We start from the raw sequence: 144,179 nt of genomic DNA, 5'->3' as shown, positions 1-144,179 counted from the left end.
GCGGTTGGCCTGGACAACCGCGACTAAAGGCCTTTGCGCACCTTTAGTCGCGGTTGGCCTGGCCAACCGCGACTAAAGCCCCTCACGTGCACCAGCTGGCCACCGAGCGCCCTGGGCCCAGGCCTTTGGTCGCGGTTCGTCTGCCGAACCGCGACTAAAGACTTCATTAGTCGCGGTTCCTACAGTTTCGCGACTAATGGGGCTGGACGGAAGCCTCTTTTTCTACCAGTGAAATACTTTAGCCGCACCGGAGTACTCCGCCAGCTGCTTGTTCCTCTCGTCGTCCGCCATGATCCTCCGTTACTAGAAGATCAACCTTGCTCTGATACCAATTGTTGGCCCAGACCCGTACGCCGAGTACTTTCCGACGTACTTTGTACGACGCAATTCCGACGACCTGTGCTTTCGGCCGTTGAGATACACGCGTACGTACACAAGGAGCAACCAGGCAGACAAGCTGGTCAATGGATTCTTGACGTGAACTAGTACATGCACATGCACGTACGAAACAATCGCGCCGGCTCCTTGATCGCTGAAGCAACTCGCCGGGAACTCACGCACACACGCGAAACAATACGAGGCGCCGATGGATAGCAATAGGTGCGTGTCGCACCTAATACTTTATTTCTTTAATCTGAGTTAATCTTACAAGGGTATACCTCCGTATATATAGTATCTAGGACCAACTCAATCTAACCTAGCCGGTTACCAAGTCCTAGTCCTAGTAGTACTATTAGGTGATTGTACCATGTCCGAGCCGGACAAGGCCACACATCGTGGTTATTTCCAACAGTGATGGGCGCTGCGACGGCGTCGACCACGACCAGATGGTGCATGATGGTGTCCGGTGCTGCGAAGGCGTCGACCACGACAAGATGGTGCATGGTGGTGTCCGGCGCTGCGACGGCGTCGACCACGACAAGATGGTGCATGGTGGTGTCCGGCGCTGCGATGGCGTCGACCACGACAAGATGGTGCATGGGGGTGTCCGGCGCTGCGACGACGTCGTCCACGGCAAGGTGCACGGCGCTGCGATGACGTTGTCAAGTGGTTGTGGGGGATCTGCGTTGATGATAGGAGAATCAAGATTAGGGGGTGAATGTTAGACTTAATCTTGATTCCATGTATCTGCATATTTAGTTTGCTTTCGTTGTGCATGTAGGATAGGTTAGAGAGTAGCTAGTGCGGTGAAGCTTCAGCGGAGGCACGCGGAGAAGATGAGATGTCAGGCTGCCGTGCGACGCGGCGAGCACGACGAGATGTCAATGTTGCTGTGAGATACGGCCAAGCCGTGAGATGCGGCACGACGCGATGGTCGCTGGAGCGTGATGGGTTGGAAGATCAAGTTGAGCCTGGCCGTTGCGGTGGCTGCTGAATATGGCCGAGTCTTGTGGCAGTTGGAGTTATTCTAGCAAGGAGTAAGATAAGGCCAGTAGTACGTGCATGTAGATATGGGTTAGTTAGTTAGTGGCTTACTGCATGCAAGGAGGTGGTGTGGTTAGTGGCGAGTATGCCGGCCGGGCTATGTGTGCGTGCGTGTGCATGGGATTTGCATGAGGCCATTAGCCCCTGGCTATGTGTATATATATCTTGCATCGGAGTAATGAAAGGAGTGAGGCCGAGAGGGCTGAGGAGAAAGGATGTAGCATATGTGTGTCTGACCGGGAGAACAAAGCAAAGCTGGTTCCTCCACGGTGAGGTGTGTGTGTGTTCCTTCCAAGTGTGCGATCTTGTTCGCTTGAGAGAGGAGAGAGTTGTGACAGACAACGAGGGATAGAAGAAGAAGCGGCACAACAGCCTGCCTCCAAAATCGGTGTGGCGGTGAACAACACATTGCCTAAGAAACCTTCTGGTAGTGGGGGATTCAGCCGTTTCCGCCCATCAATGGCACAATACAGCTTGGTAGGCTGTTCAGATGGCAAGCCACGCGCGCGAGAGACACAACGCCAGACATGCGCAGATAGCATTGTGTATGTGCTGAACCGTGAAATATCGTCGCCTTTGGGAAGCTGCGAGCGCAAGCGGCCAATGTCTGAGCTGGTGAGCTTGAAGATGTCAACAGTAGTGCCAGACGATGTTGCCTTATAAGAGAGATCCTGGGTTATGGATGGCAACAATGCTGGGGATGGATGATACTCAACATGTGGGTGACATGGAGTTGGGGGGTCTCGAGCGCGGATCAGGGTGCGGTCAATGAAGGGCATGACTGCAATTTTAGCCCCACGGCAGAGATCAGACCATGAGTTAATGAAGTGCAACCCGGACATGCCATCAGCGACATGGTGTTGTGTTCCAACACCGAGGGAGACAGCTCCACACTTGAAGTAGGTCACCTGGTGTACAGTAAAATGCAAGGATCAAAACACAAACCGCATTAGTTTCTTGAAATTTATATGAAAGTCATAAAAGTACACCAAGTGATAAATGAAATTCTCCACCCTCCTTAGACCTTGGTTATATCAGCGTTTAGCTGTTACTTTTTGTTATGTTCGTCAAGCTGCATGGTATTCTTTATGCTTGGCTTTTGTATTTCGTTATTATTGCTCTTTAGCCTTTGTGAGAAATGTATTTGGCTAGTGAGGATCATGTATAATTTAACATCGGCTTCTATCCAAAACATTGAATAACTTAGTGCCCTTATTTCACTAAGATTATTTACAGTCAGTGCACTCATAGTTGATATGAAACAATATTCTGTTGTCGTGTTCACACATAATGCAGGAGTGAAAGTTGTTGTATTACTATCTGCCGACACCAGAAAGAAGTGTCAATTTTATATCGAAAGTGTCAAACAAATATTGGGAATCACACATTTAATATTAGGATATCTTTCTCCAATATCCAATTTTATACTCCCTCTTTTCAATATACATTACATATTAGATATTCTGATGTTTTATAAGGAAAAAATATATCTTCGATACCAAATACATAAGAGACATGGAAATATATTTCATCGGTACTGTAGATGTCCATAGATTTTTAATAGCCTTTTGAAAATCTTACAAGGTTTGATTTTGGGACAAAAGTAGTTTTGCACTATGTTTTTACATGGAGGGGGAATCTACCCATGATGTCATCAATAAATTTTAGCATGTGCCAGCAAACACAACCAATTCATTAAAAACACGAAAAGAGCAGTATCTACCAACTCATACTAATAGCTTATAGTGAAAATAGGCTAAAAAAGCTTATAATCAAGCAAAAAGAACTATTATATAATAAAGGTAACCTCCAAGGTGGTTGTGTGGCCTCAAACCCCAATAATGGACCGAGGAGCACCTGGAGCTCACCGTAATCTTGCAGTAGCAGCTATTTTATTACCAGTCACCGGCACCAAAAATTAATTAAAGTGCATATCGAAACGGTCAAAGTGACATCGGTGAATCACATGTATAGTGTTAGCATTTATTCTCCAGTTTCCAGTTATATAATTCCTTGATTTAAATATGTAGTGCATATTAGTTTTTACATTCCCTCTACTTCAATATATAGTTCATATTACATTATTTCTATGTTTTACAGGACAACATTATAAATATTTTTAATACCAAATTCATAAAATAGTTTTAGACAAGAAAACAAATAAGAGATTTTTTTTTTGGAAAAGGAGGATATACCCCCGGCCTCTGCATCTGGGCGACAAAACAACAAATAAGACATGGAAATATATTTCATCTGTATTGTAGATATCAAATAATTTTTTCTAGAAACGTTGTCAATGTGTGCCATGTTGGACTTAGGACAAAAATATTATGCACTATATTCTTTTTTTTTTGGGGGGGGGGGGGGGGGGTATCTAGTAAGGGCATCTCCAATGCCGACCTGCGAACGGACACAGTATTTGTCCGAAAATCAGTTTGTCTGGACACTGGACACTGATACCGGCCATCCATCCATCCCCGCATCCATTCGAAAACAATTAGGTGTTAGTGAGATGAAACACCTTCCGTCAAATACCAAATGTTCTTCGTGTTGCTTGTGTTGGTAAAATCAAACACATGTACACCTTCGCCAAATCAACTTTGCTTAATATTGTCTTCCGCCAAGGCACATGCACACCTTCCCGCCAAATCAACTTTGTTTAAATATTACCTTCATGCTTAGCACCACTAATCTATACGTTCCGCCACCAAATGCATCCATATAGTCGTGTAGCTTCCGCTAAATGCAGCCATTAGCATGAGAGCTTCTGCCATGCATCCATTTGCATCAGCTTCCGCCAAAAGCATTGGTCTATTGCTCCGCGTCAAACAATCCTTTCGCCAAACACTTTTTGAACAACTAATCAGCATTTAACTATCTACGCTAATCATGTTTGGCTAACCAGCTACGTGCCTTCCGCTAAAACAAGCTCGCTAGCTTGCTGCCTTCCGCCAAACAACTATACTACTCACTCCGTTCCTTTATATAAGGTGTATTTATATTTTGAAAAGTCAAACGAGTGCAGGTTTGACTGAGTTATTAAAAAAATATATTAACATTCACAATACGAAATGTATATCATTTGATCCATCATGAAAAGTAGTTTTATATTTTATCTACTAGGTATTGCGGATGCTGTTACTCCCTCTGTTTCTTTTTAGTTTGCATATAAGATTTGGTCAAAGTCAAACTTTTTAAAATTTGACTAGCTTTGCAGGAAAAGATATCAACATCCACACTATGAAACCAATAATATTTGATGCATGATGAAATTAATTTTCATAACATATAACTTTAGTATTGGAGATGTTAATATTTTTTTCTATAAATAAAGTTAATCAAATTTTACAAAGTTTGACTTTGACCAAATCTTATATGCGGACTAAAAACAAACGGAGGGAGTATTTTATTCTATAATCTTGGTCAAACATTCAAATGGTTGACTTGCATGAAAACCAATACACCTTATATTTTGAAACGGAGGGAGTAATGCACTACTAATCACATTTTTCTTCCAATAAATAGCTGCAGCCTTCGGCCATTCAACACGAACGAGAGTGTGTGGTGATTTTTGTTTGGCTAGACGGATGTCGGAACTCCCACAAAGCCCCTTCAGTTGGGTTTCAGTTTGCCGATGGCAAACTACGTCAGAACAGCTCGGTCTGGACGCTTGCGGGAGGTTTGAGGGTGTGCCTTAGAGATTCCCTAATGAGGTCGTCAACTACGGTAATCAAACACAATGAAGGTAAACTCTTGGCGTTAGCTAATATAAGCAACCTCCAACAGCATGAGGTAGTTGTGTTGTGTGGCCTCTAAGCTCCCAATATTGGACTGAGGACCACATGGAGCTCATTGTTGTAACTGTAACTGCTACTAAAAAAATAAGCTCACCTGGAGAACGACGAGTGGGAAGGATGATATTTCCTGGGTGTAGTCAATGGCCGGGATGAGGCGACTGAGCTCCATGGTGGGCGCGAAGTCGCCATAGTCAGCGATAGTGGAGTCCGGCGCATCGGCCTCGACGAAGAGTACCCCCTCACCGTTGCAGTCGATCTCCACCCTCCCCTCCTTGTCCCGGGCAAGGCGGCCAGCCATCGGGTAGAAGGTGATGAGTGCCTCCGCCAGCGCTTGCCACATCCGCTCGCCGTCGAAGAAGCCTTCCATGGCTGCTATCTCCACGGGGCGGCGGTAGAAGTAGACGCTGGGCGTGTGGAAGCGCGGCACCAGTAGGTCGAGGTGGGAGTTCCATAGCCGAGTCCGCAACGTCTCCCTCGCCGGCCTCACCATGGTTGATCGCCGCACCATGATCGCCATCTATCCGACCAAAAGAGCAAAGTTTGTCAACAAACCCCGAAAATTGAATGAGAACAAGTGCGCTCATGGGCACCGTAAAGTTGCGACAGAATACAAGAAAAAGAGCACCATATGCAGGAACCAGATGAAAAGGCGAAGCAAAGGCTGATCTTGGAAGAGAAAGCGTACTATGGTGACAGTTGGGCCACAACAACCGGTACGTACGTCTTGCCTCCCGATAGTCTTTATATATAGAAGAAAGAAGGCTCCTTCTGGATGGGAACTTGTGGCTCTCGGCTACTGCTGCACCAGGCAAAAACAATTTAAAAATTCAAGAAGAGTTCAAAAAATCTTGAAAATTTCTGGAAATGTACATGTCCAACATTAGTATCAATATAAAAAGTTTCACGAAGAAATACATTCAGGGTATTGCGCCCGGCCGAAAAGAAAATGAAGACTATAAAAGTTACTGTACATGAACAGTACCCTTAGAAATTCTTTTCTTGTCTGGGGTCAATGGAATTTTATTCCTGCCTTGAACTTTTTATACGTGTATAATGGTACGTCGACTTCGTATTCAAAAAAGTTTCGGCATTTTTTGACTTTTTCTGTATTTACTAAATTAATTTTAATTTATCAGGGGCAGTAGCACCCATGTGCACCGAGGGATTTCCCCTTCTATCTAGTAGTCCCTCTGTTCGTAAATACTCCGTATTTGTTTTTTTAGATTTCAAATGGACTATCACGTATGGATGTATATAGACATATTTTAGTGTAGATTTACTCATTTTGCTCCGTATGTAGTCACTTGTTGAAATCTGTAGAAAGACAAAGATTTAGGAAGAATAATTTCCTGACTGCGTCCTTCTACCTCTACCTTGGTCCGTCAAAATCAGGAGTACGTCACGAATCAGATGATAAAAGGATAAAACCACCACTTTGAGGGCTAGCTTTGCGAAAAACACTAGGATACAAATTCGCTGCAGAAAGCACCACATCTTGCGTAATTCTTTTGCAAAAACCACTGATTGGCAGATTTGGCTCTGTTAAGTGAGTTTATGACAGGCGGGGCCTGTTTTTTGCCTACGTGGCGGAACTTTTTGTACGAGATGGGTTTTAATCTAAAATTACAAACTTGACCCTAGAATTTTACATAGACACCCCTAAATCAAAAATAAAAAACGCAATTAGCCCCCGCTTCTCATTCTGCAGCAGATTGGTGGCGCGTGCAGAACGTCGTCTTCGGCATCAGCCTCGATCTGCGGTCGTTGGAGTGTCGAGGAACGGCAGGCTGCCCCTGCTGCTCCGGTCGTCGTCCTCCCGCTGTAGCCCCACGCGCTCACCACACCGAGCTGGTCGGGGCATTCCCGCCGGATCCCCTGCAGGGCGGGGACAGTGAAGGCCGATGTGCCCCGATCCGGTTGGGGGCACGACAACGGCGGCCGGGGGAGGCAGGGGCGGGGGATCCTCGCCGGCTCTGACGATGGCGCATGGTGGAAGACCGCTCCAGGCAGCAGGGGGAGGGGGGAGGGGGAGGAACCGGTAGAAGGTGCGGCTGCCAGCCGAGGCGCACGGCCATGGAGTCCCCTACGTCCGCGGCGAGGCGGAGCAGGTAGGGCCCTCTGAATAACACGCGGAGGTGGATGGCGCCGGCGCCGGCGCCGGCGCCGCCGGGAGCGGGGACCACGGATTCCAGATGCACGGCGGAGAGGGGGGGCGAGGACGAGGAAGGGGGCGGCGAGGGAGCGTGGGAAGGACGGCGGCACGTGCGGCTGCGGGGACTTCGCCGCGGGCGGCGGGACGGGCAGCGGTGGGACGGTTGCTAGGGGAGGACGGGCCTCTGCCTCGTCTGGGTTCGGGACGGGTGGTGGCTGGGGTCGGGAGGAGCAACGGTGGTCGGGGTCGGGAGGGGCGACAGCGGTTGGGATCGGGATGGGCCTGGGAAGCAGGGAGAGGAATCTGGGGGGCTTTTTCGCATTAAGCCTAAACTGTTTTGCCACGTAAGCATAAAACGGGACCCACCTATCATAAACTCACTTAACGCGGCTCGTTCCGCCGATCAGTGGTTTTTGCAAAAGAATTACCCAAGACGTGGTGCTTTCTGCAGCGAATCTGTATTCTAGTGTTTTTCGCAAAACTAGCCCTCAAAGTGGTGGTTTTATGCAATTTACTCAATCAGATGATCTCTGGAATCAATCGTCCATGGCGCTCCGTACCTCGTCCAGATGATCGTCGTGCGTCACTGCTTGGACCATAAATAAATGGAGACTCGGACGGACGCTTGGACCATGCCCCCATACCTAGCTCCATAGTACGTTGTCCTGTACTAAAATGTACTCTTACGTGACGACTTCTTGCTCCATCCGCCCTACATGTCAGCGAGAAACTTCAAGGTAGTGAGAAACTCTTACGTGACAGGTGCTCCCATTTCTCAGCATTAGAAGGTTCGGCCTGCAAGTTTTAAGTACACCGGCCTCTTACAACGGAAAAATCAAAGTAAGCATACATGCGATACGAATAGTGATGCTCGGTCTAAAAAAATTTGGGACACCTAAGAAGCAACCATGAAAAAGAACATACTATATGCATTCTCAGATGTGATGCAACCAATAGATGTATGTTGCAAAAGTGCTCCTTGGGCCGAGGATCAAATTAACTGACACGGCCTTTACAATAGGGGTCGAGTGGGTGGTCGTCTGCAAAAAAGTGGGAGTCACTTTCTTAGATAAAAGGATGACGATGATGCTTGCTCACGGAGAAGTGATGACAATGGGGCCAGTGTCTTAGTTCAATGAGGCTTTCTTCGCAGTGGCCTACTTGAGGTATATTGTGTGTGTCACTCAGCGATTGTCGCAATTTTCACTCATTTTCCCGTTAATTAACTAGGCCACTCTCTTCTTTTGCATCCGTTTCAGAAAATTAAAAAAACTTACGAGGACCGCTCACTCCACAAAATAGCTTTTGACAGCACTCACCTTGAACGCCTTATATAGGATAGTTAAAAAACAAGGCACTCATTTCAAAGCTTTAAGGTGCACTGGTCCACCATATGTTGGATGAGAACAATATGTTTTTGGTCCCTTAAGTTTACCGTGAGTCTAAGTTTAGTCTGTCAAGATTTTTTGGGCGACATTTAGTCCCTCATATCTTAAAACTGGCATGAATCCTCCGAAACAAGATCAAAGTTGTACCAGAGGAAGTCTCATCTGTTTTGGAATTCTCTTTGTCTCTCTCTCCCTTCTAATAGCCGCACCCCCAATCCCCCACCATGCTTCATTGTCCCGCCAGTCGTGACACCATAGCTCAACCATGGTCAGGAGAGATGCTCCATCTCCTCGTACTACCGTGACTCGTAGCCACAACCCCCCAAGCGCCCAACGTGGGTATCGTGTCCCCATGCCATCCCAGTTCCCTGCGCCAGCGTATCCAAGCGTCGTCCTACTGGTTCCGAGTCAGCATCCCCCAACAATGAACATCCCCTTACTTGCTCACCATACACATGGGGATCGCACACGACGGGTGGTGCTGGCGTGGCGGGCGTGTGGGGCGGGCACTACTGTGCTGCCATGGGACCTCCCGCTGCACCTGCCACAATAATGACCTGGATGGTCTTCTCAACACCGCCTTGATGGGATGCCATCTCTGGCGGCCACCAAGGACATCCCCCCATGCTTACTCATGTGTGAGATAAAGCCTACATCGATGTTGCGAGCACCTCCGTTTCACCTAGGGTCATTAACTGACATTCATTAAAATGTGAGAGTCAAAGTAAATAAATTCTCCTCACGACTGGCTACGACAACACCAGTGCGGTTTCCATCTTTGTCTAGGATGGGGGCACGCGCGAAGAGACTGGGCGACAAGTAGCGGCGAGGTGGTTGGGTTAGGGGGCGGTGGTGAGGCGTGGCACGAGTGGGATGAGCTCAGTGAGGAGGGGTAACTACAAGGTCTAGGCGACGTGCGTCTCTAAGTAGACATTGCTCCAAAATAAATATTGGTCTGATGTGTCAAGAGAGGAAAGTGAGCAGACAGAAACCAACGGCACGTAGCTGGTTTTCCTCTCTTATCTGGTTTTGAGACATGAAGGTCTAAATATCACCCCTAAATATTGAGGGACAAGATGTATATTTTTGGTAAACTTGAGGGACCAAAAACATACTTTTCTGTTTTACATACTAGTTATCCCTAATGTTTCTGTCAAGATATTTTTTCAAACGCTATATTAACCAGATATCTCAAACGTAAACCAACAGTCCAAATATCATCCTCACTTCGGGCAACGTAAAAAAAAGTCCATGTCCATGGATTGTATCCCGGATTTTTTTATAAGAGTCCTCCCACCTGAATATATTGCTCAAAAGCGGCCAAAGGCAAGAATTACCCATAGGATTTGGTTGCTCCAGTTTATAAGGAAAACCTTATCGAAAACCTTAACAAGTTTACACCGCTTTTGAGGAAAACCGGGCCAAAAACCTTATAATTATCAAATTCGAAAAGAAGAGAAGAAGTGGATACCCATGAGAAGGCAGGACCTAGCAGCAGACAGATGACAATCACCACGAGGGCACAAATAGATGGGCCGTGTTGTCAAGGCATCACAATACCAGGTCTTTGCAAACTACCTAACGTACTGTACCGGTGTGCGTGCCGAATCCCACGACAAAATGGAGAATCATCCACAATAAATGAGTGCCAACACTTCACAAGAACCTTGACTAGGAGTTCCGCCACAGGACGTTGGAGCGATTAGCAAGTTGGGGTGGCACTAGTGCTTCGCCGTTGAGCAAAGTTGAACCAAAGGTGATACCAAAAGCCCCAAGCTCGCCGCAACACAACAGCCACCATGGAGGGTCTTTAGTATGCACAACAACGGAACAGAGATCACGCAAAGGCAGCCGAAGACAAACACATGAAGAAGAGCACACCACCGATATACCCAAGCTGGCTCCACCACCACCACCAAAAGCACCACCCTAAGGTTGACTTTAGTATACACGACATTAGCAACAACCTCATACCAAAATAATAGAACAATAAAATATGAAAACAGAAAGGAAGCGATTAACAGATTATATGTTTATCTAGACGTCTGTTGAAAATCAAGGTAGGGCGGCCGCCCAACCTTACCCTACAGGGAGCTCCACTAGTGTTAACAGTGGTTGACGTAGTGGAACAACGACCATTAGCTCTAACCATTGCACTGACAAGAAGTTGCGTACACGCATGGTAAAAGCTTGCCGTAACGACGAAGTCTTTAATGAAGGAGGAAAGTTACTGGCACCGCCAAAATCTCAGATACAGAGATGCTTCGACAGCCCCTATCACTATTGATAGTGCCGAGGAAGATGACGCGAATGATTTAGAAAACACATGGATGAACCATGCTTTTCAGATCTCCCATAAATCTGGTAGACGCGGACTTATGTCACGAACGTACTTGTGCTAGCATGGTAGCATGGTACTCAATCGATTGAGATGGAGGAGGATAAATCGTCCATATATACAACTATGGGATGACGTGCTACCCCTGCCGACCTAGAATATTACAAGGCCTATCAGTGAAAGAAGTGAGGATCTTCAAGGTTACGAGCAGAGAGTGATAGCTGTTCTGATTTATTTTTTTTGCGGGGTTAAAAGAATTTCATTGCTCAACTGTTGGAATATTCGTTCCTACATAGCAGAGGAACGTATGCAGGTCCAGAGCACAACCAAACTGTAGTTCGACCCTCCGATCGTCCGAAAACAGCAAGTGTGTGGCTAACAACGTTCTGATTCCTACTTACATGAGCAATAGAGATATCCCTTTCACCAAAGAGCCTCTTAATATCCTGAACTATCATTCTATGTGGCGATCTGTCAAGGGTAGGCGACTTGATCAACTTGATCGCATCCATGCAGTCCATCTCGATGTCTATCGGGCGAGTAGACCATTGTAGAGCAAGGCTTAATCCCTCCTGACATGCCAACAGCTCAGCCTGGAGCGGTCCGGAACAATGCAAGATAGAACGACAAGCAGAGAAGATAATGTTGCCGTCATTATCACGTAAGATCATACCGGCTCCTGCTAATCCACCATCGGTATGAACGAACGACCCGTCAACATTGAGCTTCACGCGACCGGCCGGCGGGGCAGACCACTGGACTGTGGCTGCATGTTGCGTTGCTGTATTTATCATTGTAGAACTATACCCAATCGGCGGCGGCACCATCTTCCCTTTGATGATGTCAATGGTTGGAAAATGATTGATGCATCGAAGAGATTCAGCATAGCTAATTAGAAATCTGCAGGAAGCTTCAATTGGAGGCGGTAGCTTATGATGTACTATTTCATTACGTACATACCAACTCCTCCACAGCACCATCAACACATGCATGCGATCATCTTCATTTAGCTTGTATAGAAGATCAAAAAGCCACTCAGGGCCTGTATTCCTCACTGAAGCTAAGTCCGGCAATAGCCATTTTTCCTGCATGGCGTTCCACAAAGCAACAGCCAATGGGCATCTACAGAATGTGTGGAATGTGTCCTCCGGTTCCATCGCACATAGCGGACAAAGGTTAGACACCTCAAGTTTCCGTGATTTTTTATTCACCCAAGTAGCCAGTGAATTTGTGACCAAACGCCATGCAAAGATACGCACCTTTGGTGGAACAGGGCATCTCCATATAAGTGCCCAGACGGCACGTCGCCCGTCCGGTGCCCTACTCGATGCGACTGTAGTCTGACGGTGAATCTCGTCATATGATAGACGATAAGCACTCCGAACTGTGAATGATCCAGAACGCTCAGGCGCCCAAGCGATAATATCTTTGTCCAACCGTGGCACCACCTTGATCTTCATAATTTCCATGACATCTACCGACATGAAATGTTGAATAAGTAGTTGCACGTTCCAATTTCCTCGGTCGTCCAGGAGCTCGCTGACACGCCGAAGGCGGCAGCGCCCCTGGGGTGATATTGGCAACCTCGCAAGTGGATGTGGTATCCACTGGTCACGCCAAATACGTACAGAAGCACCATCACCAATGCGCCAAATTAAACCTTTCTTGAGAAGCTCAAGACCATGGACAATAGACTGCCACGTCTGGGATGAGTTGCCCGAAAAGACCGTATCTTCCAGACGTCCCGCCGGGTAATATCTTGCTTTCAGCACCTGCGCACATAAACTGTCAGGATAAGCAATAAGACGCCAAGCCTGTCTAGCCAGAAGTGCCTGATTGAAGAGTCTGAAATCACAGAACCCCATGCCGCCTTGCACTTTCGGTTTAATCAATGTATCCCATGCACGCCAATGTGTCTTCCTCTTCCCCTCCTTGGCCCCCCACCAAAAATTGCGTACCATGCGAGTAAGGTCATCACAAACACTCCGGGGCAAACGGAAAACCCCCATGATATATGTAGGTAGGGACTGCGCAACCGCCTTAATGAGAATTTCTTTGCCCCCTTGTGACGCCGCTTCTCCCCACTGTAAGATACGCTTAGTAAGTTGCTCTTGTAGATTTTGAAACTTGCCCTTCGACATTCTACCAGATGGTGTGGGGAGACCGAGATACTTATCGTCGAATCCCACCGTCTGAACCTGCAAGGTATGCACAACCTCCTGCTTGTCGTTGTCACCACAACATGTGCCAAATAAAATAGAACATTTCGCCGGGTTAATGAATTGTCCTGTGGTGCGCTCATAAATAGCTAGTGCATCTCCCACCTGGGTAGCTTCTTCCTGAGTAGCACGGAAGAACATTAACGTGTCGTCTGCGAATAGGAGGTGTGAGATACCTGGTGCCCTTGGACACACATGAATAGGAGAAATCCTTCCTTGTCTGACCTTCTGTTTCAAAATAGCATCAAGTCCATCAGCTACGAACAAAAACAAAAACGGGGATAGAGGGTCACCCTGCCGAAGTCCACGCGACGGTGCGAACGAATCTGAGAGGGCTCCATTTAGTTTAACACTATATCTCACCGAGGTTACACACGCCATAATCCACTGTATCCACCGGTGATGAAAACCCAACTGTTGCATCATTCGCTCCAGGAAATTCCAGTCTACCCTGTCATATGCCTTTGATAGGTCCAGCTTGTAAGCACAAAAACTATTCTCCTGATTCCTTTCCTGTTTGATTGTATGCATACACTCAAAAGCTATGAAAGCATTATCTGTAATAAGTCTACCAGGGACGAAGGCGCTCTGCTCAGGAGCAACAATAACATTAAGGAGAGGTCTCAAACGATTTACCAAACACTTGGAGATGACCTTGTAAACTACGTTACATAGACTGATTGGTCTGAACTCATTTACTTCTTTGGATTCGCAACCTTAGGAATAAGCACAATAGTAGTTTAGTTTACCTCATTCGGCATGTGTCCAGTCTCAAAGAACAACCTGACAGCCACCATTACATCCTCTTTCATTAAAGCCCAATTCCGTTGAAAAAATCGAGCTGGAAAACCGTCTGGACTGGGGGCTTTTAGTGGCCCAATCTGGAACAACGCATCGCCTATTTCCTTATCTGTGAAAGGAGCACAAAGAGTAGTATTCATATCATCCGTTATTTTAGCTTGGAATAGATTCACTACCTCTTCTGGGTTGACGTTCGGATCAGCTGTAAATAATTGCAAAAAATGGTTACGGGCCATATCCAACATCACGTTCTTATTAGTTTGCCAAACATCATTAGCATCCAATAGTCCTCGTACTGCATTCTTTCTGGCTCGCCACACCGCTTTTCTGTGAAAAAACTTTGTGTTCCTGTCCCCCTCCTTGAGCCAAGCAATGCGCGAGCGCTGTAACCACAACATCTCCTCCCTGAATAAAAGTTCATTCATTTCGTCCATGTGCTTCCTAATATCTGCCCTATCCGCATTCATAAGCATCAGTTCCTCCAACCTTGATCTATATTTCTCAAGTTGTCTTGTAACATTCCCAAATTTTTTATTACTCCAAGTATGCAACTTACCCATCACCTGGCCTAGAGCCTTTTGAACATCACGTAAGTTTCTTTTAATTCCTGCTGCACCCCATGCTTCCGCCACTACCTCATTAAGAGCATGATCTCTTTCCCACATCAATTCATAACGGCGACATCGGCCCGGCCGAGGGGCCGTATCCAAAATACATGAGACCAACACTGGACAATGGTCTGACGCCGGTGAGACCAGGTGACGTACAACAGCATCAGCAAACATATCCCTCCAAGTATTAGTGGCCACTGCTCTGTCCAATCTCACCTGAACATTGGCTCTACCACCCCGCCTATTATCATAGGTAAAGGGATAACCCGTGAAGCCCATATCAATCAGCCCACATGTTTCCAAAGCATCTCTAAAACTCAACATCTGACCCGGTGCCCTTGGTGTTTCTGACATGTGTTCATAATCCCACATAGCTTCATTAAAGTCGCCAACTAACATCCATGGAAGTGCACTGTGTCTTGACAACCTCCTCAAAGAGTCCCACATAAAATGTCTATTTTCCACTCGTGGCTCGCCATACACAAAGGTGACACGCCACAAAGGATCATCAGGTGACAAACGGACATAAGCATCAATCCATCTATTATTAGCCTCTTGAACAACCAGGGATACAGACTCATGCCAAAATAAAGCTAGACCACCACTACGACCATCACTACTAACTCCTTCAAAACCAGCTAAGCCTAATCGATTACGAAGACGATACATCTTTTCTTTTGGTTGTCTAGTTTCACACAGAAAGACCACTTTCGGGGAATGAGCACCCACAAGCGCTACAAGATCACGAACTGTGCGAAGTTCCCCGCCCCTCGACAGTTCCAACTTAAGCAATTCATTGCTTCTGACGGGGGGCCAAAGGCCCCGTCAGATCGCTGGCGGCCCCTAGGCCAGCTGCCTCCAAGTCCACCACACTTCCTTTGCTGGTTACTTCCTCCTCTTGTTGTTGACCTTCAGTTTTCCCTTTCTTCAGACTACCTCCTGTTGGAACATCAACGAACGGCACCATAGCTTTGTCAAGTTGCGCATCCTGCCCATAACCAAACAATCCCGCAACCTGACGTTTTCCCAAGATGGAATCATTGCATACCATCAAGTCCACCGCTGTACCAAAAGATTTATCCAAAAATTCAACACCCCGTAATGTTGGGTTCATGACATTCGAAGTAGGTTCTTTTTCCGTGATAACTAGAGTGCCTGGCTTCCTTGCTGCCACAACTTTCTTACCAGGACTTCTCTTCTTGTAAGATTTGGGTTGTAGTTCAGTCTGTTTGTCCATAGCTTTTGCTTCAAAATGAATCTTTATCTGCTGAGATTGACTGCACTCTGGTTTCTCTTTGGCCAGCCTCAGACGGAGCGCCTCCACCTCATCCGCAAGCTGAATAACAGCCGCCGTCTCACCTGATCCTTCTCTGTTCTCAAACCCATCATGGGCATCAACCCTATCTGGTATAACTGGATTATGTCTAGACTCACTTCTCGCTGAAGAAGAAGCGGATTGTCGTGTAGTAGAACGAGCGCGGCCCAGGGAAAAGTCCAACACACGGCGCGCCCTTGGCTGGCCCGGCGACGCTGTATATGCTGGTCTTTGCTCATACTTCTTAAACGGGGAACAACGGAGCGTGGAATCGTAGGCTTTAGATGGCAGCCCAAGCCTCTTCTTCTCACACACATCTTCATCATGGCCTAGAAAACCACAGAAGAAACAGAAGTGTGGTACACGCTCATACTTGAGTTTAAAAGTAGATCGTTTTGTTACTCCTCTGACAGTATATTCTAGCGTAACCTCCTTCTGCAACCTCCTGTTATATGGCAGCTTAACTCTGATCCTCAAAAATTCGCTAGTGCCATGCCCAACTTCCGGAGCATCAACCTCCAACACCTCTCCCAGGGTGCCACCCAAGGCGTTCCCATATGGCCTGGTTTGTTTATTCCAAGGCACATCAAAGACACGCACCCACACAGGGACTGAATCCATTATAGTTTCAGACGGATGAGCATCTTCCACAAACGGAGCCACCAACAAAGCATCTCCTTCATAAATCCATGGCCCTCCCCAAGCAACGAATCTGTAGTCCCCTTCAGAGAAAAAAGTGACCACAAAGTAATTTTTCTTTACGGGCTTAAACTCAACTCCTGTACGTAGCTGCCAAATTTTCTCAAAGTGATCCGACAGCGTCTTCGCGCTTGGCCGTTTCTGTGATCTGTATAGGCTCATCAGCTTCCAACCCGGCTCGATGTTTTCAATCTCCTCCTCCTCAAAGTCTACTGCAACAAAAGCAACGTCGTCCATGTCCGCTTCGTCCCCGATGTGCGCATCCTCTCCAACTGGTAGACCATCTTCCTCCGACAGTCCATTGCCATTGCTTGGAATCGCCCTCTGAAAACCTGCAAAATTCCCAGATGGCCTGAAGTCCACGATCGCGCCGCCGTTGGAAAGCTTCGGGTGGGCAGGATCCTCAACGGCTCCCCCTTGATCACCCCTACTACCAACAGCAAGCGATAACCGCGACATGACAGGTCGGAAGCGCTCGGGATCAGAATCAGGCGGCATGGTAGCGATTGGCGCCGTAGTTGTGTCGCAAAGATTAGGACGGCAGCTATAAATAGGCGCAGCCCTAGGGCCTTGACTTCCGTGTAGAACACGAACAGGGTCCAGGCGAGACCGACGGAGACTCAGAGACGGCATAGACTTCGGTAACGCAACCCTGGAGAAGTTCTCCTGGCGTTCCGGTGCGCTCCCGCCTGCGGGAAGGGAAGACGGCGACGAGCTATCGCCCATCGCCAGAGGATACCCTAACCCTAGCGGAGCAGACTTTAGATGTTCTGATTTTTAGGACTAGCAAAAGGGCTTGCGCGTTGCTGCGCTGCTCCCCAAAAGGATTAATGCCATCCGCGCTTAAGCCAACCCATACGTTCCCTGTGTCACCTGTAAACTCCTCCCAGTACTTTCTCTCGATTTTTCTCCACTGCGACCCGTCAGCGGGTGCTCTAAACTTTCCGTCTTTCTTACTGTCCTCTCTGTGCCATTGCATGAAATTGGCATGCTCTTTGTTTCTGAACAGGCGTTTCAACCGTGGTGTTATAGGAGCATACCACATCACCTTGGCAGGAACCCTCTTCCTAAGGTGCTCGTCGTCAACATCGCCAGGGTCATCTCGTCTGATCTTATACCGCTATGCACCGCATACCGGGTATGCGTTCAAATCCTCGTGCGCAACGCGGTACAGGATGCAGTCATTCGGGCATGCATGTATCTTCTGCACCTCCAATCTAGAGGGCATACAACGTTCTTTGATTCATACATACTGTTGGGAAATTCGTCATCTTTTGCAAGCTTCTTCTTCAATATTTTCAGTAGCTTCTCTAATCCTTTATCAGGAACACCATTCTCTGCTTTCCACTGCAGCAATTCCAGTACGGTACCGAGCTTTGTGTTGCCATCTTTGTAATTGGGGTACAAAACTTTTTTGTGATCCTCTAACTGTTGGGGAACGTTGCAGAAAATTAAAATTTTTCCTACGGTTTCACCAACATCCGTCTATGAGTTCATCTAAGCAAGGAGTCAAGGGAGTGAGTTTGCATCTACATACCACTTGTGGATCGCGTGCGGAAGCGTTCGAGGGAACGGTGATGATGGAGTCGTACTCGACGTGATTCAGATCACCGATGACCAAGTGCCGAACGGACAACACCTCCTCGTTCAACACACGTACGGAACGGACGACGTCTCCTCCGTCTTGATCCAGCAAGGAGGAAGGAGAGGTTGAGGAAGACAGCTCCAACGGCAGCACGACGTCGTGGTGTCGGTGGAGAAGCAGTACTCCGGCAGGGCTTCACCAAGCTCTTGACGGAGGAGGAGAGGTGTTGGGGAGGGGAGGGGCTGCGCCTTGGCTTGGGTGTTCAGCCCTCCCCTCACCCCTCTATTTATAGGGGAAGGGGCAAGGGGGGACGGTCCCTCTAGATGGGATCTAGAGGGGGGCGGCGGCCAGGGAGGGGAGACTTGCCCCCTAAGCAAGGGGGGCGCCCCCTCTAGGGTCCCCCCCCAACCCTAGGCGCATGGGCCCAAGGGGGGGCGCCCAGCCCTCCAGGGGCTGGCTCCTACCCCATGCGGCCCATGTGGCCCCCCGGGAGGGGTGGCCCCTCCCGGTGGACCCCCGGAACCCTTCCGGTGGCCCCGGTACAATACCGATATGCCCCCGAAACCTTCCGGTGTCCGTATGACAACTTCCCATATATAAATCTTTACCTCCGGACCATTCCGGAACTCCTCGTGACGTCCGGGATCCCATCCGGGACTCCGAACAACTTTCGGTAATCACATATAAGTCTTCCTAATAACCCTAGCGTCGCCGAACCTTAAGTGTGTAGACCCTACGGGTTCGGGAGACACGCAGACATGACCGAGACGGCTCTCCGGTCAATAACCAACAGCGGGATCTGGATACCCATGTTGGCTCCCACATGCTCCTCGATGATGTCATCGGATGAACCACGATGTCGAGGATTCAATCAACCCCGTATGCAATTCTCTTTGTCAATCGGTATGTTACTTGCCCGAGACTTGATCGTCGGTATCCCAATACCTCGTTAGTCTCGTTACCGGCAAGTCACTTTACTCGTACCGTAATGCATGATCCCGTGACCAAACCCTTGGTCACTTTGATCTCATTATGATGATGCACTACCGAGTGGGCCCAGTGATACCTCTCCATCATACGGAGTGACAAATCCCAGTCTCGATCCATGTCAACCCAACAGACACTTTCGGAGATACCTGTAATGCACCTTTATAGTCACCCAGTTACGTTGTGACGTTTGGTACACCCAAAGCACTCCTACGGTATCCGGGAGTTACACGATCTCATGGTCTAAGGAAGAGATACTTGACATTGGAAAAGCTACAGCAAAACGAAACTACACGATCTTGTGCTATGCTTAGGATTGGGTCTTATCCATCACATCATTCTCCTAATGATGTGATCCCGTTGTCAATGACATCTAATGTCCATAGTCAGGAAACCATGACTATCTGTTGACCAACGAGCTAGTCAACTAGAGGCTCACTAGGGACATGTTATGGTCTATGTATTCACACGTGTATTACGATTTCCGGATAATACAGTTATAGCATGAATAAAAGACAATTATCATGAACAAGGAAATATAATAATAATGCTTTTATTATTGCCTCTAGGGCATATTTCCAACAGTCTCCCACTTGCACTAGAGTCAATAATCTAGTTACATTGTGATGAATCGAACACCCATAGAGTTCTGGTGTTGATCATGTTTTGCTCGCGAGAGAGGTTTAGTCAACGGATCTGCGACATTCAGATCCGTATGTACTTTGCAAATATCTATGTCTCCATCTTGAACATTTTCACGGATGGAGTTGAAACGACGCTTGATGTGCCTGGTCTTCTTGTGAAACCTGGGCTCCTTGGCAAGGGCAATAGCTCCAGTGTTGTCACAGAAGAGTTTGATCGGCCCCGACGCATTGGGTATGACTCCTAGGTCGGTGATGAACTCCTTCACCCAAATTGCTTCATGCGCTGCCTCCGAGGCTGCCATGTACTCCGCTTCACATGTAGATCCCGCCACGACGCTCTGCTTGCAGCTGCACCAGCTTACTGCTCCACCATTCAACATATACACGTATCCGGTTTGTGACTTAGAGTCATCCAGATCTGTGTCGAAGCTAGCGTCGACGTAACCCTTTACGACAAGCTCTTCGTCACCTCCATAAACGAGAAACATGTCCTTTGTCCTTTTCAGGTACTTCAGGATATTCTTGACCGCTGTGTAGAGTTCCTTGCCGGGATTACTTTGGTACCTTCCTACCAAACTTACGGCAAGGTTTACATCAGGTCTGATACACAGCATGGCATACATAATAGATCCTATGGCTGAAGCATAGGGGATGACACTCATCTCTTCTTTATCTTTTGCCGTGGTCGGGCATTGAGCCGAGCTCAATCTCACACCTTGCAATACAGGCAAGAACCCCTTCTTTGACTGATCCATTTTGAACTTCTTCAAAATCTTATCAAGGTATGTGCTTTGTGAAAGACCTATGAGGCGTCTCGATCTATCTCTATAGATCTTGATGCCTAATATATAAGCAGCTTCTCCAAGGTCCTTCATTGAAAAACACTTATTCAAGTAGGCCTTAATGCTGTCCAAGAATTCTATATCATTTCCCATCAAAAGTATGTCATCTACATATAATATGAGAAATGCTACAGAGCTCCCACTCACTTTCTTGTAAACGCAGGCTTCTCCATAAGTCTGCGATAAACCCAAACGCTTTGATCATCTCATCAAAGCGAATGTTCCAACTCCGAGATGCTTGCACCAGCCCATAAATGGATCGCTGGAGCTTGCATACTTTGTTAGCATTCTTAGGATCGACAAAACCCTCCGGCTGCATCATATACAGTTCTTCCTTAAGATGCCCGTTAAGGAATGCCGTTTTGACGTCCATCTGCCATATCTCATAATCATAGTATGCGGCAATTGCTAACATGATTCGGACGGACTTAAGCTTCGCTACGGGAGAGAAAGTCTCATCGTAGTCAATCCCTTGAACTTGCCGATAACCCTTAGCGACAAGTCGAGCTTTATAGATGGTGACATTTCCATCCGCGTCCGTCTTCTTCTTAAAGATCCATTTGTTTTCTATCGCTCGCCGATCATCGGGCAAGTCAGTCAAAGTCCATACTTTGTTTTCATACATGGATTCTATCTCGGATTTCATGGCTTCTAGCCATTTGTTGGAATCTGGGCCCGCCATTGCTTCTTCATAGTTCGAAGGTTCACCGTTGTCCAACAACATGATTTCCAGGACAGGGTTGCCGTACCACTCTGGTGCGGAACGTGTCCTTGTGGACCTACGAAGTTCAGTAGCAACTTGATCCGAAGTACCTTGATCATCATCATTATTTTCCTCTTCAGTTGGTGTAGGCATCACAGGAACATTTTCCTGAGCTGCACTACTATCCCGTTCAAGAGGTAGTACTTCATCGAGTTCTACTTTCCTCCCACTTACTTCTTTCGAGAGAAACTCTTTTTCCAGAAAGGATCCGTTCTTGGCAACAAAGATCTTGCCTTCGGATCTTAAGTAGAAGGTATACCCAATGGTTTCTTTAGGGTATCCTATGAAGACGCATTTTTCCGACTTGGGTTCGAGCTTTTCAGGTTGAAGTTTCTTGACATAAGCATCGCATCCCCAAACTTTTAGAAACGACAGCTTAGGTTTCTTCCCAAACCATAATTCATACGGTGTCGTCTCAACGGATTTAGACGGTGCCCTATTTAAAGTGAATGTAGCTGTCTCTAGAGCGTATCCCCAAAATGATAGCGGTAAATCGGTAAGAGACATCATAGATCGCACCATATCCAATAGAGTGCGATTACGACGTTCGGACACACCGTTACGCTGAGGTGTTCCAGGCGGCGTGAGTTGTGAAACGATTCCACATTTTCTTAAGTGTGTACCAAATTCGTGACTTAAATATTCTCCTCCATGATCCGATCGTAAGAATTTTATCTTTCGGTCACGTTGATTCTCTACTTCATTCTGAAATTCCTTGAACTTTTCAAAGGTCTCAGACTTGTGTTTCATCAAGTAGACATACCCATATCTACTCAAGTCATCAGTGAGAGTGAGAACATAACGATATCCTCCGCGAGCCTCAACGCTCATTGGACCGCACACATCGGTATGTATGATTTCCAACAAGTTGGTTGCTCGCTCCATTGTTCCGGAGAACGGGGTCTTGGTCATTTTGCCCATGAGGCATGGTTCGCATGTGTCAAATGATTCATAATCGAGAGACTCTAAAAGTCCATCAGCATGGAGCTTCTTCATGCGCTTGACACCAATGTGACCAAGGCGGCAGTGCCACAAGTATGTGGGACTATCGTTATCAACTTTACATCTTTTGGTATTCACGCTATGAATATGTGTAACATTACGTTCGAGATTCATTAAGAATAAACCATTGACCATCGGGGCATGACCATAAAACATATCTCTCATATAAATAGAACAACCATTATTCTCGGATTTAAATGAGTAGCCATCTCGTATTAAACGAGATCCAGATACAATGTTCATGCTCAAACTTGGCACTAAATAACAATTATTGAGGTTTAAAACTAATCCCGTAGGTAAATGTAGAGGTAGCGTGCCGACGGCGATCACATCGACCTTGGAACCATTCCCGACGCGCATCGTCACCTCGTCCTTCGCCAGTCTCCGCTTATTCCGCAGCTCCTGCTGTGAGTTACAAATGTGAGCAACGGCACCGGTATCAAATACCCAGGAGTTACTACGAGTACTGGTAAGGTACACATCAATTACATGTATATCAAATATACCTTTAGTGTTGCCGGCCTTCTTGTCCGCTAAGTATTTGGGGCAGTTCCGCTTCCAGTGACCCTTCCCCTTGCAATAAAAGCACTCAGTTTCAGGCTTGGGTCCATTCTTTGACTTCTTCCCGGCAACTGGCTTACCGGGCGCGGCAACATCTTTGCCGTCCTTCTTGAAGTTCTTCTTACCCTTGCCCTTCTTGAACTTAGTGGTCTTATTGACCATCAACACTTGATGTTCTTTCTTGATTTCAACCTCTGCTGACTTCAGCATTGAAAATACTTCAGGAATGGTCTTCACCATCCCCTGCATATTGTAGTTCATCACAAAGCTCTTGTAGCTTGGTGGGAGCGACTGAAGGATTCTGTCAATGACCGCCTCATCCGGGAGGTTAATGTCCAGCTGGGACAGGCGGTTGTGCAACCCAGACATTTTGAGTATGTGCTCACTGACAGAACTATTTTCCTCCATCTTACAACTATAGAACTTGTCGGAGACTTCATATCTCTCGACCCGGGCATGAGCTTGGAAAACTAGTTTCAGCTCCTCGAACATCTCATATGCTCCGTGTTGCTCAAAACGCTTTTGGAGCCCCGGTTCTAAGCTGTAAAGCATGCCGCACTGAACGAGGGAGTAATCATCAGCACGAGACTGCCAAGCATTCATAATGTCTTGGTTCTCTGGGACGGGAGCGTCACCTAGCGGTCCTTCTAGGACATATTGTTTCCTGGCAGCTATGAGGATGATCCTCAGGTTCCGGACCCAGTCCGTATAGTTGCTGCCATCATCTTTCAGCTTGGTTTTCTCTAGGAACGCGTTGAAGTTCATGTTGACATGAGCGTTGGCCATTTGATCTACAAGACATATTTTGCAAAAGTTTTAGACTAAGTTCATGATAATTAAGTTCATCTAATCAAATTATTTAATGAACTCCCACTCAGATTAGACATCCCTCTAGTCATCTAAGTGTTACACGATCCGAGTCGACTAGGCCGTGTCCGATCATCACGTGAGACGGACTAGTCATCATCGGTGAACATCTCCATGTTGATCGTATCTTCCATACGACTCATGTTCGACCTTTCGGTCTCTTGTGTTCCGAGGCCATGTCTGTACATGCTAGGCTCGTCAAGTTAACCCTAAGTGTTCTGCATGTGTAAATCTGTCTTACACCCGTTGTATGTGAACGTAAGGATCTATCACACCCGATCATCACGTGGTGCTTCGAAACGACGAACTTTAGCAACGGTGCACAGTTAGGGGGAACACTTTCTTGAAATTATTATAAGGGATCATCTTATTTACTACCGTCGTTCTAAGTAAACAAGATGCATAAAACATAATAAACATCACATGCAATTATATAGTAGTGACATGATATGGCCAATATCATATAGCTCCTTCGATCTCCATCTTCGGGGCTCCATGATCATCTTGTCACCGGCATGACACCATGATCTCCATCATCATGATCTCCATCATTGTGTCTTCATGAAGTTGTCACGCCAACGACTACTTCTACTTCTATGGCTAACGCGTTTAGCAATAAAGTAAAGTAATTTACATGGCGTTCTTCAATGACACGCAGGTCATACAAAAATAAAGACAACTCCTATGGCTCCTGCCGGTTGTCATACTCATCGACATGCAAGTCGTGATTCCTATTACAAGAACATGATCTCATACATCACAATATATCATTCATCATTCATCACAACTTCTGGCCATATCACATCACATGACAATTGCTGCAAAAACAAGTTAGACGTCCTCTAATTGTTGTTGCATCTTTTACGTGGCTGCAATTGGGTTCTAGCAAGAACGTTTTCTTACCTACGAATAACCACAACGTGATTTTGTCAACTTCTATTTACCCTTCATAAGGACCCTTTTCATCGAATCCGCTCCAACTAAAGTGGGAGAGACAGACACCCGCCAGCCACCTTATGCAACTAGTGCATGTCAGTCGGTGGAACCGGTCTCACGTAAGCGTACGTGTAAGGTTGGTCCGGGCCGCTTCATCCCACAATACCGCTGAAGCAAGATAAGACTAGTAGCGGCAAGCAAGTTGACAAGATCTACGCCCACAACAAAATTGTGTTCTACTCGTGCAATAGAGAACTACGCATAGACCTAGCTCATGATGCCACTGTTGGGGAACGTTGCAGAAAATTAAAAATTTTCCTACGGTTTCACCAAGATCCATCTATGAGTTCATCTAAGCAACGAGTCAAGGGAGTGAGTTTGCATCTACATACCACTTGTAGATCGCGTACGGAAGCGTTCGAGGGAACGGTGATGATGGAGTCGTACTCGCCGTGATTCAGATCACCGATGACCAAGTGCTGAACGGACAGCACCTCCGCGTTCAACACACGTACGGTACGGACGACGTCTCCTCCTTCTTGATCCAGCAAGGGGGAAGGAGAGGTTGAGGAAGACAGCTCCAACGGCAGCACGACGGCGTGATGTGGTGGAGAAGCAGTACTCCGACAGGGCTTCGCCAAGCACGTGACGGAGGAGGAGAGGTGTTGGGGAGGGGAGGGGCTGCGCCTTGGCTTGGGTGTTCAGCCCTCCCCTCACCCCTCTATTTATAGGGGAAGGGGCAAGGGGGGCCGGCCCCTCTAGATGGGATCTAGAGGGGGGGCAGCGGCCAGGGAGGGGAGACTTGCCCCCCAAGCAAGGGGGGCGCCCCCTCTAGGGTTCCCCCCCAACCCTAGGCGCATGGGCCCAAGGGGGGGGGTGCGCCCAGCCCTCCAGGGGCTGGCTCCTACCCCATGCGGCCCATGTGGACCCCCCGGGAGGGGTGGCCCCTCCCGGTGGACCCCTGGAACCCTTCTGGTGGCCCCGGTACAATACCAATATGCCCCCGAAACCTTCCGGTGTCCTTATGACAACTTCCCATATATAAATCTTTACCTCCGGACCATTCCGGAACTCCTCGTGATGTCCGGGATCCCATCCGGGACTCCGAACAACTTTTGGTAATCACATATAAGTCTTCCTAATAACCCTAGCGTCGCCGAACCTTAAGTGTGTAGACCCTACGGGTTCGGGAGACACGCAGACATGACCGAGACGGCTCTCCGGTCAATAACCAACAGCGGGATCTGGATACCCATGTTGGCTCCCACATGCTCCTCGATGATGTCATCGGATGAACCACGATGTCGAGGATTCAATCAACCCCGTATGCAATTCCCTTTGTCAATTGGTATGTTACTTGCCCGAGACTCGATCGTCGGTATCCCAATACCTCGTTAGTCTCGTTACCTGCAAGTCACTTTACTCGTACCGTAATGCATGATCCCGTGACCAAACACTTGGTCACTTTGAGCTCATTATGATGATGCACTACCGAGTGGGCCTAGTGATACCTCTCCGTCATACGGAGTGACAAATCCCAGTCTCGATCCGTGTCAACCCAACAGACACTTTCGGAGATACCTGTAATGCACCTTTATAGTCACCCAGTTACGTTGTGACGTTTGGTACACCCAAAGCACTCCTACGGTATCCGGGAGTTACACGATCTCATGGTCTAAGGAAGAGATACTTGACATTGGAAAAGCTACAGCAAAACGAAACTACACGATCTTGTGCTATGCTTAGGATTGGGTCTTGTCCATGACATCATTCTCCTAATGATGTGATCCCGTTGTCAATGACATCTAATGTCCATAGTCAGGAAACCATGACTATCTGTTGACCAACGAGCTAGTCAACTAGAGGCTCACTAGGGACATGTTATGGTCTATGTATTCACACGTGTATTATGATTTCCGGATAATACAGTTATAGCATGAATAAAAGACAATTATCATGAATAAGGAAATGTAATAATAATGCTTTTATTATTGCCTCTAGGGCATATTTCCAACACTAACATGCGATCAAACTTCAGCTTCTCCTTTTCACTTTCGCACTGTCTTCTTGCATCAACAATGACCCGGCGGAGATCATCATCGGGCACATCGTCTGGTTCCTCTTGACCTTCAATAGCTTCCCCCGTTGCAGCATCACCATATCCAGGGGGCACATATTTGTTATCGTCCTCTTCTTCTTTGTTGTCTTCCATCATAACCCCGATTTCTCCGTGCTTGGTCCAAACATTATAGTGTGGCATGAAACGCTTATAAAGCAGGTGGGTGTGAAGGGTTTTTGAGTCAGAGTAAGACTTCGTATTCCCACATATAGGGCATGGACAACACATAAAACCATTCTGCTTGTTTACCTCAGCCACTTCAAGAAAATTATGCACACCCTTAATGTACTCAGAGGTGTGTCTGTCACCGTACATCTATTGCCGGTTCATCTACATGCATTATATATAATTAAGTGTGTCAAAAATCATTATAGAACATCATGAATAGATAATTAAGTGACCAAATTAATAGAAGTTCATCATCACATTAAAACGAAAGTACATACATAGTTCTCATTGAACAATATATAGCTCTCCAGAACATCTAATTAAACTACATTGAAACTATGTAAAACATTTTAATGCGAAAACAAATGCGATCATAATGGCAACCAAGGTAACAATTGATCCAACAACATAATGATACCAAGCCTCGGTATGAATGGCATATTTTCTAATCTTTCTAATCTTCAAGCGCATTGCATCCATCTTGATCTTGTGATCATCGACGACATCCGCAACATGCAACTCCAATATCATCTTCTCATCCTCATTTTTTCCCTTCAAGTAATTGTTTTCTTCTTGAACTAAATTTAACCTCTCGACAATAGGGTCGGTTGGAATTTCCGGTTCACATACCTCCTAGATAAATAAGACCTATGTCACATTGGTCAACATAATTGTCATAAACAATAAATGAACCAAATAGTTATAAAAGATAATATATACCACATCCGAATCATAGATAGCGAGAGCCGACAGGGCCGGATACCTAGACCATCGCACTATATAATAAGAAGCAATAATAAAAGTAAGAAAATTATACAAGTATCTATCCAAACATACAAGTAAGAATTTTTTCCTTTCATAAAGAAGATAAGAACAAGAGGCTCACCACGGGGGTGCCGGCCACGAGATTGGCGCGGGCGATCGACGGCGGTGAAGACGTGGACGGGACGTGATGGACAGCTAAACCTAGACAAATATAGAGGAAAATGGAGCTTGGAGGTCGAGCTTGGAGAGGAGAAAGCTTAAGTAGTGTGGCTCAGGCATTCCATCGAACAGCTCATGTGCATAGGAGGTGACTTAGAGCACCACAAAGCCCTCCCCTCGCCAGCCAGAAAAAATAGAGCAGTGTGGAGTGCTCTGCTCGCCGGCAAGGGGGTATATATAGGCATCACATTGGTCCCGGTTCGTGGCTGGAACCGGGACTAAAGGACACCCTTCGATCCTGGTTCATGCCACCAACCTGGACCAGTGCTTGTGGGCCAGGAGCGAGGCCCATTGGTCCCGTTTCGTCCCACCAACCGGGACCGAAGGGGCCAGACGAACCGGGTCCAATGCCCCCACGTGGCCCGGCAGCCCCCTGGCCTCACGAACCGGGACCAATGCCCCCATGGGTCCCGGTTCGAGGCTGAAACGGGACTAATGGGCTAGCCCGACCTGAACCAAAGCCCTGTTTTCTACTAGTGAAGTGTCGTCCTACTGGTTCCGAGTCAGCATCCCCTGACAATGAACAACCCCTTACTTGCTCACCATACGCATGGGGATCGCACACGACGGTTGGTGCTGGCGTGGCATGTGTGTCCGGCGGGCACTGGTGTGCTGACATGGGATTCCCCCGCTGGTTGGGACCTCCCGCTGCACCTGTCACGATGAACTGAACGGTCTTCTCAACACCGCCTCGATGGGATGCCATCTCCGGTGGCCACCAAGGACATTCCCCCATGCTTACTCATGTGTGAGATAAAGCCTACATCGATGATGCGAGCACCTCCATTTCACGTAGGGTCATTAACTGACATCATTAAAATATGAGAGTCAAAGTTAATAAATTATCCTCATGACTGGCTACGACAACACTAGTGTGGTTTCCATCTTTGTCTAGGATAGGGGCAAGCGCGAAGAGACTGGGCGACAACTAGCGGCGAGATGGTTGGGTGTGGGGGCCAGTGGTGAGGCGTGGCACGAGTGGGATGAGCTCAGTGAGGAGGGGTAACTACAATGGTTAGGCGACGTGCGTCTCTAAGTAGAAATTGCTCCTAAATAAATATTGGTCTGAGGCTGGTCGTAATGGTAGTATCATAGCTAGTATCATGCATGCCAACTAGGCAATTTTGATGAGGTGTCATAGCATTAAATGAAGAAAGAGAAGGTGGAGTATCATATCATGATACCGTATCATAATAAATATTATGCTACTTTGTGTCATGCATGACAATAAATAAAGTACTACATGATACTAAAATATGATACTATGTATTAGGGAGGTAGTATCATACACTAGTATCATATGCATGATACTAGTATATGATACTCCCCATTACAACCAGCCTGATGTGTCAAGAGAGGAAAGTGAGGAGACAGAAACCAATGGCATACAGCTGGTTTTCCTCTATTATCTTGTTTTGGACTGAACTTATCTGGTTTTGAGACATGAGGGTCTAAATATCACCCCCAAAAATTGAGGGACCAGATATATATTTTTGGTAAACTTGAGAGACCAAAAACATACCTTTCTGTTTTACTTACTAGTTATCCCTAATGTTTTTGTCACGATATTTGTTCAAACGCTATATTAACCAGATATCTCAAACGTAAACCAACAGTCCAAATATCATCCTCACTTGGAGCAACGTCAAAACAATCCATGTCCATGGATGGTATCCCGGATTTTGTGATAAGATTCCTCGCACCTGAATATATTGCTCAATAAGCGGCCAAAGGCAAGAATGAAGAATCACCCATAGGATTTGATTGATCCAGTTTATAAGGAAAACAATATTGAAAACCTTAACAAGTTTACACCGTTTATCAGGAAAACCGGGCCAAAAACCTTATAATTATCAAATTCAGAAAGAAGGGAAGAAGTGGATACCCATGAGAAGGCGACCTAGCAGACAAATGACAATCACCACCAGGGCACAAGTAGATGGGCCTTGTTGTCAAGGCATCACAATACCAGGACTTTGCAAACTACCTAACGCACTGCACCGGTGTGCATGCCAAATCCAACGACAAAATAGAGAATCGTCCACAATGAATGAGTGCCAACACTTAACAAGAAGCTCGACTAGGAGCTTCGCCACAGGAAGTTGGAACGATTAGCATCTGGGGGTGGCACCAGTACTTCGCCGTTGAGCAAAGTTGAACCAAAGGCAATACCAAGAGCCCCAAGCTCGCCGCAACATAACAGCCACCAAGTAGGGTCTTTAGCATGCACAACAACAGAACAGACATCACACAAATACAGCCGAAGACAAACACATGAAGAAGAGCACACCACCGATGGACCCCAGCTGGCTGCACCACCTCCACCACCAAAAGCACCATGCTAAGGTTACTTTAGTATACCCGATATTAGCAACAACCTCATACCAAAATAATAGAACAATAAAATATGAAAAAAGGGAGCGATTAACAGATTATATGATTATCTAGACATCTGTTGAAAATCAAGGTGGGGCGGCTAGTGTTAACAGTTTTTTTTTTGAAAAACAAATGACTTTATTCAACCGAAATAACATATACATAGTTTGTGAGTAATGGTACAATCTCAATCATAGGCTCCTCAAACCAATCAATGGTAGAAGAAAATCTAGCCAACCTAGCTAGCTCATGCGCAACCTTATTGGCTTCCCTATTACAATGTTCAAACCTAGAGGTAGGAAAATCACACGCCAAAAATTAGCAATCATCAAAAATTGCCGCCGCCACTCCTGCTGACCTTCTGCCATTATTCATCGTTTCAATAACCTTCAAATTATCAGAATTAATAACTAGGCGATTGCAACCCACACATTGCGCTAGTGAAAGACCGAATCTGAGAGCCCAAGCTTCCGTTGTTAGAGCATCGATGCAATGATCAATTTTCCAAGTACACCTTGCAATAAAGTTCCCTTTGTCGTTCCTCGGGACAGCCCCTTCCGTACCTTTAAGAAGATTATGATCAAAATAAGCATCAACATTAAGTTTCATAAAACCCACCGGGGGACGAATCCAACCCCGTCATTTCATAGAAGCCCTTGGACTGGAAGCAACAACATAATTAGCCGTAAGAGCTTGTATCCCCATTGAAATCTGTTTTGCATCTTGAATTCTCTCCTTGTGAACTAATTTACGTCTTTCTCACCATAAATACCAAGTATTCTGGAACCCCACAATAGATAAATCTTAGTCAGACATGAGCAACAAAAAACCAAGGACCGCCTCTCCAGCACGATCAACTTCACAAGCCTGAGCAATGATCTCGTCTAATCCAAGCCTTCTCCAGACCTCTTTTACTTTTGGCACTGAAACAACATATGCTTTGTGTCTTATAAACCAGAAGCACAACAAGGGCATAACGATGAAACTTTCATGTGTCTATTAGCAAGCGTAACACGACATGGAAGAGTACCATGCAACGTCCGCCAAATAAAAAAATTCACCTTCGCTGGACAAGATAACTTCCAAATCTTACACCAAATTGGATTAAAGTTTGTTCGAGCCATTCCATTAGTACGACGAAGTTTCCTTCCACGTTGATAATCCCACTCAACAAAATATGTAGATCGAACAGAAAAAACCTACTCTTAGTATGACTCCAGGCAACAAAATTTAACATATCAGACTGAGGCAGAGGGATAGCAAGGATCCGCTGTGAATCAACAGGCCACAAGGTCTATCTGATGAGATCCTCATCCCACCTATTCGAAGAGGGGTCAATGAGATCGGACACTTTTGATAACAAATGTTGTCCCTTTGGAGTGATGACTTTCCTGTTAGCACAGTTAGGGATCCAAGCATCTTCCCAAATGTCAATTTTCTGACCATTTCCAACACGCCAAATATAGCCATGTTTTAAGGTATTAATCCCCGCCATAATACTTTGCCATGTAAAGGATGATCCCTTTTTTAACTTTGCGTTCAAGAAATCTCCATCAAGAAAATACTTAGCTCGCAAAATGGTGGCACACAAGGAATCTGGGTTCTCAAGAAGTGGTTGACGTAGTGGAACAATGACCATTAGCTCTAACCATTGCACTGACAAGAAGTTGCGTACACGCATGGTAAAAGCTTTGCCGTAACGATGAAGTCTTTAATGAAGTAGGAAACTTAGTGGCACCGCCAAAATCTCAGATACGGAGATGCTTCGACAGCCCCTGTCAACTGGCCGGTGGTTGATGACAGATCTACATCACTATTGATAGTGCCGAGGAAGATGACACGAATGATTTAGAATACACATGGATGAACCATGCTTTTCAGATCTCCCATAAATCTAGTAGACGCCGACTTACTTAACGTACTTGCGCTAGCATGGTAGCATGGTACATCAATCGATTGAGATGGAGGAGGATAAATCGTCCATATATACAACTATGCGATGACGTGCTACTCCTGCCGACCTAGAATATTACAAGGCCTATCAGTGAAAGCAGTGAGGATGTTTCATATCTTGTACCTACATACCATGCCCTACATACGATGCCCGACCTAGAATATTACAAGGCCTATGATAAGAATAATGAAAACGCTTGTTGGGTATTTAACCACACGAATGTTTGGTTTTGCCTTTCCGCTAACCTCATTTGTTTTTCCGTGCGTTTGTCATGTTCTTTCATTTTGAAGGATTCACAAGGCAGTGTCGTTATGATACACGTTCCTTATGTTAAGGCGTACATGATGTGCGACACCAATATTTGCGAGAAACTACTAGTTAAAGATGAACTTGTTCCCTTTGAGCCATCCTCAAATGCACATATTGGATGGGCGATTCTTTCATTGTTGTCTCCTTCTTCTTGTCTACATGATACATCTACTAGGAAACGTGCCCGTGCATTGCAACGGGAGACAAAAAATATACTCACATTATGAAAAGAGCATTGTGTAGAAGGCATTAGAACAAGGCTGTTCGGATGTGTAAAACAAAAAACGAACTCTTGATAATTTCAGTCGCAAACATTAGCCGGCATATCTTCACGGGCTTTTGCCATGCGACCGGTATCATATTCTATATAGTGCTAAAATATCCGATGCAAGAACATGAAAGATCAACTTTTGACGTGTAGTCACACGTATAAAAAGTGTATTTGTAGGTTTCTACTTAAATATTAGTGGGTTGCAATGGTCAACAATGCTGATAAATAAATTTAATAGATGATACAAATAGAAAGTTAAAAACACAGATCTATCGTTTGACAATCAAGTTTAAGCAATTTCATCGACCAGATGGTGAATAACTGTTTGACATCATAATTTCGTCGATCAATCAATGATTCAAAAAACAAACTTTACACAAAAAAACATATTGTATAACAATCACATTTAAGTAAATTTATTGACCATTTAATATGTAACTATTTGATATCAACATGTTCAAAGTTTTTTTTTTGGCGGGCACAACTGGTTCAATTTCTCTCTGTAACTTAGGATTACCAAGCAGTAAGTTAAACACACACACACACACACACACACACACACACACACACACACACACATAACTGCGCACAGTAAAGGTGACCTGCACAAAATAAATCTCTGTTTTTTATAAGATAAAATAAATATATGTTAATTTGAATCAAAGTACGTAATTCTTTTAGCTAGCTCTAGACTAACTAATGTCAGTAAATAAAGCAAGCGGTTGCACCCGGCCGGCTGATCCATGCATGCATGCTCGTAACTTCCTAGTAGTTGCCTAGAATGAGATATTATGCATGTCAGATTAGGAATGTACAGTAGCATGCTTGGATTCTTGATGCTTGTCTTATCTCCTCTTTCTTTGCTTAGCATGCCCATGACGACGATGATGGTGCATGCATGGTGGGTCCTTTCCGATGGAATTCAACTGTGGCATCATTATATGAGTGCAATTCTAAACACGGCAGACTCACCTCCCCGTTGACAATTTCACCTCCTCTCCGTCGTCCGTCTCCAGACGTGCGGCCGCGGTGACCAGCGAGGTGCTGTGCTTTTTGGAGGTTCCTCTCCTCGCCGTCGTCTGCGCCCGGTCTGCGGCAGCTGGGACTCGCACCAATTGTATGTCCTTCGATCAATTCAGAATATGGAGAGCAAGGCATACTCTTATTCGATCAATTCGACATGGACGTGACGCGAGCTTGAACGGACATGGGTCCGATGCATGTTTTTTCTTGGGGGTTGATTGATCTTTTTCTTTGAAAGATTGTGGGGCTCATCGATCTAGCATGGCTAGTTTTTATTTTCTTGACATGTACGTGCAGTTAGTTTAACCAGAATCTCAATCATCAGTCGAGCTTGTGATCCTCTGCTCTCTGCCTTTCTTGCATCTACGCCTCTGTACGTCTTCGATTTGCTTCCCTGCCGCTCACCTCCCCTTCCGAGCTGAGTCAACATCTTCCACGGCATATGCAACATATTCCCTCCGTCCGAAAATACTTGTCATCAAAATAAATAATAAAGGATGTATCTAGAACTAAAATACGTCTAAATACATCTTCTTTTATTCATTGTGATGACAAGTACTCCCTCCGTCCGAAAATACTTGTCGAACAAATGAATGTATCTAGACGTATTTTAGTTCTAGATACATTCATTTTTATCCATTTCTCCGACAAGTATTTCGGGACGGAGGGAGTATTTTCGGACGGAGGGAGTAGAGACATACAAACCATCCTCCACATCGGAGACACATCCATCGTCGTCGACCAGTGCCGTGGCAGTTGGATACCCTACCTTGTCCTTCACCTTCTGTTTGCATATCATGTCCAAATAACGTTTTCCATTCAGATTTCAGACAGAGCGCTTGAGGACCGACATGAAGCAGCAGGCCAGTGGTGCTCCATGCGCCGACCGACGCCCCTGCGTTGAAAGTGTCCTGGAACTGCGATCATAAGAAACTGGCTCCACATAAAACCCATATATACAGTATATGGAGATGATTCCGCAGGCGCACGTACCTAGAGATCGATGCTTGCACGGCCCAGGTTTTCGAGAACGACATGGACGACAGACGATCTGTGACTCAGTAAAACACGCAACGATCTGGACCACGGATAAGGATGCCGTCAATGTGGTGCAGGACGCCCACTTTAGACGTAGTATATGCGCCGTATCCTCTTTTCCCATTGTTTCTACTGTTTAGACGTGTCTAACTGAATTCTTAGAATCCCAAGACAGGAACTCTTTATATACTCCCTCTGTCCCATAATATAAGAGCGTTTTTTACACTAGGGTAGTGTAAAAAAACGCTCTTATATTAAGGGACGGAGGGAGTACGTGTCAATGATAGGTTGTGTACATGCTTTATATTTCACATAACATTATGTAGGTCTACTTTTAAATCTCAACCGTTAATTTTTATGGTTAACAAAAAATCAACGGACATAAAGCCAATAACATATGAAGAATTATTAATACTCCCTCCGTCTCAAAAAATTTGTCTTAGGTTTGTCAAGATACGAATGTATGAAGACAAATCTAATACAAAAATTTTGGGACGTAGGGAGTATTAGGTATAGATATTTTCTAAAGAAAACATCTATAATATGAGTAAAATGAACTTTAACAATATTTCTATTTTCTTATGCGAACCTTAAGACGAGGTCGGACGTCGACCTACACTCGAGTCTGCAATGATAGATAGTAGCCCACGTTGCAAATCTAGCCATACTTGCACTACCGACTAGCTATGATGCAGCGGGAAAAGATATACTAGGTAGGTATCGATCGTCTCGTATATTAAAACATTTTTCAATATCTTGCTGGTGTTCTATCGTTATCGCATTCACGTCTTGCTGGTACTATGTCGCTTTCGCATGGCATCCGATGCGTTGTTAGAGCATCTCCAGCCGTTGGCCTCCATGAGGCGCTAAAAATCGTCCCCGGAGCCACATCGGTGCTAAACCGTGCCCTGGGGGCGTAATGTCCCCCAGTCGCGGCGCCCATGTTTTTTTAAAAATTTAAATTACGGCACAAACACGACACAAATTCAACCAAATTTCGGCGAGCTCGTTCATATTTAAAAATATTTTACAAAAAGAAAATAGGTACTAGGCTGCTCCTCGCCGCCCGCCGCCCTTGTGGTTCTACATGCCGAGGAGGTTGTAGAACCGTGTGTAGTCGCCGCCGCCGTCATCATCGTCGTCTCCGCCACGGCCGTCGTCCATGCTGCAACCCTCCCCCGGTTGGCGCGGCGGGTTGGACGGTCCGGGTGCGTCCTGGTCGTCATCGCTGTCAAGGATCACGACACCGTGCTCGTCCTCGCGCCCGCGTTTGCGAGCGGTTATCTCCTCCAGGGCCCGGCGCTGCTGGACAATCTCACCGCGGCGGTAGTCGTCCCGCGCCTACTGTAGGGCCTCCTCGTCGGAGAAGCCGTGCCGAACTATCTCCTCGTACTCCGCAGGGAGGCCGGGCTCTGGCTTGGGCGCGACGAGGACGAGGCGGCCAGAGGAGGGGTGGAGTCTCCGATGCGGACGCCGGAGCTGCGGGTGCGCCGGCTGACATGCGTGTCCTGGGGCTGCGACTTGACGGGGCGGAGGCAGGGAGAGCCGGACGAGCGGCCGGACGAGGAGGAGGACGCCCCGGGCTCCATGCGCCTCGGCGTCCATGAGCTCCCACATCGGCGAGAGAAGGACGGGGGAGCGGGGTACTCGAGCCTCGGCGTGTTGCGCCCTCGATGTACTCGAGTACGGCCTCCAGCGTGCGGCCAATCACGCCCCACCATCGGCGCCGCCCTTCGGAGTTGAGCCTTCCGGAGGGCATGACGCCATTGGTAGCCTCGAGCTGTTCGACGTGGCGGCGGTGGAAGTATGGCTCCCAGAGCGGGCTGTCCGGGACGTACCGTGGTCCTTCCCTCGCCGCCTGCGGCAGGGAGGCGCGGATACGCGCGATCTCCGCACTCCGCGGCGCCCCGGTGGGCGGTGGTGGCACCGGGAACCCGCCAGCACTGATTCTCCACGCACCGGGCACCTGCATGTCCGGCGGGACCGGTTCTCGGCCTTGAAGAGGAGCCGAGCTTCGTCCTCGTGAAGGCGGCAGCGGCCAAAGCCGTTCGCCGCCGCGCCGACGCCCGGGAAGCGCTCGGCCATGCTAACTGGAGACGGAAGAGGAGAGGGAAAATGGGGGAGAAATGGCGCGTTAGTGGTGAAGACTCTGTGCGTGTCACCGGCGCGCCGGGGGTCGACTTATATAGGCCAAGGCGCCGCACGTACGCATGGCCGCCGCATGTACGCGTGGCGGGCGAGGGGACGTGCGTCCTTCGGTCTTCACTGCGCCGCCCGTGAAGCATCAATGGAGGCTGACCGGCTCTGCAGCGCACGGCATCTTTGGCATTGATTCACCACAGGAAACGAGGCAATGAGGACGACGGAGCGGCGAGAAGAGAGACGAGTCGCTGGCAAGGAGGGCCCGTGGATCTTTTGCGCCAAAAACGATTCATCCGGCGCCCCCCGAGCGCCCCCCAGCGCGCCGGTTCGGGTTGGGTCCGCCGGCGCCAATTTCGGCCCGAGCCGGTGAAAAATGGGCCCTTGGGAGCGCGACTGGGCCGATTTTTTGGCGCCGACAGCCGAAAAGTTGCCTGGGGGGCCTTATTAGGGTCGCGGTTGGAGATACTCTTAGAGGCGCCAAGAAGATAAGACTTCGAGCCACCGGTGCTCTCTATCTCTCCACATTCCGTCATGTAAAATGTAACAGCATCTCCAGCCGTTCGGGGCACCCTGACCGAAATAGCGTCTCCTGGAGACTAACCGGCGCTAATTTCGTCATGGAGTGGTCGGATTCCCATCCGCCGACCCAGGTCAACCTCCAAACGACATTTTTGGAAATGTAGTCCAGCTTGAAATAGACAAAAAAGCCACGAATTCGACTAAAATTCGGTGGTTTTCATTCGTATTCAGCGTTTTTTCATTCATATAGTACATAATATAAAAGATATAATAAAAAGACATAACGAAAACTTAAAGAACTACACTTCCTGCCGCTGCACGAGCCTTCTACATGCGGACGAGCTTGTAGAAGGTGGTGTAGTCACCGCCGTTGCCGTTGTCGTCGTCGTCCTGCACGCCGCCACTAGTAGAAAAAAGGGCCATTCGAACCGGTTCGTGAGGGCCATTTTTCCCGGTTCATGAACCGGGACTGAAGTGTCGTCACTAAAGCCCTACACCTTTAGTCCCGGTTCGGACAGGAACCGGAACAGATGGGGCTCCACATGGATGGAGCGGCTTGCCCAGGCAGTGGGGCCTTTGGTCTCGGTTGGTGCCACCAACCGCGACCAAAAGGCGCTGGGTTTTTTTCCTGAAGGGGGGGGGGTTGTAGGGTTAATTTAGGGGTTTCATATATTGTGTTAGCTCGCTAACAGAGATGAGTGCCCTCTCTTATCTCTATGCTAGCTTGGTCGACGCTACGTATAGACTCGACATGTTAGCTAGCTAGTAAGCAAATGAAGGAAACCATTAAATACAGAAGATCATCATGACATATACACAGAGAGAAGTGATCGACCTCTCCTTCTCCGATAGATTGGTCGAACAACAAGTTTTCGTATATCTATCCGACGCTATAATATAAGATCTCTTACGTCCCCTAACATCTAAACTCAATTTCCACATGGTATTCTCCGTATTTGTCGATGACGTGGTCAAGAAAGAATCCCGTCAATTCCTCTTGAATTGCTTGTATGTGATCTTGTGGTAGGAGTTCATCCCGCGTCTGCCACATCTAATTTAAAGAAGGGGGTTAATACATATATATGAATGAAACTTAACACAAATGATGGTAACAAAACAAAAACGTGAATATTACTGCTTACACAATTCATATTGTTGTTTAGAGTAGCCCCGCTCACAGTTGGTGTGGTGGATGAACTTGCACATGTAGTATCCATAGAAATCATTCCCACGTTCCTGCCACAACCACTTTACAAGAAATAGAGGTCAATCAAACTGATAAGCAAGCATGGTAAATGGTATTGATGAAACTACCTAGAATCAATGGGAGAAGCGCGGAACTAGCTAGTAGCTAGTACTTACATTCGGGTGGTCAAATCGCAGTTGCGCCGGCAGTCCCAGAGCTTGTGCGGTGAACTTTTTCTAAACCCTGCCAGACAAAGAAAACAATTACTTGATATCAAGAAATGAACAAAGTTGCCGATATGGTGCGATAATGATCAATTGAACTTACTTCTCGAGCTATAACTCATCAGTTACATTACTATAACCTCGAGTATAGTAAGGGAAACCGAATATACAGAAGACAGTAACACTCACTTGAAGTTGTAAAGAAAGAGTATTGTAGCTTTGTTTTGATTTCGAAGTAACGATGCGAGCAACTTGGCCTTGGTTTCTCTGGCATCATATTTAACACTCCATTCATCCATGAGATTTGTGTTAATGAACCCAATATCACCTACTTGTATTTTCTTCAATTCGGCAATCTTCAATCTGCATAATATAGTGAGGATAATTATATATACATGTAATAAAAGAGTTGAGCTATACATAGAGACTTAACTAATTACAGAGAAGTAGTACATACAGACAGTAGCAAGTGATGATTGTCTTATCAAGGGCCTTTTGATTGAAAAACTGGAAGAACTCCTCATATGCAACTAACAATACATCAATTTCAACGAGGTCGTGGTCCTCTTTAACCGATAGCAACAAAGTATTTTTCCCAGACTTCCTGCAGATGTCCATGTACCAATCATGGAATCTTTGCATCATCGTTGTTAGGGAAGTACCAGGTCTGACGAGAGGCTTCCCGTGCTTGAATCTGAATGGGTCCACCTCCATTGTTTCAAAAATCATTGCATCCTCGTCAGTCATGTAATCTGCAGGATTGGTACCGGGCAGCACCCCCGAAAGATTAGCGACGATATCGCTAGAGACATTGAGCGGGGGGCATGATTGCTTCGCTTGTTCGCCGAGCTGGGGAATTTGTTTCCCTTTTGTTCGTTCTGCTAGCCTCCCGCCTATGGCTGTACTGCTAGATGCCAGAGCAGCCGGAGCGGCTGCGGCTATCTTCTTTCATTGCTGAAGAGGCGGAGCAGCTGCAGGCAGGCTTCTACGACGCACCTGAGCAGCCGGAGCGGCAGCGTCTGTGTTCCGTCATTGCTTACGAGGCGGCGAAGGAGGAGTCGGGCTGGTCGCACGCGCCGGAATAGGCAGAGAAGGAGGCGGAGTACTGCCGCCCTCACGCGTCGGAGCAGGAGGCGGAGTGCCCTGATGACTCGCTGGAGAAGGAGGAGCGGGCGGAGTGCCCAACTAACTAGTAGGAGCCATGAAGTTCAGAAGCTTGATGTGCTCCTTCCGTCATAGACACGGAGTATGCATAACAAGACCCAGCTGAGTCTCCCCATCACTTGTAGGGTAGTCAAGATGGAGTTCCTCATATCCCTCCGTTATTTTGTCCACCATCACAATAGCATAGCCTTGTGGAATCGGATGGCAGTGAAAAGTTGATCCGGGTGAAGGAGGGAACACAGAGCCGACAACTGCCTTGACTTTGAGCTGATCCCATTGCGTCATAAGGTGGCACTGGTGTGAATCCGTAATAGAATCCATGGGGTAGCTAGGACCCGTCAAGTCAGGCTGATGAACGAGCTCGGTGGAAGTCACGTTGCTTCTCCGCTAAGATGGCGGGGTAGCTTCTGGGGTAGCATCCTGGGCAAGATCTCGCGGCTGCTGGTTCTCAACATCTGGTTCCTCTACCTTTCTTACCCTTGCCTTAAGCTCCTGCAGTTCGCTCCGCTCCACTTTCCTCCTCCTCTCTTGGGTTTTGTAACCGCCTGCATTGGGAAACCCAACCTTCCACGCAACGGAGCCTGGCGTGCCTAATGTTCGTCCAGGGTGCCCAGGATTCCCGAGGGCCGTTGTGAGCTCGTCCTTCTCTCTCTCGGGAACGAACTTCCCTTCCCGCACTTCGTTGATTGCTTTCCGAAGCTTCATGACGGGTGTTACACGTTGCTCCTGTGTCCAGCAGCACTCCCCTGTTTCAGGGTCCAATGTTCCACCAGCCCCGAAGAACCAAGTCTTAAAATGGTATGTCCAGTGCAATGTCTCTGGTTTGACCCCGTTAGCAATCAGGTCCTGCTCAGCCTTATCCCACAACGGCTGGGCTTTGAGGTAGCCACCCGACCCCATGCGATGGTAATGCTCCTTCTTTGCAGAATTTATATTGTTAGTCACTGACATCTACTTACTTCTCTTCGATGTCTTGTTGGCCACAGATGCAGGCCAATGATCTCTTATCTTCTCAAATCGGCCGGTGAATTATGGAGTCATCTCTTGGTCGACATACGTTGTTTTCAACTCATTCTTCCACCTTCTGAATAGATCTGCCATCTTCTTGAGAGCAGAGGACTTGATCAATGGCTCTAAAATTGGTTTCTTCGGATCGTCCTCTTCCGGTAGGGTGAAATTTACCTTCACCGCTTTTCCAAGATCTTCTTTCTGTCTATCTTCGACAAAAGAAACTGGAAGAAGCTCTTCCTTCTTAGGCTCATTCCACGGCTCGATGCTGATCAGGATCATGCCCTGACAAGAACCCCGCACTGAGCAGAAAATGCTTCCTTGGTCCTGAGGGGTTTAATCGGTTGGCCATCGAGCGCAATTTTTGTGATCGTGAACCTTTCATGCGGGTGCAACTTTTTCTTTGGGCCTCGTTTCTTTACTGAAGTATTGCTTGATCCGGAGGGCCATGTAAAAGAAGAAAGAAGAGTTAATATATATATATATACCTTGCCGGACTTTGCAACAGCTGATCCCGACTCCGTTCGGTCACCGGAGCCGTCATCACGGTCACCGGAGCCACCATCACGATCATGACCCTCCTCCATTGTTTAATCACTACATCACCTCCGTAGCGGATTATGTCCCCCAATATCTCTTCTTGATCGAAGTCTCTTTGATGATCCATAGTTTCTTTAAATATTACAACATGGCAATTAATATACAAATATGAGAGATGGATATATATCGACCCCCCCTCAGGTCGAAGTTATCAGAGAGGGGGTATATCGACAACGACGACATATACATAGAAAAAAATGTTATCTAGGAGGGGGTATATCGACAACAACGACATATACATATAGTGTCAAAGGATTCAACAAAACCATGTCTTCATCATTAGGCAAAGGTAACAGGCGCATGATGTTATGAAGCTCTCCAAAGTTATTTTGGAACAGAATCCCAGATAGGATAATTCGCTTTTTGGTACAAAGTACAACAAGAGCCTTCCGAATATCGCTATTTGGAAGGCGTGTGCTGAAATTCGTGCCAAAAGGCGGATTATCCTATCCGGGACTCCGTTCCAGAATAACTTTGGAGAACTTTGTACCATCATTCCCTGGTTACTTCCGGCTAATGATGAAGCCATGGATTTCTTCAATACTTTGACACTAGGCCACATCCCAACCCCTCGGCGATCCTCGAACCCTCGACGACCCTCTATCCTCGACCGTCGACCCTCGACCCCTCGGCGACCTTCGACCTGACCTCTACCCCAGTTCATGACCCTCGATCGATCGGCGATCCACGACCTCTACCCTAGTTCCTGACCCTTGACCCCCTCATGTCACGTTTTTCTAGTGTCAAAGGATTCAACAAAATCATGTCTTCATCATTAGGCGAAAGTAACAGGCGCATGATGGTACGAAGCTCTCCAAAGTCATTTTGGAATGGAATCCCAGATAGGATAATTTGCTTTTTGGTACAAAATACAACAAGAGCCTTCCGAATATCGCTATTTAGAAGGCATGTGCTGAAATTCGTACCAAAAGGCGGATTATCCTATCCGGGACTCCGTTCCAGAATAACTTTGGAGAACTTCGTACCATCATGCCCCGATTACCTCTGGCTAATGATGAAGCCATGGATTTCTTCAATACTTTGACACTAGGCCACCTCTCGACCCCTCGAAGATCCTCAACCCCTCGACGACCCTCGACTCTCGACCGTCGACCCTCTACCCTAGTTCACGACCCTCGACCGCTCGGCGATCCATGAACCTCTACCCTAGTTCACGACCCTCGACCGCTCAGTGATCCACGACCCTCTACCCTAGTTCACGACCCTCGACCCCTCGGCGATCCTCGACACCCTCGTTCCCGATAAAAAGAAGAAGAAGAAAAAAAAGAGTAGATGAAGAAAAAAAGAGAAGAAGAAGAAAAAAAAAAGAGGAGAAGAAGAAGGAATAGAGGAGAAGAAGAAAAAATATTTTTTCTTCTTCTCCTCTATTCCTTCTTCTTCTCCTTTTTTTATTCTACTTCCTCTTCTTATTTTTTCTCCTCTTCTTCTCCTTCTTCTCCTTCTTCCTCTTATTATATGAACAAAAAATATATGAACAAAAAAATCATCACATAAAAAACATATATGAACAAAAAAATGCTATGAACATTATATATATACATACATAGCCACATCCATACATACCTATATCCACATACATATATACATATTATATATATGAACAAAAAAAACATCACATAAAAAATTGCATGAGACCTGGGTGGGGGCGGGGCAGGGGCATGGGCGTGCGGGCGACGGCGGCGATGGCGCGGGCGACGGGGCATAGGGCAGCGTCGGCGGCGGGAGAATGAGAAAATTTACAAGTCCTGGTTATATAGGCACACCTTTGGTCCCGGTTCATGGCACCAACCAGGACCAATGTCGCCCTTTGGTACCGGTTGGGGCCACCAACCGGGACCAAAGGTCTCTTTTCAGCAGCCCAAAGTGCGGGAAGTAGAGGCCATTGGTCCCGATTGGTAGCACCAACCGGTATCAAAGGAGGGCATTGGTCCCGGTTGGCACCACCAACCGGTACCAATGCACCCATTTGGTACCGGTTGGTGCCGCCAACCGAGACCAAAGGCCTAGTGCTTCCGGTGGCCAGAATTTTAGTCCCACCTCGCTAGTTGAGAGGGGCGCGCAGTGGTTTATAAGCTCCACTGCTGCACCCCTCTTGAGCTCCTCTCGATTGCATGCTTACGGGCCTAATTGTCACTTCTATGCTTGATGGGCCTACTGGGCCTTATGCGGGCCTGAATCCTGGCCCATTGGAGGGTTTCTAGTTGTATTTAGGCCGTATTGGCCTAGTTGGTGGCATTTTTTTATTTTTACCAATTTTTTTCTTCTGTTTTTTGCATTATTTATTTTCTTTTGTTTATTTATTTATTTTTTATTTCCTGTGGTTTAATATTACTGTGTTTTATCATTATATTCAAAAAAAATTGTTATTTTAGTTTCTAACATAAAAAATCTTTATGATAATTCTTTTTGCTATTAATGTTTCTAACAAAAGAAATTCTTTATGAAAATTCTTTTTGCTTTTAATGTTTTGAACAAAAAATAGTTTGATAGTTTTGGTTGCATAAGTTTTATATAATTTTAGTTTCAATAATACTAGAGGTTTATAAAAGTTTTTTGAGTTGATTTCTTTTGCTATTGGAGTTTTATAAAAGCTTTTTAGTTGATTCTTTTTGCTATTGAAGGATGTTATAGTTTTGTTTTACTTGATCATAACAGAATATTTTAATTGATTATTTTTACTATTATTTCATTCTGTTTGCTTTTAGTTCATTCTTTTTGCTATTAGTTCATTATTTGAGATAAATGACCCTTATATTGAAAAGCACTACAAATGAACTCTGAAAAGGTTGAAAGTTGGCATGGTATCATCATTTCACCCACATAGAATGTGCTAAAAAGTTGAGATGGTTACAACAAAAACTGGATGCACTTCATGTACAAAACAGACAATCTCTTTGAAAGTATCAGGTTTTCAGACGAAAACTCATCTGTTACAAAGGGATTTCATTTGTTCAAATGTAACTGCAGTGATATTCTACATCAAAGGCATCATCATAATAGTTGTTGAGAGAAAGTCTTCACTTTTTCTTCGCTTGTGTTCTTCGCTTATTGCGCCATAACTGTGGATAATCTTCATCGTTTAATAGGATGCTTGGGTTAGCCTTGACTTTGAAGAGAGGAATTTCATGAAACTTTTCATAATCTTCAGACACGTCTGTCTTGCCCTCCAATCCCACGATGTCTCTTTTTCCTGAAAGAACTATGTGGCGCTTTGGATCATCGTATGATGTATCCTCTTCCTTATCTTTTCTTTTTCTCGGTTTGGTAGACATGTCCTTCCCATAGAAAACCTGCGCCACATCATTGGCTAGGACGAATGGCTCGTCTGTGTACCCCAGATTGTTCAGATCTATTGATGTCATTTCGTACTTTGGGTCTACTTGTACCCGGCCTCCTGACATATTGACCCATTTGCACTTAAAAAAAGGTACCTTAATATCATTTCCATAGTCAAGTTCCCATATGTTCACTATGTAACCATAATATGTGTCCTTTCCCCTCTTGCTTGCTGCATCAAAGCGGACACCACTATTTTGGTTGGTGCTCTTTTGATCTTGGGCGATCGTGTATGTATTCCCATTTATCTCATATCCTTTGTAGGTCATTACAGTTGAAGATGGTTCCCTCGCCAACGAGTACAGGTCATCAGAAACAGTTTTGTCACACCTGAGATGTGTTTGGAAGCAACTGCCGAAACTCCTGATGTGTTCACGTGTAATCCAGTCCTCACACTGGTCGGGTGTTTGGAGCGTGGCACAAACACTAATTAAAACATAAAACCACATCTAACCAGAGGCTAGATGAATTATTTATTATTAAACAGGAGAAAAGGCAAAGGACAAAAATAAAATTGGGTTGCCTCCCAACAAGCGCTATCGTTTAATGCCCCTAGCTAGGCATGATGATTTCAATGATGCTCACATAAAAAATAAGAATTGGAACATAAAGAGAGCATCATGAAGCATATGACTAAAACATTTAAGCCTAACCCACTTTCTATGCATAGGGATTTTGTGAGCAAACAACTTATGAGAACAATAATCAACTAGCATAGGAAGGCAAAACAAGCATAACTTCAAGATTTTAAGCACATAGAGAGGACACTTGATATTATTGCAATTCCTACAAGCATATGTTCCTCCCTCATAATAATTTTTAGTAGCATCATGAATGAATTCAACAATATAACCAGCACATAAATCATTCTTTTCATGATATACTTGCATAGAAAATTTACTATTCTCTACATAAGCAAATTTATTCTCATGAATAATTGTGGGAGAAAACTCAACAAAATAACTATCATGTGAGGCATAATCCAATTGAAAACTAAAATCATGATGACAAGTTTCATGGTTATTTTTATTCTTAATAGCATACAAGTCATCACAATAATCATCATAAATAGGAGGCATGCTTTCATCATAATAAATAATCTCATCAAAGCTTGGGGGACAAAAAATATCATCTTCAGCAAACATAGCATCCCCAAGCTTGTGGCTTTGCATATCATTAGCATCATGGGTATTCAAAAAATTCATAAAATTGCAATCATGCTCCTCATTCAAAGATTTAGTGCCAAACATTTTATAGATTTCTTCTTCTAGAAGTTGAGCACAATTTTCCTTACCATCATTCTCACAAAATATATTAAAAAGATGAAACGTATCAGACAAACTCAATTCCATATTTTTAATTTTGTTTTACAGACTAAACTAGTGATAAAACAAGAAACAAAAAGATTCGATTGCAAGATCTAAAGAAATACCTTCAAGCACTCACCTCCCCGGCAACGGCGCCAGAAAAGAGCTTGATGTCTACTACACAACCTTCTTCTTGTAGACGTTGTTGTGCCTCCAAGTACAGAGGTTTGTAGGATAGTAGTAAATTTCCCTCAAGTGGATGACCTAAGGTTTATCAATCCGTGGGAGGCATAGGATGAAGATGGTCTCTCTCAAACAACCCTGCAAACAAATAACAAAAGGTCTCTTGTGTCCCCAAAACACCCAATACAATGGTAAATTGTATAGGTGCACTAGTTCGGCAAAGAGATGGTGATACAAGTGCAATATGGATGGTAGATAAAGGTATTTGTAATCTGAAATTATAAAAACAGCAAGGTAACTAATGATAAAAGTGACCGTAAACGGTATTGCAATGGTAGGAATCAAGGCCTAAGGTTCATACTTTCACTAGTGCAAGTTCTCTCAACAATAATAACATAACTGGATCATATAACTATCCCTCAACATGCAACAAAGAGACACTCCAAAGCCACTAATAGCAGAGAACAAACGAAGAGATTATGGTAGGGTATGAAACCACCTCAAAGTTATCCTTTTTGATATATCTATTCAAGAGTCCGTAGTAAAATAACACGAAGCTATTCTTTCTGTTCGATCTATCATAGAGTTTGTACAAGAAGAACACCTTAAGACACAAATCAACCAAAACCCCAATGTCACCTAGATACTCCATTGTCACCTCAAGTATGCGTGGGCATGATTATACAATATGCATCACACAATCTCAGATTCATCTATTCAACCAACACAAAGTACTTCAAAGAGTGCCCCAAAGTTTCTACCGACAAGCCAAGACGAAAACGTGTGCCAACCCCTATGCATAAGTTCACAAGGTCACTGAACCCGCAAGTTGATCACCAAAACATACATCAAGTAGATCACGTGAATATCCCATTGTCACCAAAGATAAGCATGGCAAGACATACATCAAGTATTCTCAAATCCTTAAAGACTCAATTCGATAAGATAACTTCAAAGGGATAACTTAATCCATTACAAGAGAGTAGAGGGGGAGAAACATCATAAGATCCAACTATAATAGCAAAGCTCGCGATACATCAAGATCGTATCACCTCAAGTACACGAGAGAGAAAGATAGAGATCAAACACATAGCTACTGGTACATACCCTCAGCCCCGAGGGTGAACTACTTCCTCCTCGTCATGGAGAGCGCCGGGATGATGAAGATGGCCACCGTTGAGGGATCCCCCCATTGGCAGGGTGCCGGAACAGGGTCCCGATTGGTTTTTGGTGGCTACATAGGCTTGCGGCGGCGGAACTCCCGATCTATTGTGCTCCTAGGTGTTTTTAGGTTATATGGAGATATATAGGCGAAAGAAGTCGGTCAGAGGAGCCTCGAGGGGCCCACGAGGGTGGGGGTCGCGCCCAAAGGGGGGGGCGCCCCCCTGCCTCGTGGCCACCTCGAAGCTTCCCTTGCTGCAACTCCAAGTCTTCTGGATTTCTTCCATTCCAAAAATAACTCTCCCGAAGGTTTCATTCCGTTTGATATTCCTTTTCCGCGAAACACTGAAATAGGCAAAAAAACAGCAAGATGGGTTGGGCCTCCGGTTAATAGGTTAGTCTCAAAAATAATATAAAAGTGTATATATAGTAAAGCCCATTAAACTTATAAAACAGATAATATAATAGCATGAATACGTCATAAATTATAGATATGTTGGAGACGTATCAACAGCCAAGGAGGAAGGTTATAGATACATAGAGTCACGGGCCAGGTGTTGTGATTGCTGCTCTGCTCCCTGAAAGGATTAATGCCATCCGCGCTTAAACCAAACCATACGTTCCTTGCGTCACCGGAAAACTCCTCCCAGTACTTTCTCTCGATTTTTCTCCATTGCGAACCGTCAGCGGGTGCTCTCAACTTCCCATCTTTCTTACGGTCATCTCTGTGTCATCGCATCAACTTGGCATGCTCTTTGTTTCTGAACAGGCGTTTCAACCGTGGTATTATAGGACCATACCACATCACCTTGGCAGGAACCCTCTTCCGGGGGCGCTCGCCGTCAACATCACCAGGGTCATATCGTCTGATCTTATACCGCAATGCACTGCACACCGGGCATGCGTTCAAATCCTCGTACGCACCACGATACAGGATGCAGTCATTAGGGCATGCATGTATCTTTTGCACCTCCAATCCTAGCGGGCAAACAACCTTCTTTGCTGCATACGTACTGTCGGGCAATTCGTTATCCTTTGGAATCTTCTTCTTCAATATTTTTAGTAGCTTCTCAAATCCTTTGTCAGACACAGTATTCGCTGCCTTCCAGTGCAGCAATTCCAGTATGCTACCGAGCTTTGTGTTGTCATCTTCACAATTGGGGTGCAAATATTTTTTGTGATCCTCTAGCATGCGATCGAATTTCACCTTCTCTTTTTCTGTTTCGCACTGACTCCTTGCATCAACAATGACCTGGCGGAGATCATCATCGGGCACATCGTCTGGTTCGTCTTGATCTTCCACAGCTGCCCCCATTGCAACATCACCGTATTCAGGGGGCACTTAGTTGTCATCATACTCTTCTTCTTTGTTGTCTTCCATCATAACCCCTATTTCTCCGTGCTTGGTCCAAACATTATAGTGTGGCATGAAACCCTTCTCAAGCAGGTGGGTGTGAAGGATTTTCCGGTTAGAGTCAGACTTCATATTCTCACAATAGGGCATGGACAACACATAAGACCATTCTGCTTGTTTGCCTCAGCCATTTCGAGAAAACCATGTACGCCCTTAATGTACTCGGAGGTGTGTCTGTCACCGTACATCCATTATCGGTTCATCTGCGTGCATTATATATATAGTTCATAATCGCATTAAAACCAAAGCACATACATAGTTCTCATTGAACAACATATAGCTCTCCGGAGCATCTAATTAATTAAACCATACATTGAAACTATGTAAAACATTTCAATGCGAAAGCAAATGCGATCATAATCGCAACCAAAGTAACAATTGATCTAACGGTATAATGATACCAAACCTCGGTATGAATGACATATTTTCTAATCCTTCTAATCTTCAAGAGCATTGCATCCATATTGATCTTGTTATCATCGACGACATCCGCAACATGCAACTCTAATATCAACTTCTCCTCCTCAATTTTTTTTCCTTCAAGAAATTGTTTTATTCTTCAACTAAATTTAACCTCTCGACAATAGGGTCGGCTGGAATTTATGGTTCACATACCTCCTAGATAAATAAACTCTATGTCATGTTGGTCGGCATAGTTGTCATAAACAATAAATGAACTTAATAGTTATAAAGATAATATATACCACATCCGAATCATAGACAGGACGAGGGCCGACGGGGGCCCAAAACCATCGCACTATATAATAACAAGAAATAATAAAAATAAGAAAATTAGACAAGTATCTATCTAAACATACAAGTAAGAATTTTTTTTCTTTCAGAAAGAAGATAAGAACAAGAGGCTCACTACGGTGGTGCCGGCGATGAGATCGGCACGGGCGTTCGACGGCGGTGAAGTCGGGGACGGGACGTAACGGACCGCTAAAACCAGAGTAATTTGGAGGAAAATGGAGCTTGGAGGTCGAGCTTAGAGAGGAGAAAGCTTAACTAGTCTGGCTCGGGCATTTCATCGAACACCTCGTGTGCATATGAGGTGAGCTAGAGCACCACAGAGCTTTCCCCTCGCCGGCCAAAAATAACAGAGTTGTGGAGTGCTCTGCTCGTGAGCGAGGGGTATATATTGGCAACTCATTGGTCCCGGTTCGTGGCACGAACTGGGACTAAAGGACAACCTTGGTCCCGGTTCAAGCAACAAACCGGTACCAATGGTTGTGGGCCAGGAGCGAGAACCATTGGTCCCGGTTCGTCCCACCAACCGAAACCAAAGGGTCCAGGCGAACCGGGACCAATGCCCCCACGAGGCCCGGCAGGCCCCCTGGCCTCACGACCCGGAACCAATGGCCCCATGGGTCCCGGTTCCGGACTGAACCGGGACTAATGGGCTTCTCTGGCCCGAACATATGCCCTGTTTTCTAGTAGTGCGCGACCATCGTCTTTGCTGCACCCCTGGCCTGCGTCGCCGATGCGCATTAGGGGTTGGTCAGCGGCGCCGTCGCCTCCTCGTCGCTGTCATCGAGGTAGACGACGCCGCCCTCCCTGCGGCCGCGCTGCCGCGCGGCGATCTCCTCTAGAGCGCGGCGCTGGCGAGCCATTTCCTCCGGGACGTAGTCCTGGCACGACCACGCCAGTCCATCCTCTAGGTCGGCGGCCATTGCCTCGTGCTCCTTCTTCACGGGAAGGATCCCAGGCTCAGTCTTTGGCCTGACGAGGCGGGAGGAGGGAGGAGAAGGAGCACGATCACCCTCGTTGATGACGATGTTAGAGAATAAACCGTGCCGGGCTGTTACAGCAGGCGCTAGCAATCTTGTGGCGGTGACCAGGTCGTGAACACCGGATCGCCAGGACGTGCAAGCGTACATGCGCGCGCGGTGCGCCGGGTGACTGGGTCGCTAGGGAGAGTCCGTGGGTGCTACGTTTGTGTCTAGCTACAAAAGGGCAATGCGTTGAGTTTGTTGATGGGAGTCCAGGTTCGTAGCGGTGTTGTTAGTCCAGCGATCTGGTGAGTCCAGAAAAAATATAAAACAGTTGGGCGTTCGGCTTCCGGTGCGTACGTCGCACAAAAAAGGTCGAGTCCTCCCAGTCCTTCGTGTACCTCTGTCCGTCTAAGAGAGAAGATAGAGAGAGAACTAGTCTAGGGTTAGACCCAACAGACGAGGGCGTCGCCGAACGTACGCCGCCCGAGCGGCGTCTTCTGCGTCACCTGCTTGACAGGGAGGAGCGGCAACCGGGAGGAACGGGAGCTAGACGAGGATGACGATGCCGTCTCCATTCGCCTCCGCGTCCAGTAACTACAACGGAGGCGAGAGAAGGAGGGGGCCGCCGGGTACTCCATCTGCGGCGAGTTGCCGCCTACGATATGCTTGAGGACGGATTTGAGAGCGCGCTCGGGGACGCCCTGCCATTGCCGCCGGCACTCGGAGTTGTGGGGCTCGCGGGATTCAGCGCCGTTCATGGACACTAGTTGCTCGGCGTGGCGGCGCTCGAAGTACGCCGTCCACAGATTGTGGCTCTCGGGGGCATACCTCGGCTGCTGCAGCGCGTGCTCCGGTAGAGACACCTGGATGCGCGCGATCTCGGCGCGGCCTTCAGCACCAGCGAGCGACGGTGCCAACGGGACTCCGCGGGCGCTCAACCTCCACTATCCCGGCACCCGCATGTCGGGCGGTGCCAGGTAGTCCGCCTCGTAGAGGAGGCGCGCCTCCGCCTCGTGTAGGTGACGGCGGCCGAAGCCGTTGGCCATCGCTCCGTCGCAGGGGAAGCCCTCGACCATGGTGTCGCGGCTTGAGATGGAGAGAGACGGGGGAGAGCGTCGAAGGAGAGAGGACTAGGCGGCGAGAGAGAGAGAGGTTGCAACGAGCATGTGTGCGGCAATCAGCGGGGAGGGGTGGCTTTTATAGCGGCAAGTGGGCGGCGAGCGGGCAGCAGTAGTGTGGACGCGTGGCGGAAGGGGGCGGGACGCTCGGTGCCGCCCTTCACTGTGCTGCCCTGTAAATCAATGAAAGGCTGACTGGCGGCAGCCTTCCCATTGATTCCTGCGAGAAAACGAGGCGATGAGGATGACGAAGATTCTCGGCGACGCCTACCCGCTGACCAGGAGGGTCCACCAGTTTTCGTGCCAAATTTGTTTCCTGCGCCCCAAGCGCGCCGGGTTTGGCTTGGGTTTGCTGGAGCCAATTTCGGCCCTAACTGACAAAATTTGGGCTCTAGAGGGCATGACTAGGCCGATTTTTAAGAGCCAACGATAAAAAAGGTGCGTGAAGCGGCTGTTTGGGAGGGGGGGGGGGAGGGGGGAGAGTGGAGACGCTTTAAAGCCGTCCTTTTACACGCAGCCATCCTGAACGTGCAGTGTTTTTTGGAGAAGGAAGATATCTGCAGGCTCTGCATAATGGTGCATGTGGCCATTTTATTAATGTGAAAGAAAGTAAAACGAAGTCTGCAATCTAGTAGAGCTGGCCAAAGGAGCAACAATCAGCCTGAAAAACTGAAAAAACTGCATGTCACAACCGACAAATCATAGGACTGAGTAACTAAACACCCATCATATTAGTAGACCGCCATCCAAACCGATTAAAGATATCCCATGGCACCCAGCAACCAAAAACTCCATGCAGTCTGTATGAGTGAGTAACGACCACGTATGGATTCATGCAGTACCTGCAAAAAATTAGTAATTTTTTAAATTAAAGATCATTATCATTTCTGCACTTTCATACACTACTAGGGAAAACCCTAGTAGTAGCGCGGGTTTTGAAGCTAGCAGCAGCGCGGGAGGCCGCGCTACTAATAAGGTACTACAGCTAACTGTTAGTAGTATCGCTGTCCACACCCGCGCTACTACTGTTGACGATATCAGCGGCGCTTTTATAGAACACGCTACTATTAGTTAGCTGTAGCGATTTCCTAGTCCCTCGCTACTGCTATATCTTTCATCATTTCCCCCCGCTTCCTACCCCTTTCGATTTCAATAAACTGCAATTTTCAGATAGTAGGTACTACTAGATATCAAATTCATAAACCATTATAAGTACTAGGTAGTACTCCCTCCGTTCCAAATTACTCGTCGTGGTTTTAGTTCAAACCACGACGAGTAAATTGGAACGAAGGGAGTACTAGATAACAATTTCATGTATAGTCATCATGCATCCTCAAGAAGTACAAGGTCATATCAATGGCGATCATCATATGTAGTTCTAGATGATGTCGACGACGATCATTATATGTAGTTCTAGATGATATCGACGACGATCATCATATGTAGTTCTAGATGACATAGCAACACACACATATGTAGTTCTAGATGATATCGACGATGATCATCATCCTCAAGCCTGGGCGGTTGGTGTTCCTGATAGTAATTAGGATGGGCTGTCCAACACGAAGATTTTTGCCATCGAGGAATCTCTTCCACCCAACCGAGTTTAAGTGTGTGCGACCGTTCGTGTCCACGCTCTAACTACAGGTTGTGACGGAGCCCCTTGTGGTAAGGCGTAGTCCAGCTGAGCCTTCTTCATCAGGCTCGATACCATAACCCACATATTGGCTCTTTGCCAATTTCTGAATAATAAAAACATATCAATTAATAAATAGCCTCACACATATTCTTGCAAATAGGTATACATGGATTATCTACACTATTAATAGTTCCTTAGATTCTACACTCTAATAAGCATGTGACCGAACTCTACACTAAAGCATGTCATCGACTAGATTCCACACAACATATCATTGGACTCTACACTAGTATATCATCGGATAATTTGTATTTGTAAGTATAACATACCATATCATGTCGATCGACCATGGTACTTGTCGGGCGGTCACGAATGGCACCCCGACAAAGTCAGCACGTGGCGGAATTATGTCCCATAGGTTGCACACCTCCTCCTCGCTTAGTTTCATTCTTTGAGCTACGATGGTTTCATGAAGTGGGTCCTCATCATCTTCATCGAGTGGGTCCTCATTATCTTCATCATCTTCATCATCTTCCACCAGGTTGATATAAATGACCGCTAGCTTGGTATTTCTGCTCTGAAGGAGAAGCTGATGTACTCACCACCAGTAAGACACATGCGGGCGAGGAAACGGGCTCATCCATCTCCTCGAATCCGTGACATATTGCGCCCTTTCTCGACCTCCATAGTGTACGCCCCCCAGGAGCCTCAAATGTCACAGTGTCTCCTGTCAGCTTGTTGAATTTCAACCTCACATTGCATGGAACAATCTGTGTAAAATAAGCAAAATGATCCAATGCAGTAATGCCAACACTAAAAATAAAATAGTTGTTACATGTCATATAATTTCATACCGCCGCATGACGAAAACTTGACTGGAAGTAGATGCCGAACAGCTTGCCAGTTGCAAGGCTGCTGGCGCACCTTGACTTGCACAGTCGACATGGTGGTGGTGGTGGTGGCGCCATTTTCCTAAAGCAATATGAGCAAAGGATTAACGATCCACTTCACAGGAAAGAAAAACAGTAGCATGTGATATTTTTGGTTCTTCCGCGAGAAGCTAAAAATAAATTGGCACCTACATTTTGCAAAAAACAAATTATTACAGAAAAACAAAAGCATCAAGCTATCCATATGAAATTCGTAAGCCCTCGTTGCATCTAGGTGGGGCAGCCCTCGAGGGGTGCTGTCGAGGAGGGGGGATGGCATGGTGACCTCAGTCGGGGGTGCTGATGAGGGGAAGGCCGGTGACTTTCCTACGAGAGGGGGCGACTACAGCGGCCGGCGAGGGGATCGAGGGCGGTCGGCCAAAGGCGCCTGGCCAGAGCTCGCAGGCAGCGACAGAGTGGGCGGCAAGAGGGTGGAGGAGCAGCAGAGGGGCGGCAAGAGGGGGGAGGAGCATTACCTGTGGCGGCGGTGGCGGAGGAGAAACCCTAACCGCAGCTGCCGGCGTCGGGCGGAGGGGGACGATTGAGAGATGAGCGTGCGGGGAGGCGGCCGGGCCGCGTGTTTTGTTTTTCTTTAGCAGTAGCGTGGGTACAGGGAGCGTGCTACTGCTAATACCAATATCAGTAGCGATTCGTCCTAAAACAACGCTACTGCTAAGTCTAAGCATGTAAACACATCAAAAATATACATTGGTCATCATTGATCTTCTTTTGTAGAATCTAAATAGTCAACATGAATCCTCACTGTACCTGTATAGGTACAGGCGATGATTCATATTGCAGCCATAAATCCTACAAATATAATTCAATGAAGACCAAGTGCTCGAGATAGTTTGAGAAGTAACATATTTAAGGTGGTAAACACCTTGTTCGCTTAGCAGTATGGGGCTAAACATAATTAGTTGTAAGGGGGTGATACTTAACAGCAGCGAGTTTTGAAGAAAAACACTGCTACTAAGTATTTTAGCAGTAGCGCGTCCGGAAGAAGGGCACTACTACTATATCTAGCCTAGAGGCAACGCCGTGGCAATTATAGTAGTAGCGCTTGTTTCACCTAGAGCGCTACTGCTACTGCGCTATTGGTAGCGCGGTTTTTTAAAGCTCGCTACTGCTAATTAGCAGTAGCGTTTGTTTTTAAACCATACTGCTACTAAGATTCTATGTATAAGGTTTTCCTTAATAGTGATACAGTCTATAGTAAAGCGCATATTCCTAACCGAATAGATCTGGCAGTAATTGGCTCCACACCATTTAGCCAGGTCCCAAGCAACGTGGCAATGCTAGTTCGAGGGCTAATGGCTATATAAATCGTGCCCGAGAGGATCTTGGCTAGGGGCAAAACAATATCGAGAGCTGCTGATCCATCGTGGCCTCAGAAAATTGTCCTTAGTGAAAATGACTTTCTTATGGACAAACCAAATGAAAATCTTGATTGTCAGCGGCATTTTAGTTTTCCATATATGCACTGATCTTGATATTGGGCCAGAGTTAATTGAATCCAGTTACATGGACTTCACTGTAAACGCAGTGGTCTTAGTTAACCTCCATTGAATCCAATTACATGGACGTGTGTCTGAAAGTTGAACATCCATCAACATTCGCATCAGATGCAACCAGGAGCTCCAACGTTCCACCACAAGGAGCCTCCTGAATTAAATATACAACATAGATGATTGTAATACTGTAGCAATATAAACCTCCTTACGTTGTATAATATTATATAACATGGGATATTGAAGAGTTAGAAGCAAATCTCCTAGCCAAGTATCCTCCCAGAAATATGATAGTTCTACCGTCCCTAACAATAAATTTCACTTTGCGGGAAAAAATGCCTTTCGTTCTCATTAGCCCTTCCAAAACGGCCAGATGAAAAAAAATTACTCTGTGTAATTAGATGATGCTTTACTACTCTTCTTCTTACGCGGTACTCGTATTCCCGATGGTGACCAGTCCTAGTCCTAGAGTCGGCGCCATTGCGTGGTTTTTTTTGTGCAGACGCAAGCAGCGAGAATGGAGGAGCCGCTGTATTACTACCCCTACATAGATGTAGCAGGAATTGTACTGAGACGCAAACCAACCTGTGGTTGGATGGTTAGAGGGACTATGGTATCTCCAACCCATCAGAGTTCAAGTCTTAGTGCTTGCATTTATTCACGTTAACCGTAATTATACATAAGTTTTTTTCACAAAGGACGAATTTTATTTGCTCAAAATGAAGCATCAAGTGATACAAACATCATGAGCACACATCCAGCCTCTACATCGTTAGGATGCACACCGTCAACACCAGTGCATACACATAAAAAAATACGCCACCAAAAAGCAAAGTCTTATAAGACCAAATCTATACCTATCCGTGGAAAAAGAAAATCCCCAAATTGATCAAAACAACGGCCCACAAACTACAACAACGTCAACGGCCATATCGGCACCAACCATTTCATGACACCATCAGGAAAACGATATTCTTTAATAACAACGCCTTCTGAAAGGAATCGGCGCTCAGGCATCGTCGTCACCGAATACAACCACCAGAGGCTAGATTTTAGGTTTTCACGCTAAAGAACATGTCCGAGCATATCTAAGCAATGCCTTTAACATGGTAACAACAGAAACGTCACCATCGCCAGGTATAACCGGCCCAGGGTACGACCTAGGGTTTTCACCCTAAAGCTTGAGATTCTATACTCAAGAAGCACCACCAAGTCGGCGTCACCCATGTGTTATCGCCTCCGTTTTCACGTGATCCTAGCAGCTACATGTACTGGCTAGAGATCCCACCGCTGCCGCCACATCATAACCATGCCCTCTGTGTCAAAGCACTGCCATAGTATGTAAGCTATTGATGTGACCGTGATGACAACACCAAGAATGGGCAAGCCACATAGCACCATCGCACGCCACCATCACACGTTTTCAACTGATCGCCACGGTCTCGTCGTGCCATTGCCGCCGACGAGCACTCATCCCCGAGCCATCACCTAGATGTAGATTGCAAGATGCAAAAATAGTATAATTAAATTCATATATCCATTTCAGATATGCATGCCCCTGTTCACTTTTATACTCGGCGTGGAAACCAGAGACATCACGGTCTCAGTCTCTGACACACAACTATTCACCACCCTTCTAGTCAGCGCCGGGCTCGTGCTTCTGGGGGCTTCGGCTACCTCATGCAAATGTTCCGCCCTCGACACCATGAAGTACGGAGCCACATGGTTTGCACCAGGATGGAAATTTCATTCTAGCCAGGGGGGCAATGCCCCCTCCCCACATCAAAGATTCGAAAAGAAAATAATTAGACGTACCATTCAGATTTCCATATAAACATTTATAGTTATACTTAACCCCATCCCCTCGATTGGTTCTTAGTACCATCAATGGATTTTTTTTCTCTTGGGCAATTTGTTTTTTTCTGTGTTTTTTCTCTGTTTTTTTTCTATTGATGAACAAATAGGAAGAGTGATAATGGACTAACAAACGGTGAAAAAGGCATACTCAAGCGTCAAGCCGTCAAGAGTGAAGAGTAAAAACCACATGGAACCAAATGCCCAAAATGACTAGGAATGTTGAAAATCCATTTTCGCTCTAGAGAGCACATGCTCCTGGATTGCACAAATGGATTTTACAAATGTCAAAAAATAAAATAAAGTAATAGATGTGTTCATTGTCACACTCAAATGGTACATGCAAATTTTCAAGAGGAAAACTTAAGTATATTGACTTCAGCAAAAAAAAAACAAGTCAAACACCACATAATTTTGTTTTTTCACCGATTAAGTACTAGTATCCCATATGGCACAAAATTATCAAGCACACTTGCTTAAATCCATTTCGGCTCTTGGGAACTATAAGGTGCATTTTATTCTTATACAAAGGTGTTGTCAATGCACAAAACTCCTCCTTGAGCCTCTCACCATCACAGTGATGTTGAAACTAACCCTAAAATCAAGGAGAGGTTGATCGAATCTCGGGGGGGGGGGGGGGGGCAACCTCCATCCAGTAGCTAAATATGGTTAGTTGAGATTTTCCTTATTTTTTTGAAGGTTTTCCTTTGTTTTTTGATTTTTTTTTTGAAACACGAGAATAGAACTGGGAGGTGGGATGGCACCAAATCTTCGCAGAGGCCGCCACGGGGAGGAAGGAAGTCTCTTCTCGTGTTCTTAGGTGAAGAGGAAGTGCGAGAGTGTGAGGGGATTGCGGTGGAGGGAGGGAGGGTGTGACGCACGGCCCCATCCTCCCGGCAATGGATGGAACACTACCACGTACGAGGAGTCAAACCCTAGCGATGATGCCCGTGCGGTAGGATGGACCTGCATTGACGGGAATGAACTGGATAAAAATCATACCGAAGATACCCCTAAAAGTTGTACCGATAATACCATTAAAATTTGAGAGGAAATGCCTGATCTGTTCAATTTTTTTTTGAAAATGCTCCTCGATTGTCGATATAATACACAAGCCATCAGCGTATTGCGTTGGATCTGGACCATCCAATCCTCTCTGATGGATGGACCATATCGACCGAATGCACGGTTTTAGAGATAAAAACGTTTTTCATAAACAGGCTTACGAGAAAAAGGTAAAACTCCCAAGTTGCGACAAATGGCGCACATGCAGTATGCCACTTGTCGGAACCTGGTGAGATGAGAGTGATCTTTGGAAGGAGTACTCCTCAATTAATTATTTTGGCAATCTCAGTCATGTGGCTTGGAGGCGCGGATGGATAGGGCCTTCCGCAATTGATCACGGAGCTACAATGACAAGTTGGGTTTTAATACTCCGAGCGATATGGACCGTCCGTCGGAGCGTATCAGACGGTCCAGATCAGATACCATACGCTGATAGCATGTGTATTATATGGACACCTGAGGGGCATTTTGAAATAAATAAAAGATAACTTGTTTTTTCATGTTTGTAAGAGGCACATCTGTGCCTCTCGCGGAAGCAAAACCGTGCCTCTCAAGGAAGAAAAAAGAAGATAAAACACGTAATTTTATTGTTTCCGAGAGGCACGGTCGTGCCTCTCATGAAAGGAAAAGAGAGAAAACACAAAAAAAATTCCGTTTTCGAGAGGCATGACTGAGCCACTAGCGGAAACAAAACTGTGCCTCTCACGGAAGCAAAACTGTACTTCTAACAAAAAAAGAGAAAAACGTTTTTCTTGTTTCCTGGAGGCATGGCCGTGCCTCTCGCGAGAGCAATAGCGTGCATCTCTAGAAGCAAAACTGTACCTCTCAGGGAAGAAAACGAAAGGTTTTGTCGGAAAAATATTTGTCGAAATGCTTGAAAAGTCCGGTGACAAACAGAAAAGTGGAAAAAACTAGAAAAAACCATCTAAAAAGCAAAAAACGCGTGTAAAAAATAATAAAAAATCCGGAGGAAGTGCCCAGACCACGACGCGTAGCGGCGGCTGAGAGTGCGCCACTTAGCGCGCTCTCAGCCCACCCCGAAATGATCGTTGGGAGTCTCCCGAAGGAGCGCTCGTCAACTAGTTGCTCCCTGAGATCTCTCCCTCGCGCGGACGCCACACCTTCATCATCCTGTCTGGGCTGCAGAACATCTGGCAGTGCAGCATGGAGGCCTCGAGGGCTAGCAGCCTAGCACACGTGACCACTATTTTGGTTACAGAATGGGATATTTTTACACGGGGGATTGGTAAACATGGTTATCATGGTTACCACGAAATTTCAAGCAAATTCTGAAGAAAATTTATAATTAAAATTTGATTTCATTTTTTTCAAAAATTGATATAGATAGCACTTGAACTTATATAGTTCAAAAAAAAGTGCAAGAAGGAGAACTCGAACGCTACATTTTGAACATGGAAATAGATTGTTACCAACATGCCAAAACTAACTATATTGAAATAATTGAGATGCTGCCGTACTTTACTGTACATTAAGTATTCAAATTCAAAATATTCAAAAAAATTGATTTGTTTTGCTTGAAATGCCCATTTACCGAGGGGCATGGAAATACGCGGTAATCTTGTAAATCTTGAAATTTTGAGCGGTAACCAAAACCCTGACTCGACACCTTTTTCTTCTTCCTCTATGTTTGTGGCAGCCATTTTGTGATTGTTTCTCTTAGGACGCATCAGAGAGGAGCCAACTGACGAACGACTCAAGCTTGTCCGACTCGGAGCCTGTCGTTGCCTGTGGCTTCGCGGTCTGGAGGGGATCATTCTGGGCTGGCTGGTCGCATAGGTGAGACGCAAAACCCTCCCAGTCCATGTCCAGGAGATCCTCAACCCGAGGTGAGTGGCCTCCGTGCTCGATGCCGGTCAGCACTCTAGCTGGCATGTCGTTGATGCTTGATAACAGGGCCCCAATCTCCCCAGACTCCTGTAAAATCCCAATTTGATCCATTGAGTTGTACACGTAGCTGGGCTCCAGGAAACCACCATTGAGATCTATGGGGTCCATGACCATGGGCTCCTCACTGCAGGGTGTATCATTAGTGATGATGTTGATCGGCCGGTTCTGTTCTAACATAGTTTCCGAGTTGCCCTGAGGTAGGCTTGATGTTGATGATGACATGTCACCGACCGGCCTAGAGCATTCCATTGACCTGGTGGGCTCAAGCACCGGCTGCTTCTTCGTGCTGCTCCTTGGTGCCCGGCCGCCTCGGCGCTTGGAAGCGGTGGAAAGCTTGTTCATGTCGATGGTTATGGTGGTTTCCTTGCCAGCGGTGTACATGCGCCGGAAGCTGTGGATCTGCCTGCTAAGATGAGCGTTCCAGTAATTCTTGATCTCGTTGTCAGTCCGCCCTGGCAGGTGACTGGCGATCAGTGACCATCTGTCAGCCAGTTCATGAAGATGCATGCTCGTTAGTGAGAGCTATTTAAATATAAATGGGAAGCGGTGCTCTATGAGCTAAGATAGTACTAACTCGAAACACCGGACCAGGCAGACTAATTAGAGAGTATACCTTAGGATATAGATATATCGTGGACTATATTGAGTGTCAAACCTTTGAGATCTCTCAAGCTAAAGCTATGCACTTTTAACGCTGAATTTAAAATGACGCTAATAGCCCCGATTTCCCACTATAGCGTCAAATCTGGAGTCGTTTGCCCGCTAAGCCGCTATACAAAACCAACCTTCTGCATTATTTTTTGTTCTAGTTTCTGACGCATTGATGCAAAGCTTGGTTATTTAAATAGAACGCCTGATTGTTGCTCGGGTTTTGATATAGAGTGAATTCCACTTTTTACCCCATATTTATACATTTGTGACACTAATTACCCCTTCGAGTGAAAATTCGTCTAGAATACCCCTTTTGAAATCTTTGGACCCTTGTTTTTTGATGCGTGTCCATCAGGTAAGGTGTGAGGTGACGCCCTGTATCCAAAAACATGTGGACGGCCACAAGGAGTGGAACAGATAGACAAGAGAAGCTTGGACAAGATCGCCAATGATGCCCTCCGATCCTTACAGTTTTTTTTACGAATCAATGACGCAACATGCCGATCCTATCGACCATAAACAAACAAAATGTAAAACTGGGGTAAAACCGTGTTAAAAGTCTCCAAAATCTGACATTTCGATAAAAGTTCCGCTAAATAGGGTAATATGTGTCACAAATGTACAACTACAAGGTAAAAAATGGAATTCACTCTTTGATATACGAACATATGTATATGTTAAGTATATGCATTATATCATATATGATGCCTTATTGTATACTTATTTTTGTTAGAATTAGTCTTGACATTAGTTGTACACATGCATGTGTACATGTCGTGTGAGTTATAGCCAGTCCTTAGCTGCACGTATTGGTTAGTTAGTGAGTCAGCTGCAGGGGTGGCCCTCTAGTCGTGCATGTAGTTGGCTAGTGAGTTGTTGGTGCATGCCTTGGTTGTTAGCTTCAGCGGGTTGTTTGACCGGTGAGGGCTGAGAAAAGATGTAGCCACGTTATGGTCACCAGGGAAATCTTTTTGGCAAAGCCATTGTGATCCTCTTCCTTGGTGCATGTGTGTGTGTGTGTGAGAGAGAGAGAGAGAGAAGATAGAGCATGTGAGGAAGAAGTGAGGTGCGGCGAGGAGGCGATGCCAACAATTATTTTCAAATTTTCATGATTTATGGAAAACGCTAAATTGGTTTCGCTTTGCGACAGCTCCGCTATAGCTTTTTCGTTAGCTTCTGGCCCAACAACCAGTAAATGGCAATAGCCCGCTATTTAAACAATGAGTATGTATTCCTCTTCACATGCAATTCGGCGAAGATATCCTAGCTAGAGCCCATCCAACTCTCGCACTGATTGTACCCCATCACTGCCGATACCATTGATTGCCTAAGTGACATTCTACTTAATTTCCTGAACTAATTGGGAACAGGAATCCGGCACCAATCGCAAAAAAGAAAAAAAAGAAAAAAATCAACGATGTTATCCTAGGTCTCAAGGATCACATGGTTCGTCTCTCGCACTGATAGAGCCATTTTGCAAGTACATGCCCGAACTAATTTGCAAGTTGTTTACTTTATTGTTCCTCGCGTTTCCTGGCTGGTACAGTTAATATGACCAACAAAATGTCGCGCATGATCATGAACCATGAGATAGGCTGGAGAGGACCAGTACACATTCTACATCATCGGGGTTAGCATCAATCTCCTCAGCTCGCGCTGGGGGTGACAGCAATGTCATCTTTTAAGTGGATTAGCAAGATCCAGAGCGCCACCAAGTACATTGACTAATACTGATGTTGAGAACTGAGCAATACTAGACTACTAGGGCAATACTAGACTACTAGCAGCCGCCACTCTCTAGTGTACACTGAGCTTTCTGAGTGAGTGAGAACGTCTGGAGCACGGCACCAGTTGGTCTGCTGCGCCGGAGAAATTATTGTAATGTGTAATAGATTGAACGATTGTAATGTACCCACTCTTGTTTAAAACTACAGCCGTACAATCTATGAGACATCACAATCGCGAATGGATCTGATCACAGGAAACATCTGATCATTGAAACATCTACATAACATACATCACAATTACGAAACCTAGACGCTGTTCTAGTGCTTAAAGGTTGTTGCGTTAAACATCTAATCATTTGTTTAGTGAACCTGTTCTTATTTAAAATCATATATAGCTAACAATTTATAAGGTGTGCACTGTCTTGAAAAGGAAAAAATACATGTAGAACTACGCGAACCAATAAAACGGGTGGCCCTAAAATATAATCCCACGTACACATGCATAGACCAACAACCCGTCTCGTAAAAGAAAATCTCATGTACACCCAATATGATGCATCAACAATTTCACGGATGGAAATGAGTCCTCATACCCTTCCTTTTGTGCGTTGCCTTTCATATGTCACCACCAACAAATTGGTAATTACATCCTATTTTGCGTAAAAGAAAAGGGGAGTTATATGTTTTGTGGGCTCAAGAAACTAATTAAGTAATGGATTACTGATTTAAAATTATCCACTTCACAGGTGCAAAGGTTAGATGCGATTGGATCATGCACTCCTATTTTTTCAGAAAGAAAGCAAGTGAGTCACATTTAAGAAAGACAGTGCGAGAATTTACAGTTTTAACAAAGTATCATTCTGTTGCCCCAGTTAAGAGATATTTAATAAAACACAGTTGACGCGACAGCGCAACCTAGCTTGGTCCATGTTTGTGTTGTTGGATTTTTGCCACATAGTCAAGAGAGGATATAGTGATAAACTGAATACATGGCAAACACAAAAACACGAAACGCAAGAAAAACGGCTAAATCTTGTCGTGTATGACTTGAGAAATAAGTTGGTCAAGAAATAGCAAATCTGTTTCTGTACAATGATGTGGGCCATAGAATTGTATAGTCGAGGGAATAACCTTTAATCTATAGCGCCAGAATATTACGCCACCACTAAATGTGAAAGGGAGCGAAAAATGGGATCGCTAATTTACATTTAGTGTTCCTTTCTGTTAAAGGGAGCATGTACATTATTTCTAGGTGTGAAATGAATATAGGAAAAGACTAAAATCATATATTAATATACAAGACCGGTAATGGATTAACACATATACATTGACTAAGATCAGTTCCTCAAATTTGTATGTAACTAGATGCAACTTAATTGTTTTATATCAAAATCAGCAAAATATTACAAGAATGCAACATTAATACAGATATCTGCCTCTGTTTTTGGCATGCTTAATTTTGCCTTGGTCCTGTTCAATGCTCATGGATGGGGTGCATTATTTTCGAAAGAGCATACATTATAGACATCAAACGTTCAGTTATGAAACGAATGAAGTCTTTTCATTTCTAAGTAGTTGCTGTTTCATATCCTCACACATTCTCCAATATTAATCTTTGACCCTTAGTTTCTGACATTTTTCTATTTATAAGTAATGACAATTTATATAATGCAAATATTCACGTGTAATTAATGCGTTGGTAAACATAACTTTTTAAGGAAAACAAGTGCATTGATTGACCACTTTAGTAAACAAAAAAATATTCCACCACTCACCATCTATCTTAGTTGGTGAGATTTTTGAATCGAGCGATATAAACTAGAAGGGGGGTGGGGGTGGGGGTATACTTGTCTGTAAATTTCCATGATGAAATGCATTATGACGTGAGCTACACACACACACACACACACACACACACAACCCATGATTGTCTACAACATGTACTGTTCACTATAAAAGATCATGATTTTTTTGTGTAGACCACATAAAAACATATTTCATCACCATGATTTACAGTGATAGAGTATACGTCATTATATATATGTGCACCTCGTTTCACAATTTTTTGAAACAACAATTTTTGGCTTTTGTATTTTCAAAATTTTGAGCCCCATGAAGCTTGGGATCAAAAAGTCCACTCTCGGAAGTTGTCTGAAAATAGAACTTACACATAAAGTAAAACAGAAAATAGTGATTTTTTGTCGAAAGAGACCCTCTGTCCACTGGGATTGACAAAAGAGACCCCTTGCGGACGAAATTGACAAAAGAGACCCCCTCACTAGTGGCGGCAGGCGCGCCAGGCGACACGTGTCACCTGCCGCCACGCCGTGAGGCGGCGGGCCCGGCCGCCACAACAGGAGGCGGCAGCCCGGTGAATAACGGTGCGTCCATAGGGCAGCACAGGCCAGCGTGCCGCGATGGAACGGGCCGCGCCAGGCGAGCCCTGCCGCCACCGGGTGAGGCGGCCGCCGCTGCCGCTGTCGCTACTCGGCCGACAAGGCCTGCTGCGCGCGGGCCCAGCAGGTGGGCCACGCCGCCACTAGCTGAGGCGGCATATCCTGTGCTGCTGCACGCGCGACAGTGCGCAGACGGTGCTGATTTCGAGGTGCGGCGCTGATTTCGAGGCGCGAGCTTGATGGTTGTGACTCCGACGCGCGGGAATATGGACGCTTTTGGTTCTTTCGCCTGGGAATCAATCCTGCCTTTGCTTCTTTTGCCTCAGCGGATGCGATGGCACTGGGAATCCGAGGCTACGGAAAGCTGTTGTGCCGACACTACAGGGATCGTAAATATCGCTGCTTAATTTTCTCGCCATCATTTATCGTCTGAGCTTATAAAAGGAGACACCGAGGCTCTCGTCCACCCATCCTCGAAATCGGCAGTGCGCAAAGTGTGTAACACATTTTTTTCAGTCGGTATGAGTTTGCCTTGCTCGGATCAAGCATTAGGCCGATGAAAATGAAGAATGCAAGTTTGCCTCCGGGGGTGGCAGTCCTGCGGTGTTGGTGTGGCGATCTTTGCAAGGTGAAGGAGGTGACGGATTTTTCAGATTGGTTGGGCATGAAGTTTTTCATGTGCGCCAATTATGAGGAAGATCCTGCCGTAGCTATTTCAGAGTACGACAAGCCTCCGGTATGCTTTAACCATCACGAATAGATATTGTTGGTATTTTCATTGATTCTTTAGTAACATTCTTGTTTCTTGTTGTAGTCTCCTCCGCCTCTGTGCATGTACTATCATTGGATTGACACAGAGAAGCCGGCTTGGGCAGTGACTGAGATTCGTGAAAGAAGTCGCCGTGCGTGGAATAGTTTATTTGCGGAAGAGCGACGCGAGAAGGCGGAAGCTGAGGAGAAAGTAGAGCAAGAGAGAGAGTTAAAAGAATACTATGCGGAGCAACACCGTTTTTTTGAGGAAATGGGAAAGAAAAACAGGGAAGAGGCTCGTCGCATGGAGGAGCAAGAACGACAGCGAAAGGAGGCTCGTGAGGCGGAGAGGCAGAGAAAGAAAGAAAAGGCTCGTCAGGCCAAGGCAGCAGAAGAAGCTGGCGATGGAAAAGGAAAATATCCACGTTGGACTCAGTAGATTCCTGTGGTAGTATTTTAAATTTTGCAATCATTTGTATCTTTATTTCTGCAGTTTAATGTAGCTTCATTTCAGTAGTTAAATGTAGCTTTATTTAAATTCTACGATGTATCTTATTTTCAGTTGTACCTTGTCGTGTTGTATCTTATTTTCAGTTGTACCTTGTCGTGATGGAAAAAATATATAGTTTTAGAATAAAGTAGTGGCATTTTCTTTCCCTCCACTAATTATCGAGCATCGTGCAACAACTATAAAATGAAATTAAGATAGAACATAATTCCTTACAATAAGAGAGTACAAACTAATAATGCAAGTACATCTGAATTAAACGGTACAACTGGAATACAGCTTAAAAACTACATGAAGGCATCATCGTGATCCTCCGTCGATGCAGAACTCTTGCCCTTCGAGGATGCAGAACTCTTACCCTTGGACGATGAAGAACTCTTGCCCTTCGAGGATGCATAAAAATGGATGGTTTTCTGCAGTCCTTCTAAAAGTTTCACTCTTCGGCTCCACAACCTTCTTCCACCTTGCATCCAACCTAAGAAGTTCTTTACGTACCTCCTCATAGGTCCTTTCAGGCCACCCAGACCTACGTAATTGGTGAGCCAACTCATTCATTATGGTGTCACTACCGGTGAGATTGTCCCATTGAACTATCCTATTGTCCATCTTGAAATTGGTAGCTAGCCTCAGCAGAGTGCTACTCATCCCAGGGTGAAAACTACGATCGAAAGGATAATGGGACATCTCGACTACACTACACTCGAATGCTTATCCACCTCCGTCTGAAGGGGGTTTTATAGGTAAAGAGGAGAAAATGGCGGGAAAGAACGACAATGGTAATGGAGGGAAAGGGTTGGCGGGAACATATGGCAGGAAACGGGTGGCAGGAAGATATGGCGGGAAGGGGTTGGCGGCAAACGGGTGGCGGAACATATGGAGGGAAAGCGTTTGCGGGAAAATATTGAGGGGAAAGCGTTGCTTGAAAATATATTTTTTTAATGTCTAAGACGGGCTATGGTTGCACAGTATTCATCAGCCAAAATTTTAAAACAAATTATTTCGGCCTAACATAAGCAAAAGAGTGGAGCGGGATAGTATGGCGGAAGATATAGGCGGGAAAAATTGTTCCTGACTGGTGCATTTTTATTTCAGCATACATAGATGTTCAAATTGAAAAGTCTGATACACACATATGTAGATACAATGGGTCGCGCACGTGCATAGATGTATCACCCTACTTAACGACGACCACCTGGCCTTTCCTTACGACCGGAAGGCGACAAGCGATTAGGTGGCCGGGGCACACGAAGACCGCGGCCGTACTCCAATTCGGCTTCATGTGTCTGCGAGTCCTGCGTAGGTGGTGGAGTCGCGAATCCTTGTTGCGAACCTGAAGCGTAATTGTAGGCGTATGGTTGTGACTCCGGGGGGATAAAAGATGGGCCAATAACGTCCCCTCCGAAGAACTCTGTAACTAATGACGTAACCGTGTCGCCAAGATCATGTGATGCTCCCCGGAGGCATGTGTTGACGCCATGATCACGTGATGCTCCCCGGAGGCATGTGTTGACGCCGCGTTGGGTGTTCTCATCGCCCCAATTAACATCAGGTGTGTCCTGCACATAGAAACATTTTAACCAAACTGTTAGAGGATAATATATGATATCATTGTAAATGCATTGAAATGTAAACATGACTACCTGAGCATATCCCTCTCCTATACTGTCTGGCCATTGTATGTGGTGCTGGTTTAAATCTGGTATACGAGTCTCCTCGGGCATGGGGATCCCTCGCGTGGAGAGATACGGCTGAGATCCCTCACCTTGGGTGTATGCATCATATCCTGTGTACACATATGGGTTAGGGGAAAGAAATTACTCGGGCATCGAATCCAAGCCCGTGCCATGGTCCTGAGATGTCTGCCCCTGACGAAGCTGCATCGAAGAAGAGCGATGCAGCGGCAGAGATGAGTCATGTCGTGGCAATGTCGTTCTAGTACTCGGACCCTCCCCCCATTGCTCATGGCTCATACGCGCCTCGCTCGGTCTGGACGACGGTGCCGCACTCGGTCTGGCTGACCTCGCTACCGGCATGTATGCTCCAGTGGCAACGTCGTCGCCTCTACCGCATCTGAACTTCTTTGCCACGAATTGTTGCAAAAGTTTCTGGAATGTCTTGCGATACGGGCCCTCGGCCGGCATGCTATCCGTAGCCATCTGCCCTACTTCGTTGACATTTTCAAGCTGAACAATATTTGGATGTTATTTAGTTCAAATGATTATGAAATGATGGACCTAAAAAAGTTACAAGTGATTACCAGGTGGTCACGATAGTAAGCTGCATGCAGCTCAACATGTCTCCGCGCCTGCTCCTCTTGTGTGAGATGTGTTGGTATAGTAGCTGGCTGACTGGCCAGGCTAGCACGTGTGTTCATGCAGTACCACTGCTTGTACGCTTGATCTGTACTTCCATCGTACGGTCTGCGAAATTAAATAATTACATAAACCGTTGTGATGAAAGCAAAGCATCTTCACGCATCGTATGATCATCGTGAAAAAATAATGTACATAAAATATACCTAAGTTGACGCACTATATCTGCTAGCGCTTCATTTTCCCACTTGTGTACCCATTCACTGTTCTCTTCCCTCCAATCGTATAAACTCCAACCCCTGCCCATATTTTTTAGCCTGCAAATTATGTAACAAAGTGTGAGTTCAGTAAATTAAAAATGACACTAACTATTTAGGGATGACACATCTTACTTATGTGTTTCCTCGTCGATACGTCTGGGAAAAGGTGGTAGAATTTCTTGATAGAGACCGAACTGTCTCATTACACGCTCTGGGTTGTAAGGTTCAACACACCACAGGAACAATAAGTTGCAGCGAGTCAACCAGAATGCACTATCGGTCAACATGCCTGGTGTGAAGTGTCGAGCATCAAAGACCATTTTTAGCTGGTCCTGAGTCCACGGGTTCCATGTGATTTCTGCCTCATCAAGTATCTCAAACTGCTGGTGGTACATAGGGTAACAATTTTTCGCAATATCTGGAGACCAATGTTTCCGTGCCTTTGTCCACCTGGTGGCCATAGTTGCGCTAGCACCCTCGCCAAAGTCGTATGGGTATATGGGTTGTACTATACGAGGTCGTCCTACAGGGAGGTATTCCCAGGATCATAACTGTAGAAACTCATAGGCGACACAAAGTAATGGAGCTTTTTGTGTGAAAGAGGTTTTTTGCGTGGCATCACACAAGCCTCTGTATGTATGAGATAGCATGGCAGAACCGAAGATGTATTTTGGCTGCTCGGGTAAAGGTTCATCTACCAAATTCTCTGCAATGTAGATGAGACCAGGGACAACAACGTCCCCATGTGAATTTGGAAATAGATTTCCGAGGAGCCACAACAAATACGCAAACAAATGTCTTTTTCTCGTCTCCTCATTGACGAAGCTAGATAAATTAAGAAAGTTATCACGAAGCCAGACGAGTGGGATGCCCCGAGGGTTACCAGAACGTTGTGATTCTGGCATTTCCATCCCAAGACGGGCTGCTATATCTAATGCCCAAGATGAAGACACTTGTGGAGAGGCTACCGGCTCACCTCTAATTGGTAGAGCAGTGATCATAGAAACATCTTTTCAGTGTAGGTGCAAGCTCCCCAAAACGAAAGTGAAAGGTGTGGGTTTCAGGTCTCCACCGGTCAACGAGGGATGTCAAAAGGGATGGGTCCGAACGTACTTGGTCGTCGCATGATGTGAGCCTAGCAAAACCTTGTAGTCCATAAGCGTCAAGGTGAGCAAGGAAATGATTGTGTATTGGCCATGTTTTCTTTATGGTTCGAAGTCTGAAAGGCCGATAATCATGCTTAGTATTTGGTTTCAAAAATAGGTGGCAACGGTGGCCGGCATCATGGGGCCCCTGCAAAAGCACTGGCACTTCACCCATAACCTGCACACAAACATATAAATATAAATTACGAGGAAGACAGAAATACAAATGCAAATCAAAATTAACTTAAAAAAATACAAGAGACTGAAATGATGGCCAACTGATGCTAGGGGCTGATGTGATGGCCAACTCGACCTCACCACCCCTGCTACTGCATCCGGCAACATTAGTGACTGAAATGAACTCCACATACACCATCGGCTGACCATACATTGAGTTATTGGAATTGCTTGCAAATCTCATGTACGACCCCCACGACCGATCACCTGTGACAGGCCGCAAACCCTAACGGGCAACTGTCCCATCATTTCCTCCGTCAACGACGAAGGCCTCCATTGTCATTTTTTTCCCTGCATCCCTGGGCCAAACACCGCTCGGATGCACCTTCTAACTGCTGCGTAACCCACATTGACCATGTCTCTCACTACAATTGTAGTCGACTCGCACAAGGATACATCCACCCCGAAAGGACCGTCGCGTAAGACGTTCCCATAGTACACTACTAAATTTTCCATAGTACCTAACCACCATACATTTTTTACATTTCAAATAGTTAGTAACTGAACATTTAGTAATGATGACAACATTTACATATCATACGACTAAAATAATAACCGTATTTTTATTACAAATATTCGGTTTGTTTCTAGAATCATTTGCGTAGACTTTAAGGGTTTGGTTAAAGTGTATTTAAAGATCTATTTTTTTCTCAAACTCGTCTACAAGAGTAAAAATGACTATTAGTAAAAATTAATTTTCTTACAACAGCCACTAAACATAACAGTACAATAATAACATTTTAATGTCATATGAGTAAAACATTTAATTTCTTCTGGCTTTATATAATTTTTTCATAGCATACAATAGCAATCATTTATTTACAAATAATAATATTTGCAGTGGCATGCACATTATTCACAATAATACATCAATATAAAAAATATTAACAAAATTACGGTGTCATTTTATACCTTAGCTTCAATATGGATGTGCTTGCGAATGCAATTAAGAGTCCAAATAGTTCGAATAAATTCCCGTCGCCAGTACTATATGAACTGAGTCAACCTATTATCACATGAACATCAATATTACACACGGATTTTTCTTTCTGCTATCAAAAGTATGAAAATAGCACTTGCATGTATGTGGTCATCACCTCAAAAGGGACAGCGAAGATAGAAACACAATTTCTTCAATCACGTCATCTCCTTCTTGTTTGCTACTAAGATGATTTATTTTATCTAATTACATACATCATCAAGTACATTAGCACATAATCTTAACATATAAAATTTAGATTATTGCGACATAACAAAGTAGACCTACGCTTCCTAACTATAGACTTATTAATAAACATACCACATGAAATGGCATACCACATGCAATGAACAATTACTGTACAAGTTTTTTTCCTAATTACCGTATTAAGATTTCTCGCATGTCAATACTAATGAATGCACCTAACATAGATATAACATGTTCAATCTACTCTTCTAAAAAAATATTATAAATGTTGTATTTGTCGTCTGAAATTATTTCTAACCTCTACGCACTAACATCGCATAGCTAATGACGGGCTAAAAGACTAACTAATTACCATCGTGCATGCACAAAAAATTACACGTATTGCAAAGCTCATACCTTGATCTTCAACTTTGTAGTTCACTTTCGCAATGCAAATCCTACTCCTCAAGCTCTAAATGACTCCAAATGACTCCTTCAAGTGCTAAAATTATGCCTAAAACAACAGAGAATACACACTTAGGAACTAATCAAACAGAACAAAAACATCATGCATGTGAACGAAACCAACAAAAATGGATAGATCTTACCTTAATCTATCTTTTCTTCAACTTCATCATCTTCGAAATCCAACTCCAAATCGACCAAAATCACGAGTAAAAGTGGCTACCAAGTTTTCCTTTCTGTCTGTGTATGCGCTTAGAGAGAGCAAAGAGGTAGAGAAGGCAACCAAAGATATGCGGGAGAGAGAGTGTATGCACACGGAGCCGCGGATGTGCGTTTAAAAAGAAGAGGACCACTGTATTGTCGACAGAACTAGCCAGAACTCACCTACCGCGGCATCGGATTCCAGCATCGCGGTGTCTCATCACACGCAGCACCAACAACGCTCTCGAGTGTGCGGCAGGAAAACACGCATTGAAAACAGCACGCCTGAGTGCTGTCGCTTCGGCTGGAGAAATAGACGAAAGCGAGAATCACGCACTGCTTTAATCAGTATCGTCTACGTAGCAATTAGTACTACAAAGTTTAGGCGGGAATCCGATTCTGGATCATCGAAACTTATGGCAGAAAGCAAAACAAGGAACTGGGGAAAAGCAGCGCCTGTGAAAATCTGCGCCCACCGGAATCAGCGCCGTTTGCGTCGTTGTCGCGCGTGCAGCAACAGGGTCGCCGCCTGCTGTAGTGGCGGCCTGGCCCACAGGCGGGGCCCGCGAGCATCACAGGTTGTCGGCCCGCGCCCGACAGCGGCAACAGAGGCCGCCTCGCTGAGTGGCGGCATGGCCCACCAGGCCTGGCCGTTCCGTCCCGGCTCGGCGCACTGTGCACAAACGGTTATATCCCGCGCGGCCGCCTCCTGCGGTGGCGGCAGGGCCCGCCGCCTCCTGGCATGGCGGCAGGCGCCACGTGTCGCCTGCCGCGCCTGCCGCCACTAGCGAGGGGGTCCTTTTTGACAATGTTTTTGACATGTGGTCTTTTTTGGTAATTCTGTTGGCCAGGGGTCCTTTTGAACAAAAAATCGAAAATAGTAGGCCAACACATCTTCTTGCGAGCATAGCGTCGCGTGGGTCATATATATATTAATGGTGGAGTAATCCAAGGCCCGTACCTGTTGCCTAATGTAGCATGGAGCTTGACGATGAGATCGTCTTCCTCCTTAGAGAAGTTGCCCCTCCTCACCCCGTCCCTCAGGTAGTTGACCCACCGTAGCCTGCAGCTATTGCCACACCTTAGTAGCCCTGCAGTATTAATACAATGGGAAGCTGGAACATATTAACATATTTGTAGCACTCCCTCATGTTAGTCATGAAGGTATAGCTAGTTAAGTAGTCTGTCTGATCTTGAATATTCAACTAATTAAGTAGCTACTGTGAACAAGCAAAACAGCTTACGCCATATTTACCCGCATTTTTGGGCAGAGACCTCCATGAACCCTCGCCGTGCCCAGCTATGTATTTTGCGAGAGTGTCATCCTCCTTCGCCGTCCACTTTCCTCGCTTCAGCCCCACCTTCTCGCAGCAAGGCGCCCTCCCCATCCTCTCGATCGATAGATCTGTTCAATTGAAAGGTGTGTGAGATCAAGGGACGGGTTACAGATTCATTATAGCTTGATCCAAGCCCAGGTTAACACTAGTTGCTGGGCCAATTAACAGGTGACGTTATATGTTGGTCCTGAGAGCCCTAGCTACCTACGAGTGATCACTCTCAATCTCTCGCTGGCGTAAGACAAAGCGCCATCACATAGCACCACCAGATGACGTCCGGGGAGTGGCGCCGTGGCGGTGTTGTGGCTGGCTGGCAGTGGAGGCGCCGTGGCGCAAAGGCCTCGCGAGCGACCACGTTGTCCAGAAATCTTCGGTGGCCTATACACACCGGTTGCTTTTGTACGTTGTTATTTGATACTCCCTCCGTTCCGAATTACTTATCGCATGTATGGATGTATCTAGATGTATTTCAATTTTAGATGTATTTAGATATAATTTAATTTTAGATACATCCATTTTCAGCGACGAGTAATTTGGAACGAAGGAAGTGCTAGTCAATGTTCCCTAGCTCGCTTTCACTAGATTAATCAACTGTTGAATGTACTATTTAAAGGACTGTAAGTCTGATTCTGCAACTTGCGTGCATCATTTTCCATCTAGGCAGTACGCAAGCGAGTTGAAATGATGAAAGCGAGGTTTAACAGGTTTAGTACACCCGGTACGATTGTTTAACAAGTTTGTACGAAGATGAGTAATCAGAACAAAAGTTTGAGAAGCATGGATCGAGTAATAAATCACTGTTTTTTTTTGTTCAAGAGTTAATAGCATTAGTCATGAACCTGTGCACCTAGGGATCTAAACAGGGCCCCGGCTAATCCCGTAAACCCACTTATGATCTAATCCCGAGCCACGATGCTGAGATGTTTGAATTTCATTCTTATTTTTTGCATGGGACCTATAAATCCACCCAAAGACACACATGTATTTTGAAACCAATCTTGGTGCACTGGAGCATCTGCTTGTAGTTCAAATTTGAATTATGCATATTAAATGCCCCGAAACTCAATTAATTTATAAAAAGGCAAATGAACCCGGAATAGTTCCAAATTTTAACACGACACTCATATAGTTCTATGTTGCCTCTGTAAAAAAAATTAAGGGAGGGAGGAGGCATCATATGTCGTTTCGCACACAAAGGTGACATGTTCCCTCTATGAACCACGAGGCTTCTCGAGAGAAGCTCCGATTTGCAAGAAGTTTAAACCAAAACTTTGTCCCAATTGGGCCAAATTACTTACCGTAGCATGTTGGTGCCATGTCATGACACCATGCCAATTTTCATGATTTTCAGACGAGTTTTGAATTTACAAAAAATTTAAAACCAAGCTTCTTAATGTTTGCCGCCGAGCCACGACGCCCAGATGTTTGAATTTCACTCTCATTTCTTGCATGGGACCTATAAATTCACCCAAAGACACACATGTGATTTTTGAACCAACATTGGTGCACTAGAGGATGGGCTTGTAGTTCAAATTTAAATGATGCACATTAAATGCCGCGAAACTAATTAATGTGTAAAAAAACAAAATGAACCCGGAATAATTCCAAATTTTAACACGACACTCATATAGTTCTATCTTGCCACAATAAAAAAATAAAAGGGGGTAAGACAGCGTATGTTGTTTCGTACAAAAGGTGACACGTTCCCTCTCGAAACCACGAGCCTTCTCAAAAGAAGCTCCGGTTTACAAGAAGCTTATACCAAAACTTGTTCCAATTCGGCCAAATTTTCTACCACAGCATGTTGGTGCCTTGTCATGACACCATGCCAAGTTTTAGGATATTCACGCGAGTTTTGGATTAGAGGAATTTAAAGACCAAGCTTCTCAATGTTTCCGGCCGAGCCACGACGCCAGATGTTTGAATTTCATTCTCATTTCTTGGATGGGACCTACAAATTCACCAAAAGACACACATGTGATTTTTCAGGAAACTTTGGTGCACTAGAGCATGTGCATGTAGTTCAAATTTTAATTATGCATATTAAATGCCTATAAGCTCAATTAATGTATAAAAAGGCCAAATGAGCCCGAAATAATTACAAAATTTAACACGGCACTCATATAGTTGCATGTTCACTGTGTAATAATGCTCAAGCAATTCAAACACTGTCCTCTCCCTTCGTAACACCATTTTGTCTTTCAAATCAGAATGAAAAAATCAAGCACAACACGAATAGTTTACTAGCAAGAATCGTGTGGGATGCTATATAAAATATCTTGGCGCACTCTCTTTTCTCGCTTACGCAGGAAGCTTTCTCGTCTATAGTCCACCGCCCGCGCTTGAATCACAATTTTCTGCCACCGCAGAAATATCTAGTCCCCCCTCCCCGACCAAAAGCCACATTTCCACTGTTCCTCTTTGCTTTCCAAGTTCAAAACCATCACTGCTGCTTACTGGCAGCGTCGCCTCCTCGCCCGCGACCCTTCTTCTTGCAGCGCCTCCTCCTCCCAAGTGATCCTTCTTCATGCAGCACGTCCTCCTTGCCGGCGACCCTTCCTCTTGCCGCATGGCCTCGTCGATATGGTCAGGTAATACAGACCCCACCCCCATCATCCTCCTCCTTCTCCGTCGCACATGCCTCGACCGACGGCGCGACACCTTCTGCCCAAATCACTGCCCCTGTTCTCCAATTAAGCGCCACCCACAAACATTTTGCACGCAGTATAGCGAGGAGCTTTATACATCTCCAAAGTATATATTAATTTTTATTATTCCATGATGTTATATTATCATTCTTGGATGTCTTACAATCATTTTATAGCAACTTTATATCATTTTTTGGGACTAACCTATTGACATAGTGCACAGTGCCAGTTGTTGTTTTTTGCTTGTTTTTTCCTTCACAGAAAATCAATATTAAATGGAGTCCAAATGCCACGAAACATTTTGGAGACTTTGTTTGGACCAGAAGAAAGCTTGGGAACCAAGAAAGCTCACCAGAGGAGGCCCAGGTGGCCCATTAGGCATCAGGGTGCGCCCTGGGCCCCTGGCGCACCCTGGTGGTTAGTGGGAGCCTCCGGACTCCCCTCCACCACCTCTTGACTCCATAAATACCCAAATATTCCAGGAACCCTAGGGGAGTCGATGAAAATTTGTTTCAGCCGCCGCAAGTTCCAGAAGCCACGAGATCAAATTTAGATCCCGTTCCGGCACACTGCCGGAGAGGAACACGATCATGGAGGGTTTCAACATCCTCATTGGTGCTCCTCCGATGATGCGTGAGTAGTTCATATCAGACCCACGGGTCCGTAGGCAGTAGCTAGATGGCTTTCTCTCTCATTTTGATCTTCAATACAATGGTCTCTCGGAGATCTATGTGATGTAACTCTTTTTATGATGTGTTTGCTGGGATCCGATGAACTATGAGTTTATGATCAGATCTATGAAATTATATCCATACTTGATTATTATAGCCTCGTATTTCTTCTCTGATATTTTGGTTATGTTTGGCCAACTTTATTGATCTATCTTGGAATGGGAAGAGGTGCTTTATGATGGGTTCGATCTTGCGGTGCTCAATCTCAGTGACAGAAGGAGACACGATACACATGTATCATTTCTATTAAGGATAAAACGATGGGTCTATTCCTACATGAATAGATCTTATCTACATCATGTCATCGTTTTTAAAGCATTACTTCGTTTTTCATTAACTTAATACACTAGATGCATTCTGGATAGCGGTCGATGTGTGGAGTAATAGTAGTAGATGCAGGAAGGAGTCAATCTACTAATCTTGGACGTGATGTCTATATACATGATCATTTTCTTGGATATCGTCATAATTATTTGCTCTTCTATCAATTGCCCAACAGTAATTTGTATACCCACTGTATGCTATTTTCTCGAGAGAAGCCACTAGTGAAACCTACGCCCCCAGGTCTATCTCTCATAATTTACTTTCAAGATCTATTTTGCTATTCATGTTTCCAATTTATTTGCTCTTTTATTTTCAGGTATATATTAAAAAAACCCCAAAATACCTTGCTACGTTTTATTTTTCTTGTCGTTAATTTATTTGCATCTATCAATCTATCTATTTACCATATTATTTTACCCACGAGGGATTGACAACCCCTACATGTGTTGGGTTGTGAGGATTTGTTGTTTGTGTGCAGGTGCTGCTTACATAGTCTTGTGGATCTTCCTACTGGTTCGATACCTTGGTTTCATAACTGAGGGAATTCTTGTCGTCGTTGTACTACATCACCCTTTACACTTGGAGGGAAAAACCAACACATCAGCAACACCAAGCAGAGCTCAACAGCATCTGGCAGCTAAGAAGCAAATTGTGGCCCCGCGCGCGGATGAGGTCGCGATGGTTGCCATGCGTGCCGACCACCAGATCTTGGAGGAGCACCTCATCTTCGAGACCACCGTCGACGCCGCCAGACGGTTGTCTACTTTAAAATACAGTTCTCGGTGTTTTCTCGAGGCCACCGTCCCTGCCTTCTAGTGATTTGTCCTCTGTAATGTTAATATGCAATCTCATATTCTAAAAAGTAATGTTCAGTTAACAGTTTAGTCCAACAATTGCTATATTTCCTAGCATTTCTCGAGCATTATTGGTTTCATTAACTATCTTATCTTCTAGTATATGTTCTATTTTGCAATGTCGTGCTCGGCAAACTATTTTGGTTCATTTGTTCTGTTGTCCAGCTAACCGTTTGGTGCACTTCTGCAATTTGATGTTCATTTGTTGTGGGTACAATTTTCTATTGTTATGCATATGAGAAATAAATCGAATTTGGTTGTACTCAATACACGAGAAACATATATAAGTGCTCTATTTCCAAGTTGTTTATCATGATTGGTTAGGTTAACTAGCTTTTCCATGCGTCTCGACTTAATCTGTTGGATCTGCAATATGTTTATTTCTCATTAACATATTTTACTAATAGTATGCCAATTCTCTGTTAACCTGATCCAGATCTTCACTATATGTGTTGCAGGAAAACAATGGGAGGCACCGAGGTTTACCATCGAGGTTTGCTCATGCATGGTCCTTTCGCTACTAGCATATTATTGTGCAGAGTTGCAGGAATCATTCTAATATTTAGGTTTTTTACAATTTAGTCTTGCACATGTTGGTCCTACCGTTAGAGGCTTAGACCCACTATTCGACCCATTTTGCATATGGGGAAATTAGATGTCCATGAATATCAGTTTTCTCTTTTAGTTTTTTCTTTTTTCTTCTCCACTTTTTTTTCGATTTACTTTTCCATTTTTTGCTTTCTTTTGTTTTTTCTCTCTCCGGTTTTTGTTTCCTTTCAGTTTTCCCTTCAAATGCTTGTTCAACATTTTTTCAAATACATGTCAACATTTTTTCAAATACTTGTTCGACATTTTTATATACATGATCAATACTTTTATAAATTTTTGTACAACATTTTTCAAATGCTGGTTCAAATTTTTTAAATAATTGCTCAACACTTATGAAATACTTGTTCAACATTTATATGTACATGATCGACATTTTTATAAATACTTGTCAACATTTTTTGCAAATACATGTTCAACATTTTTTTAAATGCTTGTTAAGCATTTATATATATATGATCAACCTTTTTTCAAATACTTGTACTTTTTTTCAAATATGTGTTCAACACCTTTCAAATAATTGTTCAACATTTTCCAAATACTCGTTCAACAATTTTCAAATGTTCAAGGAAGCAACTTGTTGAAAGTAATACATTTTGATATGTGCAGTCCAATGAGTGCTGAGGCACGCAATGGATATCATTATGTTCTTACTTCACAGATGATTTGAGTAGATACTAAATATATTTAATTGATAAAACACAAGTCTAAATTATTGAAAGGTTCAAGTAATTTCAGAGTGAAGTTGAAGATCGCTGTGATAAGAGGATAAAATGTCTATGATATGATCACAGAGATGAATATATGAGTCACGAGTTTGGTACACAATTAAGATATTATGGAAATTGTTTCACAACCAATGTTGCCTGGAACACCATAGTGTGATGGTGTGACCGAACATCGTAGCTGCACCCTAATGGATATGGAACACCATAGTGTGATGATGTCTCTTATCAAATTACCACTATCGTTTATGGGTTAGGCATTAGAGACAACTACATCCACTTTAAATAGGGCACCACCTAATTCCGTTGAGATGACACCGTATGAATTATGGTTTAGAGAAACCTAAGCTGTCGTTTCTTAAAAGTTTGGGGCTGCGACGCTTATGTGAAAAAGTTTCAATCTGATAAGCTCGAACCCAAAGCGGATAAATGCATCTTCATAGGACACCCAAAACAGTTTGGTATACCTCCTATCTCAAATCTGGAAGCAAAAGTGATTTTTTTAGAAACGGGTCCTTTCTCGAGGAAAAGTTTCTCTCGAAGGAATTGAGTGGGAGGATGGTGGAGACTTGATGAGGTTATTGAACCATCACTTCAACCAGTGTGTAGCAGGGCGCGGGAAGTTGTTCCTATGGCACCTACACTAATTGAAGTGGAAGCTGATGATAGTGATCATGAAACTTTGGATCAAGTCACTACCAAACCTCGTAGGTCGACAAGGACGCGTACTACTCCAGAATGGTACAGTAATCCCGTCTTGGAGGTCATGTTGCTAGACAAATATGAACCTACGAGCTACGGAGAAGCGATTGTGGGCCCGGATTCCGACAAATGGCTCAAGGCCATAAGATCCGAGAGAGGGTCCATGTATGAAAACAAAGCGTAGACTTTGAAAGAACTACTTGATGGTCGTAAGGCTGTTGGGTACAGATGGATTTTAAAAGGAAGACGGACAATGATGGTGAGTGTCACCATTAAGAAAGCTCGACTTATCGCTAAGATGTTTTCTGACAAGTTCAAGGAGTTGACTACGATGAGACTTTCTCACTCGTAGCGATGCTAAGAGTCTGTTGGAATTATATTAGCAGTTACTGCATTATTTATGAAATCTTGCAGATAGGATGTCAAATCATTGTTTCCTCGATGATTTTCTTGAGAAAAGGTTGTATGTGATACAACCAGAAGGTTTTGTCAATCTAAAAGATGCTAACAAGTATGCAAAATTACATCAATCCTTCTAAGGACTGGGGTAAGCATATCGGAGTTGGAATATACGCTTTGATGAGATGATAAAAAAAATTGGCTTTATACAAAGTTTATGAGAAACTTGTATTTCCAAAGAAGTGAGTGGGAGCATTGTAGAATTTCTGATGAGTATATGTTGTCGACATATTGTTGATCAGAAATGATGTAGAATTTCCAGAAAGCATATATGGTTGTTTGAAAAGTGTGTTTCAATGGAAAACCTAGATTAAGCTACGTGAACATTGAACATCAAGATCTATAAGGATAGATCAAAACGCTTAATAGTACTTTCCAATGAATACATACCGTGACAAGATTTAGAAGGAGTTCAAAATAGATCAGCAAAGAAGGAGTTCTTGGATGTGTTATAAGGTGTGAGTGTTGAGTAAGACTCAAGACCTGACCACGACAGAAGAGAGAGAAAGGATGAAGGTCTTCCCTTATGCTTTTAGATGTAGGCTCTACAGTATGTTGTGCTGTGTACGGCACCTGAAGTGTGCCTTGCCATGAGTCAGTCAAGGGGTACAAGAGTGATCCAGGAATGCATCACATGACAGTGGTCAAAGTTATCCTTAGTAACTAGTGGACTAAGGATTTTTTCTCGGTTATGGAGGTGGTAAAAGAGTTCGTCGTAAAGGGTTACGTCGATACAAACTTTGACACTAATCGGGATGACTCTGAGTAGTAAACCGGATTCGTATAGTAGAGCAGTTACTTGGAATAGTTCCAAATGGCGCGTGGTAGTTGCATCTACAAGATGACATAGAGTTTTGTAAAGCACACACGAATCTGAAAGGTTCAGACCTGTTGACTAAAAACCTCTCTCACAAGCAAGATATGATCAAACCCCATGGGTGTTGGATTCATTACAATCACATAGTGATGTGAACTAGATTATTGACTCTAGTGCAAGTGGGAGACTGTTGGAAATATGCCCTAGAGGCAATAATAAAATGGTTATTATTATATTTCCTTGTTAATGATAATTGTCTATTATTCATGCTATAATTGTATTAACCGGAAACCGTAATACATATGTGAATACATAGACCACAACATGTCCCAAGTGAGCCTCTAGTTGACTAGCTCGTTGATCAATAGATGGTTGTGGTTTCCTGACCATGGACATTAGATGTCGTTGATAATGGGATCACATCATTAGGAGAATGATGTGATGGACAAGACCCAATCCTAAGCATAGCACAAGATCGTGTAGTTCGTTTGCTAGAGCTTTTCTAATGTCAAGTATCGTTCCTTAGACCATGAGATTGTGCAACTCCCGGATACCATATTAATACGTTGGGTGTATCAAACGTCACAACGTAACTGGGTGACTACAAAGGTGCACTACAGGTATCTCCGAAAGTGTCTGTTGGGTTGACACGAATCGAGACTGGGATTTGTCACTCCGTATGACGGAGAGGTATCTCTGGGCCCACTCGGTAAGGCATCATCATAATGAGCTTAGTGTGACTAAGGAGTTAGTCACGGGATCATGTGTTATGGAACGAGTAAAGAGACTTGCCGATAACGAGATTGAACAAGGTATAGGGATACCGACGATCGAATCTCGGGAAAGTAACATACCGATGGACAAAGGGAATTGTATACAGGATTGCTTGAATCCCCAACATCGTGGTTCATCCAATGAGATCATCGTAGAACATGTGGGAGCCAACATGGGTATCCAGATCCCGTTGTTTGTTATTGGCCAGAGAGGTGTCTCGGTCATGTCTGCATGGTTCCCAAACCCGTAGGGTCTACACACTTAAGGTTCCGTTTTGCTAGAGTTGTAATGGGAATAGTATGTGGTTACCGAATGTTGTTCGGAGTCCCGGATGAGATCGCAGACGTGACGAAGAGCTCCGGAATGGTCAGGAGGTGAAGATCAATATATTGGACGAATGGTATTGGAGTTCAGAAGTGTTCCGAGGGTACCGGGCTATGGCCAGCATCACCGAAAGGTGTTTCAGGGGCCCCGGCAAGTGTTGCAGGGCCTCATGGGCCAAGGGGAGGGGGCAAACCAGCCCACTAAGGGGTTGTGCGCCCCCACACCCTACCCATGTTGCTTGGGGAGGTGGGGCGCCTCCATCTGGCTTGGGAGGCAAGCCTCCACTTCGCTTGGCTTGGGGGGCAAGTCTCCCTAGAGTTTCCCTAGGGAGATCCAATCTGCCATAGCCTCCGCCCCCTAGGGAAACCCTAGGGCGCCTCCTCCTCCCCCCCTTTCCCCTATATATAGTGAGGGGTGGGAGGGCAGCCGCAACCCTTCCCGTGGCGCAGCCCCTCCCCCTCCTACACTTCCTCCTCCTCCGTAGTGCTTGGTGAAGCCCTGTCGGGCAACCACGAGCTCCACCACCACGTCGTCGTGTTGCCGGAGTTGTCTCTCAACTTCTCCTCTCCCCTTGCTGGATCAAGAAGGAGGAGAAGTCCCCGGGCTATATGTGTGTTGAATGCGGAGGCGCCGTCTGTTCGGCGCTTGTATCGGATCTTCCGCGATTTGAATCGTCGCGAGTACGACTCCATCAACCGCGTTCTTGTAACGCTTCCGCTAAGCGATCTTCAAGGGTATGAAGATGCACTCCCTCTCTCTCTCATTGCTAGCATCTCCTAGATTGATCTTGGTGACACATAGGAATTTTTTTGAATTATCGCTACGTTCCCCAACAATTTTTTCCTTATTTATTTCCTGCTGGGATGGTCTTTGTCTTAGGATAAAAAACTTAGTTTTTTGTTTATTGAAAAAAGTACACTAATTAGAGAAACATTTCATGAAATTGAAAAAAGTACACTAATTGCAGGGTTGATTCAACGTAGTGCACACATAAGAGCTTGAAGTCGACGGCCAGCTACATGGAGTCATGTTGAAGGTGGAGTTGGAGTCTGCTGATGGAGGGGCTACGACGTAAGGATCCGGAGAATCGTAGCCTATTTCAGCGGGAAGGCGAGAGACACGTGGATGGACTGGGTACCAAAGGTCTGATAGAGATGTGATATTCGGCATCGGTCGGTGATGATCGATAGTTCTCTGCAGTGGGGGTTGAGGCAGTGGGGGCTAGCTACCAGGGAGACTCGACCAGGACAGCAGAGGCTCGACGCGGTGATAGCGGCGAGGCGTACGGTAAGCACGAGACACAATGCCAGACCAGGGCACTGGTGGTCAAACATGTGGTCAGACAAAGTGTACAGGGATGCTGAAGCAGTGTTGACGAGTACCAGATTCAAGTTGGTGACTGGGTCTATCGGTGCTGGAAGATGGACAGGAGTTGACCATGAAGAATCTGAGAAAGTAACGGAGAATCTGGAATTATCAAAAGCTGATAAATTTTAAAAGAAAAGTGAAAATCAAAAAAAATAAACAAAACAAAACCAAATAAAATGTAAAATGTAAAAAACTAAGAAACAAATACAAAAGAAGAAAAAAAACAGGAGAATAAAAAAGAAAATAAACAAAAGAAAATGAAAAAGGAAAAAAGGGAGAAAACTGGCTAGAATCGCCTCAACTAGGTCGTACCCCTACTAGTTACCACGAACGGGAAACGGGCAGAGTGGCTAGAGACGCCGGTCATCTCTCTGGAAACCAGAGAACGATTTCTGGCATTTCGCGGATGGGTCAGCCCAGTTGCTTGACCGAGGAGCTATTCCCTTCAGCGAGAGGATCTATCATGGGAGATCCTATGTGCCGCTCTCTGCGGCAGTTTGTCGCCCGAACGCACAGGGAGTCCACAGTTGGGCCGGCCCATGAAGTACAGACGGGCTGCGATCGCATATACTGTAGCTCAAAAAAAAAGCACACTTGCTGGGGATCAAACCCAGGAAACCTGGGGAAAGACTCAGCTACAATACCAATTGAGCTATCGAGCCTCAGAGGTGGTAACGCAGCGCAAGTCCTTAAGAACAAAATGCCAGCGCAGATCCGATATACTTTTGAAATTTCGAGCACATTTTTTTTTCGAAAAAAAACTAATGTTTTGTGAAACGCAAAAACTTCCAAATTAGTTAACGAATTGGAGATAAAAACTGAAACATTTTCCAGAAACCAACGAGGCTACCTTTAACAATATTTGGATTTGCAAACAAATTTAAGCGTTTTCTGAAGATAACAAATTGGTTAACAATATTTGAATTTGCAAACAAATTTAAAACGGAAACTTATTGGAATTTTGAACAAATGTTGGAAAAAGGAATATTTTGGATAAAAAACAAAAAAAAATCATTTGTGAGCAAAAAATAAAAGTCTGAACAAAATTTGAGAAGTGAACATGACGAACATTTTTTGCATTTATGAATTAATTTGAAAACAGGATATGTTTTTGAACTTATGAACATTTTTTTAAAGGTGAACTATTTTAGAAATATGCAAACATTTTTTTGAAAATCAAGAACATTTTTTGAACTAGTGAAATTTTTTTGAAAGCAGGATATTTTTTACTAATGATCTTTTGTTGAAAGGCCAACATTTTTTTCAAATATGCGAACATTTTTTGAGTTTGTGAACAAAATTTGTAACAGGGAAATTTTTGACAGGAGAAAATTTTTCAAATATATGAATTATTTATAATGACCATTTTTTAAAAATCTGAACAAAAAATTTATAAACAGAAACATTTTTTGAACTTTGGAACATTTTTTGAAATTGTGAACAATATTTTAAAAAGAACATTTTTTGAAACAGGAACATTTTTTAAAATTAAGAACAAAATTTGAAAATAAGGACATTTTTTGGAGCTTCTGAACATTTTTTAAAATTGGAAGCAAATAAGAAATAAACTGAAAATCGAAAAAAGGAGAGAAAAAAGGAAAAAGAAAGAAGAAACATAAAAAAGAAACAGAGTAGAAAAAAGCGTGTTCAGGAACCTTCTAGAAGTTTCCCAAAACCGTAGAAAACCGGCTGGAAACTTCTAGAAGGTTCCCAAAACCGGGAACGTTGAAACGCCTAAACGGGCCGGCCCAATCCTAACAGCCGATCGATCTTTAGTACCGGTTGGCAGCGGCCACGTGAAGAGCCTTTAGTCCCGGTTCGTGTTAAAACCGGAATTAAAGGAAGAGGCTTTAGTAACAACCTTTTAGTCCCGGTTTCAGAACCGGGACTAAAAGCCCTTATGAACAAGGAGTAACGACCTTTTTCTACTAGTGGTTGGTCGATAAGAAGACCCCAGAGTATCGATGTGGAACAACTCGCGGACGCCGCACAACACGTGGAACGTTAACACAGGCAGCATCAGACACAACGGACACCGAAAGACCGTCCACCACGCGATCAGCATAACCAACAACGACAGAGAACTCCCCTGCAAATAATGTGTCCTTAAACAAATAAGCATATACTGAACTAAGACATGCACAGTGGGAGCACACGTACACACGGGGGACACGTGCATGGGCCATACACGTCAACAAGGCACTCAGGAACATATGAGCGCATGCATGGACCCTCGGTTGCATTTGCGTGGGCCACAGCTGGGGACTGCACGTAGCCACAGGAGAGACATGCAAGGGCCATACAGCTAGGGGCTGCACGTAGTCACAGGAGAGACATGCACGTAGCCACAGGAGAGACATGCAATGGTCATACAGCTAGGGGCTGCACGTAGTCACAGGAGAGACATGCACGTAACCACGGGAGAGACATGCAAGGGCCATACAGCTAGAGGATGCACGTAGCCATAGGAGAGACATGCACGTAGCCACAATAGAGACATGCAAGGGCCATACAGCTAGGGGCTGCACGTAGCCACAGGAGAGACATGCACGTAGCCACACGAGAGACATGCAAGGGCCATACAGCTAGGGGTTGCACGTAGCCACAGGAAAGACATGCACGTAGCCACACCAGAGACATGCAAGGGCCATACAGCTAGAGGCTGCACGTAGCCACAGAAGAGACATGCACGTAGCCACAAGAGAGACATTCACGTAGCCACAGGAGAGACATGCAATGGCCATACAGCTAGGGGCTGCACGTAGTCACAGGAGAGACATGCACGTAGCCACAGGAGAGACATGCAAGGGCCATACAGCTAGGGGATGCACGTAGCCACAGGAGAGACATGCACGTAGCCATAGTAGAGACATGCAAGAGCCATACAGCTAGGGGCTGCACGTAGCCACAGGAGAGACATGCACGTAGCCACACGAGAGACATGCAAGGGCCATACAGCTAGGGGCTGCACATAGCCACAAGAGAGACATGCACGTAGCCACACGAGAGACATGCAAGGGCCATACAGTTAGGGGCTGCACGTAGCCACAGGAGAGACATGCACGTAGTCACACGAGAGACATGCAAGGGCCATACAGCTAGGGGCTGCACGTAGCCACAGAAGAGACATGCACGTAGCCACATGAGAGACATGCAAGGGCCATACAACTAGGGGCTGCACGTAGCCACAGGAGAGACATGCATAGGTCATGCACGTTAACGACACACACGTCGACACGCGGCACACGATTCACCAGCGTGGCCTGACACGCGCAAGGGAAACACGACATCCCGAAGAAACTATGACACATGCAAAACGCACAAACCATACAACTAATCAAACTAGTATGTATGCACGTGCAATGCACGTCTTAAAAGAATGGAGTGATTTTGGAGTGTGACTTGAAAAAAATATAATGGAGTGATTTTGATAAATGAAATTCCACCCACAATTGTTTTTAATATTCATACAAAAAAGTGTACATTCACATCTAAAACACTGGAGGTTCATTAAAAAAACTGTATGTTAATCTATTGTTTTTTCTTCCCATTCTCCTCCCAAACCTTCTTATCTGGGCTCAAGTCGTCATGCGCTCAAGCAGTAAAATGTAGCCCATGAGGCATCGCATATGGACCTTTTTTTTCCTGGAAGGGCCACGTGAATATTCTAGAACACAGCAGAGGCAACACCAGTCTATTGTTCATGGCGAATCCGGCTGATCTTAGCCCTTCGATTTTGGAGACCAACGGTTATGATTGAAGCTCTGGATCCATCTCAAAACTGATACACTATATAGTAGTATAGATATAGATATAGATTTAAAACAACTGTCACATCAAAAACCCCAAAAAATACCATGGTATGCATTGGACGAAAGGACACGAGGATCAACAGGAGGCACGTAGCACGCAGGCTGGCAAAAAGAGGCAGCTGCAAAAAAAAAAACGCGCCATTTTCATGAGGTTCAATCCCAACAGTAACCAGTAAGTAACGAAGCAACCACAAAATAAACGTACTAACCAATAGTATGATCAACATGACGTTTCCCAAGCCGAATCTCTTCTCTACGCCGCATAGAACCACCGCCAGAAGAGCCACCAGTCGAAGGAACACAGCCTGCAGAAGCGAAACACCTGAACCATGCAGCAGTAGAACACTAGAAAAAGAAAAAAAAATAAACAAACCAGTCGATGCATGGCAGAACGAACACCCCGACGCAGTAATTGAAGATCCGACGATTGAGAACCCGGCATGAATGCAGACCCAGCATGTTAGACCGATGGACTCGGTCTCCTCCCATCGGCCCACGATCAAGCACACGATCATCTCCACGACTCTAGTCATGTTGCGCCAGCAACCTATATGTACCCCCCTCCTCTTGTACTTGTAAGGCAACGAAAGCAATATAGCAAACTTACATGATATTAGACACCAGTTCCGATTCCTCCCCTCCACGATCGCCATGACCAACCCTGGAGGGCAAACCAACCTCCCCTCCTCCGGCGGCCCGCCAACCCCTCCTCTTCCCGGCGGCCAGCCAACAAATCCTCTCGCCGCCATTCCGCCCCCACCTCCTCTTCCCGGCGGCCAAACCACCCTCGCCCCTCCCCCTCTTTCCTTCAGCGACACCATCACATACATCACACCATTCATACCCATCGTCTTGGATCTCCATAGCCACAACTATTACCATTGGCGCCACTTGTTCGAGATTCACCTCGGCCGCTGCTCTCTTCTTCATCACATCACCGGCAATTCACCCCCGTCTCTCAAGACCCTCGGTGGCTCAAGGATGACCTCGCCATCATCCAGTGGCTGTACACGCGCATCTCCACCGAGCTCTTCAACTTGGTGGTCACCGACGGCGCGACCGCTCGCGACATTTGGGCCGAGCTTCGTCGGCTGTTCCAAGACAACCGCAACGCTCGTGTTTCCGCCCTCAACACTGAGCTCCGCACCATCACCCAGGGCGATCGACCCGTCGGCGTCTTCTGTCAGCGCATCAAGGCCATTGGCGACGAACTCCGTGAGCTTGGCGAGGTGGTCGCCGACCGCTCTCTCCTTCATGCTCTCATGAGCGGGCTTGACGAGCGGTTCGCTCAACAGGCCACCTTGATCCCGCTCCTGCGCCCACTGCCGACTCTTGTCGAGGCGCGTTCGATGCTCCAGATGGAGGAGCGGAACCAGGCGCGCAAGGCGAACACTCCGCGCCTCTTCCATGCTGCGGCTCGCCCTGCTCCCCCACCAGCGGCCGCGGTGGCGCCTTCGCCATCTCCGTCCGTCCAACCACCTCCAGGATGGCGCCCCAGCCCCAACTACAAGGGCAAAAACCCGGTGCACCGTCCCCCGAAGCCAAGCTCGGCCCCTTCTTCCTCCTCGGTTGCGCCTTCTTCTACTTCTTCAGCACCACCTGCCGCGCCTCCGCCTCCGGCCACCACCACCTGGCGCCCCGTTGCAGACCCGTGGACCTGTCTGGTGCAGGCGTGGCCCATGCCATGGTCCGCACCGCCACCTTATGGCGCTCCGCCGGCTTACAGCGGTGGATGGGCGCCCATGCTTCGTCCCTCGACCGGCGCCCCCGGCCTCCTCGGCTCGCGTCCTCCGCCGCACGCATATGCGGCATACGCGCCGCTGTACCAGGCAGCGGCGGCCTCGCCCGCGCCGCTCATGTACCCCTACGGCTTCCCCACACCATCGCCCTGGGAGCACGGCAACGCGGGCGCATCTTCATCAACTCCGACGCCGCCCGCCCCAGCCTCCACCTCGACCGCTCCGGCCTGGGATCAGGCCGCCTTCATCGCCGCCATGAACTCTCTCACCACCCAGGACACAGGTAACGACTGGATCTTCGACTCTGGTGCATCCTGCCACATGTCTGCATCTGGTACTTCTCTTTCTGCCATTCATCCTTCTGTTTTGTTTCCCTCTACTACCATTGGCGACGGCTCTTCTGTTCCTGTCACCGGCGTCGGTACCTCCTATCTCTCTCCCTCTCGTTCCCCTCTTCTTCTTCATGAAGTTCTCGTTGCACCTTCTCTCATTAAGAATCTCATATCCGTTCCTCGTTTTACCATTGACAATCAAGTTTCGGTTGAATTTGACCCCTATGGCTTGTCTGTGAAGGATCTTCGAACCAAGATGGAGCTGGCTCGGTTCAATAGCTTCGGTGACCTCTACACTGTCCATGGTGCACCCACTCCCACGCCTCATGCTATGATCGCCTCCGTCACCTTATGGCACTGTCGTCTTGGCCATCCCAGCAGCGAGACCACGACTACTCTTCTTGACGAGTTCAAGCTTCCTCACGCTCGCGAGCCGCACGATGCCTCTCTCTGTCACGCCTGCCAATTGGGCAAGCATGTTAGGTTCCCCTTTAGTGCATCTACTACTAGTAGTTCCTTTCCTTTTGAATTATTGCATTGCGACTTATGGACGTCTCCCACTCCTAGTGTATCTGGTTTCAAATATTAACTTGTTGTTCTAGATGATTACTCTCATTTTATCTGGACCTTCCCTCTGCGTGCCAAATCAGATGTTCATAGCATATTTGTCAATTTCCAACGCTATGTGTACACTCACTTTTCTCTCCCCATTCGTATCTTGCAATGTGACAACGGCCGCGAGTTCGATAACACCCGCAACCATTATTTCTTTCTTCACCATGGCATCCTCTTACGCTTCTCGTGCCCCTACACCTCGCCTCAGAATGGCAAAGCTGAGCGCTCTCTTCGAACCATTAATGACATCCTCCGAACCCTTCTTCTACAAGCATCCATGCCCACTCAATATTGGGTCGAAGCTCTTCGGCATGCCACGTTTCTACTGAATGTTCGACCGACCAAAACATGTCCCCGCTTCTCTCCTTATGACTCTCTTTTCTTAGCCCCCCCCGAACTACGCCGATCTTCCTGTCTTCGGTTGTTTATGTTACCCTAACATGTCGGCCGTCTCCCCCAACAAACTAGCCCCACGGTCGCTGCCCTGTGTTCTCCTCGGTTTTTCTGACTCTCACAAAGGCTACCGCTGCCTCCACATTCCCTCGGGCCGCGTCATTCTCTCCCGTCACGTTATTTTTGATGAGGCTACTTTTCCCTTTGCCAACCACCAGACGCCCAATTTGTCCGCCCCGCTCTCCACTCGCACGTCCCCCTCGCCGCGCCCATCCGTTCGCGACGTGCATGGCCTACATGGCCCCGTCCCATCGGGCCCCACCACCCCACCACTACCCGCTGCAATCCCACCCTCTAGCGAATCTTTTGATTCGCCCGCCCACCAATCCACTCCGATGCGCTCTGCCGTACCCACGGATCTCTTGGATCCTGCGACCACCCAACCCCCAGCTACCGGCCCCACGGATCTCTCGGATCCTGCGTCCACGCACTCCTCCGCTCCCGGTCCCGTGGATCTCTCGGATCCCGCACCCTCCCATGCAGCCGATCACGCGGTTCTCTCGCCGATCGCGTCACCGAGCCCCCATGCATCCCCACATCCCGTGTCTTCCCCTGCTACTACACCTAGCCGCACCAACCAAACTACCCCACACCATTCTTCTTCCCCCGACTCATCGCCCTCACCTATTCCGCTGCCTCCCCGCGCTGTTCCCGTCTCCATTCCTCACAATGAGCACTCCATGCGTACTCGTAGCAAAGCAGGGTTCGGGCGCCCGATTGATCGTCTCAACCTCACCGCATCTGCCTCTCCCACTCCCCTATTCCCTCTTCCTACAAGGCTGCTCTCCTGGACCCGCATTGGTTTCGCGCCATGAAAGACGAGTATGGCGCGCTCCTTCTCAATCATACCTGGACTCTCCTCCCACGTCCTTCCGGCGCTAATGTGGTCTCTGGAAAATGGGTGTTTCGTCACAAGTTCAATTCTGACGGGTCCCTCGCTCGTTACAAAGCCCGTTGGGTCTGTCGCGGTGATTCCCAACAGCCTGGTGTCGATTTTCACGAAACTTTCTCCCCGGTGGTCAAGCCTCGTACTATCCGCGTCGTCCTCAGCCTGGTTGTTTCTTCCTCGTGGCCTATCCACCAACTCGACGTCAAAAACGCATTCTTGCATGGCTCTCTCAATGAGACTGTCTACTGTCGTCAGCCTCTCAGTTTTTCTGACCCCTCCTTTCCCGACCACGTCTGCCATCTTCAAAAATCCCTCTACGGGCTCAAACAGGCGCCGCGGGCTTGGTTTCAGCGCTTCGCTTCTTTCATACAGCGCCTCGGCTTCGTCCCTTCTCGTTCTGACTCCTCTCTCTTCATCTTCCACTCCTCTTTGCACACTGCCTATTTACTCTTGTATGTTGACGATATCGTTCTCACCGCTTCCTCCGACTCTTTTCTTTCTCACATTATCTCTTCTCTCTGCACCGAGTTCTCCATGACTGATCTTGGTCCGCTCCATCACTTCCTCGCCGTCGCCGTCTCCAGATCCTCTCGGGGTCTCTTTCTCTCACAGCGCCAGTACGCCATCGACCTCCTATCCAAAGCCGGCATGCTCGAGTGTCACCCCACACGTACACCCGCCGAGACCGGCGCCAAGCTGTCCTCCACTGGCGACCCTCTTCCTGACCACACTCTCTTCCGCAGCATCACTGGCGCGCTTCAATACATCACTCTCACTCGGCCTGATATCTCTTACGTTGTCCAGCAGGCGTGCTTGCACATGCATGATCCCCGTGTTCCGCATATGAACCATGTCCGTCGTGTTCTTAGTTATCTCAAATCCACACTTGATTATGGCCTCACGATCACTCCCTCTTCACCTACGTCTCTCACCGCATACTCTGATGCAGACTGGGCGGGGTGCCCGGATACACGTCGCTCCACGTCGGGATACTGTGTTTACTTGGGTGATAATCTGATTTCATGGTCGTCCAAGCGGCAACTAACTGTTTCCAGGTCATCTGCGGAGGCCGAGTATCGTTCTGTTGCGCACGCTGTCGCTGAAACAGTATGGCTTCGCCAACTCCTCACCGAGCTCCGACGCCCAGTCCAACAGGCTACAATTGTGTATTGTGATAATGTGTCCGCTGTGTATATGTCATGTAATCCTGTTCAGCATCGTAGAACCAAACACATAGAGATAGACATACACTTTGTAAGAGAGAAGGTAGCTTTAGGTGAAGTCCGTGTTCTTCATGTACCGACCACGGCGCAGTTTGCTGACATCTTCACCAAGGGGCTGCCGTCTGCATCCTTCATCGCCATCCGCTCCAGTCTCAACGTCGTCGACGCCGCCGCTGACACTGCAGGGGGGGGGGAGGGGGAGGGTGTTAGACCGATGGACTCGGTCTCCTCCCATCGGCCCACGATCAAGCACACGATCATCTCCACGACTCTAGTCCTGTTGCGCCAGCAACCTATATGTACCCCCCTCCTCTTGTACTTGTAAGGCAACGAAAGCAATATAGCAAACTTACACAGCAGACCGAGCGGCACCACCACCCGGAGGAAGTAAATGAAGGCCCGATGATTGCAAATCCACCATATCCACCCTGCTGAGCGCGGCGACCATCATGGTGACCTCCGGCACCACGACGACCAACAGCCGAGGCACGCTCCCCGCGGGGACGACCTGCACGGCGCGGGCCATTTCCACAAGAGGAAGAATGAACCATTGAAGGCAGCTCAAATGAAGCCCAGATTATGAAACTAAAACGGCAGAAGAGGAGCCTATTTATAAGGCGGAGAAACAACAGAAGAAAAATCAAATAAACAACAAAGAGTCCAGAAGGAGCATCTCTAGAAAAAAAACGATTAAGGCGGTGAGGACGGAAAAACAATGCGGCAACACCTGTAGAAGACAGCGCAAAATCTAGCGCAGGACACGGCAAGCATGCAGGAAAAATAAAGGTGGCTGCTAGGCGCCATCCGGATGTAGAAAAAGCAAACAACATCCACCTCTAGGCTTCTCCTCGGTTTCGTTTTTGCATGTTCGTCGGCAATGTAATGTGTTGGCTCATGTTTTAGCTAGGTCTTGTTTTAACTCTTCTGGTCTTTGTGTTTTCAATTCTGCTCCGGAGTGTATCCAGGAAGCTTTGTATGACTTTGTTTTTTAGTCAATAAAGGGCCGACATTCAAAAAAAAAAAAAACAACATCCACCTCCTGGACCGTACGATCTAGGCATCCTTAACCGTCGATGAAAGTCAATGCTACGTGGTCTCCTTCCTCTGTCTTCTCTACACTACCACGACCATAGCACATAGAAACTCTGGTGGACACGCAGCGCGGTGGCACCGTCACAGCACCGGCTTGAAGCACCGACGGGCTCGCAGCACGGCGCCACCGCCGCAGCACTGGCTCGCAGCATCGCCGGAGCAGCCCGAGCCGCCATTGCAGCAAAGCGTCGCAGCAGTTGAGCCGTCATGGCAATCGAGATGCTACCGCAACACCGGCTCCCAGCACGGCGGCACCCATCACAGCATCGGCTCACAGCTTTACCTTGCTGGCGTTGCTGCAGCGGTTCGTCGACGACCACTGCTGCAAGTCCCCTCGTCGCAGCACCGTTGCTTCCCTCGCCGTCGCCGCCGACCTTGCAACATCTTGCCATCATGCTTCTTCGTACGTCGTTGCAACATCTCCGGCTCACCAGAATGCTGCTCGCAGCTCGCTGCACCGTGGCGTCCTCGCCGCAGCTCTGCTTTGAGCACGCATCGCAGCACGGCGACGTGCCGGCGTCCCTACAGCTCCGCCTCGCGGCACGCACCGGAGCAAGCCGCTATCTCGCACAGCGCGGCGGCGCCATTTACAACACTGGTGGAGCCTCGCCAGTTTCCGTGGGATTGCATCACCTGGTCATGGCGAGGAGCGCGGAGCAGCATATGAGCAGGGAAAAAAGAGGATAAGGGAAATGAGAGATTGCCGTTGCGCGTGGGGAGAAGATAAGGAAGGAAGAGATGGGCACATGGGCGGGACCCAGGCGACGCATGTCGCACGAACGAGCCGGCTGCCGAACGAGCGGTGTGCATCCGGCTGTAATCCAATAGTTTCCAAAAATAAATCAGTCAATCGGATAGGCAGAAGAGGACACAAGACACAGATACTACTGACCCAAACGGACGCTAAATTGCTACGCACATCCAGAGAAAAGAAAACGGTTTTGCTATTTTACAGCTGACTGTTTTGCAATTCGCCAACATTCAAGTCGTTGTCCGTCCGTTCCTGCACGGAGATTCGCGCTGGTCTTGTTGCCGGGTCCGTTTTTTTTGTGTTGTGCGGTTTTCTCTGTGCCCGATATCGCCGCGCCCGGCCGGCTCTGATTTTTGTCTCGTTTGAATTTGGGGTAGCGTGCCTTTCCTCCCTTTTCATTTCGTCCTCTCTGTTTGGATAAGGCTGAGGGGGAGCTCGAGCGGCGGAGCAGGAGGCGATTCTCCCCGTCCATGGCGATTTCGAGACCTTCCCCCACTCGAGCTTGATTTCTCTCCCCTTCCCCTTCGCTCCCCGGTGTCGCGGTTGGTTGTTCCTCTCTCTCTCTCTCCCCGTCGCGCGCTTGTGTTGTTCTGCTCTTGTTCGTCCCAGATCTAGGTCAGTTCATGTCGCCCTCTCGCGCATGTGGTGCAGCCGCTAGATTGCTAGGCTTCTGGTTGTTGTGGCCGTCCCGCGCGCGCTGCTGTTTGTACTGTTTGTAGATGCAGCGGCTTTGTCCCCCTTTTGTCTGTGGAGGTGTAGCTGTTCATGTAGATGAGAGGGCGGTCTGTAGATGTTCCTGTAGGTGCTCGTGTTCCTGTAGGCGCGAGGGATTCTGTAGATGTTTCTGTAGATGTTCCTGTAGGTGCTCATGTTCCTGTAGGTGAGAGGGCGATCTGTAGGTGCTCATGTACTTGTAGCTGCTCATGTTCCTGTAGCTGATGGGGATTCTGTAGATGTAGCTTGGCGGATACCTGTAGTTGTAGCATGCGGGATGTTGTAGATGTACTGGTAGATGTCTAGCTCGTTCCTGCTCGTGTCGGGATGCTCCCTGATGCTTCTGCGTGTTTTCCTGCTCTTGCCCCTGCTCATGTACTGGTAGATGCTAGGTGCTCGTGTCAAGCTCCTTTTTTGTATTCAAATGAATTAGCCTCCTGATTTGTTGTTGGAGGTGTAGTTCTCCTTTGTACCATGTTTGTTTTTCTTCTATCAGGAATGAATTTTAAGTTTAATTTCTGTGTACTTTTGGCTCGGCCCTTTTCAGTGTTGTCAATTGTTTGATCAGACCTTTTCAGTGTCGTCACAGACTTCCAGTGTAATATCAGTTTTGTAGTCTTACAGGGGTAATTTCTCCCAGTTTGTATAGTGTAATTAACCTTGAATTTCTAGGGTGATTTTTTATTGTAATTGCAGTGTAGTTTTATGTGTAATTTTCCCAGATTTTCATTGTAACTTTATGTCAGTTTTACTGTGTAATTCATCTCAGATTTACAGACTTTAAGTGTATTTTAGCCGTCTTAATTCTACTGTGATTTTTTCTCATTTTTTGCATTGTAATGTAATTTCTCTCAGTCTTGCAGCATAACCTGTCCCAGATTTTATGTGTAATTTGAGTGGATTTTCTCACAGTGTAGTTCATCCAGCATTTCGTACTTTTAAGTGTAATTTACTTATTTAATTCCAGTGTAATTTTGGTGGATTTTACAGTGTAGTTCATCCTAACTTTACAGTGCATTGTACCCATTTAATTCCAGTGTAATTTTAGTGGATTTTCCAGTGTAATTTGTTTGTAGTTTCAGTGTAACTTATTCTAACTTTACAGTGCAGTGTACCCATTTAATTCCAGTGTAATTTTAGTGGATTTTACAGTGTAATTTGATTTGTAGTTTCAGTGTAATTTATTTTAACTTTACAATGCAGTGTACCCATTTTAATTCCAGTGTAATTTTAGTGGATTTTCCTGTGTAATTCGGTTGTAGTTTCAGTGTAACTTATTCTAACTTTACAGTGCAGTGTACCCATTTAATTCCAGTGTAATTTTAGTGGATTTTACAGTGTAATTTGATTTGTAGTTTCATTGTAATTTATTTTAACTTTACAGTGCAGTGTACCCATTTTAATTCCAGTGTAATTTAAGTGGATTTTTCAGTGTAATTTGATTGTAGTTTCAGCGTAATTTATTCTAACTTTACAGTGCAGTGTACCCATTTAATTCCAGTGTAATTTTAATGGATTTTTCAGTGTAATTTGATTGTAGTTTCAGTGTAATTTATTTTAACTTTACAGTGCAGTGTTCCCATTTTAATTCCAGTGTAATTTGAGTGGATTTTTCAGTGTAATTTGATTGTAGTCTCAGTGTAATTTTATGTTCCATTTACAGGTTTAAATGGGTAGGCTACGGAAAGTGTCTCATCAGGATGTTCCATTAGTATCATCTTTAGAGAGTGCAGATTCAGTGGATGAAGCTTTTGTGCCTAATGATTTTGCAGAAGATGGTTCTCATCCTGTGTGTGTCTCCGGTAGTTACTTATTTATGTTTCTTTTCTTTGTTGTTTAATTTCTTTATCTTTTAGCTTTGATTTAATTATTTTTGGTCTGTTTTATTTCTTCTTTGTTTGCAGGATCTATCTCGAGATGAAGGAGAGTTCGACAAGGCTCTTTTGAAGTTCTATCTCAATCAAGTATGTTCTTTCTTTTCTTTTTACTTCTTTCTTTCTTTTGTTAATTTGGCTTTTTTCTTTTTGGTGACATTTGTGTTTTTTGTCATTTCAGAAAGTAAAATGCTTAAAGAGGAAACTATCATCTGCTTCTAGGAGGAATGTGGTTAGTTCCCCATATCTATTTAAATGTCCTGTATTTTCGTGCTCTCATATAATGTTAGTTTTTGCTTTTCCAGATGATAGCTTCATGTAGTATATTTTATATGTAATTTACCTTGGTAGCATGTAATGTTTTCTGTCCTCCGTAGTTTTGTTGTTCTTCTGTAATACAAAGGTAACCACAGAAGTTTGGTTTTCAGAGTTTTCAACCGTAGTTGTGTTGTTTATGCGTTAGTTGTGTACTTTTATTTAAGTACTGTTGTAATCTGAATGTATTAATGTTTTCTTCCTTGTGTATTTTCTTAGTTTTATTGGTTTCGGTTCTATCCTATGTTTTTCATTTGTGTCTCTCTTTTTGTTGTTTTGTAGAGGCAGAAACAATCTACTTATTTCCCCACTTGTTCCACTTTCACTAGATATTCTGGGAAGTTCTTCTCTGGTGTTGTTGCTGGAATGTGTCCTAGGTATCAGAATGTCATCCAGACATATGGCATGGGCTATCTCTTAAACTTTGTTAGGACCGAGGTCCCCCTTAGGCTAGTGAAGTGGCTTGCTAGTAGGTTTGATGTCCCTTCATCTGAATTCCAGTTCGAAAGGAAATTTATCCCAATGACCAAGTATGATATCCACAATATCCTTGACCTCCCAGTAGATGGTGAGCCACTTGTGTCTGATCCTGAGTCTGGACGTGATTTTATCCTGTCTCACTTCAATGTTTCTAGTATTCCTCCTGTCTCTTTCTTCGCCAACAAGCTTAAATCCACCGAAGTCGAGTTGTCTGATGAAGACATTTTCATTTGCTTCATGATTGTTGCGTTGTCCTCATTCCTTTGTCCCAACTCTAGCCTCAGTCCTAGCCCGAAGTACCTGCATATTTTCAGGGATTGTTCTTCTCTGTGCAACTATGATTTGTCCGGATATGTTTATGAGTGGTTGTTGAGCAGCATCAAAAAGTTCAAGAATTCCACTAAAGTTGCTTCTAAAAGATCAGTGACGTTTGGTGGTTGTCACTATGCTTTTGTTGTAAGTCTTGTTCTATTTCTTTACTTTTATTTTAAGTTTTTTATGTTATTTCCTTTAATCTCTTTCTTGCGTGGTTGTTTATAGGTTTGTTACCTTGACCAACTTAATTTCGGTCTCCATTCTGTCCCTGATGTCAAGCCCTGGATTCTAGCATGGAGAGGTAACAAAGTTAAGCAATTTTCAGAGCTTGACAGAAACAATAGCCGCTCTTATGGCAAGAGGCCTCTAAAGCGGTTGTTTGCTCCAGTTAATCCGCAGGTTTGTTATTTTTGTTCTTTTGTTTTAAATTTAAAATTATTTTTTTGCTTGTTTATGTTTTCAGTATGTTCTCATATGGAATTACTCCTTCTCGTTCTAGAAGTCTATCGAGAAATCTTCAGCAAGCAAAGATGGTGATGTTCCCCTTTGTAGTGACATGCTTTTTGAAATGAATGTGCAGAAATCCTTCGGTGCTCGTTTTGGGTTTGAGGTTAGTGTAGTTTTGGGTTTGTACTTTCTGCTCTTTTCCACTTGTTGCTTTGGTTCTTTTAATTGTGTTGTTTTATTGAACTTTTTTCAGGCTGCTCAAGTAGTCATAAACCTTGTTCAATCTAGGAACAAAGACAAGCCCAAGCTATTTGTAGAATGGTCACAGTCCCTTGTAATTGACGTTCTAGAATGCTTATCACTCTCTACTCTAAATGCCAAATCTGTCCCGATACCTAAAGTTTATTCAAGTGAGGGTCATTCTCTCAACAAGTTCTCTTTTGGTTAGTTCCTTTTTGAAGTTCTTTCCTGTTTTGTTATTATTTTCTGATTTATGTATTTCTTGCTTGTATGATCTTACTTTTTTGTCCTTCCGCATGTTGTTTCTTTATCCTTTTTGCAGGCGCCAAGTCTGTCTCTATTCAATCTTTCATTGGTGAGAGGAAGTGTGAGACTGTTGTTGAGAAATCATCTCCTGAAGTCCAGCAGCAAATCCCCAATTTGAATGAAGCTTCTCCTTTTGTTTCTGGTGTTGTTAGTGTTGGGGGTTTTCACAACCCAGTAGTTTTATCTAGTTCATCTCGAGCTCCTAAAGTGTGTGATGAGGTATTATACACTTTGTATTTAGTGCTTCTTCTTTTTTGTCTTATATTCGCTTGATGATTTAGTATTTTTTTTCTTTTTTTATTTTCTTTTGCAGGGCGTGGTAAATGAGGCAAATGTTGAAGCTGCAATTCCAGTGGCGGATTTATCTTCTATAAAAAGTCCTTCTCATTCTATAGGTCTGAGCTTTTCTTTTCTCTTATTTAAATTCTTGTATTCTTCATTTTCCTTTTTATTTGTGTCTTGTTTATTTTTTTCTTCACCTGTGCTTGTATCTTCTCTTTTTGTAGGTATATCCCCTTCAACGACGCGGTGTGCAATTCCTGTTGTTGGTTCTACTTTGGAGCCCTCAGGTCCTTTGTGTGTTTATTTATTTTTCTTGGTATAGTTTGATATTGTTTTGAAACAATTTCTGTAACTCACCCTCTTGTTTTGTGTTTTGTGTAGCTGGTCTTATTAAGAAATGCGAACCCAAGTCCGATGATAATGGTTTCCAAAGACCCACTTTTGCTCAGTTAAATCGCACTCTTAGTGTTCAATCTAATGGCGATGTTACCAATGGTGAGCCCAATGATAAAGAGGTCGATAATTCTTTTGGAGAACCGTCCCCTCTGGTTCCTATTCGCTTGTCGCAGCGTTTCCATAATGCGGTTAGCATCTCCCATTGTACTCCCATTGTAATCTTTTTTGGAACATTAGTAGTGATTTTGTTTGGTTGTATTTTGTTTAGCTAGGTGATGTTGAGTGCTCTCAGTATGTTGTTGAAAGATTTATGAATTCGCTGGATCCCCGAAATTATGAGGTAATTATTTCTGAATTTTATTTACTTTCTTTGTTTTTTCAGTAGTTGGTTTTGTTTGTATTCTGATTTTTTGGATTGTTTATTTGTTGTGTTTTCAGGATTGCGTTGAAATGGCCGCTTTGCCTAATTTTAAAGTTTCCAAGTCAACTCACTGCTCAAGCCACCCTACTAATGAGGTTTGTTGTCAAGCTTGTGTCAACTTTCTTGTATTTTTTCTTTTTGCTTTCTGATTTGTTGTTTCTTAGGTCTTGTCTAATGTACTGATTCTCTAATGCTTCTTGCATGTTTAATCAATGTAGGTTAAAGAGCTACAAGACGACATTCAAATTGTAGGCACTTCTAGTTTTGCTGCTAGGTGTCAACAGCTCTCAAGATCTAATGATGTTGCTTACAACAAGCTCAAGAACTTTACAGCACCTCAATCAACTAGTTGTAATCCTAGGAAGCAACAAGTATTTTCATCTTTCTCTTCCTTCTCCCTTGTTCTTCTTTATTTTTTAAATGTCTTCACCCTTCAAGTTGTTGTGCTTATCCTTTCTTTCTTTTGCTATTTTTATGTTGTTAGGCTATTTCTAGCCCAGAAGTAGAGATCTTGTCATCCGGGAGTGCCCCTAGACCTCCTTCAGCTGCTCCTGTTCCTAAAGCTCATGCACAATCTTCCATTGTTCTTAGTGGTTCATCTCACGGTCATGTACCTCGGAGGATGATTGTTCCTGGCAGATATACCTCAGATCCATATGTTGCTCAGGGTAATAAGTTTCCTGTTGCTAATCAAGAAAGGCGTCACCACCTTGCAATGGTGGAAATAGGAACGCATGAAACTTGGTGCAAGTATGTTCTTTTGCTCTCTATTTTCATTGTTTGCGTTTGTAGATTTTCTATGTAACTTCTCTTTTTCTAGGTCTACTGTTTCTTTAATTCATTCTTTTTAGCTTTAGGATGAATTAATTTTTGGTTTGGTTTTCTATATTCCCCTAGGTTTGAAGCAATTCGATATGACCGAGCTTACTGTAGCTACCGAAATCTTGCAACTTTGAAGTCCAAAGAAGATGTGGATAATTTCTTGATTCTGTGTGTCTGTCGTTATCTTTTCAAACAATCTCATCCATCAGCTTCAAAGAAGCACTTCTTTTTCTCTTACATTGGGGTAAGTTGTATGTATGTTATCTTTTTTCTTATTCGTCCTTACATTGGGGTAATTGTTGTTTTTTGCTTTTTCAGGAAACCATTTTGAGTGGTGTTAATATTGAGATTGTAGCTAATGCATTTCATGGTGCAAATAGTGCTTTTGCAATGTGGAGAAGTAATCTGGTAAGTAGTTTTTTGTCTCTTCTTTTCAGCTCATTTCCCCTTCTTCTAGTTTGCCTCTTTTTCCTGTTCTATTCATTGATGATGAAAATTATTCTTGTGTTGTTTTTGCAGCTTTTTTTCCTATTGCTCGGGATCAGCACTGGTTTACTTTCGTTGTTTGCTTGAAGGAGAGGGCATTCGCATTTCTTGATTCTGCTTATGGGCCAAAGTCTCATTTTCACAAGGAAGTTCGTGATGCAATGGTATTCAAAAAGAAATTGAGTGATTCATTCGATGGATCAAAATGTTATTGTTACTTAGACTGGTGATTTTTGTCTTCGATGCAGATTGAAAATTTCATAAGCATCTGGGATCAGGTTGTGACTCCTGTCATGCGCACTCGTATTGACTTTGAAAATTTTGATATTGTTTACCCTAGTGTACCTCAGCAAGATAATTGGTACTTCTTCTCTTTTCTCTTTTCAGTGCACCTTCTATTAATTTTCTTTTTGGTTTTGTTATCATTTTGGTTTAATTTTATTTCTTTGTCATCTCTTCTTTCAGCCATGATTGTGGTGTTTTCTCTATCATGTATCTGAAGTATTGGACTCCCAGGACCCCAATTGGAAATATGTTTGGTCCTGCTGATATCGACAACATAAGAATCAGATTGGCTAATGAGTTGTATTTCAGTACATTCAACAGCGTTGACAAGACTTTTGTTACAGACTTCTTTGGTGATGTGAGTTTTTAGTACTTTTTTCTGCTTTTTTCTGAATTTCCTTTGATGCTTACGTAAGCTGTAGAACGTAATACAGATGGAAACAATGTTTTTCAGCATAAAACAATGTTTGCCTATTTTTGTTGTACAGGTCAAGACTTAGAGTTTATGGGAGATGCATTGGAAGATAGAAGGCTCTGCTTAGTTTTGAGCTATAGATATTGTTTCTGGACGTTTTTATAGATTGTAATACTACTTTTGAGGCCATCTTGTTGTTGATGGTTTGGTGTTTTCCATTGGTTTGTAAGCCGACAATATAGTAGTCCCGAAACAATGACTCTTTTGTAATAGTATGCAATGTTATGTTCTTCTGTCTGTATCTGTTGCTTTTGTTCTTTGTGTTTATTTTCCTTTTATTTCTTTACTGTTGCATGTTTGTTTCTCATTTCAGTTGAATGTTCTCTGAAGTCAAGGTTCTTACCCAGCCCCCTTTGTTGCTTAAGTGTTTTTTGTGTGTATAGGTTCTAGTTTTATTATGTTCCTAACAATTAATCTCTTCTTTTAATTTCAGTGAAGGTGCAATATTTGTTCCTGGCAGGTTTCAATATCTGCAACTACAATCATCTCTTCGTCCTGTAATGTGAGCTTTCTGTACTTTTACTCTTCCCATTTATTTTCGTGTTGTATTTTATTATGTTATCATTTTTTGTACAGGTAAAATAATGCTAAATAATCGTTAACTTTTTTGTCTACTTGCCTTTCTGGAATTTGAATGTATCATAATTTAATGAAATTTTGAATTCGGCTAGGCTGTCTGAAATTAGGTACCAGAATAAGATATTGCTAATACATTAGTAGTACTCCCTCTCACTACTAACCTTTCTCCTAGTTTTCCTTCTAATCATAAGACATTCGTACTACATTTGTAGTATTCCCGCTCACTCCTAATCCTACTCATCTTTGTTCTGTCTTCTTTTCTTCTTCTCTCATATTCTGCTATCTTGTTTTCTTCATTCTTTCGGAGGTTCTACTATAGGATTGTGTTGCGCCGTCATATTGCCCTTCCTCTTGTTGTTGCTCCTCTGGTTGCCTCCTTTGTTCTCTGCACCTGTGTTCAGTGTCCACTATTAATTTATTTTCTTGCAATCAAGTATATCTCATTTCAATATTTTATAACTTACCTTTCTTGACATTCCTTGGGTTCGACTGCTTTGCTTGTTTCCTTTTTGGCTTGTTGTATTGTCGAGGTTTGTGCAATTCTTCAGCGTGTGACTTTCAGACCCGCAATGTGAGCATTTGTAGAACTTGTTCTGCTTTATTGCTTCGCGAATAGTTAGCATCCTTGGTCTACCTTTTGTTTTCGCTATATCTGGTTCTTGTATTGTGAATGATGGTGTTGTTGTTTCTCCTTCTCCTGCTGTTGGTACGAATGTAACTGTTCTTGTTGCTACACTCTGTCCCCCATCTGTTGTTTCTTCTTCATCATCCATTTCCCGGAGCCTTTTTTGTATCCTGTCTAATTCTCCCAGCAGATATTCATACTTCCTCTTCTTCTTTGAAGCTATTGATGCCACATGCACCAATTTCCTTGCCAACACATTGTACCTTAGTGTGGAGTTCTCAGCTGCAACAGCTGGTGTCTTTGTAACATCTAGCTTGTAGTCATTTTTCCTCCATCTATCAATGATGTATTTTTTTGGTATCTTCTCAATGTTGAGATGTATCATTACTCGAAGTATGTGTGAGCACAACAGTCCATCTTTCTGGAATGTGCAACAAATGCAAGAGTATTCTTCTTCTTTCAATCCAACTTGCACTAGGTATAACCTTTTCCGGAGTTCCTTTAGAGGGTAGTTTTCAGCCTGGGCAACAATGTAGTATTTGTCCTTTTCTTGTTCAAAGACATGCAACCTTGTTGTATCTGCCATCTTAAACTGGAATTTTCTGAATATTCCAAGGTTGTACATCTCATGTGCTTGCCTTTCTATGCTGTATTTTGACCAGAAGGATTTCCTTGCAACCTTCTTGTTTCTGGAAACATGGTCACATTCTTCTTCCCTGTCATGCACAACATCAAGTATCCGGTCATACTCTCTTAAAAAGCTAGTAGCACTAAATTTAGCCTCAACCCCTTTCTTGAAAAGGGCATTAGTTCCTTCACTTCTAGCTGTAGTTTGAATGAATGGGAAGAACTTGTCCTTGAAATACACTGGTATGAACTTTTTCCTGTTTTCCCACATGTCGCCGAAGTACTTTATGTGGTGAACTTGGTATTTCTCTATCATTTCTTGCCAGTCTGTTTCAAATTCTTCTACAGTCAAGGAGTTGTCCACAATGTCCTGGAAATCTTCATAGAGGCCTTCATTAGCTTGGAAACAAGGCCCAACTTTCTCCTCTGCCTTTTTCTTTATGTGAAACAGGCAGCTCCTATGGGTAGCATTAGGAAATACTTGTTCAATAGCTCCTTGCATTGCCTTGTCCTGATCTGTAATTATCGATATAGGATGCTTGCCTCCCATAGCCATCAGGAATTGTTCAAACAACCAAGCAAACGTGTCTTTTGTCTCATTGATAATGAATGCACAAGCAAACAAGTATGTGTTGCCGTGTGGGGATACTCCCACAAACGGTGCAAACGGTAAGTTGTACTTGTTTGTTAGGAATGTAGTGTCAAAACTTATGCAATCTCCACATATGTCATACATCATTCTTGACCTCACATCTGTCCAGAATAAGCTTCTCACTTTATTCTCTCCATCAAGCTCAAACGAGTAGCAAAAGCCAGGATTTTCTGTTTGCTTCTTGTTGAACATTTGCACTACTTCCATCATGTCAGAGTTTGTGATGTCTCTGTTTATTGTTGCTGCATAGTTAGTGACATGTTTCTTTGTGTATGGTAGATGAGCCATTCCTCCTCTTATGTAAGCCAGGACAGCAACAATCCTTCTTGTTTCCAGGTTTGTATGCTTCAAAACTCTTATCAAGCACTTCTCTTCATCCGACATGTACTTATGTGACCTGAAGAATCTACTGTTTGGTGTTAACTCATGGTTGTGTTCTAGGTGTTGTCTTGTGATTTCCCATATGCCTCCTTTCTCAGATATGACCATCACAACTTTACAATCTGTTTTAGCAATGACTGTAGATCTTCTCATGGGTACTATGCATTCCTTCTCTATTTCTTTTGTCTTGCCCCACTTGTTGCACTTCATAGTGATCCTTGTCACCTCATTGTTTCTTTTCTTGCTTGCTGTTCTTGAGATTGCTACTGTAGCAACTGAAAATCCTGCCACTTTCGAGTAGAAATTGAAATATTCCTGAGCTTCTTCCTTTGTTTTGAACTGCATGCCTAAATAAGGCTTGAAATTACTGCTAGTGTTCATCAGATTGCCCTCTGATGTAGCTTCTTGTTCATTTTGCAGGAATCTTTCAATGTCTTCTTCATCGAGGAATTCATCGTCTCCTTCTTGTTCAAGTGAGTGTCCTGGTTCTTATCTTTCTCCTTCTTCATTCATGCCTGTGCTTGAGTTCGTGTTAGCCGCTGCTCTGCTGGGATCAACATCTTGAGGCTCCTGCTACATTTAGGGATTTTGTTTTAGTTACTTTCTTCTGATATGTTCTCTGCACTTCTTTTATGTTCATCGTCTGTATTTCTGAATTTTTGTGATGCGTACCTGTTGCAGATTCATGTTGTAGAACAGATTTGTGTCCCAGGGATCGGATTCTCCTCCCCCACCTTCACTCGCTGGCATTTCGTGATGCAAGTCTGCTTCGAGTGTCTGCAAAGTAAGTTTAAAGATTGTTAGTGTGCTTTCCTTCGGCATTTTCTTGCAATAGTTATTCAGCTGTTGTTTTGCTTACATTGTTATCTCTTGTTGTGATGAAACTGTCATTTGATTTGCTCCTGGAGTTTTCGTAGATATTTTCGGCAATGTTCGTAGATCCATCCCCTGAATGTACCTACAAGGTTCATCACAAGTTTTTTTACACATCACCTAATATGTACTCGGTATTTTTTTGATTTTTGATTCTTACCTTGTATATAATGTCGGAATGAAGGAGCGCAGTGAAAGAAAATGTTTCCTGCATCATAATTGTGTTAACTTTTTACCCTTTTATGTATTTTAAACATATTCCTAGAGTTTTAGCAATTGTATCTCACATTTAGTATGAGTTCTTCCTGTGACAATCTCATTAGATCGTCTTCAATTACTGCCCTCATCATGCTCCTCTCCTGTCACATTTTGGAAAGTAGAATGTCAGTTTAACATAATCATGAGCAACAAAGCATATAGTAATAGATGAAAATATTTTTGTAATGTCTGCATGCTTCAATGTGTTCTATACTTCTGTGTTTCTATGCATTGGGTGAGGGGCAGGAGATAGTATGTGTGAATACTGTTAAAGGTTTTTACACTGCAGTTTTACTAGGTACTTACAGTGGATTTACAGGGTACTTACAGTGTAATTTCCTAAGTACTTACAGTGGATTTACAGTGCATTTTTACTGGGTACTTACAGTGTAATTTCCTAGGGGTTTTACACTGTAAGTTTCTAGGTAGCTACAGTGTAATTTTCACTGTAAGTGTGTATTTTACAGTCAGGTTTACTCTGTAAAATACAGTGCAATCTTCACTGAAAGTATGCATTTACAGTGTAAGTACATCAGATTTTGTGTACTGTTTTTTCTATGATTTACAGTGTAGATTACTGTGTTCTTTGAATGTAATTATATCATTTGTCTACTTGTTTACACTGGAATTTATGGGGAATTTACAGTGGAAATTTCTAGGTACAAGACTAGTTACATGGTGTTTTGCACTGTAATTTTCTAGGATTTTACACTGGAAATTTGAACTAGGTTGCTGAATGTTTCTGAATGTTGATCTATCTCCCTTGTAGGTGAAGGAAATTCCTTCAGTTTTTGTTCATGCAAGAGGTGAAGGGAGATGATGGTGAGGAGTTGGTGTGTTTTGCTGACCTGCGGATTGTGTTGTTGATCTCCCTGCTGCTCCTCATTAGGGAGATGCTCCTCTCCCAATTTTGTGTTTGCTCTTCTTTCTTCTCCCCCTCCCCGCTGTGGCATGGCCGCCTCTCCCTTTCCCATGGGCGCCTCCCAGATCTGTTAGGTGAGGGGGAGGGGTGTGTATTTGTGGAGGTGAGATCTGTTTCCAGTGCTTTGAGGGGGAGGGGGGGTTTGGCCTTTGCGTGGGTTGCAAGTTGGTTGTGGTCCCTGATGACGAGGGGGTTTGTTTGTCCAGGTCGAACGGGCGAGATGTTTACCCGACCCGTTTAGAGGTTCGTTTTTTGCTTTCTAGTGATTTTCCTGCTAGTACAGGTGTAATGTGTTGACTGGACAGAAAATTTGACTGTTTTTGAATTGAAAAACAGTCAGATGTCAATTAGACAGTCCCTATAATAATGGTGTGAAATGAGGGAATTAGTATTGCACTGATCATCATCTTAGCAATTTAGATGGATATTATAGGACATGACATATTTGTCCCCACGCCATAATATATGATTCAATTTGAACACAGGCTAACAGAAAATTAAAAAAAAGGGCCCTTTTTTCACACATGTACAAAAAGCTTTTGCATTTACACAAAGTACATACATATTTAATGAAGATCCAATGGAGTGGGTGTTGAGATTGGGCGTACCTGGCATTTTTTGATGCCGACCACTTGATATGACCAGTCTCTGTAAAAGCAAGCAGCCTCAAACACACGAGCTAACCAGCTGTATAGTGATGCACAAGAGTTCTTGAAGAAGTCGAACGAGCTGCACAAGAAAGAGAGCCACCGCCTCGACAAGGAATCTGAGGGTGTAGTCACGAGAACGATCTCATCGTCAGAGGCCTCAGCAGCGGTAGTTACCGGGTCAAGATTATAGGAGGCCACATCACCGGTACTCACCGGAACGATCTCAGCGTGTGAGAGCGTAGGACATACAGTCAACGGAACGATCTCATCGTCTGCGACCGCAACACTGGCAATCACCAGATCAGGCTTGTCCGAGGCTGCATCACTAGTAGTCACCGGAATGATCTCATCGTCTGAGACCGTAGCACTGGGAGTCACCAGATCAGGCTTGTCGGAGGCTGCGACACCAGTAGTCACCGGAACGATCTCATCGTCTGAGACCGCCGCACTGACAGTCACCGGATCAGGCTTGTCGAAAGCTGCAGCACCAATAGTCACATGAGTGATCTCATCGTCTGAGCCCGCAGCACTGGCAGTCACCAGATCAGGCTTACCTGAGGCCACAGCACCGGTAGTCACCGAAACAGTCTCATCGTCAGAGCTGGTAGCACTAGTATTCACTGGATCGGGCTCCACTGAGGCTGCAACACCGGTACTCACAAGTAAGGGTGGACACGGTCCGGGCCGGTCCGGTCCCGGTCCGAGCCGTCGTTTGGACCGGCCGCCGGCGGTCCGGTCTGGACCGGACCGAGCAGTGCAGCGGTCCCGATTTCAGGGACCGGGCCGGCGGACGTGAAGCTCGGTGCGGACCGGCGGTCCTCACGGTCCTAGCGATGTCCAGTCACTACCATGTGGTCCCAAGATGTCGGAGAAGCAGCACGGTCGCCGGAGTCGGAGAAGATGCACATGATGCGCGGCGGTGCGAGGGAGAGGCGTGGGAGAGAGAGGGAGAGGCGTGGCCGCGCAGGGGAGAGAGAGTCGCGAGGAAGAGGGGGTTGTTGTGGCGAGGTGGAAGACGTGCGCGAGAGCCGGCTGGTAGAGGTAGACGACGTGCGCATGTACTTAGCAGTTTTCGCTGTTGCATCTATCATGTGCATGTGCCCATGATTATGCGTGTACAGCCTTGCCGTGATGTGTGGATCAAATTGGACGTGGAGTTAATTGCGGATGGCATGGTGATTCTCGGATCGAACCTGTTCCTTTCGTTAGTCACGATTAAAAGGAAACAACGGGTGGAGTCCATATACAGAACAAATAGAGAGATTTAGACTGAAAAGTAAAAGGAAACAACAGCGTGAATCATGGATGGTTGTTATTAGATGAGATTGAAAACAAACGGAGAAATTTCCCTAGACTCCTGTGGGCAGTTATCTGTAGCAACAAATAATCGTGGGATTGCGCCGTGGCAGCGTAAATCTCGTTCTTTCTATTTTCTCCCGACTGAATAAAAGGAAAAGAAGGCAGCGCGTAACGTGGGTCTTCATCTATCTCTTCCGGCCGTCGCGTGAAAGGAGGCGGATGACCGCGTGAGCACGATCTGCTTGTGCTTCTTCTTCGGTCCGACCGAGCGGACCAGGCTTTAACCGGACCGGACCGAAGAATTTTCGGTCCATATTTCACAGACCGGACCGGGTGTTTTTTCGAGCGGGCCAGGACCGAGCTGGGCGGGACCGAGCGGGCCACGAGCGGGCCAAAAAGCCCGCTCGTGTCGTCCACCCTGACTCACAAGAACAGTCTCATTGTCAGTGGCAGTAGCACCGGTAGTCATTGGATCAGGCTCGCCTGAGGCCGCAGCACCGGCAGGTACCGGAACGGTCTCATAGGCCACAACACCTATAGTTATTGGATAGGGCTCACCATCAGAGGCCGGAATATCTATAGTCACTTGAACGGGCTCGTCTGAGACTGCATCACTTATATTCACCGGAATAGTCTCCTGTGGCGTGCGTCGGAGGAACAAAGACAAGGAAAGGTCTCGTGCCCACTGCAGTAGCCCAGCGGATTTTGTCCGGGCGATGCATGCAATCCAGATGCAGCTGCTTTTGCAGAGGGCAACACAAGCAGAGAAAGCGTGGTGGAGGTGATGCCAGCACCTAAGGACGCACCTGTGCTGAGCATCGTCGAAGATGTCTTCGGCGTCCTCGAGAGCATGCCTCAGCATGGCCGCCATCATGTCGAGGGCGTCCAAATCGGTTTTCACCCTCTTTCCTCCCTGCATCATCCTCTCCTGATCCAAGGCCTGCAGCGTCTTCTTCAGCTCCGGGATGGTGTGGATCTTTAGCTCCTGGAGCTTCTTGGACGCGTCGAAGCCGAAGTAGGAGAGGATCTTGGGCAGGAGCAAGGTGATGAGGGGAGTCGCCAACCATCCAGCTACGGTTACGACCCAGCCAGCAGCGACAACATCCCACGCAGTGGCCATGGGACGTGCTCTTAGCCGCTCCTAACCTTTGAGGAGATCAATGAGGAGCAAAGGGAACGAGAGTAGCTAGTATTACTGCTGTGGATTTTGGAGGGAAGGTGTGGATCTTGTTGCTGCGAAGAAGAAGAATAGTTGATGACAAAAGGTTAGGGTCGCCAACGCCAACCACCTTCAAAATAAGATGTAGAATGAGCGTACAAAATTACGTGCCCTTCCCATCCATTGGTCGGGACAGATCGGCGCCTAGCCACTTGATCATACAAAATTAGCGCAATAAGACAGATATAAAGACAAGAGCAGCTGAAGGCATAACCATTACTTTGACTATACAAACCAATCATCACATATAGCCAAGCGTGTGCTTCCATGGCTGCACTGTTTGCAGAGTGCCGACTCAATGGGTTATAACTTTGGATAGCGGCAAGATGCCTCATCCTTGCCCGAAATTCCCAGGGGCACACATGTGCGGGTGCACCCGCACAGCCTTGCTCGGTCGCCTGATTGCCTCGTGATCCGCAAAGTAGTTAGATCCCGCACGAGGGCATAATAAGTTTTAAGTTTTGAAATTTACGATTTTGCATGTGAATGTTCTGATTTTTTTTGCTTGCTTCTACCAAGTTTCACAGATAAAACTTTAAGCGGTCTTTTTTTGTCGGACATAGGGACAAAAGTAATGACTGTACCGGTCGCTTGTACTAACTTTTGAAAGTTAAAACTTAACATATTTTAAAAAACATAAAAATAAATTAAAAATGAATCTTATTTGTAAGCACTCGTCACGAGAAAAATGAATATGAAAACATAACTTAACTTAGACTCTTCGTTCCACAGATAAAAGATTGAAAATCTGAAGCCCCCAGACCTACCTGCGACAAATTCTCTCTCTCTCTCTCTCTCTCTCTCTCTCTCTCTCTCTCATCCACGCCGTCCATTAAGTTCAATTACGGTCAATAAATAAAATACAAAAATTCCAGCTACTAAGTTCAATTACAGCCAGTAAATAAAATATTAAAATTCCGGCTACTAAGTTCAATTATCGCCAATAAAATATAAAAATTGACGCCAAAAGAGAAACTCTAATGCATCCACAAATATAGATCCAAGTTAAGAAAACTTTTAACATTAATAATCCATGAGTTCAAATTTATACTTACAGGTTGTTATCTTTACTATTTTTTCCAATATGTAGCTTGTAATGTCAGAGCTTTTCTCTCTGAATACATTGATGAGAGGAAAGAAGAAGCAAGAATATTCCGTACAGAGCAGGTACAGCCAGCCCTTCTTACACATGAAGGAATGTCTTACAATGTTTTGTTTAAGCAAAAGGCGAACTACACAAAGTTCTATGGTGGTGAGTGGAACATTTTTGCGGATGATTATGAACTACATGCTGGAGATCGCATAGAATTTAAACTACCAGACGAGGGTCTCAATCTCAAAATACAAACATATCGGGATGACAAGAGGCTGCTTCCATTACCTCATGTTGGTAAGTATTTAATATTGCAAAGTTATCTTCTTTCGTTGTATTTTTATATGCATTGCATCAAACTGAATAATATTAACCCCGTGTTGGATAACTATATCTAACTTTGAATACTTGTTCTTTTTCTAGCTCTCGACGATCTTTCTTCAGACGATTTCGACCACGTTCAGTGATGTGTCTACTCAAACGATATTAATCTTATCTACGACCATACACGACTCTTTCTACAACGCCTTTTCGGAGATACTTTCATCTGTTGACGTCCATTTGTCCACGTGTTGAGTACACTAACACCAAAGACTGTGTCATGGTTGGTTATAACTGAATAATATATTGTTTTATCTGTTTACTCACAAACCTGAACATGTCATGGAATATATTACTTTCAATATGGAATATTTTAATGATTGCGCACTCACTGTATTAAGCCAATCTTTTATTTAATGTCCAAGTGGCAAATCAACGGTTTTAATTCTGTTTAATTTTGCTTTCTTCAAGAAAATTCCAAGGAGCATCATCTCGACACTGAAAAGATGGGTGGACATGCCAACCAATGGCAAGGTGACCCTTGAAGCTCCTCAAGAACCTACCCATGTCATCACTCCTTCGTCGTACTACATCTGCAAAAATGACGGCATGATGGTAATAGAAAAGTCTTCCTTGAGAGACTTCATATCAGTTGCATCCTTTGTTGAAAAGAACATTGTTCTGATCACTTTCAAAGAACGCCATGATCATTCTGTGTCCATCATCATTCAGCTCATTCCGTAGATTCCCGTTGAAACCATCATCATTTTGTTTCATGATGTTGCCTCCCAGGAGCAAAACACTGGTTACTATAAGTTTGCTTATTAGAATGGAAGTAACGCAACTATTTATGGACCAAGTGGTTGCTTGAACTATCCGAATGATCTTTTGGAACTTATGTACCTCTTATGGAGCCTCTACTAGCTGTTTAAACTGTCGGAATGATCCTTTGGAACAAATGTATTTCTTATCGACACTCAAGTAGCTGGTTAACCTTTGAAAAATTCACAATTCCAAAAAACAAAAAACAAAAACAAATCAATTTCTGTTAAACTCTATTTCAAATATCAAACAAATCAAGAATCACTTTTTGAATCAAAATCTATAGCAGTGCCATGTTATCAAAGTTATTCAAACCATCTAGTGAAAAATTTCTCAATTAAACACGAAAGATGACTCCATTTTAAAATGCACACTATGTTACTTCACCAACTTTTTTTAACCTACAAATGTGCACCGAATAACATAACAACAGTGCCTCATTGACTAAGCAATGTTGATGACCCAAAAAAACGTTTTGATAACAAAGGCACGACCATGACTCTGCTGAGTGTTCCACTGTTACTCGACTACATTCACAGACAAGGATGGAATACGCACACATCAATCACGCAGGCAGCACGCGACGATAACTGAAAATATTTTTTAAAAAATGATCCAACAAACGCCTATTTCCATAAATCTATCCTGGAACCGTCGGATGGCTAACAACTGCTTTTTGACGGTTACCTTTTTTGCACGACAAACTAAAGATTCCTTTCATTACACCGAGTCCATTTCCATCGTCTTCCTCAGACGTTTCTCGCCGGCCGCAACAATTTCACCACCGCACACATCACTACCCATGGTACAACCATGCTGGAAGTGGTGTACACCAACGACCCAAAGACCGTGGAGCGAATCATCAAAAAGTACGAGGAATGGCTGAAGGAGGAGGAGAACAAGTTCGTCGGCCTCGACCTCGAGTGGACACGTAAGAGCACTTACATACGACAAGGAATCGCCTTCGTCCAACTCGCAAAGCGCGAGCATGTCCTCGTATACCACTACTGCAGGTACGAGCGCTCCCAGGCGTTACTTGACTTCCTGCAACGCAAAGCGGTAACTTTCGCTAGCGTCGACACCAGGAGCGACAAGACCATGTTGGCCCGTGCATGGATTAAAATTCCAGACGAGTACCACGTAGACATCTAGAGGCAATTCTGTATCAAGGGCGGTGGAGAAAGGGACTCCATGACTGACCTTGCAGCGGCCGATCGACCCCTCCTACAAGAACATGAAGAAATCATTCCCAAAGGAGAAGCATCAGTTTTGGGAGTGGATGCCGCTATCCCCGCTACACCTTGAGTACGCAGCAAAAGACGGGTATGTTAGCTACGAGTTATACCGTAGAATCCTAATCATCAAGCATGGAACACGTCACCTTCACCAACAACCAATGCAGGAAAGACTCCGCCCAGGTAAGAACAAAGACTCCGTAGCTTCCCTGAGGAGGCTGGGTGGCCCATGTGACACTTGCGTCCGCCCATTTGGGGAAGCATCGATATGAGCATGATGTAAGAAGAACTAAATAAGAGTCTCATGTAAAATACTAGAGAGCTGACTTCAGTGACAAAGGCGTTCCAAAGTGCTTAATTAACATTTGAAAATTACACACCATGTAAGCACTGCCGATTCGTGTCATCAATAAGCAAGTAGTCTCATTTTCTTTTACACCATCTCAGCATTTCGTAACAAATTTATGGCATGTATATATTTATGGTTTCTGTAAACAAAATCATGTTGGTAGGCGAATGAACTGCTCAACCAACTTGCTGAAATCCATACACCGCAAGGCCACCATATGAAGAAGCCTGCACATCGACAGTGAGCTGCACCGTCCATCAGCGCCGCCCCTCATATTGAAGCCTACATCGCCTTCGACGACGGTGCCGCCATGATGACCACTATGGAGTAAGTGTCCACCTGCTTCTCAGGCTTGCCGGCACTCCCCGTTCAAAGGAGCAGTGACCTTCTGGGGCTGTTAGGACAGCTCTTGAGCAATTTAAGACTGTGGTTGCCTCCAAACTTTGAACCTTTATATGAGATTATTGTGCTGCCAGTGCTAGTGTCTGACAGTGTGATGGTTAACTGGTTATTGCGGTGTCTGTTCTTAGGATTTGATTACGTGTGTGTTAGTATGCACCCACTCAGTAGGATTAGATTACCGAAATGGCTTCTTGGTATAGCATTTGTACATCAGAAGGATGGCTAAGAAACGGAAATCCGTTGGTGCTCCTACGAGCGCGCGCACCTGTCACCGGAAAAAATATTTCAAAGTGTGAAAAAAATTAGAAACAAAGATTTGGCGCAGACTACTCGACATTATATGTGTGCGCGTCAAGTTTCGAACAAAACCGACATTGTTTTGTGGCTTTTGTAGAAGAAAATATGTCTTGTGAAAAGCACTTTTTAACACCGGATATTGTCTTTTTTATACGCGACACATAACTTGTCGATTTTTCGCGAAACGACTTTCTGAGTAAGTACAATATCGATATATACACGCCAATTTTTTGTTTGGAATTTTTAATATTTCAAAATATGTTTAAAACACATTCTAAAAACCAGGAGTGCGCGCTCCCATGTGCCAAAAGCCCAAAAACGCCACTCTCGCTAAGAAATGTACATAGAAAGGAAGGGTCAAACTGTTCCCTTCTTAACAAATAAATGGGGCAAAAATTTTGCCTCTTTTTCAAAAAAAAAAAGGATACCATATGAAGTGAAGTGTAGCATCCTTTTCATTTAATGTAATACCGAAAATCCGGCCAGGTATAGACGCTAGAACAACAAAAAAGACACATGTGGCAAATGAAATCTTCCATCGGTTCTTCTTACCACATACAGTGTCGATCGATGCACAAAAATGACCTTTTTATAGAACATACTCCACCTTTTACTTGGATCCTTCGACAGTTAGCACTCTAATAACACGCATGTCATGTCGCGATTACGTATCTATTATAGAAGAGCTGAAACGTACCAGAAATAAAACGTACGCTTTTGAACCAAAAGGCTGCCACCTCGCTCAGAGTCTTGCCGTGTCGACTATCGTCATTGACGCCAGACCATCAGACATGCTTCATTGCTTCCTGAAACTTCAAATTTCAGCACCGAATAGACAGAGACACAAACTCCCGTGGTAAGGAAATTTGAGAGAGGGGCACAAGTGCTTTGCACTGCTCAAACTTCTGCAGCTTTTCTCGTGTTTTCTCTTCTCTTATTTGAAGATAACAAACTTGAACAAGAGAACTGTAAACGTGCCCTCGTGCGAGTTGTGTCATTGCACAAGTCTGGGATCACGTGGGCGCACAACTTACGACAGCACAAGACTCGGACATTGTACGAACAAACTCGTGGAGTGGTCCACACTACGACATGGCGATTACACACCATTGTCTACCACATCGACCATTCTTTCATGTGTAAAAAGAAGAAAATGAAATCTACAATTAACAAGACAACGTGCTAGATTCATTCAACACACTGGACAATGACTAGAGGAGGATCACTGGATGAGTGCTTGGTATGCCTCCCGCATGGTTGGCCTTGCTTGCGGAGAAGTTTCCAAGCAAGAAAAGGCCAGGTTGACGAGCAGAGCAAAGCTATCCTCTTCTGTTGTTGTTGGTGTTGTCGGCCGTTGGTCTAGAATATCTTTCACCAGCACATCTTGTTCCCCTCTTGAGATACCATCTAATAGATCCCTTGGATGCTTTCCCATCACTAACTCTAGCACAACCACGCCAAAGCTATAGACGTCACATTTCTTAGTCACAACAGATGTGTATGCCATTTCTCCACAATATCAAATTAAACATTAGAATTACAAACAAAGTGGACAGAGATGAATGCTTCTGACGTGAGAAGAAAGATATACTACAACATACCAGGAGCTATGTAGCCATATGTTCCTGCTAGTGTGCTCCAGTTTGATGAATCGGGCTTAAGAATCTTTGTTTTGCCAAAATCTGAGACAAAAGCCTTCAAGTATGTGTCAAGTAAGATGTTATTGCTTGCGATATCTCGATGTATTATAGGTGGAATGCATTCATGGTGCAACAACAATTCTCTTGTGCCAATTCAATTCCTTTGCTAGCTCCTCATTTTCCAATGTCTTGTGGAGGCTTCCCTGTTGAATGTAGTCATAGACTAGAAATTTATACGCTGGATGGGAGCAGAATCCATACCTTTTGACAATGCTTCGTTGTCGGATTTGTGTTAAGATTTCCATTTCACTAGGGAATCTTCTTTCATCTTCCAACTCTTCTTCGACCTGATGAAGCCTATCGACAGCAACTAGCTGCCCGTCTTGGAGTTGTGCCTTGTAGACTTTGTCGTATCCTCCTATTCCAATGATGTACTTATCATCAAAGTCTTCTGTTGCCCTAACAATATCATCAAATGCTAATCTTCCATCAAAATTCCAAACAGAGAATACACCCCTTGCTTTAGTGGTAACACTTTCTTGTGGTTTTCTCTTCATACGAGTAAGTATTATTATGACAATAGTTGTCGCAACAATGCTGACAGCCATCACAAGAACAATTGGCAAAATCAAACCAAGTATCTTCCCCTTTTTGTGAGCATCTACTGGGGTTGAATAACAAGGTGGCATGCTAGAGAGGTTACCCCATAGACCTTTATTGGGAAGAAACCAACTTGTTGAAGCATTTTTAGTAGCCTTGTTATTGGGATTGGTCCTTCCAAGTACATCGCCTGTTTAAAGGCTCACCATGCTTGCAAAGGATGATGGGATGCTCCCACTGAAATGATTATGTGATAAATTCAGAAATTCTAGCATCTCCAACTTCCCGAGTTGCCGTGGTAACACACCGGTGAGGTTATTGTTGCTCGCATCTAGCATGATTTGCAGGCCTTCTAAATTTCCAATCGCACCAGGCAAACTCCCACTAAAGTTGTTGTTGTTAATCTTCAAGGATTGCAATTTCGTGCAACCCCCTAGTTCCTCCGGTATTAATCCACCCAGTCTATTCCCAGATATATCAAGGTATCCTGAGTTGCATAGCTTTTGTATTTGTATTGGTATGGGTCCAGATAGTTGGTTTGGTGATAGGTTCAACATATATAGATTTGCTAAAGTACAGATTTCTGGTGGAATCTCACCGTTAAGATGATTAGAATCAAGTGTTAGTTCTTCTAGGTTGGACAATTTAGAAAGGATTGGAGGTATGGAACCAGTGATTTTGTTTTGTGCTAGATGTAATACCGTTAATTGGGTACATGCACCTAGATTTCATGTGATTTTCCCAGAGAATCTATTTGATGTCAAGCGCATGTCTTTTAGTTGTGGGTACACACCAAGATGTAGAGATAAATCTCCTGTTAGTTGGTTCCACTGAAGATCAATTTCAACCAAACTCGCACATGTCTTTAAACTCCGTGGAATTAGGTCACTGAACATATTAAAAGATATGCCGATGGATTGAAGTCTACCACCTGAATATATATTTGCGGGTAAAGTTCCTGAAAGTGAGTTGTTAGACAACCCAAGTTTAATAAGGCTTGTGAGATGTCCTACTTCTTGAGGAAGAGAACCTGGCAGATTGTTATCAAAGAGTTGCAAATCTTGGACATTTTGCAACTTGCCAAAAGTTTTTGGGATTGATCCCAAAATTTGGTTAAGATACAAGCTTAAATACTTGAGGTTCATTAGATTGCCAATATCTTGGGGAATGAGACCGGTTATCTGATTATCAGAGAGGGATAATGCAAAGTAACTTGGTAATATTTCCTAATCTGTCAGGAAGAGAGCCAAATATTTGATTCTCGAACAAGTATAATCCTTGGAGATTCAGCAAGCCGCCCACTTTTGAAGGCATCGACCCTGTGATTTTATTTGTATAGAGAAAAAGCTTATTTAGCAAAGTGAGGTTTCCTAGTCCTGGGGGTATTGAACCAGTTATTTGATTTCGATAGAGACAAAGTATATTCAGCATATTAAGATTTCCTATTGTTGGGGGGATGGAACCTGTGATTTGATTATCATAGAGAAAAAGTGTGTTCATCTTAGTGAGATTGGTTATGGAGACTGGAATTGGCCCCGATAAATCATTTGAATTAAGCTCAAGATATTGCATATGGACTAGCATGCCTAGTTCTTTTCGTATAGGTCCTGAAAGATGATTACCAAATAGGTACAAAATATTTAGCTTGGTCAGATTACCAATGGTTTTCGGTATCAAACCGCTTAAGTTGTTGTTGCTTAGTTGCAAAACTTGGAGGTTGACAAGCCTTCCAATCTCTTCAGGAATGAGACCTGATACCATGTTTTGGTGAATGCCAAGTTGACTTAACATTGTTATGTTACCAAGAGATGCAGGGATATGTCCTGTGAGTTTGTTAAATGAGAGATCAAACAACATGAGACTTTGCAGGTCACCAATCTCACAAGGAATTTTCCCTACGAGCTGGTTCTGCTCAAGGATGAGTTCTAAAAGTGCTGACAGCGAGCTGATACTAGTGGGCAGTGCACCATGGAGACTATTGTTATGAAGGTCGATATATGGGAGGAATGGAAGAGCCGAAAAGTTGAGCTCACCAAGCTTTCCATGGATGCCAGCATCCGGCAGAGAGATGTTGGTCACCACCCAGGGGATGCGGCGGCCATGGCGAACAGCCGTGCACATTAAGCCCGTCCAGTTGCAGGGGCTGGTGTTCTCCTGCCAAGAGCTCATCTGCGGCGGTGGGCTCTCAAAATTAGCTTTCTAGTCGAGGAGGGCCATTTGTTGGGACCTTAGTGAGATCCCTCCATGCAGCGCCGCTTGTGCTTCTTCTTGGAGAAGAAGGCACGGCAGGAGCAGCAGGCAAATATGGAACAGAGACCAGTGCACCAACCATTGTTACGAGGTCATCTAAGTCAGTCAACACACATCAATTGAGTCGAAACTGCTGGTTCCTTCATTCATATGAGCGTGAGCTGTGCAGCACAAGTGTGCCGCATGGCAATTGCCAATATAGCTAGCTAGCTGAGCCCTCTATCCAGGCCCATCAAATAATGATGATCTGCAAGCCTGCACGAATGCCAGGACCAGACCATAAAACTTGCGTAAGTCTTGGTCCTTTCCACACACACAAGACTACAAGACCAGAAGTCGTGCTACATGACTAAAGTCTTGTCTTTTGACACGAGCACCAAATGGTACCACACCAAGTTTCGTCTCACTGCACTTCAATTTTTTTCGGAAAGATGATTGATACAATCTCGATCATCAGGTTTATTGCGATAGATTTATGTGCCGGCAAGTTAAAATCTATCTGTCATATTATTATTAAACTAAGAGGCAAACGAGCAATCACATTCTTCGCATAGGCAAAACCATATGATATCTCGCTTATAGATTTTAAAAGTCTGAGGTTTAGATATTAAATTAATGTACCTGAGATTGTAACATAGGGAGTCTGGTCCGTCCGGTGGCAGTCCATGAAGGACTTTGACCTGCAATCAGGCAAGGCACATGAATGTAGTACATGCATGCGTTTATACTGGGGTACACACGGAACTTGTATTTATATTGAGGTCCTCTACGTCAGTCGACACACATCAATTGAGTCGAATCTGCTGGTGCTATCATTCATGTGCGCGTGAGCTATGCAGCACAAAGTGTGCCGCATGGCAATTGCCAATATAGCTAGCTTGGTGAGCCCTCTATCCTGGCACATCAAATAATGGTGATCTGCCAGCCTGCATGAATGCCAAGACCAGACCATAAACCTTGCGTAAGTCTTGGTCCTTTCCACACACACAAGACTGCAAGACCACAAGTCGTGCTGCATGACTAAAGTCCTGTCTTTTCACACGAGCACCAAATGGCACCACACCAAGTTTCGTCTCACTGCACTTCAATTTTTTTTCCGGAAAGGTGATTGATACAATCTCGATCATCATGTTTATTGCGATAGTTTTATGTGCCCACAAATTAAAATCTATCTATCATATTATTATTAAACTAAGAGGCAAACGAGCAATCGCATTCTTCACATAGGCAAAACCATATGATATGTTGGTTATCGATTTTTAGATTAAAGACTGAGGTTTAGAAATTAAATTAATGTACCTGAGATTGTAACACAGGGAGTCTGATCGGTCTGGTGGCAGTCCATGAAGGACATTGACCTACAATCAGGCAAGGCATATGAATGTTGTGCATGCATGCGTTTATATTGGGGTACACACGGTACTTGTATTTATATTGAGGTCCTCTAAGTCAGTCGACACACATCAATTGAGTCGAATCTGCTGGTGCTATCATTCATGTGCGCGTGAGCTGTGCAGCAAAAGTGTGCCGCATGGCAATTGCCAATATAGCTAGCTAGGTGAGCGCTCTATTCCAGGCCCATCAAATAATGGTGATCTGCCAGCCTGCATGAATGCCAAGACCAGACCATAAACCTTGCATAAGTCTTGGTCCTTTCCACACACACAAGACTACAAGACCACAAGTCGTGCTACATGACTAAAGTCCTGTCTTTTCACACGAGCACCAAATGGTACCACACCAAGTTTCATCTCACTGCACTTCAATTTTTTTCCGGAAAGATGATTGATACAATCTCGATCATTAGGTTTATTGATTGTTTTATGTGCCCGCAAATGAAAATCTATCTATCATATTATTATTAAACTAAGAGGCAAACGAGCAATCACATTCTTCACATAGGCAAAACTATATGATATGTCGCTTATAGATTTTAAAATTAAAGGTTGAGGTTTAAAAATTAAATTAATGTACCTGAGATTGTAACACAGGGAGTCTGGGAGTCTGGTCCGTCCGGTGGAAGTCCATGCACGACTTTGACCTGCAATCAGGCAAGGCATATGAATGTTGTACATACATGCGTTTATATTGGGGTACACACGGAACTTGTATTGATATTGAAGTCCTCTAAGTCAGTCGACACACATCAATTGAGTCGAATCTGCTGGTGCTATCATTCATGTGCGCCTGAGCTGTGCAGCACAAGTGTGCCGCATGGCAATTGCCAATATAGCTAGCTAGGTGAGCCCTCTATCCAGGCCCATCAAATAATGGTGATATGCCAGCCTGCATGAATGCCAAGACCAGACCATAAACCTTGTGTAAGTCTTGGACCTTTCCACACACAGAAGACTACAAGACCACAAGTCGTGCTGCATGACTAAAGTCCTGTGTTTTCACACGAGCACCAAATGGTACCACACCAAGTTTCGTCTCACTGCACTTCAATTTTTTTTCAGAAAGATGATTGATACAATCTCGATCATCATGTTTATTGCGATAGATTTATGTGCCCGCAAATTAAAATCTATCTATCAAACTATTATTAAACTAAGAGGGAAAGGAGCAATCACATTCTTAAACTAAGAGGCAAAGGAACCATATGATAGGTCGCTTATAGATTTTAAAAGGCAGAGGTTTAGAAATTAAATTAATGTACCTGAGATTGTAACACAGGGAGTCTGGTCCGCCCGGTGGCAGTCCATGAAGGACTTTGACCTGCAATCAGGCAAGGCATATGAATGTAGTACATGCATGCGTTTATATTGGGGTGCACACGGAACTTGTATTTATATTGAGGTCCTCTAAGTCAGTCGACACACATCAATTAAGTCGAATCTGCTGGTGCTATCATTCATGTGCGTGTGAGCTATCCAGCACAAGTGTGCCGCATGACAATTGCCAATATAGCTAGCTAGGTCAGCCCTCTATCAAATAGTGGTGATCTGGCAGCCTGCATGAATGCGAAGACCAGACCATAAACCTCCCATAAGTCTTCGTTGTTTCCACACACAAGACTACAAGACCACAAGTCGTGTTGCAAGACCACACCAAGTTTCGTCTCACTTCACTTCAACTTTTTTTAGAAAGATGGTTGATACAATCTCGATCATCAGATTTATTGTGATAGTTTTATGTGCCCGCAAATTAAAATCTATCTCTTATATTAAACTAAGAGGCAAATGAGCAATAACATTTCTAACCTAGGCAAAACCATCTGATTTGTTGCTTATAGATTTTAAAGGTTCAGATTAAAATCATACTCCCTCCGTCCGAAAAAGCTTGTCCCTCAAATGGATGTACCTATCACCAAATTAGTGCTAGATTCATCCATTTGAGAGACAAGCTTGGGACAAGCTTGTCCGGACGGAGGTAGTATTAATGTACCTGAGATGCATACATACGTGTAATACAGGGAGTTTGGTCCGTCCGGTGTCAGTCCATGAAGGACTTGAGCTGCAAGCAGGCAGCGCACATGAATGTAGTACATGCGTGCGTTCACTGTCAATGGAAGATTGACATAATTAACATGCATGGAGTAGCTGTTGTACTCTACCACTGTATGACAAGTCTCCAACTTTGATATATTTTCTCTTCCGGTCCATTCTACTACGGATCGAGCATTTGGCCTCCTATTATTGACTGACGCGCAGTCCATATATAGGGAGTATAAAGACGAAACCTCATAGCAGACTACCACTGCAACCCTTTCTCCTCTCCTGCATTACTGCAATTTAAATTCTACTCCCGCCATTCCTAAATATAAGTCTTTATAAAGAGTTCACTATGAACTACATACAAATGTATATAGACATAGTTTAATGTGTAGATTCACTCATTTTGCTCCGTATGTAGTTCATATTGAAATGTCTAGAAAGACTTATATTTAGGAACGAAGGGACTAGTATGAGTTTACAATATGTCTATAGGTATAAATGGGTAGATTCCGTTCATTAACTACATTAGTAACAGGGACTATATGTTCGTGCTCTGAAACTGTGAACTAACGCTACTGTTTCATTACAAATAAATTTCTTGTGGAGTCTGACGATTGAGTCAATTGCAAGAAACCACCACATTTGCGGCTTAGTTTGCAGGAAACCACCAACTCGTTAATCCGTGCAGAAAACACCGAAAAATCTGTTAGGTCGTTGCAAAAAAGCACTGATCAGATGGTTTGGCCCGTTTCAAGTGGGGCCAGATTGTAAGGAATTGACTTAGCAAAAAAAAACACATACACCCTAGATCTAAAAAACAAAAGCAATCAGACCCCCAACCTGCCCTCACACGCACGCGCCGGCCAGCGCCTCGGCACTTTTTTGGGGCATTTTTTTGGACCCGTGAAAATTTTCGTCCCGTTTTGAAGTTTCACATTTTTGCGCCATTTCGAAAGGGTATTGCCCACGGATTTCGGTGTTTCGGGGCATTTACTAGACCTCTGGGGATTTTTATCTCATTTCAAAGTTTTACGTTTTTTAGCCACATTTCAAAGGATATGTAGCCCAAAGATTTTGGTGTTTCGGGGCATTTGTTGACCGGTGAGCTATTTCGTCCCATTTCAAGGTTTCAAGTTTTTGAGCCATTTCCAAATGGTATTTCAAGTTTTTGGGCCGTTTCTGAAAGGTATAGCCCATGGATTTTGGTGTTCGAGAGCTTTTTTTTGGACCGGTGAGGATTTCATACCGTGTCAAAGTTTTACATTATGGGGCCATTTCCAAAGGGTAGCCCATGAATTTAGGTGCTCTCGAGCATGTTTTGGACTGACGAGGTTTTTCGCCATGTTTCAAAGTTTCACCTTTGTGCCCGATTTCTAAAGGGTATAGACCACATATTTCAGTGCTCCGAAGCATTTTTTGGACTGGCAAAGATTTTTGTCCCATTTAAAAAAAATCGTTTTTGAACCCGTGCGAATTTTCATTCACATTCGAATAGACACACTTTTGGGTCATTTCCAAAGGCTCTAGCCTTCAGATTTTGGTGTTTTAGGGCATTTTTTGGACCCATGAGGATCTTTGGGTCGTTTCCAAAGGGTATAGCCCACGTATTTTGAAGCATTTTTTGGACTGTTTTCAAAAGGTATACACCACGGATTTCAGTGATTTGGAGCATTTTTTGGACCGGCGAGGAGTTTTTTCCAATTTCAAAGTTTCGTGTTTTTGGGCTATATTTTCAAAGGGCATAGCCCAGGGATTTCAGTGTTTCGGGTATTTTTTAGGCCAATGAAAATTTTCATCCCGTTTTCAAGTTTCAATTTTTTGGCCGTTTTCAAATGGTATAGTAGAAGGAATTCGATGTTTCGGGCATTTTTTTAACAAGAACGATTTTCGTCATGTTTTGAAGTATCAGGTTTTTGGAGGGATTGGAAATAAGAAGCCCACTATAGTGGAAATTATTCAGTGTCCCCTTTTGGAGTGATTGGAAATAGAGGAATTCGACATAGCAATGAGGTACCGTCTTCTAGAACATGCATTTTGCTGCCTCTTTACTTTTAGGAAAAAGTGATCATATTCCTCTAAAGTAATGTATCTGCAGTTGCAGCGGCAACCTATGTTGGGTACGGAAGTTATCGGTGGCTCTGGCAACCTTAGTGTCTGACTAACTTTTAAGGACATCGTTTATAAATGCTTGGGCTTCTGGAAACGCCTCCCATCTGAGCTATGCCACATGATCGCTGAACCGAGCGCATCACCCACCGATGAGTAGCGGCGGTGAGAACGAGGCGGCGGATGATCGGAGTGAGGCTTGACTGATGCATCGCTTTGTCTCAAATTCCATGGTCATAGTTTGGTGCTTTTGCAAGATGTGTCGAGACAATTCATAGCTAGCATGTTGGCTGTTTGAGTCAAGTTCTGCTTGTACTATCGTATTCTGAAGTATTGTGTGCCACACCCCTAACTTGTTAAGGAATAGGAGGACGGCCACCTGTATGCCACGCCCCTAATTATGCTGCCGTGGCGCTAGCTAGCGTGACATGACTGCGACCAAAGTGAGCCCAAATCAATAGTTTTGTGACCAAAACCATTGGTGCATTCAACTCCTGATAGTTTTGGTAAAGCGTTGTAACCTCTCAAGAGAGGCCGCGTGGAATTTATTCAAGGGGACCGATAACTCTGGTCAAGAGATTTACATTGTTACAACCGACTCATATCTCTAGATTAAGTTGGTTAAACTTAATAAACACCTAATCTAGATACGTGTAGGTTTATAAGACACCGTACACAAGTTACATGACTCTGGTTGGCACCATAACACCTACTGTAACAAGCACAACAAGCAAACTTTAACATTCAACCAGTAACGAGTGTGGAAAGTTTAGGGAAACGTTGTACCATACCGAGGGCGACGGGTGCGTGTTTATATAGCCAGGCGCTTAACTCTGGTATATGCGTACAGGTTGTTCAGATTACATACTTGGGAGACAATGGATAGAGAAGAGATACAATCGGTTACATGAGATAAGTCTAAGTTAAACAACCAATGTATATCGTCTCACGAGTACAACCTATAATCTCCTCCGAGTGCAGAACGTGTATGTTTAACAACGAGATACATTGACTTCACCTTACAGTGATGATATTCTCAATGAGAAAGCATGACACAGAAAATTAATATAATATTAAGTTCTGCATCCTCGTTATTCGTGTAGCTAAGTAACAACAGAGATGACATAGACCTTGTCAGATAACTTATCAAGTAACCTGAAATAAGTGTACCTCCATTTCTTCATGAACACAAGGCCACAAATTACCATCCAGAGGCCTACCACAAACCCCACAATCAGGCTAAACAAAATATCCATTTGAGATTGACCATCTTTATCCCATCTTACTGAATCTCCTTGAGTTGGTTCATCTCCAAGACATTGCTTTGGAAGGGGACGTCCACAAAGACCAGGGTTGCCAATGTACATAGAAGCTGGATCATCTGTTTTAAGGGTATCTAGTTGACGCCCCAATGGTATTCTACCTGATAGACCATTATATGACAAGTTCATATAGCTCAATGATGTCAAATTTGATAAGCCCAGCGGAATTTCACCAGAAAGCTGGTTCTTTGAGAGATCAAGAGACTCGAGTGCTTGCAGATTTCCAATCTTGTATGGGATATTTCCGCTCAAGAAGTTTGATGACAAATTCAGGTTTATGAGTCCAACAAGAGAGCTAATATCTTCTGGGATTTGTCCAGTAAAACTGTTGCAGGATAAATCAATACTCATCAAATATACACTATTCTCCCTGTAGGCAAGCACTTGGCCTTTTATGACAACTGATAAACTATCCCCAGTCAGCCCCATATTGTCGTACGACGTCGCCCCAATATATTCTTCTATGAAAGGATTGTTTTCTGGATCTACAGCTTCATTAATGGCAGTCAAAGCTTTGAAATTCACTAAACTTAGTGGAATATCCCCATAAAAGGTGTTATTAGCTAGGTCAAGGATGCGAAGAGCAAGAAGTCCGGTTATTTCAATTGGAACTTGACCTGAGAAGTTGTTCGATCTTAAGCGTAGCATGATCAAAGCTGACATTCTATCACTAATCCATGCAGGTAGCTCTCCACTCAATTTATTTTGAGCTAGGTCGAGGAAAAGAAGATTTCGGCACCGTCGTAGGAGTGAAGGGAATCCACCTGAAAGACTATTGTTGCTTACAAGGAGAGTACGGACTTCCAAACCGAAATGGCTTGTGATTCTGACCCTTGAAGTGTTGTTGCTTGTGTTATGCCATCGTCTCGGTTCTTTTCTGCCGCAGTCGGGAAGTTGCCCTACAAGATGGTTGTTTGAAAGATCTAAGAGCCGCAGATTTGACCACTGGCAAAATGACCTTGGAATAGCCCCAATTATACAGTTGGAAAAGAGAACGACAGCCTCTAAAGACGGAGCTTGTGAATTTGATGGCACAAACCCACTTAAACAATTTCTGGAGATGTCCAAGAATACAATTGTTCTTGGTAATTGTGGTACCAAGCCAGTTAGATGATTTGACTGGAGAAAAAGTACTTCCATTGACATGAAGTCCAAATTAGGTGGCAGCTCACCACTAATTTGGTTAAATGAGACATTTAAAAACTGGGCATCCGAAAAGGTAGTCCAAAACCAATATGGGATCCTATCTGTGATACCTGCGTTTGAAATATCAAGAAGTACAATGCCTTTTTGCGATCGCAGCCATTTAGGGAACTGGGGGCCCAAATGACAAGATGCAAGCCTTGTCAATTGCAAGTTGAAGGGAGGTTCCCAATCCGAATCCACGGTGACTGCCAAACCATTATTATAAGACAAGTCAATTTCTTGTAAATTCGTCAGACCAGCAAAATGATCCTCGGACATCACACCAGTAAGGTTGTTAAACTTAAGGGACAAGTTGGTCAAATTTGTAAGTGTCCCAATCTCCACGGGCACAGAACCTCTCAAGTGGTTGAAACCAAGTTCAAGCGTGTTTAAGCTGGATAGGTTTACAAGTGATTGTAAAGTTGTCCCTGTGATGTTGGTCTCTCCCAAAGTCTGGACTTGCAGATTCTTAGAAGAACAATTTGGTAGCCTTTGAATTAGTTCTGATATGTCCCCATCGATGTTGTTCACTTTGAGGTCTAGATATCTCAAATTACACACTTTTTTCAGAGTCGCCGGTATCATCCCTTTGATGTGGTTGTATGACAGGTCAAGGGTCTCTAATAAGGTCAAGTTTCCCAACTCGGGAGGAAAAGCTCCCCCTAATTCAGCACCGTATATGATTAGGCTTTTGAGGCTTGTTAAACCCCAAAGCCAATTCTTTACAGCTGGACTGTTTAAATGGTTGTTTGAGAGATCAAGTTCCTCAAGAAGCGTGAGGTTATGGGGTAGGAGAGACGTACTCCCACTATAATCATTAAGGCCACAATAATTGAGTTCCAACACAAGCAGGTTGGGAAGCTTGTTTAGTGTGTGAACCCAGTGTACCGCTGCGCTAAGGTTCACACCGCCCATGTCGAGATGCTTGAGTGAGGGGAGACGGGCTAACCAAGAAATATCCATTGAGTATGTCATCATATCAGAGGTCCTACCACAGTTTATGTCAAGATATACGAGTTTGGATAGGTTGCCTAGCTGAGGAGGCAGTCTACCACTAAAATTCAAGGAAGATAGGTCAAGGTGTGTCAATCTCCGGAGGGAACCCATGAACTCTGGTATAGGCCTTCCATCTCCGAGAACCATGTTCCCGCTAAGGTTCAGATGCTTGAGATGGGGCAGAGCGAGCAGCGAAGAACTTATCTGGCCATGCAGCGAATGGTTACCAGGGAACCAAAAAGAAGCGTAATCTTGTTGGACGAATTCGTTGTGGAGGTCGAGCTTGACGACGTGGCCTGTCCGGCTGTGGCACCTCACGCCGCCCCATTGGCAGCAGTCGTGGCCATGCCATGAGCCGAGGAGGTTCGCCGGGTCACTTGTGATGGCGGCCTTGAAGGCGAGCAGCGCCGCCCTCTCTGCCGGGATGCAGCTCCCGTTTCCACTTCCAGCAGCGACGGCAGAGGCTGCTAGTGCTAGGGCTAGGGCTAGGATGATGAGCAGGTAGCTCGTGGAAGATGGTGGAGTTGTGGCCATTGCGATGTATGTTTCGCCTTCAGCACGCATGATTTTAAGAAGGCGTTGTCGCCAGGTCGGACAAAAAATTAAATGGATGTTTCCATTGGAGAGTAGCTGGGGATCGCGATTTTCGTTGCACGTCAGCGTCAACCCCTCGGTCGGTCGTCGCATGCTCAGCATCTGCCGTGTTCATCACAGTCAAGGAGACTAAATTTAATCAACGAGACCACGACTTGTGGGTCGTCCCTAGTAGTCCTTAGGAATAGAGTATGGATATGGACGGCAAAAGGAGAGCCTCTGTTGTCTGTTCTTGGCGTTTTTTCTGGTTATACTATTTTAGTTGCTGTTTGATCTGTGTGTTTTTCTTTTGATGAACTCTGGCGTTCAGGCTTTGATCAAGGAAATTTTTGCTTCTGTTGTTTGATCTTTACTGGGACATGTACAAGTAACTCAGGCTGCGTGCATTTATATACTGGATGTACGATGACCTGGATGATTACACGATCGGTAAGGCAGACTGGCTGACAGGATGGATGTTTATGCTCCTTTTGTTCGAGCTGTTAGAATAAGTTCGAGGCCACCGTCGATCTACTAAGGACCAAGCAATCACACGAGGCACGACACTGAGAATTGTTAACGAGGTTCATCGATATGGCTACATCTCCGGGGCCTAACTACAAGCGCTCCTCCCGTGACACCCGCTACAATACCACACACTGGCCGCCCGGGCGCCGATACATGCCGCCGGTGTCCCCGCGTGCCTGTGCTATTATGTTGGCATATGTTACATCGTGTGTCTACCCCGCTATATATGAAAGGCCTAGCCTACAAGTGTCCTACTTGGACACGACTCCATATCCTGTCTACACACAATCCAAAATCAAGTCCAACTGTAACCTACCTTGTACAATAATATTCGATACAATTGTAGCAAACTCCACCTTGGCGAATATTCTCCACCACCTTGGATTCATCCATGCGTTGAACCTCCATGTACATTGGACTTGAGATATGCCATGAGCACCGCTGCTACTCCCAGACTCCATGTGACTCCACGTGCAATTGTAGTTCCTTCTCGTCTTCTTCACAGTCAACGCTCGAGCAAAATTAAGTTCCTAATTACTCTACTTTGTGCTCCCAACTTTCGGAGAATCCGTTCAATGCCATCACACACCAATAATTGTCTACATGAAAATGAACAACTCGCATATTGGACGCCACATATAAGAGTTACCTGAACTTAACAAGCAGCTTTGAAATGCGTGTGTAGGTGAGGCAACATGTACAATCATAGTCCAATTGGGTACTTCCTCGGTCTCTAAATAATTGACGCCATTATTTAGAGATGGAGGAAGTAGGAGAATAAGTATTTGGGTGAATTGTCTTTGCAGAGTGTTCGAGGAGTTGTGTGAACTCTTCTCTAGTGTGCAATATAATCACTCTTTCCAGGAGAGTAAAATAAAAAACAAGTACATAAATGCTGCTGAGCACTCGGTTCAGGAGCGAGCTAATATAACACCATGGCTTTAGTTCATAGCGTACTGGTTATTAGAGATAATGGTTGTTTGAGTTGTTAAGATCATTGTGCAATCAAGATGGGTCGTACTCCCTCTGTAAACAAAAAGTAGTATTCTTTTACAGAGGGAGTACTTTTTAAGGTGCAATTCGTCAGAAGAGCACTTGAGCTGCTACAAATAGATTGTCTAGTTAGGCCTAGTGTGCAATTAGCTATACTTTTAAAAAGGTAGGAGTAACAGCTAAGCAAAGACTTTGCACTATCTCTCAACCAATGGATGAAAGAGCGGCCTCATCACAACCAAGACGTGGTGTAGTTTCTAAAGTGCAATTTCTTGGAAGAGGCCAAGAGTTATCCAAAATTACATTTTCTAGTTAGCCTGACTTGGCCGCACTACTACCAATTATCCAATACCCCCAGCCTGTTCAAAGTTTTCATCAGCTAGGGACGATAGTACACATTTCACATGCTTATGGTGTTCAGTTAGAAATATCCTATGGTTGTATCAGGTTAGATTTTGCAATAATAGTTACTTTCGTTATGTCAAATCACTGTTCTATTATTGGTTATCTATGGCAGAATCTTATTCATTATGCTTGCTCGTCAGAATGTTAGATTACTTAGCTATTGTCATATACTGGGTCTTCTTGAAATTATCCCAACATGCATATGTTTAAATAACTCATTTATGCAGATAAACAAATGTTTGAGCGGCCTTCTCCAATCCAATATGCAATGATCATGAGATGGTGTTCTTGTTTTTGCGAGGTATGATCATGGGATCGTTGTGCCTTGTAAAATGTTAGATCGCGAGATACCAGCCACACGCTAGCATATGTCCCATGATAGATAAGTTACAAAATCATAAATGTGTGTCATGATGTAGTTTTGACATCTAAGGCGGAATCATGCTTGTTACACCATATGGCACCCAGCTTAATTTGTCGCTCATGGTTTACCATAGTAGTACACTACAAACTAGGTTAGTCATGGTTTGTGGCAGGTTGTCATTCTTTATTCGATCGATCATATTAATTGTCTTGTTGTGCAATTGGCTACACTTATTTAAATAGTACTCCCTTAGCTAAAAAAAAGTGTCGTGGCTTTAGTTCAAATTTGAACTAAAGCAACAACACTTTTTTTGGATTGGAGGGAGTACTAACCAAAGACTTTTCAGTATGACTCAACCAATGGATGAAAGAACGAAACTTCCTCGCAAGTTCACAACTGTGTACAGAGTTGTACTTTTCTAAAGGTGCAATTTCTTAGAAGATGCCAATAGTTGTTCGGAATCGTATTGCCTGGTCAGCCTGATCGGTCTCACTAATACCCCTTATCTTTTCATAAATTTTTAGAAGAGGAACCTGTCTGTTAGGTTCCTATGCAACAAAGCTTGCCAACTTCTGCACAATGACATCATACACATCATACAACCATAATTGAGAGAAGACTATGTATGCTATAATATATGAAGTACTCCTATTTTATAAGAGTAACTAAAATTAGCGGATTGTTATGGTAAAAAGAAGGCTGCAGTTAGCTAATTGCAGAAAGAGCAACCTTTTCGGTATACAAAGTGATGCAAGATGAGTCAGTATTTCCTAGTTTGAAAGACTTGACTTGAAGTTATATTGCCCAATCGTCCTATTTCAGTAGTGCTTGTTGGCTCATCCCTTGCTACAGGAGACTGGAGGCAAACTCGACAGCGACTCAGCGCTTCGCTTTCCGCCGGTCAGATCCTGCCTTTCTCCCCGTCGGGCGGCTCGCCGCTGTCGGGTGGGAAGGTGGTGGTCTCCCCGGACGGAGCTGTGTACAGTACGGTAGTTTCTGTTAGAATAAATCCGAGGCATACCATCGATCATCCGAGGACCAAGCAATCACACAAGGCACGACACCGAGATTTGTTAACGAGATTCACCGATATGGCTACATCCCCGGGGTTTGACTATGGGCGCTCCTCCCCATGACACCGCTACAATACCACACCCGGTCGCCCTGAAGACCGGCACATGCCGCCGGCTTCCCTTACGTTCCGGTGCTATTATGTTGGTATAGGTTACATCGTCTGTCTACCCCCGCTATATATGAGAGGCCTAGGATACAAGTGTCCTACTAGGAAACGACTTCATATCCTATCTAAACACAATATAACTACAAATCCAACTGTAACCTACCTTGTACACAATATTCGACACAACTCTAACAAACTCCACCTTGGCGAATATTTTCCAACACCTTGAATTCGTCAATGCGTCAAACTTCCATGTACATTGGACCTGAGCTTATCCCATGAGCACCACTGCTACTCCAAAGACTCCATGTGACTCCACCTGCAACTTGTAGTTCCTTCTTTTTGAAGGAAATATGCCCTAGAGGCGATAATAAAGTTATTATTTATTTCCTTATTTCATGATAAATGTTTATTATTCATGCTAAAATTGTATTAACCGGAAACATAATACATGTATGAATACATAGACAAACAGAGTGTCACTAGTATGCCTCTACTTGACTAGCTCGTTAATTAAAGATGGTTATGTTTCCTAACCATAGACATGAGTTGTCATTTGATTAACGGGATCACATCATTAGGAGAATGATGTGATTGACTTGACCCATTCCGTTAGCTTAGCACTTGATCGTTTAGTATGTTGCTATTGCTTTCTTCATGACTTATACATGTTCCTACGACTATGAGATTATGCAACTCCCGTTTACCGGAGGAACACTTTGTGTGCTACCAAACGTCACAACGTAACTGGGTGATTATAAAGGTGCTCTACAGGTGTCTCCGAAGGTACATGTTGGGTTGGCGTAATTCGAGATTAGGTTTTGTCACTCCGATTGTCGGAGAGGTATCTCTGGGCCCTCTCGGTAATACACGTCACTTAAGCCTTGCAAGCATTGTAACTAATGAGTTAGTTACGGGATGAAGTATTACGGAACGAGTAAAGAGACTTGCCGGTTACGAGATTGAACTAGATATTGGATACCGACGATCGAATCTCGGGCAAGTAACATACCGATGACAAAGGGAACAATGTATGTTGTTATGCGCTTTGACCGATAAAGATCTTCGTAGAATATGTAGAAGCCAATATGAACATCCAGGTTCCACTATTGGTTATTGACCGGAAACAGTTCTAGGTCATGTCTACATAGTTCTCGAACCCGTAGGGTCCGCACGCTTAACGTTACGATGACAGTTATATTATGAGTTTATGAGTTTTGATGTACCGAAGGAGTTCGGAGTCCCGGATAAGATCGGGGACATGACGAGGAGTCTCGAAATGGTCGAGACGTAAAGATCGATATATTGGATGAGTATATTCGGAGTTCGGAAAGGTTCCGAGTGATTCGGGTATTTTTCGGAGTACCGGAGAGTTACGGGAATTCGCCGGGGAGTATATGGGCCTTATTGGGCTTTAGGGGAAAGAGAGAGGAGAGGTTAGGCGCCCCCCCCAAGGCCTAGTACGAATTGGATTAGGGGGAGGGGCTGCGCCCCCTCCTTCCTTCTCTTCTCTTCCCCCTTTCCTTGACTACCACTCCTACTAGTTGGAAGGGGGGGAATCCTACTCTCGGTGGGAGTAGGACTCCTCCTTGGTGCGCCCCCTCCTAGGCCGGCCACCCCGTCCCTTGCTCCTTTATATACGGGGGCAGGGGGAACCCCATGACACACAAGTTGATCATCGTGATCGTTCCTTATCCGTGTGCGGTGCCCCCCTCCACCATATTCCACCTCGGTCATATCGTCGCGGAGTTTAGGCGAAGCCCTGCGTCGGTAGAACATCATCATCGTCACCACGCCGTCGGGCTGACGGAACTCATCCCGGACACCCTGCTGGATCGGAGTCTGGGGATCATCATCGAGCTGAACGTGTGCAGAACACGGAGGTGCCATACGTTCGGTGCTTGGATCGGTCGGATCATGAAGACGTACGACTACATCAACCGCGTTGTCATAACGCTTCCGCTTTCGGTCTACGAGGGTACGTGGACACACTCTCCCCTCTCGTTGCTATGCATCACCATGATCTTGCGTGTGCGTAGGAATTTTTTTGAAATTTCTACGTTCCCCAATAGGATATGGGCCTTATTGGGCTTTAGGGGAAAGAGAGAGGAGAGGTTGGGCGCCCCGGCAAGGCCTAGTCCGAATTGGACTAGGGGGAGGGGCTTCGCCCCCTCCTTCCTTCTCTTCTCTTCACCCTTTCCTTGACTCCTACTCCTACTACTTGGAAGGGGGGAATCCTACTCCCGGTGGGAGTAGGACTCCTCCTTGGTGCGCCCCCTCCTAGGCCGGCCACCCCCTCCCTTGCTCCTTTATATACGGGGGCAGGGGGGCACCCCATGACACACAAGTTGATCATCGTGATTGTTCCTTAGCCGTGTGCGGTGCCCCCCTCCACCATATTCCACCTCAGTCATATCGTCGCGGAGTTTAGGCGAAGCCTGCGTCGGTAGAACATCATCATCGTCACCACGCCGTCGGGCTGACAGAACTCATCCCCGACACCTTTCTGGATCGGAGTCCGGGGATCGTCATAGAGCTGAACGTGTGCAGAACACGGAGGTGCCGTACGTTCGGTGCTTGGATCGGTCGGATCGTGAAGACATACGACTACATCAACCGCGTTGTCATAACGCTTCCGCTTTCGGTCTATGAGGGTACGTGGACACACTCTCCCCTCTCGTTGCTATGCATCACCATGATCTTGCGTGTGCGTAGGAAATTTTTTGAAATTACTACGTTCCCCAATAGTGGTATCAGAGCCAGGTTTTATGCGTTGATGTTACATGCACGAGTAGAACACAAGTGAGTTGTGGGCGATACATGTCATACTGCTTACCAGCATGTCATACTTTGGTTCAGCGGTATTGTTGGATGAAGCGGTCCGGACCGACATTACGCGTACGCTTACGCAAGACTGGTTCTACCGACGTGCTTTGCACACAGGTGGCTGGCGGGTGTCAGTTTCTCCAACTTTAGTTGAACCGAGTGTGGCTACGCCCGGTCCTTGCGAAGGTTAAAACATCACAAACTTGACGAACTATCGTTGTGGTTTTGATGCGTAGGTAAGAACGGTTCTTGCTCAGCCCGTAGCAGCCACGTAAAACTTGCAACAACAAAGTAGAGGACGTCTAACTTGTTTTTGCAGGGCATGTTGCGATGTGATATGGTCAAGACGTGATGAGATATAAGTTGTTGTATGAGATGATCATGTTTTGTTGAAGTTATCGGCAACTAGCAGAATCCCTATGGTTGTTTCTTTGTTGCATAAGATGCAAGTGCCAAATAATTGCTTTACTTTATCGCTATGCGATAGCAATAGTTGCAAGAGCAATAGTTGGCGAGACGATCATGTGACACATTGATATAGATCAAGATGATGAAAATCATGGTGTCGTGCCGGTGATGATAGAGATCATGACAGTACTTTGGAGATGGAGATCAAAGGCGCAAGATGATCATGGCCATATCATGTCACATATTTTGATTGCATGTGATATTTATCTTTTATACATCTTATTTTGCTTAGTTCGACGGTAGCTTTATAAGATGATCTCTCACTAAATTATCAAGAAGTGTTCTCCCTGAGTATGCATCGTTGCCAAAGTTCGTCGTGCCCAAACACCACGTAATGATCGGGTGTGATAAGCTCAACGTCCATCTACAATGGGTGCAAGCCAGCTTTGCACACGCGGAATACTCAGGTTAAACTTGACGAGCCTAGCATATGCAGATATGGCCTCGGAACACGGAGACCGAAAGGTCGAGCGTGAATCATATAGTAGATATGATCAACATAGTGATGTTCACCATTGAAAGCTACTCCATCTCACGTGATGATCGGTTATGGTTTAGTTGATTTGGATCACGTGATCACTTAGAGGATTAGAAGGATGTTTTTCGAAGTGGGAGTTCTTAAGTAATATGATTAATTGAACTTAAATTTATCATGAACTTAGTCCTGGTAGTATTTTGCATATTATGTTGTAGATCAATAGGTCGCGTTGTTGCTTTCATATGTTTATTTTGATATGTTCCTAGAGAAAACTGTGTTGAAAGATATTAGCAGCAATGATGCGGATTGGATCCGTGATCTGAGGTTTATCCTCATTGCTGCACAGAAGAATTATGTCCTTAATGCACCGCTAGGTGACAGACCTATTGCAGAAGCATATGCAGATGTTATGAACGTTTGGCTAGCTCAATATGATGACTACTTGATAGTTTAGTGCACCATGCTTAACGGCTTAGAATCGGGACTTCAAAGATGTTTTGAACGTCATGGACCATATGAGATGTTCCAGGAATTGAAGTTAATATTTCAAGCAAATACCCGAATTGAGAGATATGAAGTCTCCAACAAGTTCTATAGCTAACAGATGGAGGAGAATCGCTCAACTAGTGAGCATGTGCTCAGATTGTCTGGGTACTTCAATCGCTTGAATCAAGTGGGAGTTAATCTTCCAGATAAGATAGAGATTGACAGAATTCTCTAGTCACCATCACTAAGTTACTAGAACTTCGTGATGAACTATAGTATGCAAGGGATGATGAAAACGATTCCCGAGCTCTTCGTAATGTTGAAATCGATGAAGGTACAAATCAAGAAAGAGAATCAAGTGTTGATGATTGACAAGACCACTAGTTTCAAGAAAGGGCAAAGGGAAAGAAAAGGAAACTTCAAATAGAATGACAAGCAAGTTGTCACTCCCGCGAAGAAGCTCCAAGCTGGACCAAAGCCTGAAACTGAGTGCTTACACTGCAAAGGAAATGGTCACTGGAAACGGAAATGCCCTGAATATTTGGTGGATAAGAAGGATGACAAAGTGAACAAGGGTATATTTGATATACAGGTTATTGATGTGTACCTTACTAGCGTTTATAGTAGCCCCTGAGTATTTGATACTTCTTTGGTTGCTAAGATTAGTAACTCGAAACGGGAGTTGCAGAATAAACAGAGACTAGTTAAGGGTGAAGTGACGATGTGTGTTGGAAGTGGTTCCAAGATTGATATGTTCATCATTGCACACTCCCTATACTTTCGGGATTTGTATTGAACCTAAATAAGTGTTATTTGGTGTTTGCGTTGAGCATGAATATGATCTGTTCATGTTTATTGCAATACGGTTATTCATTTAAGTTAGAGAACAATTGTTGTTCTGTTTACATGAATAAAACCTTCTATAGTCATACACACCAACGAAAAAGGTTTGTTGGATCTCGATCGTAGTAATACACATATTCATAATATTGAAGCCAAAAGATGCAAAGTTAATAATGATAGTGCAACTTATTTGTGGCACTGCCGTTTAGGTCATATTGGTGTAAAGTGAAGGAAATATGCCCTAGAGGCAATAATAAAGTTATTATTTATTTCCTCATATCATGATACATGTTTATTATTCATGCTAGAATTGTATTAACCGGAAACATGATACATGTGTGAATACATAGACAAACACATAGTCACTAGTATGCCTCTACTTGACTAGCTCATTAATCAAAGATGGTTGTGTTTCCTGACCATAGACATGTGTTGTCATTTGATTAATGGGATCACATCATTAGGAGAATGATGTGATTGACATGACCCATTCTGTTAGCCTAGCACTTGATCGTTTAGTGTACTGCTATTGCTTTCTTCATGACTTATACAAAGTTCCTACAACTATGAGATTGTGCAACTCCCGTTTACCGGAAGAACACTTTGTGTGCTACCAAACGTCACAACGTAACTGGGTGATTATAAAGGTGCTCTACAGGTGTTTCCGAAGGTACATGTTGGGTTAGCATAATTCGAGATTAGGATTTGTCACTCCGATTGTCGGAGAGGTATCTCTGGGCCCTCTCGGTAATACTCATCACCTAAGCCTTGCAAGCATATAACTAATGATTTAGTTATGAGATGACGTATTACGGAACGAGTAAAGAAACTTGCCGGTAACGAGATTGAACTAGGTATTGGATACCGATGATCAAATCTCGGGCAAGTAACATACCGATGACAAAGGGAACAAAGTATGTTGTTATGCGGTTTGACCGATAAAGATCTTCGTAGAATATGTAGGAACCAATATGGGCATCCAGGTCCGGCTATTGGTTATTGACCGAGAATGGTTTTAGGTCATGTCTACATAGTTCTCGAACCCGTAGGGTCCGCACGCTTAACGTTTCGATGACAGTTTTATTATGAGTTTATAAGTTTTGATGTGCCGAAGTTTATTCGGAGTCCCGGATGTGATCACGGACATGACGAGGAGTCTCGGAATGGTCGAGACATAAAGATTGATATATTGGACGACTATATTCAGACACCGGAAAGGTTCCGGGAGTTTTCCGAGAAAACCGGAGTGCCGGGGGGGGGTTACCGGAACCCCCCGGGAGAGTTAATGGGCCACATGGGCCTAGGTGGGAAGAGAGAGGGGCGGCCAGGGTGGGCCGCGCGCCCCCTCTCCCTCTAGTCCGAATTGGACTAGGAGGGGGGGCGGCGCCCCCCTTTTTCCTTCCCCCCTCTCCCCCTTCCTTCCCCCTCCTAGTAGGAGTAGGAAAGGAGGAATCCTACTCCTACTAGGAGGAGGATTCCTCCTCCCTTGGCGCGCCCAAAGGGGTCGGCCGGCCTCCCCCCTCCCTCCTTTATATACGGGGGCAGGGGGCACCCCATAGACACACAATTTGATCTACGGATTGTTCCTCAGCCGTGTGCGGTGCCCCCTTCCACTATATTCCACCTCGGTCATATCGTCGCAGAGTTTAGGCGAAGCCCTGCGCCGGTAGAACATCATCATCGTCACCACGCCGTCGTGCTGACGGAACTCATCTCCGGAGCCTTTGCTGGATCGGAGGGCCGGAGATCGTCATCGAGCTGAACGTGTGCTGAACTCAGAGGCTCCCTACGTTCGGTGCTTGGATCGGTCGATCGTGAAGACGTACGACTACATCAACCGCGTTGTGATAGCGCTTCCGCTTACGGTCTACGATGGTACGTGGACGAACACTCTCCCCTCTCGTTGCTATGCCATCACCATGATCTTGCATGTGCTAGGAAATTTTTTGAAACTACGTTCCCCAACATAAAGCGCACGAAGAAACTCCATGCTGATGGGATTTTGGAATCACTTGATTATGAATCACTTGATGCTTGCGAACCATGCCTCATGGGCAAGATGACTAATACTCCGTTCTCCGGAACAATGGAGCGAGCAATTAACTTATTGGAAATAATACATACTGATGTATGCGATCCGATGAGTGTTGAGGCTCGTGGCGGGTATCGTTATTTTCTGACCTTGACAGATGATTTGAGCAGATATGGGTATATCTACTTGATAAAACATAAGTCTGAAATAGTTGAAAGGTTCAAAGAATTTCAGAGTGAAGTGGAAAATCATCGTAACAAGAAAATAAAGTTTCTGCGATCTGATCGTGGAGATGAATATTTGAGTTACGAGTTTGGTCTTCAATTAAAACAATGTGGAATAGTTTCACAGCTCACGCCACCAGGAACACCACAACGTTATGGTGTGTCCGAACGTCGTAACCGCACTTTATTTGATATGGTGCGATCTATGATCTTACCGATTTACCACTATCGTTTTGGGGTTATGCATTAGAGATAGCTGCATTCACTTTAATAGGGCACCATCTAAATCCGTTGAGACGACACCGTATGAACTATGGTTTAGCAGTAAACCTAAGCTATCGTTTCTTAAAGTTTGGAGTTGCGATGCTTATGTGAAAAAGGTTTTCAACCTGATAAGCTCAAACCCAAATCAAAGAAGTGCATCTTCATAGAATACCCAAAGGAAACTGTTGGGTACACCTTCTATCACAGATCCTAAGGCAAAACATTCGTTGCTAATAATGGATCCTTTCTAGAGAAGGAGTTTCTCTCGAAAGAAGTGAGTGGGAGGAAAGTAGAACTTGATGAGGTAACTGTACCTGCTCCCTTATTGGAAAGTAGTTCATCACATAAATCTGTTCCTGTGACTACTACACCAATTAGTGAGGAAGCTAGTGATGATGATCATGTAACTTCAGATCAAGTTACTACCGAACCTCGTAGGTAAAACAGAGTGAGATCCGCACCAGACTGGTACGGAAATCCTGTTTTGGAGATCATGTTACTTGACCATGACAAACCTACGAACAATGAGGAAGCGATGATGAGCCCAGATTCCGCGAAATGGCTTGAGGCCATGAAATCTGAGATAGGATCCATATATGAGAACAAAGTGTGGACTTTGATTGACTTGCCCGATGATCGGTGAGTCATTAAGAATAAATGGATCTTCAAGAGGAAGACAGATGCTGATAGTACTGTTACTATCTACAAAGCTAGACTTGTCGAAAAAGGTTTCTGACAAAGTTCAAGATATTGAATACAATGAGATTTTCTCACTCGTATCAATGCTTAAAAGTCTGTCCGAATCATGTTAGCAATTGCCACATTTTATGAAATCTGCCAAATGGATGTCAAAACTGCATTCCTTAATGTTTTTCTTAAAGAAGAGTTGTATATGATACAACCAGAAGGTTTTGTCAATCCTAAAGGTGCTAACAAAATGTGCAAGCTCCAGCGATCCATCTGTGGACTGGTGGAAGCATCTCGGAGTTGGAATATACGCTTTGATAAGTTGATCAAAGCATATAGTTTTATACGGACTTGCAGTAAAGCCTGTATTTACAATAAAGTGAGTGGGAGCACTACAGCATTTTTGATAAGTATATGTGAGTGACATATTGTTGATCAGAAAGGATGTAGAATTTTTCTGGAAAGCATAAAGGAGTACTTGAAAGGAGTTCTTTAAAAGAAAGACCTCAGTAAAGCTACTTACATATTGAGAATCAAGATCTGTAGAGATAGATCAAGAGGCTTGATAAGTTTTTTCAATGAGTACATACCTTGACAAGATTTTGAAGTAGTTCAAAATGGAATAGTCAAAGAAAGAGTTTCTTGCTTGTGTTATAAGGTGTGAAATTGAGTAAGACTCAAATCCCGACCACGGCAGAAAATAGAAAGAGAATGAAAGTCATTCCCTATGCATCAATCATAGGTTCTATAAAAGTATGCATGCTATAGACCAGACCTATTGTATACTCTGCCATGGTTTGGCAAGAGAGTACAATAGTGATCTAGGAGTAGATCACTGGACATTGGTCAAAATTATCCTTAATGGAATAAGGATATGTTTCTCGATTATGGAGATGACAAAAAGGTTCGTCGTAAAGGTTTACGTCGATACAAGTTTTGGCACTGATCCAGATGACTCTAAGTCTTAATCTGGATACATATTGAAAGTGGGAGCAATTAGCTAGAGTACCTCCATGCAGAGCATTGTAGACATAGAATATTTGCAAAATACAAACGGCTCTGAATGTGACAGACCCGCTGACTAAACTTCTCTCACAAGCAAAACATGATCATACCTTAGTACTCTTTGGGTGTTAATCACATAGCGACGTGAACTAGATTATTGACTCTAGTAAACCCTTTGGGTGTTAATCACATGACGATGTGAACTATGGGTGTTAATTACATGGTGATGTGAACTATTGGTGTTAAATCACATGGTGATGTGAACTAGATTATTGACTCTAGTGCAAGTGGGAGACTGAAGGAAATATGCCCTAGAGGCAATAATAAAGTTATTATTTATTTCCTTATTTCATGATAAATGTTTATTATTCATGCTAGAATTGTATTAACCGGAAACATAATACATGTGTGAATACATAGACAAACAGAGTGTCACTAGTATGCCTCTACTTGACAAGCTCGTTAATTAAACATGGTTATGTTTCCTAACCATAGACATGAGTTGTCATTTGATTAACGGGATCACATCATTAGGAGAATGATGTGATTGACTTGACCCATTCCGTTAGCTTAGCACTTGATCGTTTAGTATGTTGCTATTGCTTTCTTCGTGACTTATACATGTTCCTATGACTATGAGATTATGCAACTCCCATTTACCAGAGGAACACTTTGTGTGCTACCAAACGTTACAACGTAACTGGATGATTATAAAGGTGCTCTACAGGTGTCTCCGAAGGTACATGCTGGGTTGGCGTAATTCAAGATTAGGTTTTGTCACTCCGATTATCGGAGAGGTATCTCTGGGCCCTCTCGGTAATACACATCACTTAAGCCTTGCAAGCATTGTAACTAATGAGTTAGTTACGGATGAAGTATTACGGAACGAGTAAAGGGACTTGCCGGTAACGAGATTAAACTAGGTATTGGATACCGACGATCGAATCTCGGGCAAGTAACATACCGATGACAAAGGGAACAATGTATGTTGTTATGCGGTTTGACCGATAAAGATCTTCGTAGAATATGTAGAAGCCAATATGAACATCCAGGTTCCACTATTGGTTATTGACCGGAAACAGTTCTAGGTCATGTCTACATAGTTCTCGAACCCGTAGGGTCTGCACGCTTAACGTTACGATGACAGTTATATTATGAGTTTATGAGTTTTGATGTACCGAAGGAGTCCGGTGGGAGTAGGACTCCTCCTTGGTGCGCCCCCTCCTTGGCCGGCCACCCCCTCCCTTGCTCCTTT

General features: G+C 44.7%; 4 protein-coding genes, 2 long non-coding RNA genes and 2 pseudogenes across 11 annotated transcripts; 1 reads left to right on the top strand and 7 right to left on the bottom strand.

The window, feature by feature from the left end:
• Positions 1–772: 772 nt before the first annotated feature.
• LOC123102604 (hydroxycinnamoyltransferase 1) lies at positions 773–5,917 on the bottom strand. The gene is made up of 2 exons (XM_044524008.1): positions 5,317–5,917; positions 773–2,333 (listed from the first exon to the last, which is right to left on the bottom strand). Exons 1-2 carry the CDS (start codon positions 5,737–5,739, stop codon positions 1,563–1,565), a joined length of 1,194 nt encoding a protein of 397 aa, XP_044379943.1. The 5' UTR covers positions 5,740–5,917; the 3' UTR covers positions 773–1,562.
• Positions 5,918–60,984: 55,067 nt separating this feature from the next.
• On the bottom strand, positions 60,985–74,383 carry LOC123083295 (myb-related protein P-like; annotated as a pseudogene).
• On the bottom strand, positions 68,698–69,833 carry LOC123083306 (uncharacterized). 2 transcript variants are annotated; one of them, XR_006439267.1, is made up of 3 exons: positions 69,729–69,833; positions 69,468–69,630; positions 68,698–68,766 (listed from the first exon to the last, which is right to left on the bottom strand). It is a non-coding gene; the product is annotated as an uncharacterized lncRNA (long non-coding RNA). The 2 variants fall into 2 exon arrangements; XR_006439269.1 differs by lacking the exon at positions 68,698–68,766 and adding an exon at positions 69,334–69,393.
• A 13,706-nt stretch (positions 74,384–88,089) lies between the features above and the next one.
• On the bottom strand, positions 88,090–88,811 carry LOC123083287 (uncharacterized). The gene is made up of 2 exons (XR_006439264.1): positions 88,686–88,811; positions 88,090–88,595 (listed from the first exon to the last, which is right to left on the bottom strand). It is a non-coding gene; the product is annotated as an uncharacterized lncRNA (long non-coding RNA).
• Positions 88,812–95,907: 7,096 nt separating this feature from the next.
• Positions 95,908–103,669, top strand: LOC123102572 (uncharacterized). Of its 5 annotated transcripts, XM_044523999.1 has the most exons (22): positions 95,908–96,112; positions 97,948–98,073; positions 98,189–98,248; positions 98,340–98,390; positions 98,756–99,409; positions 99,494–99,667; positions 99,768–99,878; positions 99,969–100,158; positions 100,278–100,480; positions 100,575–100,656; positions 100,768–100,830; positions 100,925–101,127; positions 101,208–101,279; positions 101,378–101,455; positions 101,579–101,731; positions 101,845–102,110; positions 102,258–102,426; positions 102,501–102,590; positions 102,702–102,832; positions 102,917–103,029; positions 103,134–103,311; positions 103,442–103,669. In XM_044523999.1, exons 2-19 carry the CDS (start codon positions 97,954–97,956, stop codon positions 102,753–102,755), a joined length of 2,793 nt encoding a protein of 930 aa, XP_044379934.1. In that variant the 5' UTR covers positions 95,908–96,112; positions 97,948–97,953; the 3' UTR covers positions 102,756–102,832; positions 102,917–103,029; positions 103,134–103,311; positions 103,442–103,669. The 5 variants fall into 5 exon arrangements, with proteins under 5 accessions (XP_044379934.1, XP_044379917.1, XP_044379909.1 ...); XM_044523982.1 differs by having other exon boundaries at positions 99,771–99,878; positions 100,575–100,830; XM_044523974.1 differs by having other exon boundaries at positions 100,575–100,830.
• A 2,786-nt stretch (positions 103,670–106,455) lies between these two features.
• On the bottom strand, positions 106,456–111,414 carry LOC123102205 (uncharacterized). The gene is made up of 9 exons (XM_044523511.1): positions 111,101–111,414; positions 110,620–110,712; positions 110,209–110,264; positions 108,954–109,636; positions 107,453–107,524; positions 107,326–107,373; positions 107,152–107,250; positions 106,965–107,069; positions 106,456–106,865 (listed from the first exon to the last, which is right to left on the bottom strand). The coding sequence occupies exons 1-9, from the start codon at positions 111,412–111,414 to the stop codon at positions 106,782–106,784; spliced, it is 1,554 nt and encodes a 517-aa protein (XP_044379446.1). The 3' UTR covers positions 106,456–106,781.
• Positions 111,415–117,187: 5,773 nt separating this feature from the next.
• On the bottom strand, positions 117,188–123,380 carry LOC123102194 (probable leucine-rich repeat receptor-like protein kinase At1g35710; annotated as a pseudogene).
• Positions 123,381–126,772: 3,392 nt separating this feature from the next.
• LOC123083276 (receptor-like protein EIX2) lies at positions 126,773–130,115 on the bottom strand. Its single transcript, XM_044505358.1, has one exon. The coding sequence runs from the start codon at positions 130,100–130,102 to the stop codon at positions 127,169–127,171; it is 2,934 nt and encodes a 977-aa protein (XP_044361293.1). The 5' UTR covers positions 130,103–130,115; the 3' UTR covers positions 126,773–127,168.
• Positions 130,116–144,179: the final 14,064 nt, after the last annotated feature.

Source organism: Triticum aestivum, chromosome 1B, assembly GCF_018294505.1.
Source record: "Triticum aestivum cultivar Chinese Spring chromosome 1B, IWGSC CS RefSeq v2.1, whole genome shotgun sequence".
Taxonomy (NCBI): domain Eukaryota; kingdom Viridiplantae; phylum Streptophyta; class Magnoliopsida; order Poales; family Poaceae; genus Triticum; species Triticum aestivum.
This window is presented reverse-complemented; position numbering and strand designations above follow the sequence as displayed.

Excerpts from the sequence above, each read along its gene's own strand:
- LOC123102205 (XM_044523511.1), bottom strand. The coding sequence starts at position 111,414 with ATGGCCACTGCGTGGGATGTTGTCGCTGCTGGCTGGGTCGTAACCGTA. Across the intron at positions 107,525-108,953 it reads TCGGCATCAAAAAATGCCAG|GAGAGGAGCATGATGAGGGC; the intron begins GTACGCCCAATC and ends AAAATGTGACAG. Across the intron at positions 107,070-107,151 it reads TCACAACAAGAGATAACAAT|ACACTCGAAGCAGACTTGCA; the intron begins GTAAGCAAAACA and ends CTTACTTTGCAG.
- LOC123083276 (XM_044505358.1), bottom strand. The coding sequence starts at position 130,102 with ATGGCCACAACTCCACCATCTTCCACGAGCTACCTGCTCATCATCCTA.
- LOC123102572 (XM_044523974.1), top strand. The coding sequence starts at position 97,954 with ATGGGTAGGCTACGGAAAGTGTCTCATCAGGATGTTCCATTAGTATCA. Across the intron at positions 101,128-101,207 it reads CGCAGCGTTTCCATAATGCG|CTAGGTGATGTTGAGTGCTC; the intron begins GTTAGCATCTCC and ends TATTTTGTTTAG. Across the intron at positions 101,456-101,578 it reads CAAGCCACCCTACTAATGAG|GTTAAAGAGCTACAAGACGA; the intron begins GTTTGTTGTCAA and ends TAATCAATGTAG.
- LOC123102604 (XM_044524008.1), bottom strand. The coding sequence starts at position 5,739 with ATGGCGATCATGGTGCGGCGATCAACCATGGTGAGGCCGGCGAGGGAG. Across the intron at positions 2,334-5,316 it reads TCCCACTCGTCGTTCTCCAG|GTGACCTACTTCAAGTGTGG; the intron begins GTGAGCTTATTT and ends ACTGTACACCAG.